This window comes from Cetorhinus maximus, chromosome 8, assembly GCF_964194155.1.
Source record: "Cetorhinus maximus chromosome 8, sCetMax3.hap1.1, whole genome shotgun sequence".
Lineage (NCBI taxonomy): Eukaryota > Metazoa > Chordata > Chondrichthyes > Lamniformes > Cetorhinidae > Cetorhinus > Cetorhinus maximus.
Genome location: NC_135886.1, coordinates 144,768,785 through 144,912,963, shown reverse-complemented (window position 1 = coordinate 144,912,963; position 144,179 = coordinate 144,768,785). Strand labels below are relative to the sequence as shown.

The following is a 144,179-nucleotide window of genomic DNA, read 5'->3' as shown; positions in this document are numbered from 1 at the left end:
CATTTCAACACTCCACCCTGCTCTCATGTCCACATGTCTGTCCTTGGCCCGCTGCAATGTTCCAGTGAAGCTCAACACAAACAGGAGGAACGGCACCTCATCTTCCGACTAGGCACTTTACAGCCTTCCGGACTGAATATTGAGTTCAACAACTTCAGGTCATGAACTCTCTCCTCCATCCCCACCCCCTTTCCGATCCCCCCTTTACCAATAATTTATAATTTTTTAACAAATATATTTTTCTTTTCCCACCTATTTTTAAATTTATTTTGATCTATTGTTTCACCTCCACCTTTTAGCCCATTTCGACCCCTTCCCCCCATCCCAACCCCACTAGGGACATCTGCCACTAGCTTGTCCTGCTTGTTACCTTTAATGTCCCCTTTAGCACATCCTTTAGATAATATCACCACCATCAACACCCCTTTGTCCTTTTGTCTATGACATCTTTGGCAGTCTCTTCTTGGTCTCCACCTATCACTGGTCCCCTATCGAGCTCTACCTGTCCCTCCCACCCTCCTCTACCAGCTTATATTTCATCTCATTTCTATATTTCTTAGTTCTGATGAAGGGTCATACGGACTCGCAATGTCAACTGTATCCCTCTCCGCAGATGCTGTCAGACCTGCTGAGTTTTTCCAGGTATTTTTGTTTTTGTTTTCGATTTCCAGCATCCGCAGTTTTTTGCTTTTATCCCCACCATGCTGTGTGGCCAGAAATCAGGAGCGAGGAATTGAACTGGGGCCAGAAGTCGGGAAGCAGCCCCTTCAAGTAGTGGGACAGAGGCTGCATCTTCTCACACTCTATACAAAAGTGAAACATGGACTCTTCAAGGATGCAAATATTATAGGCATCTTGGAATGGGGTAAAAAGCTGTCTGAAAGAACTGCTTCCAGGCTACAGATGCCAGGAGTGCTAGGAATCAGGAGACCCATTTTGCTTGGCCACTCAGAGGTGTGTTTTTGAAGCCTGACCTTTTTATGCACTGCCCTTACCTTTGTTTAGCACTTATCTTATCCAGCCTATTTTACAGATACCCAGTCAGTTTGCATCTGAACAAGGGCTATCTTCTATGTGCATAAAGAAAGAACTAACTTGCATTTCTATAGCGCCTTTCTATAGCAGCTTCAGAACATTATAAAGCATTTTACAGTACTTTGTATGTGTACTCATTGCAGTAAACGCAGCAACCAATTTGCCCATAGCATGGCCTTGCAAACAGCAATGAGATAACCAGATAACCTGTCTTAATGATGTTGGTTAAGACATAAATACAGGCAAGGACACTGGCCTCTCCTGCTCTAATAGTACAATGGGATCTTCCCTGTCCTCCTTAGAGGGACTTGCCTCATCTGACAGTGTTGTACACCCTCAGTATTGCACTTCTCTGGACGTATGCATCGTGCATTTTAAAAGAATCTAAGCAAGTGATAGCAGAGGTGCTGTTACACTTATTTAATAATTCTTTACAAAAAGATATAGTGGCAGAGGCTGAGTGGATAGCTAATGTTATATCTATATTTAAGTAGTTGTATGCCAGCATTACAATTATGTAATCTCTCCACAGACGCTGTTAGACCTGCTAAGTTTTTCCAGCATTTTCTGTTTTTGTTTCAGATTTCCAGCATCCGCAGTATTTTGCTTTTATTTTACAATTTTGCAACTGGGCTAGTAATCCAGAGGCCTGGACTAATGGTCCAGACACATGAGTTCAAATCCCACTGTAGCAGCTGTGGAATTTAAATTCAATTAATTAAATAAACCTGGAATAAAGTGCTGGTATCAATGATGACCATGAAACTACTGGATAGTTGTAAAAACCCATCTGGGTTCACTAATATTATTTAGAGAAGGAAATCTGCCATTCTTACCCAGTCTGGCCCACAGGTGGTTCCAGTACCAGAGCAATGTGGTTGACTCTTAACTGCCCTCTGAAATGGCCTAGTGAGCCATTCAGTTGTATTCAAGGCAATAGCACATCAATACCTCTGCAAAGGCGATTAAAGGTGGACAATAAATGCAGGTCTTGTGAGCAATGTTAATGAATACGAAGTTGACTGGTCTATTGTTCCTCAGAAACAATCTTTTTTATAAGTTAGAGAATTCCAAAGATTTACAACCCTCTACCATTACAACAGTGATGAGTATTTCACTTGCCTGTAAAGTGCTTTGAGACATCTGGTGGTTGTGAAAAGCACTTTATAAATGCAAATCACTTTTTTCTCTGAATTAGGAAATTTCTCCTCATAGTCCTAAGTGCCCAAGCCATTTTCTTGGGACTATGATCCCTAGTTCACCGCTCTATTCCATCCCCATTCCTGGCCAGTCGCTTAGATTGACCCAGACTGATCCTATGTTGAGTTTCTAACTCCATATCCTTTCCATTATTATTTACATAATATTGTCCATCCCCATCTGCTAAAATGGACTAAGATAAAAGCAAAATACTGCGGATGCTGGAAATCTGAAACAAAAATAAAAATAAAAATAGCTGGAAAAACTCAGCTGGTCTGACAGCATCTGCAGAGAGGAATACAGTTAACGTTTTGAGTCTGTATGACTCTTCAACAGAACCGAGGGAATATAGGAATGAGATGAAATATAAGCTGGTTGGGGTGGGGGTGGGGGGTGGTGTGGGACAGGTAGAGCTGGATAGAGGGCCAGTGATAGGTGGAGGCAAAGAAGAGATTGCCAAAGATGTCATAGACAAAAGGACAAAGGGGTGTTGACGGTGGTGATATTAGCTGAGGAATGTGCTAATTGTGACATTAAGGCTAGAAAACAGGACGAGCAAGGTACAGATAGCCCTAGTGGGGGTGGGGTGGGGGGAGGGATCGAAATAGGCTAAAAGGTAGAGATGAAACAATGGATGGAAATACATTTAAAAATAATGGAAATAGGTGGGAAAAGAAAAATATATTAAAAAATATAAATTATTGGAAAAAGTGGGATCAGAAAGGGGGTGGGGATGGAGGAGAGAGTTCATGACCTGAAGTTGTTAAACTCAATATTCAGTCCGGAAGGCTGTAAAGTGCCTAGTCAGAAGATGAGGTGCTATTCCTCCAGTTTGCGTTGAGCTTCACTGGAACATTGCAGCAGGCCAAGGACAGACATGTGGGCATGAGAGCAGGGTGGAGTGTTGAAATGGCAAGCGACAGGGAGGCCTGGGTAATGCTTGTGGACAGACCGAAGGTGTTCCGCAAAGCGGTCACCCAGTCTGCGTTTGGTCTCTCCAATGTAGAAGAGACAGCATTGGGATAGCGAATGCAGTAGACTAAGTTGAGGGAAGTGCAAATGAAGTGCTGCTTCACTTGAAAGGAGTGTTTGGGCCCTTGGACGGTGAAGAGAGGGGAAGTAAAGGGGCAGGTGTTGCACCTTCTGCGGTTGCATGGGAAGGTGCTGTGGGAGGGGTTGTGGTGTAGGGGGTGATGGAGGAGTGGACCAGGGTGTCCCGGAGGGAACGATCCCTGCGGAATGCCGCCGGGGGGGTGAAGGGAAGATGTGTTTGGTGGTGGCATCATGCTGGAGTTGGCGGAAATGGTGGAGGATGATCCTTTGAATGTGGAGGCTGGTGGGGTGATAAGTGAGGACAAGGGGGACCCTATCATGTTTCTGGGAGGGAGGAGAAGGTGTGAGGGCAGATGAGCGGGAGATGGGCCGGACACGGTTGAGGGCCCTGTCAACCACTGTGGGTGGAAAACTTTGGTTAAGGAAGAAGGAGGACATGTCAGAGGAACTGTTTTTGAAAGTGGCATCATCAGAACAGATGCAACGGAGGTGAAGGAACTGAGAGAATGGGATGGAGTCCTTACAGGAAGCGGGGTGTGAGGAGCTGTGGTCGAGGTAGCTGTGGGAGTCGGTGGGCTTGTAATGGATATTGGTGGACAGTCTATCACCAGAAATTGAGACAGAGAGGTCAAGGAAGGGAAGGGAAGTGTCAGAGATGGACCATGTGAAAATGATGGAGGGGTGGAGATTGGAAGCAAAATTTTCTTTGAACTCTTAACTTCTCGTTTCCGATCTGTGTGTATTTGTGTGGCTTTTTAAATTATTCTTCTCGGATTTTTAGAAAGTAATAAACTTCATCTTTCTTTAACTGAAGGAAGCCTGATTAAACACATTCCTGATTAAACCCAGTCCTGATTAAAGACACTCCTGATTAAACCCAGTCCTGATTAAAACCAGTCCTGATTAAACCAACTCCTGATTAAACCCACTCCTGATTAAACCCACTCCTGATTAAACCCACTCCTGATTAAATCCACTCCTGATTGAACCCAGTCCGGATTAAACACACTCCTGATTAAACCCAGTCCTGATTAAAACCAGTCCTGATTAAACCCAGTCCTGATTAAACCCACTCCTGATTAAACCCAGTCCTGATTAAACGCACTCCTGATTAAATCCACTCCTGATTGAACCCAGTCCGGATTAAACCCACTCCTGATCAAACCCACTCCTGATCAAACCCACTCCTGATCAAACCCACTCATGATCAAACCCAGTCCTGATTAAAACCAGTCCTGATCAAACCCAGTCCTGATCAAACCCACTGCTGATCAAACCCACTCTTGATTAAACCCAGTCCTGATTAAACCCAGTCCAGATCAAACCCAGTCCTGATTAAACCCACTCCTGATCTAACCCAGTCCTGATTAAACCCAGTCCGGATCAAACCCCCTCCTGATCAAACCCAGTCCTGATTAAATCCACTCCTGATCAAACCCACTCCTGATCAAACCCACTCCTGATTAAACCCAGTCCTGATTAAACCCAGTCCGGATCAAATCCCATCCTGATCAAACCCACTCCTGATCAAACCCAGTCCTGATTAAACCCACTCCTGATCAAACCTACTTCTGATCAAACCCAGTCCTGATCAAACCCATTCCTGATTAAACCCAGTCCTGATTAAACAATGTCCTGATTATACCCAGTCCTGATCAAATCCCATCCTGATCAAACCCACTCCTGATCAAACCCAGTCCTGATTAAACCCACTCCTGATCAAACCTACTCCTGATCAAACCCAGTCCTGATCAAACCCAGTCCTGATTAAACCCACTCCTGATCAAACCTACTCCTGATCAAACCCAGTCCTGATCAAACCCAGTCCTGATTAAACCCACTCCTGATCAAACCCATTCCTGATCTAACCCAGTCCTGATTAAACCCAGTCCTGATTAAACCCACTCCTGATTCAACCCACTCCTGATTAAAACTAGTCCTGATTAAACCCAGTCCTGATTAAACCCTGTCCTGATTAAACCCACTCCTGATCAAACCCACTCCTGATCAAACACAGTCCTGATTAAACCCTGTCCTGATTAAACCCACTCCTGATCAAACCCATTCCTGATCAAACCCAGTCCTGATCAAACCCAGTCCTGATCAAATCCAGTCCTGATCAAATCCAGTCCTGATTAAACACACTCCTGATTAAACCCACTCCTGATCAAACCCACTCCTGATCAAACCCACTCCTGATCAAATCCACTCCTGATCAAACCCACTCCTGATCAAACCCACTCCTGATTAATCCCAGTCCAGATAAAGCCCAGTCCTGTTTAAACACAGTCCTGATCAAACCCAGTCCTGAGTAAACCCAGTCCTGATCAAACCTACTCCTGATTAAAACCAGTCCTGATCAAACCCACTCCTGATTAAACCCACTCCTGATTAAAACTAGTCCTGATTAAACCCAGTCCTGATTAAACCCACTCCTGATCAAACACAGTCCTGATTAAACCCAGTCCTAATCAAACCCCAACCTGATCAAACCCATTCCTGATCAAACCCAGTCCTGATCAAACCCAGTCCTGATCAAATCCACGCCTGATTAAACCCACTCCTGATTAAACACACACCTAATCAAACCAACTCCTGATCAAACCCACTCCTGATCAAACCCACTCCTGATCAAACCCACTCCTGATCAAACCCACTCCTGATCAAACCCAGTCCTGATCAAACCCAGTCCTGATTAAACCAAGTCCTGATTAAACCCAGTCCTGATTAAACCCAGTCCGGATTAAACGCAGTCCTGATTAAACCCAGTCCTGATTAAACCCAGTCCTGATCAAACCCAGTCCTGATTAAACCCAGTCCTGATCAAACACACTCCTGATCAAACACACTCCTGATTAAACCCGCTCCTGATTAAACCCACTCCTGATTAAACCCACTCCTGATTAAACCCACTCCTGATTAAACCCAGTCCTGATTAAACCCACTCCTGATTAAACCCACTCCTGATCAAACCCAGTCCTGATCAAACCCATTCCTGATTAAACCCACTCCTGATTAAACCCTGTCCTGATTAAACCCAGACCTGATTAAACCCAGTCCTGATCAAACCCAGTCCTGATCAAACCCACTCCTGATCAAACCCAGTCCTGATTAAACACAGTCCTGATTAAACCCACTCCTGATTAAACCCACTCCTGATCAAACCAACTCCTGATCAAACCCAGTTCTGATTAAATCCACTCCTGATCAAACCCACTCCTGATCAAACCCACTCCTGATTAAACCCACTCCTGATTAAACCCACTCCTGATTAAACCCACTCCTGATTAAACACACTCCTGATTAAACCCACTCCTGATTAAATCAAACCCTGAATAAACCCACTCCTGATTAAACCCATTACAGATTAAACCCAGTCCTGATTAAACCCAGTCCTGATTAAACCCAGTCCTGATTAAACCCAGTCCTGATTAAACCCACTGCTGATTAAACCCAGTCCTGATCAAACCCAGTCCTGATTAAACCCAATCCAGATTAAACCCAGTCCTGAATAAACCCACTCCTGATTAAACCCAGTGCTGATTAAATCCAGTCCTGATTAAACCCAGTCCTGATTAAACCCATTCCTGATTAAAGCCAGTCCTCATTAAACCTACTCCTGATCAAACCCAGTCCTGATCAAACCCACTCCTGATTAAACCCAGTACTGATTAAACAGCCTCCAGATTGAACCCAGTCCTGATTAAACCCAGTCCTGATCAAACACACTCCTGATTAAACACCCTCCTGATTAAACCCAGTCCTGATTAAACCACCTCCTGATTGAACCCAGTCCTGATTAAACCCAGTCATGATCAAACCCACTCCTGATTAAACCCCCTCCTGATTAAACCCAGACCTGATTAAACCCCCTCCTGATTGAACCCAGTCCTGATTAAACCCAGTCATGATCAAACACACTCCTGATTAAACCCCCTCCTGATTAAACCCAGACCTGATTAAACCCCCTCCTGATTAAACCCACTCCTGATTAAAACCACTCCTGATTAAACCCACTCCTGATCAAACCGAGTCCTGATTAAACCCAGTCCTGATTAAACCCAGTGCTGATTAAACCCAGTCCTGATTAAACCCAGTCCTGATCAAACCCACTCCTGATCAAACCCAGTCCTGATTAAACCCAGTTCTGATTAAACCCAGTCCTGATTAAACCCACTCCTGATCAAATCGACTCCTCATTAAACTCAGTCCTGATTAAACCCAGTCCTGATTAAACCCAGTCCTGCTCAAACCCACTCCTGATTAAACCCACTCCTGATTAAACCCGGTCCTGATTAAACCCAGTCCTGATCAAACCCACTCCTGGTTAAACCCAGTCCTGATTAAACACAGTCCGGATCAAAACAATTCCTGATTAAACCCAGTCCTGATCAAACCCAGTCCGGTTTAAACCCAGTCCTGATTAAACCCAGTCCTGAATAAACCCACTCCTGATTACACCCAGTCCTGATTAAACCCCCTCCTGATTAAACCCACTCCTAATTAAACACACTCCTGATTAAACCCACTCGTGATCATACCCAGTCCTGATTAAACCCAGTCCTGATTAAACCCAGTCATGATTAAACCAAGTCCTGATTAAACCCAGTCCTGATGAAACCCACTCCTGATCAAACCCAGTTCTGATTAAACCCAATCCTGATTAAACCCAGTCCTGATTAAACCAACTCCTGATTAAACCCACTCCTGATTAAACCCACTCCTGATTAAACCCACTCCTGATTAAATCCACTCCTGATTGAACCCAGTCCGGATTAAACACACTCCTGATTAAACCCAGTCCTGATTAAAACCAGTCCTGATTAAACCCAGTCCTGATTAAACCCACTCCTGATTAAACCCAGTCCTGATTAAACGCACTCCTGATTAAATCCACTCCTGATTGAACCCAGTCCGGATTAAACCCACTCCTGATCAAACCCACTCCTGATCAAACCCACTCCTGATCAAACCCACTCATGATCAAACCCAGTCCTGATTAAAACCAGTCCTGATCAAACCCAGTCCTGATCAAACCCACTGCTGATCAAACCCACTCTTGATTAAACCCAGTCCTGATTAAACCCAGTCCAGATCAAACCCAGTCCTGATTAAACCCACTCCTGATCTAACCCAGTCCTGATTAAACCCAGTCCGGATCAAACCCCCTCCTGATCAAACCCAGTCCTGATTAAATCCACTCCTGATCAAACCCACTCCTGATCAAACCCACTCCTGATTAAACCCAGTCCTGATTAAACCCACTCCTGATCAAACCCACTCCTGATCAAACCCAGTCCTGATTAAACCCACTCCTGATCAAACCTACTTCTGATCAAACCCAGTCCTGATCAAACCCATTCCTGATTAAACCCAGTCCTGATTAAACAATGTCCTGATTATACCCAGTCCTGATCAAATCCCATCCTGATCAAACCCACTCCTGATCAAACCCAGTCCTGATTAAACCCACTCCTGATCAAACCTACTCCTGATCAAACCCAGTCCTGATCAAACCCAGTCCTGATTAAACCCACTCCTGATCAAACCTACTCCTGATCAAACCCAGTCCTGATCAAACCCAGTCCTGATTAAACCCACTCCTGATCAAACCCATTCCTGATCTAACCCAGTCCTGATTAAACCCAGTCCTGATTAAACCCAGTCCAGATTAAACCCACTCCTGATCAAACCCACTCCTGATTCAACCCACTCCTGATTAAAACTAGTCCTGATTAAACCCAGTCCTGATTAAACCCTGTCCTGATTAAACCCACTCCTGATCAAACCCACTCCTGATCAAACACAGTCCTGATTAAACCCAGTCCTAATCAAACCCCAACCTCATCAAACCCATTCCTGATCAAACCCAGTCCTGATCAAACCCAGTCCTGATCAAATCCAGTCCTGATCAAATCCAGTCCTGATTAAACACACTCCTGATTAAACCCACTCCTGATCAAACCCACTCCTGATCAAACCCACTCCTGATCAAATCCACTCCTGATCAAACCCACTCCTGATCAAACCCACTCCTGATTAATCCCAGTCCAGATAAAGCCCAGTCCTGTTTAAACACAGTCCTGATCAAACCCAGTCCTGAGTAAACCCAGTCCTGATCAAACCTACTCCTGATTAAAACCAGTCCTGATCAAACCCACTCCTGATTAAACCCACTCCTGATTAAAACTAGTCCTGATTAAACCCAGTCCTGATTAAACCCACTCCTGATCAAACACAGTCCTGATTAAACCCAGTCCTAATCAAACCCCAACCTGATCAAACCCATTCCTGATCAAACCCAGTCCTGATCAAACCCAGTCCTGATCAAATCCACGCCTGATTAAACCCACTCCTGATTAAACACACACCTAATCAAACCAACTCCTGATCAAACCCACTCCTGATCAAACCCACTCCTGATCAAACCCACTCCTGATCAAACCCACTCCTGATCAAACCCAGTCCTGATCAAACCCAGTCCTGATTAAACCAAGTCCTGATTAAACCCAGTCCTGATTAAACCCAGTCCGGATTAAACGCAGTCCTGATTAAACCCAGTCCTGATTAAACCCAGTCCTGATCAAACCCAGTCCTGATTAAACCCAGTCCTGATCAAACACACTCCTGATCAAACACACTCCTGATTAAACCCGCTCCTGATTAAACCCACTCCTGATTAAACCCACTCCTGATTAAACCCACTCCTGATTAAACCCAGTCCTGATTAAACCCACTCCTGATTAAACCCACTCCTGATCAAACCCAGTCCTGATCAAACCCATTCCTGATTAAACCCACTCCTGATTAAACCCTGTCCTGATTAAACCCAGACCTGATTAAACCCAGTCCTGATCAAACCCAGTCCTGATCAAACCCACTCCTGATCAAACCCAGTCCTGATTAAACACAGTCCTGATTAAACCCACTCCTGATTAAACCCACTCCTGATCAAACCAACTCCTGATCAAACCCAGTTCTGATTAAATCCACTCCTGATCAAACCCACTCCTGATCAAACCCACTCCTGATTAAACCCACTCCTGATTAAACCCACTCCTGATTAAACCCACTCCTGATTAAACACACTCCTGATTAAACCCACTCCTGATTAAATCAAACCCTGAATAAACCCACTCCTGATTAAACCCATTACAGATTAAACCCAGTCCTGATTAAACCCAGTCCTGATTAAACCCAGTCCTGATTAAACCCAGTCCTGATTAAACCCACTGCTGATTAAACCCAGTCCTGATCAAACCCAGTCCTGATTAAACCCAATCCAGATTAAACCCAGTCCTGAATAAACCCACTCCTGATTAAACCCAGTGCTGATTAAATCCAGTCCTGATTAAACCCAGTCCTGATTAAACCCATTCCTGATTAAAGCCAGTCCTCATTAAACCTACTCCTGATCAAACCCAGTCCTGATCAAACCCACTCCTGATTAAACCCAGTACTGATTAAACAGCCTCCAGATTGAACCCAGTCCTGATTAAACCCAGTCCTGATCAAACACACTCCTGATTAAACACCCTCCTGATTAAACCCAGTCCTGATTAAACCACCTCCTGATTGAACCCAGTCCTGATTAAACCCAGTCATGATCAAACCCACTCCTGATTAAACCCCCTCCTGATTAAACCCAGACCTGATTAAACCCCCTCCTGATTGAACCCAGTCCTGATTAAACCCAGTCATGATCAAACACACTCCTGATTAAACCCCCTCCTGATTAAACCCAGACCTGATTAAACCCCCTCCTGATTAAACCCACTCCTGATTAAAACCACTCCTGATTAAACCCACTCCTGATCAAACCGAGTCCTGATTAAACCCAGTCCTGATTAAACCCAGTGCTGATTAAACCCAGTCCTGATTAAACCCAGTCCTGATCAAACCCACTCCTGATCAAACCCAGTCCTGATTAAACCCAGTTCTGATTAAACCCAGTCCTGATTAAACCCACTCCTGATCAAATCGACTCCTCATTAAACTCAGTCCTGATTAAACCCAGTCCTGATTAAACCCAGTCCTGCTCAAACCCACTCCTGATTAAACCCACTCCTGATTAAACCCGGTCCTGATTAAACCCAGTCCTGATCAAACCCACTCCTGGTTAAACCCAGTCCTGATTAAACACAGTCCGGATCAAAACAATTCCTGATTAAACCCAGTCCTGATCAAACCCAGTCCGGTTTAAACCCAGTCCTGATTAAACCCAGTCCTGAATAAACCCACTCCTGATTACACCCAGTCCTGATTAAACCCCCTCCTGATTAAACCCACTCCTAATTAAACACACTCCTGATTAAACCCACTCGTGATCATACCCAGTCCTGATTAAACCCAGTCCTGATTAAACCCAGTCATGATTAAACCAAGTCCTGATTAAACCCAGTCCTGATGAAACCCACTCCTGATCAAACCCAGTTCTGATTAAACCCAATCCTGATTAAACCCAGTCCTGATTAAACCAGTCCTGATTAAACCCAGTCCTGATCAAACCTACTCCTGATAAAACCCACTCCTGATTAAACCCAGTCCTGATTAAACACACTCCTGATTAAACACACTCCTGATTAAACACACTCCTGATCAAAACAACTCCTGATTAAACCCAGTCCTGATTAATCACAGTCCTGATTAAACCCAGTCCTGATTAAACCCAGTCCTGATTAAACCCAGTCCTGATTAAACCCAGTCCTGATCAAACCCACTCCTGATTAAAACCAGTCCTGATTAAACCCAGTCCTGATTAAACCCAGTCCTGATTAAACCCACTCCTGATGAAACCCAGTCCTGATTAAACCCTGTCCTGATCAAACCCACTCCTGATTAAACCCACTCCTGATGAAACCCACTCCTGATCAAACACAGTCCTGATTAAACCCAGTCCTAATCAAACCTCAACCTGATCAAACCCATTCCTGATCAAATCCAGTCCTGATCAAACCCAGTCCTGATCAAATCCACTCCTGATTAAACCCACTCCTGATTAAACACACACCTAATCAAACCCACTCCTGATCAAACCCACTCCTGATCAAACCCACTCCTGATTAACCCCAGTCCAGATAAAGCCCAGTCCTGTTTAAACACAGTCCTGATCAAACCCAGTCCTGAGTAAACCCATTCCTGATCAAACCCACTCCTGATCAAACCCAATCCTGATCAAACCCACTCCTGATCAAACCCACTCCTGATCAAACCCACTCCTGATCAAACCCACTCCTGATCAAATCCACTCCTGATCAAACCCACTCCTGATCAAACCCAGTCCTGATCAAACCCAGTCCTGATTAAACCAAGTCCTGATTAAACCCAGTCCTGATTAAATCCTGTCCTGATTAAACCAACTGCTGATTAAACCCAGTCCTGATCAAACCCAGTCCTGATTAAACCCAGTCCTGATTAAACCCAGTCCTGATTAAATCCACTCCTGATTAAACCCAGTCCTGATTAAACCCAGTCCTGATTAAACCCAGTCCTGATTAAACCCAGTCCTGATAAACCCAGTCCTGAGTAAACCCACTCCTGATTAAACCCAGTCCTGTTTAAACCCAGTCCTGAATAAACCCAGTCCTGATTAAACGCCCTCCTGATCAAAGCCAGTCCTGATTAAATCCACTCCTGATCAAACCCACTCCTGATCAAACCCAGGCCTGATTAAACCCACTCCCGATCAAACCCCATCCTGATCAAACCCACTGATCAAACCCAGTCCTGATCAAACCCAGTCCTGATCAAACCCATTCCTGATCAAACCCAGTCCTGATTAAACCCAGTCCTGATTAAACCCACTCCTGATTAAACCCACTCCTGATTAAACCCTGTCCTGATTAAACCCAGACCTGATTAAACCCAGTCCTGATCAAACCCAGTCCTGATCAAACCCACTCCTGATCAAACCCAGTCCTGATTAAACACAGTCCTGATTAAACCCACTCCTGATTAAACCCACTCCTGATCAAACCAACTCCTGATCAAACCCAGTTCTGATTAAATCCACTCCTGATCAAACCCACTCCTGATCAAACCCACTCCTGATTAAACCCACTCCTGATTAAACCCACTCCTGATTAAACCCACTCCTGATTAAATCAAACCCTGAATAAACCCACTCCTGATTAAACCCATTACAGATTAAACCCAGTCCTGATTAAACCCAGTCCTGATTAAACCCAGTCCTGATTAAACCCACTGCTGATTAAACCCAGTCCTGATCAAACCCAGTCCTGATTAAACCCAATCCAGATTAAACCCAGTCCTGAATAAACCCACTCCTGATTAAACCCAGTGCTAATTAAACCAACTCCTGATTAAACCCAGTCCTGATTAAACCCATTCCTGATTAAAGCCAGTCCTCATTAAACCTACTCCTGATCAAACCCAGTCCTGATCAAACCCACTCCTGATTAAACCCAGTACTGATTAAACAGCCTCCAGATTGAACCCAGTCCTGATTAAACCCAGTCCTGATCAAACACACTCCTGATTAAACACCCTCCTGATTAAACCCAGTCCTGATTAAACCACCTCCTGATTGAACCCAGTCCTGATTAAACCCAGTCATGATCAAACCCACTCCTGATTAAACCCCCTCCTGATTAAACCCAGACCTGATTAAACCCCCTCCTGATTGAACCCAGTCCTGATTAAACCCAGTCATGATCAAACACACTCCTGATTAAACCCCCTCCTGATTAAACCCAGACCTGATTAAACCCCCTCCTGATTAAACCCACTCCTGATTAAAACCACTCCTGATTAAACCCACTCCTGATCAAACCGAGTCCTGATTAAACCCAGTCCTGATTAAACCCAGTGCTGATTAAACCCAGTCCTGATTAAACCCAGTCCTGATCAAATCTACTCCTGATAAAACCCACTCCTGATTAAACCCAGTCCTGATTAAACCCACTCCTGATCAAATCGACTCCTCATTAAACTCAGTCCTGATTAAACCCAGTCCTGATTAAACCCAGTCCTGCTCAAACCCACTCCTGATTAAACCCACTCCTGATTAAACCCGGTCCTGATTAAACCCACTCCTGATCAAATCGACTCCTCATTAAACTCAGTCCTGATTAAACCCAGTCCTGATTAAACCCAGTCCTGCTCAAACCCACTCCTGATTAAACCCACTCCTGATTAAACCCGGTCCTGATTAAACCCAGTCCTGATCAAACCCACTCCTGGTTAAACCCAGTCCTGATTAAACACAGTCCGGATCAAAACAATTCCTGATTAAACCCAGTCCTGATCAAACCCAGTCCGGTTTAAACCCAGTCCTGATTAAACCCAGTCCTGAATAAACCCACTCCTGATTACACCCAGTCCTGATTAAACCCACTCCTGATTAAACCCACTCCTAATTAAACACACTCCTGATTAAACCCACTCGTGATCATACCCAGTCCTGATTAAACCCAGTCCTGATTAAACCCAGTCATGATTAAACCAAGTCCTGATTAAACCCAGTCCTGATGAAACCCACTCCTGATCAAACCCAGTTCTGATTAAACCCAGTCCTGATTAAACCCAGTCCTGATTAAACCAGTCCTGATTAAACCCAGTCCTGATCAAACCTACTCCTGATAAAACCCACTCCTGATTAAACCCAGTCCTGATTAAACCCAGTCCTGATTAAACACACTCCTGATTAAACACACTCCTGATCAAAACAACTCCTGATTAAACCCAGTCCTGATTAATCACAGTCCTGATGAAACCCACTCCTGATTAAACCCAGTCCTGATTAAACCCAGTCCTGATTAAACCCAGTCCTGATGAAACCCAGTCCTGATCAAACCCACTCCTGATTAAAACCAGTCCTGATTAAACCCAGTCCTGATTAAACCCACTCCTGATGAAACCCAGTCCTGATTAAACCCTGTCCTGATCAAACCCACTCCTGATTAAACCCACTCCTGATCAAAACAACTCCTGATCAAACCCAGTCCTGATTAAATCCACTCCTGATGAAACCCACTCCTGATCAAACACAGTCCTGATTAAACCCAGTCCTAATCAAACCCCAACCTGATCAAACCCATTCCTGATCAAATCCAGTCCTGATCAAACCCAGTCCTGATCAAATCCACTCCTGATTAAACCCACTCCTGATTAAACACACACCTAATCAAACCCACTCCTGATCAAACCCACTCCTGATCAAACCCACTCCTGATCAAACCCACTCCTGATTAACCCCAGTCCAGATAAAGCCCAGTCCTGATCAAACCCAGTCCTGATTAAACCAAGTCCTGATTAAACCCAGTCCTGATTAAACCCAGTCCGGATTAAACGCAGTCCTGATTAAACCCAGTCCTGATTAAACCCAGTCCTGATCAAACCCAGTCCTGATTAAACCCAGTCCTGATCAAACACACTCCTGATTAAACACACTCCTGATTAAACCCGCTCCTGATTAAACCCACTCCTGATTAAACCCAGTCCTGATTAAACCCAGTCCTGATTAAACCCAGTCCTGATTAAACCCACTCCTGATTAAACCCACTCCTGATTAAACGCAGTCCTGATTAAACCCACTCCAGATTAAACCAACCCCTGAGTAAATCCACTCCTGATTAAACCCATTACAGATTAAACCCAGTCCTGATTAAACCCAGTCCTGATTAAATCCTGTCCTGATTAAACCAACTGCTGATTAAACCCAGTCCTGATCAAACCCAGTCCTGATTAAACCCAGTCCTGATTAAACCCAGTCCTGATTAAATCCACTCCTGATTAAACCCAGTCCTGATTAAACGCAGTCCTGATAAACCCAGTCCTGAGTAAACCCACTCCTGATTAAACCCAGTCCTGATTAAACCCAGTCCTGAATAAACCCAGTCCTGATTAAACCCCCTTCTAATCAAAGCCAGTCCTGATTATATCCACTCCTGATCAAACCCACTCCTGACCAAACCCAGTCCCGATCAAACCCCATCCTGATCAAACCCACTACTGATCAAACCCAGTCCTGATCAAACCCAGTCCTGATCAAACCCATTCCTGATCAAACCCACTCCTGATTAAACCCACTCCTGATTAAACCCACTCCTGATTAAACCCAGTCCTGATTAAACCCTGTCCTGATTAAACCCAGACCTGATTAAACCCAGTCCTGATCAAACCCACTCCTGATCAAACCCAGTCCTGATTAAACACAGTCCTGATTAAACCCAGTGCTGATTAAACCCACTTCTGATCAAACACAGTCCTGATCAAACCCACTCCTGATCAAACCCACTCCTGATCAAACCCAGTCCTGATCAAACCCACTCCTGATTAAACCCACTCCTGATTAAACCCAGTCCTTATTAAACCCAGTCCGGTTTAAACCCAGTCCTGATTAAACCCAGTCCTGATTAAACCCAGTCCTGATCAAACCCAGTCCTGATTAAACCAACTCCTGATCAAACCCAGTCCTGATTAAACCTACTCCTGTTCAAACCCACTCCAGATCAAACCCAGTCCTGATTAAACCCAGTCCTGATTAAACCCAGTCCTGATTAAACCCCCTCCTGATTGAACCCCCTCCTGATTAAACCCAGTCCTGATTAAACCGCCTCCTGATTAAATCCACTCCTGATTAAACCCAGTCCTGATTAAACCAAGTCCTGATTAAACCCAGTCCTGATTAAAACCAGTCCTGATTAAACCCAGTCCTGATTAAACGCAGTCCTGATCAAACCCAGTCCTGATCAAACCCACTCCTGATCAAAACCAGTCCTGATCAAACCCACTCCTGATCAAACCCACTCCTGATCAAACCCACTCTTGATTAAACCCAGTCCTGATTAAACCCAGTCCTGATTAAACCCACTCCTGATCAAACCGACTCCTCATTAAACTCAGTCCTGATTAAACCCACTCCTGATTAAAGCCAGTCCTGATCAAACCCACTCCTGATTAAACCGGGTCCTGATTAAACCCAGTCCTGATCAAACCCACTCCTGATTAAACCCGGTCCTGATTAAACCCAGTCCTGATCAAACCCACTCCTGATTAAACCCAGTCCGGATCAAAACAACTCCTGATTAAACCCAGTCCTGATCAAACCCAGTCTTGATCAAACCCAATCCTGATCAAACCCACTCCTGATTAAACCCGGTCCTGATTAAACCCAGTCCTGATCAAACCCACTCCTGATTAAACCCAGTCCGGATCAAAACAACTCCTGATCAAACCCAGTCCTGATCAAACCCATTCCTGATCAAACCCAGTCCTGATTAAACCCAGTACTGACTAAACACTGTCCTGATTATACCTAGTCCTGATCAAACACAGTCCTGATTAAACCCAGTCCTGATCAAACCCAGTCCTGATTAAACCCAGTCCTGATTAAACCCAGTCCTGATTAAACCCTGTACTGATTAAACCCAGACCTGATTAAACCCACTCCTGATCAAACCCAGTCGTCATTAAAGCCAGTCCTGATCAAACCCAGTCCGGTTTAAACCCAACCCTGATTAAACCCAGTCCTGATTAAACCCACTCCTGATGAAACCCAGTGCTGATTAAACCTACTCCTGATCAAACCAACTCCTGGTGAAACCCAGTCCTGATTAAATCCACTCCTGATCAAACGCACACCTGATCAAACACAGTCCTGATTGAAACCAGTCCTGATCAAACCCCATCCTGATCAAACCCATTCCTGATCAAACCCAGTCCTGATCAAACCCAGTCCTGATCAAATCCAGTCCTGATTAAACCCACTCCTGATCAAACACAGTCCTGATTAAACCCACTCCTGATTAAACCCACTCCTGATTAAACCCAGTCCTTAGTAAACCCACTCCTGATTAAACCCAGTCCTGATTAAACCCACTGCTGAGTAAACCCAGTCCTGATCAAACCCCCTCCTGATCAAAGCCAGTCCTGATTAAATCCACTCCTGATCAAACCCACTCCTGATCAAACTCAGTCCTGATTAAACCCAGTCCTGATCAAACCCCATCCTGATCAAACCCACTACTGATCAAACCCAGTCCAGATTAAACCCACTCCTGATCAAACCCAGTCCTGATTAAACCCAGTCCTGATTAAAACCAGTCCTGATTAAACCCTGTCCTGATTAAACCCAGACCTGATTAAACCCAGTCCTGATCAAACCCAGTCCTGATCAAACCCACTCCTGATTAAACCCACTCCTGATTAAACCCAGTCCTGATTGAACCCAGTCCTGATCAAACCCACTCCTGATTAAACCCAGTCCTGATTAAACCCAGTCCGGATCAAAACAACTCCTGATTAAACCCAGTCCTGATCAAACCCAGTCTTGATCAAACCCTATCCTGATCAAACCCAGTCCTGATCAAACCCATTCCTGATCAAACCCAGTCCTGATTAAACCCAGTACTGACTAAACACTGTCCTGATTATACCTAGTCCTGATCAAACACAGTCCTGATTAAACCCAGTCCTGATCAAACCCAGTCCGGTTTAAACCCAACCCTGATTAAACCCAGTCCTGATTAAACCCACTCCTGATGAAACCCAGTGCTGATTAAACCCTGTCCTGATCAAACCCACTGCTGATTAAACCTACTCCTGATCAAACCAAATCCTGATGAAACCCAGTCCTGATTAAATCCACTGCTGATCAAACGCACACCTGATCAAACACAGTCCTGATTGAAACCAGTCCTGATCAAACCCCATCCTGATCAAACCCATTCCTGATCAAACTCAGTCCTGATCAAACCCAGTCCTGATTAAACCCACTCCTGATTAAACCCAGTCCTGATTAAACCCACTGCTGAGTAAACCCAGTCCTGATTAAACCCACTCCTGATTAAACCCAGTCCTGATCAAACCCCCTCCTGATCAAAGCCAGTCCTGATTAAATCCAGTCCTGATTAAACCCAGTCCTGATTAAACCCACTCCTGATCAAACACAGTCCTGAACAAACCCACTCCTGATCAAACCCACTCCTGATCAAACCCAGTCCTGATCAAACCAACTCCTGATTAAACCCAGTCCTGATTAAACCCAGTCCTGATTAAACCCAGTCCTGATCAAACCCAGTCCTGATTAAACCAACACCTGATCAAACCAACTCCTGATCAAACCCAGCCCTGATTAAACCTACTCCTGTTCAAACCCACTTCAGATCAAACCCAGTCCTGATTAAACCAAGTCCTGATTAAACCCACTGCTTATTAAATCCAGTCTTGATCAAACCCAGTCCTGATTAAACCAACTCCTGATCAAACCAACTCCTGATCAAACCCAGTCCTGATTAAACCTACTCCTGTTCAAACCCACTCCAGATCAAACCCAGTCCTGATTAAACCCACTCCTGATTAAACCCAGTCCTGATCAAGCCCACTCCTGCTCAAACCGAGTTCTGATCAAACCCAGTCCTGATTAAACCCAGTCCTGATTAAACCCAGTCCTGATTAAACCCCCTCCTGATTGAACCCAGTCCTGATTAAACCCAGTCCTGATCAAACCAACTCCTGATTAAACCACTCCTGATTAAACCCAGTCCTGATTAAACCCAGTCCTGATTAAACCCACTCCTGATCAAACCCAGTCCTGATCAAACCCACTCCTGATCAAACCCACTCCTGATTAAACCCAGTCCTGATTAAACTCCCTCCTGATTGAACCCAGTCCTGATTAAACCCAGTCCTGATCAAACCCACTCCTGATTAAACCCCCTCCTGATTAAACCCAGTCCTGATTAAACCCCCTCCTGATTAAACCCAGTCCTGATTAAACACCCACCTGAATTGAACCCAGTCCTGATTAAACCCAGTCCTGATCAAACCCACTCCTGATTAAACCCCCTCCTGATTAAACCCAGTCCTGATTAAACCCCCTCCAGATTAAACCCACTCCTGATTAAACGCACTCCTGATTAAACCAACTCCTGATCAAACCCTGTCCTGATTAAACCCAGTCCTGATTAAACCCAGTGCTGATTAAACAAGGTCCTGATTAAACCCAGTCCTGATCAAATCTACTCCTGATAAAACCCACTCCTGAATAAACCCAGTCCTGATTAAACCCAGTCCTGATAAACCCAGTCCTGATTAAACCCACTTCTGGTCAAACCCACTCCTGGTCAAACCCAGTCCTGATTAAACCCAGTCCTGATTAAACCCAGTCCTGATTAAACCCAGTCCTGATTAAACGCAGTCCTGATCAAACCCAGTCCTGATCAAACCAACTCCTGATTAAAACCAGTCCTGATCAAACCCACTCCTGATCAAACCCACTCCTGATCAAACCCACTCCTGATCAAACCCACTCCTGATTAAACCCAGTCCTGATTAAACCCAGTCCTGATTAAACCCACTCCTGATCAAACCGACTCCTGATTAAACTCAGTCCTGATTAAACCAAGTCCTGATTAAACCCAGTCCTGATCAAACCCACTCCTGATTAAACCCACTCCTGATTAAACCCGGTCCTGATTAAACCCAGCCCTGATCAAACCCACTCCTGATTAAACCCAGTCCTCATTAAACCCAGTCCGGATCAAAACAACTCCTGATTAAACCTAGTCCTGATCAAACCCAGTCTTGATCAAACCCAATCCTGATTAAACCCACCCCTGATTAAACCCACTCCTGATCAAACCCACTCCTGATCAAACCCAGTCCTGGTTAAACCCACTCCTGATCAAACCCAGTCGTCATTGAACCCAGTCCTGATCAAACCCAGTGGTCATTAAACCCAGTCCTGATTAACCCCAGTCCTGATTAAACCCACTCCTGATGAAACTCAGTGCTGATTAAATCCTGTCCTGATCAAACCCACTGCTGATTAAACCTACTCCTGATCAATCCAACTCCTGATCAAACCCAGTCCTGATTAAATCCACTCCTGATCAAACGCACACCTGATCAAACCCAGTCCTGATTAAACCCAGTCCTGATGAAACCCAGTCCTGGTCAAACCCAGTCCTGGTCAAACCCACTCCTGATTAAAACCAGTCCTGATTAAAACCACCCCTGATTAAACCCACTCCTGATGAAACCCAGTCCTGATTAAACCCTGTCCTGATCAAACCCACTCCTGATTAAACCCACTCCTGATCAAACCAACTCCTGATCAAACCCAGTCCTGATTAAATCCACTCCTGATCAAACCCACTCCTGATCAAACCCACTCCTGATTAAACCCACTCCTGATTAAACCCACTCCTGATTAAACCCAGTCCTGATTAAACCCACTCCTGATTAAATCAAACCCTGAATAAACCCACTCCTGATTAAACCCATTACAGATTAAACCCAGTCCTGATTAAACCCAGTCCTGATTAAACCCACTCCTGATCAAACCAACTCCTGATCAAACCCAGTCCTGATTAAATCCACTCCTGATCAAACCCACTCCTGATCAAACCCACTCCTGATTAAACCCACTCCTGATTAAACCCACTCCTGATTAAACCCAGTCCTGATTAAACCCACTCCTGATTAAATCAAACCCTGAATAAACCCACTCCTGATTAAACCCATTACAGATTAAACCCAGTCCTGATTAAACCCAGTCCTGATTAAACCCACTGCTGATTAAACCCAGTCCTGATCAAACCCAGTCCTGATTAAAGCCAATCCAGATTAAACCCAGTCCTGAATAAACCCACTCCTGATTAAACCCAGTGCTGATTAAACCAACTCCTGATTAAACCCAGTCCTGATTAAACCCATTCCTGATTAAAGCCAGTCCTCATTAAACCTACTCCTGATCAAACCAACTCCTGATCAAACCCAGTCCTGATTAAATCCACTCCTGATCAAACGCACTCCTGATCAAACACAGTCCTGATTAAACCCAGTCCTGATCAAACCCCATCATGATCAAACCCATTCCTGATCAAACCCAGTCCTGATCAAACCCACTCCTGATTAAACCCACTCCTGATTAAACACAGTCCTGATTAAACCCAGTCCTGATCAAACCCACTCCTGATTAAACCCAGTCCTGATCAAACCCAGTCTTGATCAAACCCAATCCTGATTAAACCCACTCCTGATCAAACCCACTCCTGATCAAACCCACTCCTGATTAAACCCAGTCCTGATTAAACCCAGTCCTGATTAAACCCAGTCCTGATTAAACCCAGTCCTGGTCAAACCCACCCCTGATTAAAACCAGTCCTGATTAAAACCAGTCCTGATTAAACCCATTCCTGATGAAACCCAGTCCTGATTAAACCCTGTCCTGATCAAACCCACTCCTGATTAAACACACTCCTGATCAAACCAACTCCTGATCAAACCCAGTCCTGATTAAATCCACTCCTGATCAAACCCACTCCTGATCAAACCCACTCCTGATTAAACCCACTCCTGATTAAACCCAGTCCTGATTAAACCCACTCCTGATTAAATCAAACCCTGAATAAACCCACTCCTGATTAAACCCATTACAGATTAAACCCAGTCCTGATTAAACCCACTGCTGATTAAACACAGTCCTGATTAAACCCAGTCCTGATTAAACCCAATCCAGATTAAACCCAGTCCTGATTAAACCCACTCCTGATTAAATCAAACCCTGAATAAACCCACTCCTGATTAAACCCATTACAGATTAAACCCAGTCCTGATTAAACCCACTGCTGATTAAACACAGTCCTGATTAAACCCACTCCTGATTAAACCCAGTGCTGATTAAACCAACTCCTGATTAAACCCAGTCCTGATTAAACCCATTCCTGATTAAAGCCAGTCCTCATTAAACCTACTCCTGATCAAACCCAGTCCTGATCAAATCCACTCCTGATTAAACCCAGTACTGATTAAACAGCCTCCAGATTGAACCCAGTCCTGATTAAACCCAGTCCTGATCAAACACACTCCTGATTAAACACCCTCCTGATTAAACCCAGTCCTGATTAAACCACCTCCTGATTGAACCCAGTCCTGATTAAACCCAGTCATGATCAAACCCACTCCTGATTAAACCCCCTCCTGATTAAACCCAGACCTGATTAAACCCCCTCCTGATTGAACCCAGTCCTGATTAAACCCAGTCATGATCAAACACACTCCTGATAAAACCCCCTCCTGATTAAACCCAGACCTGATTAAACCCCCTCCTGATTAAACCCACTCCTGATTAAACCCACTCCTGATCAAACCGAGTCCTGATTAAACCCAGTCCTGATTAAACCCAGTGCTGATTAAACCCAGTCCTGATTAAACCCAGTCCTGATCAAATCTACTCCTGATAAAACCCACTCCTGATTAAACCCAGTCCTGATTAAACCCAGTCCTGAATAACCCAGTCCTGATTAAACCCACTCCTGGTCAAAACCACTCCTGATTAAACGCAGTCCTGATCAAACCCAGTCCTGATCAAACCCACTCCTGATTAAAACCAGTCCTGATTAAACCCAGTCCTGATCAAACCCACTCCTGATCAAACCCAGTCCTGATTAAACCCAGTTCTGATTAAACCCAGTCCTGATTAAACCCACTCCTGATCAAACCGACTCCTCATTAAACTCAGTCCTGATCAAACCCACTCCTGATTAAACCCGGTCCTGATTAAACCCAGTCCTGATCAAACCCACTCCTGATTAAACCCAGTCCTGATTAAACCCAGTCCGGATCAAAACAACTCCTGATTAAACCCAGTCCTGATCAAACCCAGTCTTGATCAAACCCAATCCTGATTAAACCCACTCCTGATTAAACCCACTCCTGATCAAACCCACTCCTGATCAAACCCAGTCCAGGTTAAACCCGCTCCTGATCAAACCCAGTTGTCATTAAACCCAGTCCTGATCAAACCCAGTCCTGATTAAACCCAGTCCTGATCAAACCCACTCCTGATTAAACCCAGTCCTGATTAAACCCAGTCCGGATCAAAACAACTCCTGATTAAACCCAGTCCTGATCAAACCCAGTCTTGATCAAACCCAATCCTGATTAAACCCACTCCTGATTAAACCCACTCCTGATCAAACCCACTCCTGATCAAACCCAGTCCAGGTTAAACCCGCTCCTGATCAAACCCAGTTGTCATTAAACCCAGTCCTGATCAAACCCAGTCCGGTTTAAACCCAGTCCTGATTAAACCCAGTCCTGAATAAACCCACTCCTGATTACACCCAGTCCTGATTAAACCCACTCCTGATCAAACCCACTCCTGATCAAACCCAGTCCTGATCAAATCCAGTCCTGATTAAACCCACTCCTGATCAAACACAGTCCTGATTAAACCCAGTCCTGATTAAACCCACTCCTGATTAAACCCAGTCCTGAGTAAACCCAGTCCTGAGTAAACCCACTCCTGATTAAACCCAGTCCTCATTAAACCCACTGCTGAGTAAACCCAGTCCTGATTAAACCCACTCCTGATTAAACCCAGTCCTGATCAAACCCCCTCCTGATCAAAGCCAGTCCTGAACAAACCCACTCCTGATCAAACCCACTCCTGATCAAACCCAGTCCTGATCAAACCAACTCCTGATTAAACCCAGTCCTGATTAAACCCAGTCCTGATTAAACCCAGTCCTGATCAAACCCAGTCCTGATTAAACCAACACCTGATCAAACCAACTCCTGATCAAACCCAGCCCTGATTAAACCTACTCCTGTTCAAACCCACTCCAGATCAAACCCAGTCCTGATTAAACCAAGTCCTGATTAAACCCACTGCTTATTAAATCCAGTCTTGATCAAACCCAGTCCTGATTAAACCAACTCCTGATCAAACCAACTCCTGATCAAACCCAGTCCTGATTAAACCTACTCCTGTTCAAACCCACTCCAGATCAAACCCAGTCCTGATTAAACCCAGTCCTGATTAAACCCACTCCTGATTAAACCCAGTCCTGATCAAGCCCACTCCTGCTCAAACCGAGTTCTGATCAAACCCAGTTCTGATTAAACCCAGTCCTGATTAAACCCAGTCCTGATTAAACCCCCTCCTGATTGAACCCAGTCCTGATTAAACCCAGTCCTGATCAAACCAACTCCTGATTAAACCACTCCTGATTAAACCCAGTCCTGATTAAACCCAGTCCTGATTAAACCCACTCCTGATCAAACCCAGTCCTGATCAAACCCACTCCTGATCAAACCCACTCCTGATTAAACCCAGTCCTGATTAAACTCCCTCCTGATTGAACCCAGTCCTGATTAAACCCAGTCCTGATCAAACCCACTCCTGATTAAACCCCCTCCTGATTAAACCCAGTCCTGATTAAACCCCCTCCTGATTAAACCCAGTCCTGATTAAACACCCACCTGAATTGAACCCAGTCCTGATTAAACCCAGTCCTGATCAAACCCACTCCTGATTAAACCCCCTCCTGATTAAACCCAGTCCTGATTAAACCCCCTCCAGATTAAACCCACTCCTGATTAAACGCACTCCTGATTAAACCAACTCCTGATCAAACCCTGTCCTGATTAAACCCAGTCCTGATTAAACCCAGTGCTGATTAAACAACGTCCTGATTAAACCCAGTCCTGATCAAATCTACTCCTGATAAAACCCACTCCTGAATAAACCCAGTCCTGATTAAACCCAGTCCTGATAAACCCAGTCCTGATTAAACCCACTTCTGGTCAAACCCACTCCTGGTCAAACCCAGTCCTGATTAAACCCAGTCCTGATTAAACCCAGTCCTGATTAAACCCAGTCCTGATTAAACGCAGTCCTGATCAAACCCAGTCCTGATCAAACCAACTCCTGATTAAAACCAGTCCTGATCAAACCCACTCCTGATCAAACCCACTCCTGATCAAACCCACTCCTGATTAAACCCAGTCCTGATTAAACCCAGTCCTGATTAAACCCACTCCTGATCAAACCGACTCCTGATTAAACTCAGTCCTGATTAAACCAAGTCCTGATTAAACCCAGTCCTGATCAAACCCACTCCTGATTAAACCCACTCCTGATTAAACCCGGTCCTGATTAAACCCAGCCCTGATCAAACCCACTCCTGATTAAACCCAGTCCTCATTAAACCCAGTCCGGATCAAAACAACTCCTGATTAAACCTAGTCCTGATCAAACCCAGTCTTGATCAAACCCAATCCTGATTAAACCCACCCCTGATTAAACCCACTCCTGATCAAACCCACTCCTGATCAAACCCAGTCCTGGTTAAACCCACTCCTGATCAAACCCAGTCGTCATTGAACCCAGTCCTGATCAAACCCAGTCGTCATTAAACCCAGTCCTGATTAACCCCAGTCCTGATTAAACCCACTCCTGATGAAACTCAGTGCTGATTAAATCCTGTCCTGATCAAACCCACTGCTGATTAAACCCAGTCCTGATTAAATCCACTCCTGATCAAACGCACACCTGATCAAACACAGTCCTGATTAAACCCAGTCCTGATCAAACCCCATCCTGATCAAACCCATTCCTGATCAAACCCAGTCCTGATCAAACCCACTCCTGATTAAACCCACTCCGGATTAAACCCAGTCCTGATTAAACCCAGTCCTGATCAAACCCACTCCCGATTAAACCCAGTCCTGATCAAACCCAGTCATGATCAAACCCAATCCTGATTAAACCCACTCCTGATTAAACCCACTCCTGATCAAACCCACTCCTGATTAAACCCACTCCTGATTAAACCCAGTCCTGATTAAACCCAGTCCTGATGAAACCCAGTCCTGGTCAAACCCAGTCCTGGTCAAACCCACTCCTGATTAAAACCAGTCCTGATTAAAACCACCCCTGATTAAACCCACTCCTGATGAAACCCAGTCCTGATTAAACCCTGTCCTGATCAAACCCACTCCTGATTAAACCCACTCCTGATCAAACCAACTCCTGATCAAACCCAGTCCTGATTAAATCCACTCCTGATCAAACCCACTCCTGATCAAACCCACTCCTGATTAAACCCACTCCTGATTAAACCCACTCCTGATTAAACCCACTCCTGATTAAATCAAACCCTGAATAAACCCACTCCTGATTAAACCCATTACAGATTAAACCCAGTCCTGATTAAACCCAGTCCTGATTAAACCCACTGCTGATTAAACCCAGTCCTGATCAAACCCAGTCCTGATTAAAGCCAATCCAGATTAAACCCAGTCCTGAATAAACCCACTCCTGATTAAATCCACTCCTGATCAAACGCACTCCTGATCAAACACAGTCCTGATTAAACCCAGTCCTGATCAAACCCCATCATGATCAAACCCATTCCTGATCAAACCCAGTCCTGATCAAACCCACTCCTGATTAAACCCACTCCTGATTAAACACAGTCCTGATTAAACCCAGTCCTGATCAAACCCACTCCTGATTAAACCCAGTCCTGATCAAACCCAGTCTTGATCAAACCCAATCCTGATTAAACCCACTCCTGATCAAACCCACTCCTGATCAAACCCACTCCTGATTAAACCCAGTCCTGATTAAACCCAGTCCTGATTAAACCCAGTCCTGATTAAACCCAGTCCTGGTCAAACCCACTCCTGATTAAAACCAGTCCTGATTAAAACCAGTCCTGATTAAACCCATTCCTGATGAAACCCAGTCCTGATTAAACCCTGTCCTGATCAAACCCACTCCTGATTAAACACACTCCTGATCAAACCAACTCCTGATCAAACCCAGTCCTGATTAAATCCACTCCTGATCAAACCCACTCCTGATCAAACCCACTCCTGATTAAACCCACTCCTGATTAAACCCACTCCTGATTAAACCCACTCCTGATTAAACCCACTCCTGATTAAATCAAACCCTGAATAAACCCACTCCTGATTAAACCCATTACAGATTAAACCCAGTCCTGATTAAACCCACTGCTGATTAAACACAGTCCTGATTAAACCCAGTCCTGATTAAACCCAATCCAGATTAAACCCAGTCCTGAATAAACCCACTCCTGATTAAACCCAGTGCTGATTAAACCAACTCCTGATTAAACCCAGTCCTGAGTAAACCCATTCCTGATTAAAGCCAGTCCTCATTAAACCTACTCCTGATCAAACCCAGTCCTGATCAAATCCACTCCTGATTAAACCCAGTACTGATTAAACAGCCTCCAGATTGAACCCAGTCCTGATTAAACCCAGTCCTGATCAAACACACTCCTGATTAAACACCCTCCTGATTAAACCCAGTCCTGATTAAACCACCTCCTGATTGAACCCAGTCCTGATTAAACCCAGTCATGATCAAACCCACTCCTGATTAAACCCCCTCCTGATTAAACCCAGACCTGATTAAACCCCCTCCTGATTGAACCCAGTCCTGATTAAACCCAGTCATGATCAAACACACTCCTGATAAAACCCCCTCCTGATTAAACCCAGACCTGATTAAACCCCCTCCTGATTAAACCCACTCCTGATTAAAACCACTCCTGATTAAACCCACTCCTGATCAAACCGAGTCCTGATTAAACCCAGTCCTGATTAAACCCAGTGCTGATTAAACCCAGTCCTGATTAAACCCAGTCCTGATCAAATCTACTCCTGATAAAACCCACTCCTGATTAAACCCAGTCCTGATTAAACCCAGTCCTGAATAACCCAGTCCTGATTAAACCCACTCCTGGTCAAAACCACTCCTGATTAAACCCAGTCCTGATTAAACCCACTCCTGATTAAACGCAGTCCTGATCAAACCCAGTCCTGATCAAACCCACTCCTGATTAAAACCAGTCCTGATTAAACCCAGTCCTGATCAAACCCACTCCTGATCAAACCCAGTCCTGATTAAACCCAGTTCTGATTAAACCCAGTCCTGATTAAACCCACTCCTGATCAAACCGACTCCTCATTAAACTCAGTCCTGATTAAACCCAGTCCTGATTAAACCCAGTCCTGATCAAACCCACTCCTGATTAAACCCACTCCTGATTAAACCCGGTCCTGATTAAACCCAGTCCTGATCAAACCCACTCCTGATTAAACCCAGTCCTGATTAAACCCAGTCCGGATCAAAACAACTCCTGATTAAACCCAGTCCTGATCAAACCCAGTCTTGATCAAACCCAATCCTGATTAAACCCACTCCTGATTAAACCCACTCCTGATCAAACCCACTCCTGATCAAACCCAGTCCAGGTTAAACCCGCTCCTGATCAAACCCAGTTGTCATTAAACCCAGTCCTGATCAAACCCAGTCCTGATTAAACCCAGTCCTGATCAAACCCACTCCTGATTAAACCCAGTCCTGATTAAACCCAGTCCGGATCAAAACAACTCCTGATTAAACCCAGTCCTGATCAAACCCAGTCTTGATCAAACCCAATCCTGATTAAACCCACTCCTGATTAAACCCACTCCTGATCAAACCCACTCCTGATCAAACCCAGTCCAGGTTAAACCCGCTCCTGATCAAACCCAGTTGTCATTAAACCCAGTCCTGATCAAACCCAGTCCGGTTTAAACCCAGTCCTGATTAAACCCAGTCCTGAATAAACCCACTCCTGATTACACCCAGTCCTGATTAAACCCACTCCTGATCAAACCCACTCCTGATCAAACCCAGTCCTGATCAAATCCAGTCCTGATTAAACCCACTCCTGATCAAACACAGTCCTGATTAAACCCAGTCCTGATTAAACCCACTCCTGATTAAACCCAGTCCTGAGTAAACCCAGTCCTGAGTAAACCCACTCCTGATTAAACCCAGTCCTGATTAAACCCACTGCTGAGTAAACCCAGTCCTGATTAAACCCACTCCTGATTAAACCCAGTCCTGATCAAACCCCCTCCTGATCAAAGCCAGTCCTGATTAAATCCACTCCTGATCAAACCCACTCCTGATCAAACCCAGTCCTGATTAAACCCAGTCCCGATCAAACCCCATCCTGATCAAACCCAGTCCTGATTAAATCCACTCCTGATCAAACCCACTACTGATCAAACCCAGTCCAGATTAAACCCACTCCTGATCAAACCCACTCCTGATCAAACCCAGTCCTGATTAAACCCATACTGATTAAACACTGTCCTGATTATACCTAGTCCTGATCAAACACAGTCCTGATTAAACCCACTCCTGATCAAACCCACTCCTGATTAAACCCAGTCCTGATTAAAACCAGTCCTGATTAAACCCTGTCCTGATTAAACCCAGACCTGATTAAACCCAGTCCTGATCAAACCCAGTCCTGATCAAACCCACTCCTGATTAAACCCACTCCTGATTAAACCCAGTCCTGATTAAACCCAGTCCGGATCAAAACAACTCCTGATTAAACCCAGTCCTGATCAAACCCAGTCTTGATCAAACCCTATCCTGATCAAACCCAGTCCTGATCAAACCCATTCCTGATCAAACCCAGTCCTGATTAAACCCAGTACTGACTAAACACTGTCCTGATTATACCTAGTCCTGATCAAACACAGTCCTGATTAAACCCAGTCCTGATCAAACCCAGTCCTGATTATACCCAGTCCTGATTAAACCCAGTCCTGATTAAACCCTGTACTGATTAAACCCAGACCTGATTAAACCCACTGCTGATCAAACCCAGTCGTCATTAAAGCCAGTCCTGATCAAACCCAGTCCGGTTTAAACCCAACCCTGATTAAACCCAGTCCTGATGAAACCCACTCCTGATGAAACCCAGTGCTGATTAAACCCTGTCCTGATCAAACCCACTGCTGATTAAACCTACTCCTGATCAAACCAAATCCTGATGAAACCCAGTCCTGATTAAATCCACTGCTGATCAAACGCACACCTGATCAAACACAGTCCTGATTGAAACCAGTCCTGATCAAACCCCATCCTGATCAAACCCATTCCTGATCAAACTCAGTCCTGATCAAACCCAGTCCTGATCAAATCCAGTCCTGATTAAACCCACTCCTGATCAAACACAGTCCTGATTAAACCCAGTTCTGATTAAACCCACTCCTGATTAAACCCAGTCCTGATCAAACCCCCTCCTGATCAAAGCCAGTCCTGATTAAATCCAGTCCTGATTAAACCCAGTCCTGATTAAACCCAGTCCTGAGTAAACCCACTCCTGATCAAACCCACTCCTGATCAAACCCAATCCTGATCAAACCCACTCCTGATCAAACCCACTCCTGATCAAACCCACTCCTGATCAAACCCAGTCCTGATTAAACCAAGTCCTGATTAAACCCAGTCCTGATTAAACCCAGTCCTGATCAAACACACTCCTGATTAAACACCCTCCTGATTAAACCCAGTCCTGATTAAACCACCTCCTGATTGAACCCAGTCCTGATTAAACCCAGTCATGATCAAACCCACTCCTGATTAAACCCCCTCCTGATTAAACCCAGACCTGATTAAACCCCCTCCTGATTGAACCCAGTCCTGATTAAACCCAGTCATGATCAAACACACTCCTGATTAAACCCCCTCCTGATTAAACCCAGACCTGATTAAACCCCCTCCTGATTAAACCCACTCCTGATTAAAACCACTCCTGATTAAACCCACTCCTGATCAAACCGAGTCCTGATTAAACCCAGTCCTGATTAAACCCAGTGCTGATTAAACCCAGTCCTGATTAAACCCAGTCCTGATCAAATCTACTCCTGATAAAACCCACTCCAGATTAAACCCAGTCCTGATTAAACCCAGTCCTGAATAACCCAGTCCTGATTAAACCCACTCCTGGTCAAAACCACTCCTGATTAAACCCAGTCCTGATTAAACCCAGTCCTGATTAAACCCACTCCTGATTAAACCCAGTCCTGATTAAACGCAGTCCTGATCAAACCCAGTCCTGATCAAACCCACTCCTGATTAAAACCAGTCCTGATTAAACCCAGTCCTGATCAAACCCACTCCTGATCAAACCCAGTCCTGATTAAACCCAGTTCTGATTAAACCCAGTCCTGATTAAACCCACTCCTGATCAAACCGACTCCTGATTAAACTCAGTCCTGATTAAACCCAGTCCTGATTAAACCCAGTCCTGCTCAAACCCACTCCTGATTAAACCCACTCCTGATTAAACCCGGTCCTGATTAAACCCAGTCCTGATCAAACCCACTCCTGATTAAACCCAGTCCTGATTTAACCCAGTCCGGATCAAAACAACTCCTGATTAAACCCAGTCTTGATCAAACCCAGTCTTGATCAAACCCAATCCTGATTAAACCCACTCCTGATTAAACCCACTCCTGATCAAACCCACTCCTGATCAAACCCAGTCCAGGTTAAACCCGCTCATGATCAAACCCAGTTGTCATTAAACCCAGTCCTGATCAAACCCAATCCTGATCAAACCCAGTCCTGATCAAACCCAGTCCTGATTAAACCCACTCCTGATTAAACCCAGTCCTGATCAAACCCAGTCCTGATCAAACCCAGTCCTGATTAAACCCACTCCTGATTAAACCCAGTCCTGATCAAACCCAGTCCTGATTAAACCCACTCCTGGTCAAACCCAGTCCTGATTAAACACAGTCCTGATTAAACCCAGTCCTGATCAAACCCAGTCCTGATCAAACCCAGTCCTGATCAATCCCAGTCCTGATCAAACCCAGTCCTGATCAAACCAAGTCCTGATTAAACCCAGTCCTGATTAAACCCACTCCTGATCAAACCCAGTCCTGATCAAACCCAGTCCTGATCAAACCCAGTCCTGATTAAACCCACTCCTGATTAAAACCAGTCCTGATCAAACCCAGTCCTGATTAAACCCAGTCCTGGTCAAACCCAGTCCTGGTTAAACCCAGTCCTGATCAAACCCAGTCCTGATCAAACCCAGTCCTGATTAAACCCAGTCCTGATCAAACCCACTCCTGATTAAACCCACTCCTGATTAAACCCGGTCCTGATTAAACCCAGTCCTGATCAAACCCACTCCTGATTAAACCCAGTCCTGATTAAACCCAGTCCGGATCAAAACAACTCCTGATTAAACCCAGTCCTGATCAAACCCAGTCTTGATCAAACCCAATCCTGATTAAACCCACTCCTGATTAAACCCACTCCTGATCAAACCCACTCCTGATCAAACCCAGTCCAGGTTAAACCCGCTCCTGATCAAACCCAGTTGTCATTAAACCCAGTCCTGATCAAACCCAGTCCTGATTAAACCCAGTCCTGATCAAACCCACTCCTGATTAAACCCAGTCCTGATTAAACCCAGTCCGGATCAAAACAACTCCTGATTAAACCCAGTCCTGATCAAACCCAGTCTTGATCAAACCCAATCCTGATTAAACCCACTCCTGATTAAACCCACTCCTGATCAAACCCACTCCTGATCAAACCCAGTCCAGGTTAAACCCGCTCCTGATCAAACCCAGTTGTCATTAAACCCAGTCCTGATCAAACCCAGTCCGGTTTAAACCCAGTCCTGATTAAACCCAGTCCTGAATAAACCCACTCCTGATTACACCCAGTCCTGATTAAACCCACTCCTGATCAAACCCACTCCTGATCAAACCCAGTCCTGATCAAATCCAGTCCTGATTAAACCCACTCCTGATCAAACACAGTCCTGATTAAACCCAGTCCTGATTAAACCCACTCCTGATTAAACCCAGTCCTGAGTAAACCCAGTCCTGAGTAAACCCACTCCTGATTAAACCCAGTCCTCATTAAACCCACTGCTGAGTAAACCCAGTCCTGATTAAACCCACTCCTGATTAAACCCAGTCCTGATCAAACCCCCTCCTGATCAAACCCAGTCCTGATTAAACCCAGTCCCGATCAAACCCCATCCTGATCAAACCCACTACTGATCAAACCCAGTCCAGATTAAACCCACTCCTGATCAAACCCAGTCCTGATTAAACCCAGTCCCGATCAAACCCCATCCTGATCAAACCCACTACTGATCAAACCCAGTCCAGATTAAACCCACTCCTGATCAAACCCAGTCCGGATCAAACCCATTCCTGATGAAACCCAGTCCTGATTAAACCCATACTGATTAAACACTGTCCTGATTATACCTAGTCCTGATCAAACACAGTCCTGATTAAACCCACTCCTGATCAAACCCACTCCTGATTAAACCCAGTCCTGATTAAAACCAGTCCTGATTAAACCCTGTCCTGATTAAACCCAGACCTGATTAAACCCAGTCCTGATCAAACCCAGTCCTGATCAAACCCACTCCTGATTAAACCCACTCCTGATTAAACCCGGTCCTGATTGAACCCAGTCCTGATCAAACCCACTCCTGATTAAACCCAGTCCTGATTAAACCCAGTCCGGATCAAAACAACTCCTGATCAAACCCAGTCTTGATCAAACCCTATCCTGATCAAACCCAGTCCTGATTAAACCCAGTACTGACTAAACACTGTCCTGATTATACCTAGTCCTGATCAAACACAGTCCTGATTAAACCCAGTCCTGATCAAACCCAGTCCTGATTATACCCAGTCCTGATTAAACCCAGTCCTGATTAAACCCTGTACTGATTAAACCCAGACCTGATTAAACCCACTGCTGATCAAACCCAGTCGTCATTAAAGCCAGTCCTGATCAAACCCAGTCCGGTTTAAACCCAACCCTGATTAAACCCAGTCCTGATTAAACCCACTCCTGATGAAACCCAGTGCTGATTAAACCCTGTCCTGATCAAACCCACTGCTGATTAAACCTACTCCTGATCAAACCAAATCCTGATGAAACCCAGTCCTGATTAAATCCACTGCTGATCAAACGCACACCTGATCAAACACAGTCCTGATTGAAACCAGTCCTGATCAAACCCCATCCTGATCAAACCCATTCCTGATCAAACCCAGTTCTGATTAAACCCACTCCTGATTAAACCCAGTCCTGATCAAACCCCCTCCTGATCAAAGCCAGTCCTGATTAAACCAAGTCCTGATTAAATCCAGTCCTGATTAAACCCAGTCCTGAGTAAACCCACTCCTGATCAAACCCAATCCTGATCAAACCCACTCCTGATCAAACCCACTCCTGATCAAACCCACTCCTGATCAAACCCAGTCCTGATTAAACCAAGTCCTGATTAAACCCAGTCCTGATTAAACCCAGTCCTGATCAAACCCACTCCTGATCAAACCCAATCCTGATCAAACCCACTCCTGATCAAACCCACTCCTGATCAAACCCACTCCTGATCAAACCCAGTCCTGATTAAACCAAGTCCTGATTAAACCCAGTCCTGATTAAACCCAGTCCTGATCAAACACACTCCTGATTAAACACCCTCCTGATTAAACCCAGTCCTGATTAAACCACCTCCTGATTGAACCCAGTCCTGATTAAACCCAGTCATGATCAAACCCACTCCTGATTAAACCCCCTCCTGATTAAACCCAGACCTGATTAAACCCCCTCCTGATTGAACCCAGTCCTGATTAAACCCAGTCATGATCAAACACACTCCTGATTAAACCCCCTCCTGATTAAACCCAGACCTGATTAAACCCCCTCCTGATTAAACCCACTCCTGATTAAAACCACTCCTGATTAAACCCACTCCTGATCAAACCGAGTCCTGATTAAACCCAGTCCTGATTAAACCCAGTGCTGATTAAACCCAGTCCTGATTAAACCCAGTCCTGATCAAATCTACTCCTGATAAAACCCACTCCTGATTAAACCCAGTCCTGATTAAACCCAGTCCTGAATAACCCAGTCCTGATTAAACCCACTCCTGGTCAAAACCACTCCTGATTAAACCCAGTCCTGATTAAACCCAGTCCTGATTAAACCCACTCCTGATTAAACCCAGTCCTGATTAAACGCAGTCCTGATCAAACCCAGTCCTGATCAAACCCACTCCTGATTAAAACCAGTCCTGATTAAACCCAGTCCTGATCAAACCCACTCCTGATCAAACCCAGTCCTGATTAAACCCAGTTCTGATTAAACCCAGTCCTGATTAAACCCACTCCTGATCAAACCGACTCCTGATTAAACTCAGTCCTGATTAAACCCAGTCCTGATTAAACCCAGTCCTGCTCAAACCCACTCCTGATTAAACCCACTCCTGATTAAACCCGGTCCTGATTAAACCCAGTCCTGATCAAACCCACTCCTGATTAAACCCAGTCCTGATTTAACCCAGTCCGGATCAAAACAACTCCTGATTAAACCCAGTCCTGATCAAACCCAGTCTTGATCAAACCCAATCCTGATTAAACCCACTCCTGATTAAACCCACTCCTGATCAAACCCACTCCTGATCAAACCCAGTCCAGGTTAAACCCGCTCCTGATCAAACCCAGTTGTCATTAAACCCAGTCCTGATCAAACCCAATCCTGATCAAACCCAGTCCTGATCAAACCCAGTCCTGATTAAACCCACTCCTGATTAAACCCAGTCCTGATCAAACCCAGTCCTGATCAAACCCAGTCCTGATTAAACCCACTCCTGATTAAACCCAGTCCTGATCAAACCCAGTCCTGATTAAACCCACTCCTGGTCAAACCCAGTCCTGATTAAACACAGTCCTGATTAAACCCAGTCCTGATCAAACCCAGTCCTGATCAAACCCAGTCCTGATCAATCCCAGTCCTGATCAAACCCAGTCCTGATCAAACCCAGTCCTGATTAAACCCAGTCCTGATTAAACCCACTCCTGATCAAACCCAGTCCTGATCAAACCCAGTCCTGATCAAACCCAGTCCTGATTAAACCCACTCCTGATCAAACCCAGTCCTGATCAATCCCAGTCCTGATCAAACCCAGTCCTGATCAAACCCAGTCCTGATTAAACCCACTCCTGATTAAAACCAGTCCTGATCAAACCCAGTCCTGATTAAACCCAGTCCTGATCAAACCCACTCCTGATCAAACCCAGTCCTGATCAAACCCAGTCCTGATTAAACCCAGTCCTGATTAAACCCAGTCCTGATCAAACCCAGTCCTGATTAAACCCACTCCTGATTAAAACCAGTCCTGATCAAACCCAGTCCTGATTAACCCCAGTCCTGATCAAACGCAGTCCTGATTAAACCCAGTCCTGATTAAACCCAGTCCTGATTAAAACCAGTCCTGATTAAACCCAGTCCTGATTAACCCCAGTCCTGATCAAACGCAGTCCTGATTAAACCCAGTCCTGATCAAACCCAGTCCTGATTAAACCCAGTCCTGATTAAACCCAGTCCTGATCAAACCCAGTCCTTCCAAAAAACAAATACATTTGGACCGGGGAAAGGTGCCCACGGGGCGGGGGAGTGTGGGGGGGGGGAGAGGGAGAGGGATGGGGGGGTTGTTGGTGTTGCGTGGGGGGAGAGGGGAGGTGGGGAGGAGTGAAGTTGGGGGGGAGGGGTTTTTGGGGTTGGGGGGAGGGGGGTGGGAATGTGGGGGGGAGGGAGGAGGGGTTGTTGGGGGTGGGGGGGGGAGAGGAGGGAAGGTTGGGGGGGAGGGGTTTTTGGGGTTGGGGGGGAGGGGGGTGGGGAGGAGGGAAGGTGGGGGGGAGGGGTTGTTGGGGGTGGGGGGGGGAGGGGGAGGGTGTGGGGGGGAGAGGGGGCGGGGTCCCCGGTGGTGACCAGCCGAGGGGGTTGGATAGAGTGGGGGGGGAGCCAGTCCCTTCCTCCTCACCCGGGGGCAGCACAAATTCTGGCTCCCGGTCGGGTACCTCGTCCAGGGGACCGGTCCTGACAGGGGGATTCGATACCCTGAGCGGTCAGCCATGGTCTTAGTGAATGGCCGAGCCGGCTCGAGGGGCTGAATGACCCACTCCAGCCCCTCCGTCATCAGGCTGTAGGATGCTGGGGTACTGGGAGGTCAGGGGTCCTGGTTGTCAGGGATCTCAGTTACCATGGAGCCTGGTTCCAGGGAGCTGGTTACCCTGGAGCCCTGTTGCCAGGGGGTGTGGTTGCCAAGGCCATGGTTGGCAGGGAGCCCAGTTATCAGGGAGCCGGTTGCCATGGAGCGGGGTTGCCAAGGCACCGGTTGCCATGGAGCCGGGAGGAGGCGGGGCTTTGTGCCACGCCCACCCACAAGGCCCCGCGCGCGCTGGCTCGCTCCCAGACCCGCTCCCGCTCCATGTCGGCATCGTCAGTTCACACAGGCCGAGGCCGGCTCAGGCCCAGCCCCGACCGCGGCCCCGGGCCGCGGGCTCTGCTCCTCACCGCCGCCCTGCTCCAGCTCTCCTCCGCTTTCTACCTGCCCGGACTGGCGCCCGTCAGCTTCTGTGAGAAAGAGGATGAGACCGAGACCTGTAAGGTAAGAGCGGCCCGGGGTGAGGGCCCGGAGCCCGGGGGTGGGGGGTGAGGGCCCGGAGCCCGGGGGGGGGGGGGTGAGGGCCCGGAGCCCGGGGGTGGGGGGGTGAGGGCCCGGAGCCCGGGGGTGGGGGGGTGAGGGCCCGGAGCCCGGGGGTGGGGGGGTGAGGGCCCGGAGCCCGGGGGTGGGGGGGTGAGGGCCCGGAGCCCGGGGGTGGGGGGGTGAGGGCCCGGAGCCCGGGGGTGGGGGGGTGAGGGCCCGGAGCCCGGGGGGGGGGGGTGAGGGCCCGGAGCCCGGGGGGGGGGGGGGGTGAGGGGGTGAGGGCCCGGGGTGAGTGAGGGCCCGGGATCCGGGGGGGGGGCGGGGGTGAGGGCCCGGAGACAAGGCCCGGAGCCCGGGGTGAGGGCCCGGGATCCGGGGGGGGTGAGGGCCCGGGATCCGGGGGGGGTGAGGGCCCGGGATCCGGGGGGGGTGAGGGCCCGGGATCCGGGGGGGGTGAGGGCCCGGAGTCCGGGGGGGGTGAGGGCCCGGAGTCCGGGGGGGGTGAGGGCCCGGAGTCCGGGGGGGGTGAGGGCCCGGAGTCCGGGGGGGGTGAGGGGTGAGGGCCCGGGGTGAGTGAGGGCCCGGAGTCCGGGGGGGGGGGGGGGGGGGCGGGGGTGAGGGCCCGGAGACAAGGCCCGGAGCCCGGGGTGAGGGTCCGGGGGTCAGGGCTTCCTCGCTGTCCCCGGGTTTGGGGTGTCTCTCTGGGGGGCGGGGGGAGCGGGGGGAGCAGGCCCTGCAGCCTGGAGCTGGCTGGGGAGAGGCCGGGGGGAGAGTGAGAATGTGCCGGGTGGAGCTGAGGTTTTAGTGCCGAATCCCAGGATGTGTAAACAGGTGTTGGTGTGAATCTTATCGGTTAATCCTTATCAGACTGGGTGTTGAGCAGGGTCCAGGTTTCCTTGCTGTATTTCACAGGGAGACGTGTTCCACCCCTGGCACCTGTGTTATCAGCAGCTACAAAACCACAGGATCAGAGCCAGGGAATATACCTGTGCCAGGTGTGAAATCATAACCAGGATATAGATAGTTCTTAAAGATATGAGTTGTTTAGGAGGAAGCGATGCCTTCGCTCTGGTTCCCAAAACTCCACTTGAAGTTCATTTCTGGGTCAAATACGACACCCAGATGAGAACAGTCTGGTTCAGCCTCAGACAGGGAGAGGGATGGAGCTGGTGATTAGCTAACAGAGCTTGTAGCTGGATCTTTTCAACATTTAATTGGAGGAAATTTCTGCTGATCCAGTACGGGATGTTGGAGACAAGCAGTCTGAAAATTTAGAGATGGTGGTGGTGAGAGAGAGCTGGGTGTTGTTAGCAGACACATCGGAACAGACATTGTTTTCAGATGATGTTGCGTCGGGGTAGCATTTAGATGAGAAATAGAAGGGGGTCAGATATAGATACTGCGGGACGCCAGAGGTGACGGTGAGGAAGCAGGAAGAGAAGGCATTGCAGGTGGTACTCTGGTTATGGTTGGATAGATAAGAATGGAACCAGGTGAGAGCAGACCCACCTGGCTAGATGACAGTGGAGAGGTGTTGGAGGAGGATGGTGTGGTCAACTCTGTCAAATGCTGCATACAGGTTGAGAAGGGCGAGGAGAGAAAGTTCACGCCTGTTACAGTCACATAGGATATCATTTGTGACTGTGAAAAGAGCCATTTTGGTACTGTGGTTTGGAGGATTCACACATGGAGCCCCAGGATAGATGGACACATATCTGGGAGATGACAACACGTTCAAGGACATTGTTTTTGTTCCAACCTCCCTTTCCTCTCCACAATGCTGGCAATACTCAGCAGGTCTGGAGAGAGAAACTGAAGAAGTTCTGAAGAACAGTAATCTTCAAATCGACACTAACTTTGTTTCTCTCTCGACAGATACTGCCGGACCTGCTGAGTATTTCCAGCACTTCATTTTTATTTCAGATTTCCGGCATCGCAGTATTTTGTTTTTTATTCAAGAGGTTGGAGATGGGTCAGTAGTTTGCATGATGTTGGGGTCAAAAATTGTTATTTAACGAGAGGAGTGATGATGGCAGATTTAAGAGAGAGGGACAACACCTGAAGTGATAGAACTGTAAACATATCAGCTAATTGGGCACTAATAGGAAAGCACAGATATCTCCTGTTGTTTTGCTAAAATAATTCAAAATCAAGCAGTTCCAATTAAGCAATTCAGAAAACAACACAGGAGCTGACCTTTACATAATTTCGATTTAAATTAAGAGTACCAGGCTGTTTGGACATTCCAGTCATAATGCAGTAAAGGAATACACTGCTTCAATGCAGAACAATACTAGAATGTGGTGTCCAAACCTTGTTCCATAATAGTTTCTTAAATACACCTAATTTCCTTAATTAACAGATTTAAATTCAGTTTTCCTGTATATCCAAGACAGACGTTAGGTAGTCTTTAGACTGGTAGGTAAAGTTGCATCTAAGAAGCTTTCACTTTGCACTACAATGCTTTTTTTGTTTAAATTGTTTAATAAGGTAAGTAACCTGATACCCCTCTTCTCTAAACTGTCTCACCTTTCATAAGCTCCAAACAATGTCTTCCATTTTGTTGCATTGCCACTCTGTTGAAATTGAAACTTACTGCACAGTGTTCCTGTTGTGACCACAAGCTATGCAGTCAAACTTTACAAACTCTAGCTAGGTGTCAATAGACATTATTTGTAAACTTGCCTTCTCTCTTCCTCGTTTCAACATTTTTGGCCTGAGCTGATGGGATTTGTGCACCTTAATATTGGGTTTCACATATCACTACGAAAAAGATCCCAGTTTAATTTCCTTGCTAACCTCATCCATGGCTGTCATGATCCTCCCATTGGCAAAATAAAAAGCAAGTACGATTGTCCTCAGTGGCTTGGTGTAGGGAGCAGAAAAATGGCCACGATTACAATCCCTAGTTGAGAAGTTACTGTTGGGTGAATATGTGACTGGACATCGCAGCAATGCTCCTTATATTCAAATTGTATGGCTAGTAATTGATGTCAAAGGCCAAAATGTCAAGTTGTAAGGTCCCAAAGGGTGAAGAACAGCTGCAGCCCTGCATGGAAGCAGTGCCTCAGAAAAAGCAGGACAAATATTGGGGGAGAAAATTGGTTCCAAAAGGAAGAGAAACTAAAACATACGTGGGAAATTAGAATAATACGTAACCAGTGCTTGATAAAGTATTCATCCCTTTTTCTTGTTTTTGGTGCCATCTTCACCAATCATAGCACTATCCTATTAGAATACCAGGAGTGAATAAAGGGTTTTTTATTATCCTCCACTCTTAACATAACTCATTAATCACAGATTCAATTTCTGATAATATTCATAACAGATCCCAGGGCACTTTGAAAATCATATGACTGGGTAGCGTCAGTCCAGATTTGTGAAAGGGGAAACCTGAGATGTTTAAGGTTGTAAATTTTAAAATGGATAAAGGGAGCCAGTGGATAGATTTACTTGGATTTTCAAAGAGGATCCAACAAGAGGTTATTACACAGTGTTCGTGCTCATAGGATTGGGATTATATATTGGCATGGATTGAGGATTGGTTTATGGGCACAGAACAGAGTTGGAGTAAATAGGTAATTTATAGGTTGGCAGGTTGTTATTACTGGGGTATCGTAAGGATCAGTTCTTGGGCCTCAGCTATTTACAATCTAATGTGTCAACCATGGCTTAGTCGGTAGAACTGAGTCAGAGGTTCAGGGTTCATGTCCCACTCCTGGACCTGAGCATTCAAATCAAATACTGAGGGAGTGTTGTATTGTTGGAGGCGTTGCCTTATGGATGAGATGTTAAACCAAGGAAGTTTTACTGTGCACAAATCGACTAATGCATTTCCTACATTACAACAGTGACGAGACTTCAAATAGGACATCATTGGCTGTCAAGAGCTTTGTGATGTTCAGTGTTTGTGAAAGGCACTATATAAATGCAAGTCTTTTTTTCTTACAGCAGTAACTTAGATGAGGAGACGGTGTAATGTATCCAAGTTTGTTGACAATGAAAAGTTGGTGGGAAAGTGAGCTGTGAGGAGGACACAGAAGCTGCAAAAAGGATTTACAGGTTAAGTGAGTGAGCAAGAATGTGGCAGAAGGAATATAATGCAGAGAAATGTGAAGTTGTCCTCTTTTGTAAGGAAAAACAGAAAAGCAAAATATTTTTTACATGGTGAGAATCTGGAAAATGTTGGCATTTGGGAGGGTGTGGGTGCCCTTGTACCTGAATCACAAAGTTAGCAAGCAACTAGCAAAGCAAATGGCCTTGACTACCAAGGAATTGGCATATGAAAATATAGGGCCTTGGTGAGACCGCACCTGGAATACGCTGTATGTTTTTGGGCTCCTTATCCAAGGAAGGGCAAACTTGCCTTTCAGGGAGTGTAGTGAAAGTTCTCTAGATTGATTCCTACAATGAGAGGGTTGCCTATGAATGAGGTGATTTCATTGAAACATATAAATTTCTTCAGGGGCTTGACGGGCAAGATGCTGGGAGAATATTTTGCTAGCTGGTGAATCTTGAACACAGTCACAGTTTCAGAATAAAGGCTTGGTCACTTAGGACTAAGATGAGGAAAAATTTCTTCACTCAAAGGCTTATGAATCTTTGGAATTCTATACTACAGAGAGCTGTGGATGTTCAGCTATTGTATATATTCAAGTGAGAGATTGACAGACTTTTGAATCTTAAGGTATATGTGGACAGGGTGAGAAGGTGTATTTGAGGTAGAAGATCATCCTTGATCTTGTAACATCTGAACAAGGAGCAGGAGTAGGCCGTTCAGCCCCTCTAGCCTGCTTCGCTATTTATGAGATCATGGCTGATCTGATAGTAACCTGAAATCTGCATCCTCCTATCCCTGATAACCTATCGACCCTTTGCTTTCCAAGAACCTATCCACTTCTGCCTTAAAAATATTCAAAGACTCAGCTTCCACCGCCTTTTCAGGAAGAGAGTTCCAAAGACTCATGACCCTCTGAGTAAAAAAAACTTTACCTCATCTGTGTTAAATGGGTGACCTCTTATTTTTAAACAGTGGCCCCCTCAGGATTTTGTATGTTTCAACCAAGTCCCCTCTTACTCTTCTTAACTCCAGTGGATACAAGCCTAGTGTGTCCAACCCTTCCTCATAAGACAGCCCGTCCATTCCAGGTATTAGTCTGGTAAACCTTCTCTGAACTGCTTCGAAGGCATTTACATCCTTCCTTAAATAAGGCGACCAGTACTGTACAACTGAAGCATTACCTCACTACTTTTGTATTCAATTCCCCTTGCAATAAATGATAACATCCTATTAGCTTTCCTTATGACTGCTGTACCTCCATACTAGCTTTTTTTGCGATTCATGCACCAGGACACCCAGATCCCTCTGCACCTCAGAGCCCTGCAATCTCTCCCCATTTAGATAATATGCTTCTCTTTTACTCTTTTTGCCAAAATATATAATTTCACATTTCCCCACATTATACTCCATTTGCCAGATCTTTGCCCACTCACTTAACCTTTCTATATCTGTTTGTAGCCTCCTTATGTCCTCTTCACAATTTACTTTCCTACCTATCTTTGTGTCATCAGCAAATTTGGCAACCATCCCATCCATCCCTTCATCCTAGTCATTTATATAAATTGTAAACAGTTGAGGTCCCAGCACTGATCCCTGTGGCACACCACTCATTACATCTTGCCAACCTGAAAAAGACCCATTTAGAACTTAAGAAATAGGAGCAGGAGTAGGCCATTCGGCCCCTCAAGCCTGCCCCGCCATTCAATAAGGTCATGGCTGATCTGTCCCAGGCCTGAACTCTTTCGTGCCAGCTCCTTTTTTGTGCCAGCTCCTCATAGCTCTCAACTCCCTGATATTTCAAAAATCTACCTACTTCCTGTATAAATACTTTGTGATCTAGCCTCTGCAACTCTGAGGTAGAGAATTACAGACATTTACTACCCTCTGAGAGAAGAAATTCCTTCGCATCTCAGTTTTAAATGAGCATCCCCTTATTCTGTAACTATGTCCCCTAGTTGGAGATTCCTTCACTAGTGGAAACACCTTCTCACCATCTACCCTGTCAAGCACCCTCAGGATATTATACGTTTCAAGAAGATCACCCTTCATTTTTCTAAACTCCAGTGAATAAAGGTCTAACCTGTTTAGCCGTTCTTGATGAGTCAACCTCTTCATCCCAGGAATCAGCCTAGTGAATCTCTTTTGAACTTCTTCCAATGCCAGTATATCCTTTCTTAAATACGGGGACCAAAACTGTGCACAGTCCTCCAGGCGTGGCCTTATCAACACCCTGTACAGTTGTAACAAGGCTTCCGTTTTTTAAACTCCAACCCCCTAGCAATACAGGCCAAAATCCCATTTGCCTTCTTAATTACTTGCTGCACCTGCATGCTAACTTTTTGTGTTTCATGCACAAGAACATCCAGGTCCGTCTGCTGCACTTTTTTGGTGTCTCTCTCCATTTTAAATAATAGTCTGCCTTTTGATTTTTCTTACCAAGGTATATGACCTCACACTTTCCTACATAAAATTCCATCTGCCAATTTTTTGCCCACTCACTCAACCTATCTATATCCCCTTGCAGATTTCTTGTGTGCGCATCACAACATGCCCTCGCACCTATTTTTTTATCATCAGCAAATTTGGATACATTACACTCTGCCCCCTCCTCCAAGTCATTAATGTAGATAATAATTAATTGAGGCCCTAGGACTGATCCTTGTGGCACTCTACTAGTTACACCTTTCCAACCTGAATAAGACCCATTAATCCTGACTCTGTCTTCTGTGTGTTAACCAATCCTCAATCCATGTTAGTACATTACCCCTAATGTCGTGAGCTCCTATCTTGTGCAATAACCCTTTATGTGGCACCTTACTGAATGCCTTCTGGAAGCCCAAATACACAAAGCTACTGGTTCCCCTTTAGGGAATTATTTATGCCTACCCTCTGCTTCATGTCAGCTGACCAATCTTCTATCTGTGCCAATATGTTATCCCCTATACCATGAGCTTTAATTTTCCACAATAAATTTTAATGTGGCACTTTATCAAATTAATCAATTGTTGAATGGCAGAGCTGGCTTTAAGGGTCGAATGATTTACTCCAGCTCTTTTTCTTTTTAATGCTTGATGGCAGTTCTAAACTTTTTTGAAAATAGTAATGAACCTGTTGTTTCTACCATAGTAAAGCATGTTGCTGGAGTGCAGTTGGAGGTGAAAGTAACAGTCATTGTTGTCCAAGATAACTGCTATGCTGCAGAGACCACAAGATAGCTATAATTAAGGAACGTTGTTTGGCTGAGGTAACCACAATACAAATACAGATGAGGAAGGCCATTTGCTATTTTTTTAGCTCAATTTCCCGTCAATTACTTAGATTGGATAACCTACTCTCTCAGCTTCCTGTGCCGGCCAGAGGATTCATAGGCAAAAGGCAAATGTGCTGGCCATTGGAGGCCAGAATCACCAGTGGACAGCCCTGCATTTGGGGATCCTCTTTGGAACCACGTGGGATGAGTATATTGCACAATGTAGCCTCAAACACCCATGTGGGTTGCTTCACAGCCCCAGGTTTCAGTGTTAATCCTGTGGCCTTGTTAAAAAATGTGCTCCATAATTACACTGGAGATTGCAGCAACCTTTTTTCATTATCTGAAAGAGTTCCTCTTTTACGCCACCCTCTCTATCATCAGTGATATTGGGTGTTTGGCACGAGGGTGTGAGTAGGGAGAAGGATCCCTTAGTAGATCTGCTCCTGTGCATGGCTAAGCCTGCTGTCCAGGAGGTATGGCATCTGACCATTTGCTGCTCTTTCAGACTTTGCACCTGGTGATCTTGGATCACATGGTGCTCACCAGTATGCTTGAAGTCACCACCGCACATTATTGCTTATTGATCGTACAGTTTGAATTGTGTATTGTATTCATGGTGTTCTCCTCTTGGGGAGGGCATGTATGCAAAATGTACCATGGTGACTTTGGACTCGCCCCAGTGTCAATCTGATCTATCGTTGGACAGTAGACCCAGAAAGTTGTGACCATTCTCCCATCATGGCATCCAACAATCTCTCAAATATTCTAATATCTTTGTCTTCTCTACTTCATCTGGATGTCAATTTCCTGTGCCAATCATTAACCAATATTAAACCAGCCTGAAATGCATGCTTGTACTTCTGGTAAACAAATCACATGATTTTTATATACAAAAGACTTGTAAGTGGGGTGTTTGTTGTGAGCAAGGGGGTAGGCATTTGGAGCTGCTGCTTTCAATAGCTATTATGAGGTCCATTGTAAAGGATATTTAGGGTAGAGTAAAAGGAAGCTGTGGGCTAGACAAATAGGAATTCAAGCCTGGGTAAAGATAGTTGTAGGCGTTTTGGACAGTGTTGGGTTGGGTGGGCAGCTGAAAGAGGCAAACTGAGCATAGATTATGGTGTGGCTGGTGAAGATTGGCATTGAAGTCTGGTGCAGTAGGAGATGGAGATATGGTTAATAGGGAGGGTTGGCCTTTTGGGACTGGAGCAGCAACTGAATGCACAAGAAGTGGAAACCATGGACTAGATCAAAGGGCAGGACTTTCTCTAGCTTGTACTCCTGTTATTTTGACTGTATAGTTCCCAATCGTTTTGGGGTTACTGGTTACTGCTCCACAGTGGGTATATTGTATTATGTTTACTAGGATTCTACATCACTTTCAATCATTTCCCAGCCATTTTAGTACCATTCATGGAATACTTGGGTGTTGATGTTGACTTCTTATTGATTAGAATTAATATTTGTGTTAACTTTTTCCAGCCACTGTTCTACCAACTGAGGTAACTAGCCACAATTTATTTATTTACAGCCTGGCAAAAACATGTTGGTTTGAATGATTTTGCTGATAATGAACATGCCAACATTTTGAAGTTGAATTTTGGGACAGAGGCTTTTGATTAACCTACAATCCATTATTTTTGTGTAAAATTGACTGAGGAATTCATTCCAAGCCCTGATAACTTGATACTCGATGTTTCATGATACCCTTTTTCAAGATAACCTCTTAGATTACCTACAGCAGACATCAGGTGCTCTGTCCTGCAATTTCCAGGACAGTCCTTTAGTCCTATTTCATGGTACAACTTCTGATTCTAATGATTCCTTAAATATCCTAGAATGTAACCAATTTCATGATCTGTGTCCCAAATAGGCTAATTGTCCTTTAAAATGGTTAACGATAAAGTGTCCAATGGTATGAAAACAAAACAGAAACAGAAATACCTGGAAAAACTCAGCAGGTCTGGCAGCATCGGCGGAGGAGAGCACAGTTGACGTTTCGAGCCCTCATGACCCTTCAACAGAACTAGTTTTCTGTTTCTGTTTTTGTTTTGGATTTCCAGCATCCGCAGTTTTTTTGCTTTTATATCGGTATGAAAACAAAATGCTGTGTTACAGACAGGAGGGAGCCCTAATTTCTCCTTTCACCACCTGTACATAAACAAAGATATTTTTGATCTGCTTCCCCCTTTACAAGTGGTGTATTTCCCAACCCCTCAGTTTTGATGTGATCCAATTTCTATTACTAACCCCTTGAGATAGGATGAACTCAATGGATTAGTTTATTTTCACACTCTGAAACTGTGGGAGGAGGGTTGCAACATTGCGTCCTGTGCGTTCATACAGTAAAAGAAGGATAGAGAAAAGAGAGATTTACAGGGCAAAGACCATAGAGAAAAGAATTGTTTCACATGGATTCCGGAGGCAAAGCCCGATGAGGTATTCTTCATAGAGGTCGGTGGGCTGAAAACCAGTGCTGCTTAATTCATTTTTCCGGCGGTGTTGGCTTCACGTGATGAGATAGGCATGCAGAGATGAATCGCTGTAATAGGTGAGGGTGCAGGTTTCCAGTGGAGGCAGTGTAGCTGGGGGCCAGGTGTTCAATCTGGGCAGAGCCCCTTTTCTGAGAGGCTGCTTGTAGGATGGTAAACAGCAGACTGAGATTTTGCAGTGCAGCAAGGCAATATGACTGGTTCCACAAGCTAGGAGCCCATGTCACATGACTTCACCTCTCCACATTGCCTTTCGTCTGGGCCTCCAAGATGGTTAAACGTCTCAACCATGAGGAATTGAAAGGAAGTTTGCAGGGCCCTTTGTCCGATTGGCGAACCTGGGTTATGAAATACAGATTGCCTTTGATAGCGCTCTTTGAATTTAGCCTGTGCAGCCAACCATTAATGTCTCTTCAGAGACACTGCTACTGTTAAATGGCAACATCTAGCAATGTCTGTTGAATTCACTTTCAGTTTGATTCACTGCATAAGGAGACTATTTGGCCCAGCGTGGTTCTGCTGGTTCTTTGTACTTTCCAAGTAGCTCCTTTTGTTCAAAGGTCACAGACAAACTCAGCTTCAGCCATTTTAAAAGGTCTTTGTCCAGTTTTTTAAATTTTAGAAATAGTCATGAGGATATCTGTATATTTAAAAAATATACAGTGTGAGGCTTTAGCTCCCTCACTGCTGGAAATACTTAGCAGGGCAACCAGCATCTGTGGAGAGAAAAACAAGAATTAACTCTGTTTCTCTACCAGACCACCTCAGTATTGGCAGTGTTTTATGTTACTGCAGATGCTGGGAACCTGAAATATTTTGTTTTTGTAAGAGTCTGATGATGGCTCACTGCACTGATGAACAACTGCACTTTGCACTTCCTGACACGTTTAACCAGCTGCTCAGTTGCTGCTCCTTGGTGTGTTGGTATACAAGTGCTATAAAATCAATTTCTTTTTCTGTGTTCAAAAGCATGCCCTTCTTGGATTGCCGCTCTTAGCACTGCCTGCACTTAGTGCAACTTAAACAAGCAAATTGCTGAGTGAAGCAGGCTTCACCCAGGATCAGAATCCTCTCAAATACTGATAAATTTATAGTGAATTTTTGGGGTCCTAGCCAAATCAATTAACATAACAGGACTTAAAAGATCTGACACAGTCTGGGATTAATTTTTGGCCTTGAAGTTTCTCTATATCTGTTTTCTTTACAGAATGATGTTTTAAAATCTGGACATTGCTCAAGTTCAGTGCCCTGTGTAGCCTATCATCTTCATGAGAGTTGAAGTTCACACAGGGTTTTAACATTTGGATGTCTTCCCGTAATAGTTCATTATGGACTTTGTATGCAATGAGACAGATGTAAACTGCGACTATTAAATGGCAACATCTATTGATGTTCTGATGAAGAGTCATTCGGACTCGAAACGTTAACTGTATTCCTCTCCGCAGGTGCTGTCAGACCTGTTGAGTTTTTCCAGGTATTTTTGTTTTTGCTTTGGATTTCCAGCATCTGCAGTTTTTTGCTTTTATCTATTGATGTCTGTTGAATTCACTTTCAGTTTGATTCATAGAATGATACCCTGCATGAGGAGACTATTCAGCCCAGCGTGGCACTGCTGGTTCTTTGAAGGACCTATCCAATTAGCTACACTCCCCTGCTCTTTCCCCATTGCCCTGTAAATTTGTCCGTTTCAAATATTTATCCAGTTCCATTTTCAAAGTTAGTATTGAATCTGCTTCCACTGCCCTTTGCAGGCAGTGAATTCTAGATCATCATAACTTGTGTGGAAAACTCTTACCTCCTCTCTGGTTCTTTTGCCTATAATCTTAAATCTGTGCGCTCTGGTTACTAACCCTCTTGCCAGTGGAAAGAATTTCTCCTTACCTTACCACAACCCTTCTTAAAGAATTGAACTGTAACTATAACATTTACCCGAACAGTTTTTCCCTGTAAATACCTTATCTGCTAATGCCGGTTTCAAGCTCTGTAGCATTAACTTTGTGAGGTTTTCAGTATAGACCAAGAACTGAACACGCGACCTTGCTGATATGTTACTTGTAACTTCGTTGACTCACAGAGCCACAAGGCCACATCCCTCATTGTTTGCACCAGAATAATCTAGAGGAGAAAAATATATCTTCATGTAGCAATTTAATTTCCATTATTCTTTTCTGAACAATATCTTGTATAGTGTTAAGTTTCTGATGAGACAGATGAAAGAATCGTTACAATATTATGTACTGATGCATTTAGAGCTTTATAACTAAAAAAAATTTCTTAGATTATTTACATTAATAAATTTGCAGGTGATCTCTAGTATGCGTGCATGTAAGCAATAAGCATGGGATGAATTGTAATGTTTTCAGTAAATAGACAACATTGCCCAGAATTATAGATATTATTTTCCCCTCTTCCTTCAAAATTGCTGAGTGGAAAACTTGGACGTTTTAGTAAAATTTTAACATTTTGAATACTGCAGTAAAGTTACAGTTTGTTGAAAGTTTATTTAAAATGCAAATACTTAAGTTTGTTTTTTCTATTTTCAGTCAAACATTGAAGTATTTGTAAATAGATTGGACTCTGTGGAATCTGTCCTACCATATGAATACGATGCGTAAGTATATTTAAAAATTGCCAGTCAATTATATTTTAACAATGCTGATTAATCTATATTTGAGCGTATTGTGGCTGGCCAGATTCCCCCTCAGCTGCTTTTCACATGTGCATTGAATATGACTGGCTAGTTACCTTTGGCACTGAAGGTGGGTGGAGGCAATGTTTTCATCCCTTAGTCTTTTTGTGTGTTTGTAAACAAAGTATCTCAAACTAATGGATGGATTTCAATGAGACTTGGTACCCAGATAGGATATGGCCCAAGGAAGAATTGATTAATTTTTGGTGACGATGTAGATCTGGATCCTGCAATTTTTTTGAAGGACCTGTTAACATTGACTTTTTCATTTCGAATGTTGTGGATTGTCACAGCTGCTGTGGTGCAATTTGTAACAGCTGTCCAAATGTGCACAGCGTTTTCAGAGCAGGTTGTTGGATGCGGATTGGCCTGAAGTTAGATGGAGGCACTTAATACAAAGATTTCTTTTTTCAGCTTTGTAGTTAGATCAAAAGTCAGGCAGGGGGAAGCCTCAAGAAAGAGCTGCGTAATTGTAATTAGGTTAAGTAATTATAGTTTGGTAGCTACAGTGTGGTGGAGGTATGCGCTCTGAGCGCACTCTTCACTTGTTAAAGGAATGTTTTCATAGTTATGGGCTAGGAATAGGAGGGAGAGCTTTAGATTTGTGAGGCATTGGGATTGGTCCTGGGTGGGACCTGTACAAGAAGGATGGGTTACATCTCAATAGGACTGGGTGTCCTCGCGGGGAGGTTTGCTTGCGCTGTTGGGGATGGTTTAAACTAGATTGGCAGGAGGGTGAGAACCTGAGGGGAAATTCAGGGTAGAGTGGAGAGGACAAAAACTGGCAGTGGGGAGTAGAGAAGTATTAACTGCTAACGAGGATATATCAGGGAGTAGTATCAAGGAATACTTGGAGAGTTTGATAGAATTAGAGTAGGCAAAAGTAAGTCATTGGATGGGTTCAGAATAAGGGGGAATGTTTTTTAAAAAAAAAGTCTAAATCAAGGCTAATGTGCATGTATGTGAATGCACGAAGTGCGGTCAATAAGATTGGTTAACTGCGGGCATAGGATGACAAATAGAATTATGGTATTGCAAAAACAAAGACCTAGCTCAAAGAAGGGCAGGACTAAATATTCCAGGGTACAAGGTGTTTAGGAGAGACAGGAAAGAAAGAAAAGTTTTGGGAGTGGTAGTATTGACTAAAGATGGCATTACAGGACTGGAGAGAGGATGTTCCAGAGACAGGTGGAAGTCCGGAAGATTGGACAGAATATAAGGAACAGCGAAGAATGACTAAAAGACCAATAAGGAGGTAAAAATTAGAGTATGAGAGAAATCTGGCGAGAAATATTAAAAACAAGTAGAGTCTTTATAAATATTTTTTAAAAAAAGTTAACAAAATGAGCGTTGGTCCTATAGAAAGCAAGTCTGGAAAATTGGTAATGGGAAAACAAGGAGATGGCAAATGAATTGAACAGGTATTTTGCATCAGTTTTCACTATAGAGGATACAAGTAACATCCCAGAAGCAGAGCTAGACCAGGAAATGGATGTGGGGAATGAAGTCAGGAAAATTATGGTCACCAGCGAAGTGGTACCGAGTAAATTATTGGAACTGTGGGCTGATAAGAGCCTGGGTCCTGATGGACTTCATCCTAGGGTCTTAAAAGAAGTGTCTAGTGAGATAGTTGATGTATTGGTTTTAATCTTCCACAACTCCCGAGCTTCGGGCAAGGTCCCATTAGATTGGAAAATAGCAAATATGACTCCATTATTCAAAAAGAGGAGACAAAAGTGAAAAACTGCAGGCCAGTTAGCTTAACATCTGTCAAAGGGAAAATTTTAGAAGCTATTATTAAATAAGTTATAGCAGGGCACTTGGATAAGCTCAAGGTCATCAGGCAGAGTCAGCGTGGTTTTGTCAAAGGGAAATCATGTTTAACCAATTTATTGGAGTTTTTTGAGGAAGCAACATGTACTATGGATAAAGGGGAACCAGTGGATGTACTATACTTAGATTTCCACAAGGCATTTCAGAAAGTGCCACATCAAAGGTTATTGCAGAAAATAAAAGCTCATGGTGTAGGGGGTAACATATTGGCATGGATAGAAGGTTGGCTGGCTAACAGGAAGCAGAGTAGGCGTAAATGGGTCTTTTTCAGGTTGGTGAGATGTAACGATTGGTGTGCCACAGTGATCAGTGCTGAGACCTCAACTGTTCACAATTTATGTAAATGACTTGGATGAAGGGATGGTTGCCAAAATGACACAAAGAAAGGTAGGAAATTAAGTTGTGAAGAGGATATAAGGAGGCTACAAACAGATATAGATAGGTTAAGATCTGGCAAATGGAGTATAATGTGGGAAAATGTTAAATTTATAAGCCAAACTATTCCAGTACAGCTACAACACTGGCATCTACCCGGCTATGTGGAAAATTGCCCAGGTATGAACTGTGCAATGAGTAACCCACCTACTAACCCCCCAAAACCTGTCCGCTATCTATAAGACACAAGTTAGGAGTGTAATGGAATACTCTCTATTTGCCTGGATGAGTGCAGCTCCAACAACACTCAAGAAGCTTGACACTGTCCAGGACAAAGCAGCCTGCTTGATTGGCACCACATCAACAAACATTCACTCCCTCCACCACTGACGCACAGTAGTAGCAGTGTGTACCATCTAAAAGATATACTGCAGGAATTCACCAAGGCTGTTTAGGCAACACCTTCCAAACCCACGACCACTACCATCTAGAAGGACAAGGACAGCAGATAGATGGGAACACCACCACCTAGAAGTTCCCCTCCAAGTCACTCACCGTCCTGACTTGGAAATACATTGCTGTTCCTTCACTGTTGCTGGGTCAAGATCCTGGAACTCCCTTCCTAACAACACAGTGTACCAACACCACATGGACTGCAGCGGTTCAAGAAGGCAGCTCACCACCACCTTCTCAGGGCATCTAGGGATGGGCAGTAAATGCTGGCCCAGCCAGCAAAGCCCACATCCCATGAATGAATATAAAAAAATAATGTGGGAAACTGGAATTGTCCATTTTGGCAGGAAGAATGAAAGAGAAGCATATTATTTAAATGGTGAGAGATTGCAGATTTGAGGTGCAGAGGGATCTGGGTGTCCTGGTGCATGAATCACAAAAGGCTAGTACGCAAGTATTTAGGAAAGTTAATAGAATGTTATAACTTATTGCAAGGAGAATTGAATACAAAAGTTGGGGGGGGTGCATGCTTCTGTTGTACAGGGCACTACTGAGACCACTTTTGGAGAGCTCTGCGCAGTATTGGTCACCTTATTTAGTGAAGAATGTAAATGTGTTGGAAGCAGTTCTGAGAAAGTTTACCAGACTAATACCCGGAATGGGTGGGTTGTCTTATGAAGAAAGGCTGGGGAGGTTAGGCTTGTATCTGCTGGAGTTTGGAAGAGTAAGAGGTGAGTTGATTGAAACCTTTAAGATCCAGAGGGGTCTTGACAGGGTGGATGTGGAGAGGATGTTTCCTCTTGTGGGAGAATCTTTCACTGTTTAAAAATAAGGGGTCGCCCATTTAAAACAGATGAGGTGAAATTTTTTCAGAGGGTCATGAGCCTTTGGAACTTAATTCCTGAAAAGGTGGTGGAAGCAGAGTCTTTGAATATTTTTATGGCAGAGGTGGGTAGATCCTTGGTAAGCAAGTGGGAGGTGGTGATAGATTATCGGTGGTTGGTGGGGGGGCAGATTTCTGGTTACTATCAGTTCAGCCATGACCTTATTAAATGGAGCAGGCTCAAGGGGTTGAATGGCCTACTCCTGTTCCTTGTTGGTATGTTCGCACTTATGTTCGTCAGAATGAAAAAGGTGCAATAGCATTGATCGGTGTAGTATATAGACCACCAACTTGTGGAAGGGATGTAGAGAAACAAATTTGCAAAGAAATTAGAAAGGTGCAAGAATTAGAGTGTAGCCATAATGGAGGACTTCAATTACCCAAATATAGACCGGGATAGGAATGGTGCGGTGGGGCAAGAGTTCCTGGTATGTGTTCAAAATAATTTTCTGCAGCAGTATGTTTCCATTCCAACAAGAGGGCAGGCACCGTTAGACTTGGTTCTAGGGAATGAGTTGGCCTTAGTGGATCAGATATCAGTGGGAGAGCATTTAGGGGACAGTGACCATTGTATCATAAGGTTTAGGTTGGCCGTTGAAAAGGACAGGGCACAATCCAGAGCAGGGATAATTAATTGCAAGAAAGCCAAATTCGATGGGATGAGAATGTACCTGAGTCAAGTGAGTTGGAATCAAATATTGTCAGAAAAGACAGTGGCTGAAAAATGGGCTACCTTCAAAGAAAAAGTGTTACAGGCAATGTCAAGGTATATCCCCTTGAAGGGAAAAGGTAGGGCACATAAATCCAGAATGCCCTGGATGATGAGAGAGAAAGGTGAAGATGAAAAGGAAGAAGTGCGTGTATGACAGATGTCAGGTAGAAAATACAATGGAGAATCAGCCCGAATATAGAAGGACCAGAGGGGAAGTGAAGAAACTAATTTAAAAAAAGCAAGGAAGAGTGCCTGGCAAGAGAATGGCAGCTAACATAAAAGGGAATCTCAAGATCTTTGAGAAGCATATAAAAGGGTGGTAAAAGAAAGATTAGGGCCAATTAGGTATTTAAAAAAGGGGACTTGCATGTGGAGGCAGGAGAAGTAGCGGTGGTATTAAACAAGTACTTTGCATCTGTCTTTACAAAGGAAGAAGGTGAGAGAGGAGGTGACTGGTACACTATAAGAATTGACAATTGAGAAGGAAGAGGTGTTAGGCTGTCTTTACTTAAAATAGAAGGTACCAGGGGTGGATGAGATGCATTTGAGGGAAATGAGTGTGGAAATTGCAGAGGCACTAGTGATAATCTTCCAGTCTTCCTTAGACACCGGTGTGGTGCCAGAGGACTGGAGAATTGCGAATGTTGCATCTTTATTTAAAAAGGGGTGCAAGGATAAAACAGGCAACTACAGACCAGTCAGTTTGACTTCAGTGGGAGGGAACCTTCTGGAAACTATAGTATGGGATAGAATCAATAATCACTTAGACATGTGCAGGATAATTAAGGAAAGCTAGCATGGATTCATTGAGGGAAAATCATGTTTAACTAGCTTACTGGAGTATTTTGAGGAGCTAACAGAGAAGGTTGATAACGGAAACGCTGTTGATGTGTATATGGATTTTCAAAAGGCATTTGATACAGTGCCACTCAACAGGCTTGTGAGCAGAATTCTAGCTAATGGACTGAAAGGGAAAGTGGGCATTTGGAGAAGAAATTGGCTGAGTGACCCGAAACAGAGAGTGGTGGTAAATGGTTGTTTTTCATATTGGAGGAAGGTTTGCCGTGGAGTTCCCCAGGGGTCACCGTTGGGATCCTTGCTGCCACTGAAATATATTAATGACCTAGACTGTGGTGTTTGGGACATGATTTCAAAATTTGCAGATGATACGAAGATTGGAAATGCTGTCAACTGTGCTGAGAATATTCTTAAACTTCAAAAGGACATAGACATGTTAGTGGATTGGGCAGACAAGCGGCAGTTGAAGTTCAATGTAGAGAAGTGTGAGGTGATTCATTTTGGCAGGAAGAATATGGTGAGACAGTATAAAATAAGGGGAGAGACTCTAAACGAGGTGCAGGAACAGACTGTGGTGTATACGTACAAAGGTCATTGAAGATGGCAGGGCATGTTGAGAGCAGTTAATAAAGCATATCGTGTCTTAGGCTTTATTAGCAGGGGTATTGAGTACAAGAGTAAGGAAGTTGTGTTGAACTTGTGTAAGACACTAGTTAGGCCTCATCTGGAGTACTGCATCCAGCTCTGGGCGCCATACTTGAGAAAGGATGTGAAGGCATTGGAGAGAGCACCGAGGAGATTCACAACAATGATTCCAGGCATAAAGAACTTAGCTATTAGGATAGATTGGAGAGGCTGTGACTGTTTTCCTTGGAGAAAAGAAGGGTGAGAGGAGACCTGATGGAGGTTTTCAAGATCCGGAGGGGTATGGACAGGGTAAATAGTGAGAAATTGTTCCCACTCGAGAGCATCAAGAACTACAGAACAGGGGAATGGGACTCGGTAGAATGCTGTTTGAGAGCCAGTGCAGACTTGATGGGCTGAATGGCTGCCTTATGCACTAAAGATTCTGTGATAGGAGATAATTGTGTCTCATTGCCATGCATTTCATTTCATGAATCTTTTGAAGTTAGATTCTAAGGTTTTTCTAAGAATTTGGTTTAAATGTGAACCATACAGGATCTTGAAAGGCCTGTCATTTTTACTCAGCCATCACTGTTTTTACCTGATGAAAATTTATGTTAAGATTTTTTGAAATCCCTTTTGTCAAAGTGTTTCACTGAGATCTTCTGTTTGACAATTATAGTTTGATTTCTCAACACTTTGTTGCCCGTTAACATTAAAGCAAAATGTTGCTGTGAACTTCCATGGATTAAATGCTGCAATTGATGTGTTTTGAATGCTATAGAGTAAATGCACGGTTATTTCCAACTTAAATTCCATATCCTTATTTAAGAACTGTATGTAATACTGGAAGCTGCCTGCGCGACTCGAGCACAAATGACATTAAAAGTCGAGCATGTTGTTGCTTTGCTGTGCTTTTCATCTTTGTCTCCGACAAACATAAGCTGTCCACATCTGGAGCTTGAAAATTATTTTCCTTGGAGGTAATTGCCTGATGTGGATAATGCTACTTGTGCATCCTCCAGAAATCATATAGTGTCACAATAATTAGAAAGTTCCTTTTTGGGTTTTGATCCAAAATCGTTAACCCTCACTATAATGTGATAGTCAGAAACCAGGCAGTATGCAAAATAATGAGGGGTGCATTGCCATAACTCTCTAGGTTTTACTTTTATAAATGGACATACTGCACTCTAAACTTGTTGAGATGAAAACATCCATTAGGTTCTTGGGGCTGACTATTTGAATCAGTCAGTCAGATGACTCGATGTTAATACCTGATCAAGTTGAGAATTTTAGCTTCAATAAGCCAGACCCATGGGCGAAGCTGCTTTCGAATCCTAAACATTGCAAAATGTGATATTAATCAAACATAAAATGAGCCTGAACTGACACTTCACCTCCTGATTTGTTGGGGCCCTTCCCTAGGGCTCCCTGGCTGTGGCCCCCTGCTGTCTGGAAAGCCCATAAATTTGGCCAGATGGTGGGTGAGGAACAGAGTTAAAAGATGACAAAGATCCTCCAAATCCCCTACTTTGAGTTCTTCAGCTGCTTCTAACCTTCCCTGCTCTTTCCTTGCCTTCCTATTAATATCAAGGCCTTTTTGTTGGTAACAATTAGTATGTTGCAGCTGATGTAAATGATTTCCATGATTGAATGTGACCTTGCCAACTTCTGTTTTAAAAAAAAGTTGATGTATTTTCCACAAATTCGTGAAGTGAATTTGATCAAACCCTTTGTTTATCTTACTGGCTGAGTTGGAAAGTGAACTTGGTAAGAATCTTACAGCACAGAAGGAAGCCTTTTGCCCATTGTGCCTGTGCTGGCACAATGGCCGTGCTATCCCATTCGTCCCAGTCTCTACTCTTTCTCCAGTGCCCTGCAAATGTTTGTTTTCCAAGTAAGTTAGACTTGATATTGAGGAATGAGTCATTTCATGTTGATCCATTTCCCTTTCTCCCAATTTTGTTTCTATCATCTTCCCTTCCTTCTGAACGTTCTGCTGTGCTGGTTTATGGTATTTTTTTATTCATAGGATGTGGGTGCGGTGGGCTTGGCCAGCATTTATTGCCCATCCCTAATTGCCCTTGAGAAGGTGGCGGTGAGCTGCTGCCTTGAACTACTGCAGTCCATGTGGTGTAGGTGCACCCACATTGTTGTTAGGGAGGGAGTTCCAGGATTTTGACCAGCGACAGTGAAGGAATGGTGATATATTTTCAAGTCAGGATGTTAGTGGCTTGGAGTGGAACTTCAAAGTAGCGGTGTTTCCTTGTGTCTGCTGCCCTTCTAACTTCTAGATGGTAGTGGTGGTGTATTTGCTGTTTACGGAGCCTTGTTGAGTTCCTGCAGTGTATCTTGTAGATGGTACACAGGTGGTGGAGGGAGTGAATGATTGTGGATGTGGTGACAATCAAGCGGGCTGCTTTGCCCTGGACGGTGTCAAGCTTCTCGAATGTTGTTGGAGCTGCACTCATCCAGGCAAGTGGAGAGTATTCCATCACACTCCTGACTTGTGCCTTGTAGATGGTGGACAGACTTTGGGGAGTCAGGAGGTGAGTTACTTGCTGCAGGATTCCTAGCCTTTGACCTCCTCTTGTAGCCACAGTATTTATATGGCTAGTCTGTCACTCTATCAGTAATTACATGTCAAGGCCCAGTAACAATCGTCCTGTTGACTGGCAATTGCATTGTATAGCAATTGTATTAAGACAGTTACATTATTAAAGCAGGTGATGGGCATTGGCTCAGGTATAAATGGGTACAGCTGTAACTTTTCAGGGTGGGAAAAGAAATGGGAGTCTGTCACTGTTGAACTGGCCGAAAGAATAATCCTGCTCGAGGTAAAAGACCAGCTTCAGTCTCATTCTTCCCTTATATACAATAATTGGAGTTAACGTTCCCATTCAGTTTCTGGTCAATGGTAACCCCACCAGGGTGTTGATAAGTGGGGGATTCAGCGATGGTAATGCCATTGAATGTCATGGGGCAATGGGTAGAATCTCTCTTGTTGGAGATGGCCATTGCCTGGCATTTATGTGGCATGAATGTTACTTGCCACTTGACAATATCCAGGCTTCAGCTGACCAGGTCTTGCTACATTTGGACATGGAATGCTTCAGTACCTGAGGAGTCTCAAATGCTGTTGAACATTGTGCAATGATCAGCAAACATTTCCACCCCTGGCCTTATACTCTTTTGAGTTATCAACAGTCACAGATTGCAACTCTTTGAGTACAATCACAGTTCTTGGTTTTCCGGGAGTGGGACATGAACCCACAACCCTCTGATTCAAAGGCGAGGGTGCTATGAACTGAGCCACTGGCCTTATGATGGAAGGAAGGTCATTGATGAATCAGCTGAAGATGGTTGGCCTAGGCCTGAGGAACTCCTGCAGTGATACTCTGGGACTGAGATGATTGGCCTCCAACAACCACAACCATCTACCTTTGTGCTAGATATGACTCCAACCTGTGGAAAGTTTTCCCCCTGATTCCCATTGATTCCAGTTTTGCTAGGGCTCCTTGATGCCACACTCGGTCGAATGCTGCCTTGACATCAAGGGCAGTCACTCTCAGCTCACCTTGGGAGTTCAGCTCTTTTGTCCATGTTTGAACCAAGGTTGTAAGGATGTCAGGAGCTGAGTGGCCCTGGCAGAACCCAAACTGAGCCTCAGTGAGCAGGTTATTGCTAAGCAAGTGCTGTTTGATAGCACTGTTGATGACTCCCACCACTTTTTTTGCTCGTGATTGAAAGTAGACTGATGGGGTGGTAATCGGCCAGGTTGCATTTGCTCATTTTATTTGTGGACAGGGCATAACTGGGCAATTTTTCACATTATTGGGTAGATGCCAATGTTGTAGCTGTACTGTAATGGCTTGGCTAGGGGCGCAGCTAGTTCTGGAGCACAAGTCTTCAGTACTATAGCTGGAATGTTGTCAGGCTCCATAATCTTAGCAGTATTCAGTGTCTTCAGCCATTTCATGATATCACATGGAGTGAACCAAATTGGCTGAGGACAGGCATCTGTGATGCTGGAGACCTCGGGAGAAGGCCGAGATGGATCATCCACTTGGTACACCTGGCTGAAGATGGTTGCAAATGCTTCGGCCTTGTCTTTTGCAGTGATGTGCTGGATCCCCCATGATTGAGGATGGAGATATTTGTGGAGCCTCTTGTTAATTGTTGTAACACCATTCACAACTGGATGTGGAAGGACTGCAGAGTTTAGATCTGATCATCTGCTTGTGGGATCGCTTAGCTCTGTCTATTGCATGCTACTCTTGCAGTTTGGCATGCAAGTCGTCCTGTGTTGTAGCTTCAGGTTAACACCTCATATATATATATATATATATATATATATATAGGTATGTCTAGTGCTGCTCCTGGCATGCTTTCTTGCACTAACACAAATAAAAACAGAAAATGCTGGAAAAACTCAATAGGTCTAGCAGCATCTGTGGAGAGAGAAGCAGAGTTAACGTTTCGAGTTCGCATGACCCTTCTGGTTGAAAAAAATACTGTTGCTGCTGATGGCCCACAGCCCCTCATGGGTGCCCAGCCTTGAGTTGTGAGATCTGTTCTGAATCTATCCCATTTAGCTAGGCTACACAACATGTTGCGAATGCAGGACTTCATCTCCACAGGCAAGGTATGGTGGTCATTTTTACCTATACTGTCATGGATAAATGTGCCTGTGGCAGTTGGTTTGGTGAGGACAATGTTGAAAAAATATTTCCTCTTGTTGGTTTCCTCACCACCTGCTGCAGAGCCAGTCTAGCAGCTATGTCCTTTAGGACTTGGCCAGCTCGGTCAGTGGTGCTGCTGAGCCACTCTTGGTATGGACATTGTACTCTGGGCGGGGGAGTTCATTCTGTGCTCTTGCCACTTGCCGTGTTTCTTCCAAGTGTGCTCAACCTAGAGGGGCACTGATTCATCAGCTGAGGGGGATGTTAGGTGGAAATCAGCAGGAGGTTTCCTTGCCATGCTTGACCTGGTGCCATGAGACTTCATAGGGTCTGGAGTCAACCTTGAGGACTCTCAGGGAAACTCCTTCTTGGCTGTGTAATGCTGTAGTGCTTCCTGGCTGTGTAATGCTGTAGTGCTTCCTGGCTGTGTAATGCTGTAGCGCTACCTTTGGTGGATTTGTCATGTCGGTGGGACGGGACATACCCAGGGATGATGGTGGTGTCTGGGACAATGGCTGTCCTGTATCATGCTGTGAGTGTGGTTATGTCAGATTGCTGCTTGACTAGTCTATGTGGCAGCTCTCCTGATTTTCGTACAAACCACTAAATGTTGGGAAGGAGGAGATTGCAGTGTTGACAGGGTGGGGTGTGTCATTGTCTATTCCGGTGCCGAAGCCCATCTGTTGTTCCTTCAGGTTTTGTTCCTTATTGATTTTTCTGTTGTGGTTTGATACAACTGAGTTGCTTGCTAGGCCATTTCGCAGAGTAGTTAAGAGTCAACCACATTGCCGTGGATCTGGAGTTGCATATAGACCAGATGAGACAAGGAGGCAGATTTCTTTCCCTAAATAACATTCGTGAAGTTAAAAACAAAAAGCTAAAAGCTACTGCGGATGCTGGAAATCCAAAACAAAAACAGAATTACCTGGAAAAACTCAGCAGGTCTGGCAGCATCGGCGGAGAAGAAATCAGTTAACGTTTCGAGCCTTCATGGCCGAAGGGCCATGAAGGCTCGAAACGTTAACTGATTTCTTCTCCGCCGATGCTGCCAGACCTGCTGAGTTTTTCCAGGTAATTCTGTTTTTGTTCGTGAAGTTATGATCGGAGCAGCAGTTTTGGGTGACTTCGCGTTTACGGGGGTGGGGGTGGGGGTGGGGGTGGGGCGGGGTGGGTGGGGAGTGGGGTTAGAATGTGAATGACCAGACAGGTGTTCATTGGAATAGTTGGGTCTAGAGGTAACAAACTCATGGATGACTGTATACCATTGTGCTGATGCCTCAGCCAGATCTGAGAGGCAGATTTAATCAAGATCTTTAAAGGAGAATGAGGTCATTATCTCAAAATTTGCAGGCACTGGAGAAAAGGTGGTGGAATGGGATGAGGTAGTTGTTCTTGCTGAGAGACAGCACATGTGTGGGTCGAATGGCCTCCTGTTCTCTGACCATTTTAGGATTCTATGATTTGCACATAAAAATTGCCAGCTGTATGTGTGGTAATGTCTGAAAACCCATCTTTGTTTCAGATTCCAAAGCATGCTACTGGGAGATGTGCACTTTCCTTGTTTGCTCGATGAGGTTATACTATCTGCTCATTGGGGCATGCCTGTCTGACAGAAGTCCTGAGGGCTAAGATACAAGTTAATGAAGCTAAAGCTTCAGAGCTACAGATGTGTGCTGGGTTGCTGCTAGGGTTTAACTAGCTAAAATTGTGCAGCCTAATACTAGTAAGTTTCTTGCTCCTTGTACACCTAGCATCATACTATCCATTAGGGAATTAGCTTGCAAGATTATCTGATGGGGAGACATCTGGTGCCCAGCAATAGGGCTAACTCTCCATGATTCATTAGTCTGGCAGACTGGCTGGCTAATCATTAGGCTGCCCATTTAGGTACTGAATTACTGACCCAGCCACCAAGTGTTTCTCTGTTCTGAAGAGCTTAGAGTCCAAAAAGAACAAACAGTCACATTGATTCAAAAATAATTGACCATGCATTACAAAGGAATGGAATTCTGTTAATTGTAAATTGAGCCAGTGAGGCTAGTCTGTGGGTACATTGTTTATATTTTTGGAATGCCTTAAATTTAAAAATGTAGAACTCTTGGAGGTTGAGTGGGAAAAAAACCCACTGAAATTTAAATCTAATTGAAGGTATGACCATAGAACATAAGAAATAAGAGCAGGAGTGGACCATACAGCCTGTTGATCTTGCTCCCCCATTTCATATGATCATGTTTTATCTTGGGCATTTTCCTGCCCATTCGCCATTTCCCTTGATTCCCTGAGAAACCAGAAATCTATCTTGGCCTAAATATATTTACTAGTGCATCCATCCACAACCCTCTGGAACCATCCATTTTTTTTAAAAAAAACACTTGTGGGATGTAAACTACAAATTGCCAAGTCCAGGTTTATTGCCCATTCCTAATTTCCTTGTGGGCAATTAAGAGTGAACCATTGGTATTCCGGAGAAGAGCCATATTGGACTCGAAACATTAACTTTGTTTGTATCGCACACAGATGGTGCCAGACGTGCTGAGTTTTTCCAGAACGTTCTGTTTATATTTCATATTTCCAGCATTTGCAGTATTTTGGTTTTATGTAAGAGTGAACCATGCTGGTTTAGACTGGAGTGGCATATTGGCTAAAAAAAGGGCATTAGGGAACCAGTTGGGTTTTTATCAAAGTTCAGTGGCTTTAATGTTTGTTTTATTATAATTGGCTTTTTATTCTCAAAGTGCCATGATGGAATTTGAACTTGCGATCTTTGGATTATTAGTCCAGGCCTCTGGGTTGCTAGTTCATGTAACCACTACACTTTGTACACCTGTGTAAAATGCTGAAGTTAGCGCAAGCGTAATGGGTTCACGGTTAACATGCTTCGGGTGATTTTTCATGGCGGGCGGATAGTTTTCCCATTGAGTAGCAGGTATACAAAACGGAATCTCAAAGGGTAGTTGGTTGATGATGTGTCGCTGAATTCCTTGAAGAGCAGGATGACGAGCTGGTTGGTGTGTGATTCAGTGTTATTTGGATAAATGTAAGTAATGAGATACTCGGGCTGCGAGAGGGGATGAGCAAGATTTGAAGAAAAGATTGGATTTTTAGGAAAGGCCTGGGCTGAGCATCAGAGATGTGGTGATGGATAAATATTCTGAGGTTTTGCCTTCATGCTTACAGTATTTATGTCAGGGAGCAGTTATGGAGTGGTTCTTCTCAGGAACTTCGGGATAGATTCCATGATTGGGTCAATTGCACGTTGAACGGAGTAGGTTTGCTGGAGTGAATGACCCTTTCTTGTTCGGTGCTCTGTATAACGTTTTGATAACATAAACGGCATTACTCATGTGCCAGGAAAGGTTAGACCCACCTGTTTAAATGTAGTATCACACTGGCACTCATCTGGTGTTCATTTCATATTAGTACAGTGAGAACCTTCAATCTTAAATTTGTTTAAAAACTGGTGGGCCTACCTTAGGTCATGCGTGCCAACAAGAATGAATGTAGCAACGTGTAAACAAGTGGGTTTGGGGGTCGCACATTACTCATGAAGGCATCGTTGTTTGATGTTGCATGGTTATTGGTTTTTTTTTTGATTTTCAAGTTGGAATGTTTTCTTGAATTTTTTGTCCAAATTATAAATAGAGCATTACAATGTGACAGCTCATCAATTTTGCTTCCAGTTGTTGTGGTATCAGCTACACCTGTTGTATTAAAAGAAACGTTTATCATGCTTTTGCTTGTAGTTAAACTGGAGTGATGATACAATTATAATTAGGTGTTTGCTTTCAAAGGTTTGACTTTTGTCAGAACGAAACTGAGAAACGACCTTCTGAAAATTTGGGACAGGTGTTGTTTGGAGAGAGGATCGAGTCGTCTCCATACAAGGTACTGCACTTTGAGACTTTTGAAACATGATTAGCAGTAATTGAAGTATTTCACTTTCATTATGTAAAGGTAAGATTAAAATTAGCTGGTATCCGATCAAAGTCCAATCTCAATGAAAGGGGGTATTTGCATTGAATTGAATAGAGTATACTGCACAGAAACAGGCCATTTGGCCCAACTGGTTTATATTGGTATTTATGCTGCACAGGAGTCTCCTCCCACTACTTCATCTCACACAATCAGCATATCTTTCTATACATTTCTCCCTTGTGTGTTTATCTAGCTTTGCCTTAAATGTGGGATACAATTGGGCCACAACCTAAATGGAGCACACTTAAAAGCTAACTCTTTGACCAAGCTTTTGGTCACCAGTCCTAATATTTCCTTAAATGGCTCGGCATCAAGTTTTGTTGTGCCTGGGGACATTTTCCTCTGTTAAAAGTGCTGCAAACAATTTTCAACCACCAGCAAAAATAGAAGCAGCAGGATGCATATAAATGCAAGTTAACTAATGATTACATTTGTGAAATCATTTTTGGTCCATTCAGTTTGTTCCTGAAAGTACCATCATATCGAAAGGCCGTTAGCAGTCCAGACCTGCCAAAATATTAAAGTCTGGTGGAGGGGAAAGGCCACAAGAACAGACTTTCAATATCTCTAGCCTCCACTGGAAAAGAAGCCGGGTGGTCTTTTGTGGAGCAGAATCACCATTCTTGTTCAAAAGAGACTCTGAAAATGTGCTGTTGAACTTATTTTTCTTGTTTTATTAGTCCATTGGTTTTAACTTTTCCCATTTTATATGTCAGGAGCCAGACTGTGATTTTCCCCCCTCCACCTTCCTATCTGGGCTCACAATTACACAATATATGGTGATTGACTCCACAGGTTAAGTATGCTCCCTTTAGTTTATGGTCCATTTGTATCTTGCAGCTTCTGATTCTGCTGGTGGTTGAGTATTGCTGAAGATCTATTATTTCGAGAGCTTAAGAGTGAGGCTCCCCATCAGCCCGGAGTTCTTTTCAGCGCTTCCCAATTTATTTACTTTTTCAGTTTGATGGCTTTTCCTCCCTGCTTTTATGTTTTATTCCTAGTTGAACAAGGTCTTTTTTACATAACTCAGGAACATACATGGTTGTGATGCTGAATTTTGGTACGTGTGACATTCTTTCTCCATATGTTCCATTTTAAATTTGTAGGTTTATTTTGAAATGGATGCACTTTCTGATTTTTCTCTTGTTCATATTACATTTTTGTGTGTATTTCTACTTTCTAGATTTTTTCACATGTGCCTTGCCACTTGGATGCTGGTGGATTGTATCTGTCCAGATTTTAATTATCAGTGAAAGAATGAACTTCAATATAAATGATAGTATAAGCAATGTTTTATTTTTGTTTAAACCCTAAAAGTCATTGAGTTAATTCTGAGATAGGTTTTTAGCTATTCAATGTTTTACATTTCTTTGACGAGAGAGAAAGTGGGATATTTGTGATAAATCATATGTTGTGTGCAACAAATCACTTTTCCCACCTATAATACATAGGATTACTATATCGTATGTCACCAGGCTATGTCCTTTTTATTTATGAAAATATGGTTTTTAATTTTCAACTGACTGGAAATTTTGTAACTTGAAATGAGCCCGAACAAGCTACTTAAAAATGCAAGGCCACATTTCAAGGTGAGGTGAAAAACAAGACATGCTTGGGGGAATGCGGAGGGAGAGATATTTCCTATAATTCAAATGCAAAGTGCTGGAAGTTGAAACAGTGGCTACCACACAGACCCACCGAAAACCCCTTGTAAAGACACAATAGGTGAAGTGTTATGATATGGCAGGTGGTATTTGCCAGGCTGACCAAATTCACAAAGGAAACTTGGCCACCCTGTTACAACGATTTTACAGTTTGTATTTATTAAGAGAAGGCTTGTGTACTGAAGTCAGAAGTAATAAGATTTTAAAGATTAAATTAAAACATTTATTAACAAAAGAAGAAAAAACTTAGAACACACACACAAGATTACAGTTAGACAGTTATAACGGTTCCTAAAATTTCTACTTAAGCGAACTCCCAACTGCACACCCACTTTAAGGCAACAGGTCAAATAGATTCCAAATTTATAGTCATCTAGCAATTTTACCACAAGCACCCACAGGACAATGGACCTTTAAACGCTATTAACACGACTTTGGTTGCTGGAACAGCAAACTTCTGCAGGGTGGCTAGAGGCTTTTTCCCTAAGTCTGTTTCACAGTGATTTTTCAAGGGGAGGCGATGGCCTAGTGGTATTGTCACTGCACTAGTATTCCAGAGACCCACAGTAATGTTCTGGGGACCCGGGTTCAAATCCCACCAAGGCAGATGGTGAAATTTGAATCCAATAAAAAAAAATTGAAATGAAACCCATCTGATTCACTAATGTCCTTACCTGGTCTGGTCTACATGTGACATTAATAATGGAAGGGGTCATCAACAGTGCTATCAAGCGGCACTGTCTTAGCAATAAACTCCTGACCTCAGCTACTGCATTGGTTCAAACATGGACAAAAGAGCTGAACTCCCGAGGTGAGGTGAGAGTGACTGCCCTTGACATCAAGTGTGGCATCAAGGAGCCCTAGCAAAACTGGAGTCGATGGGAAGCATTGGGAAAACTCTTTGCTGGTTGGAGTGACTCCTAGCACAAAGGAAATATGTTTGTGGTTGTTGGAGGTCAGTCATCTCAGCATCACTGCAGGATAGTGTCCTCATACCTAACCACCTTCAACTGCTTCATGGATGACCTTGCTTCCATCATAAGGTCAGAAGTGGGGATGTTCACCATTTGTGACTCCTCAGATACTGAAGCAGTCCATGTCCAAATGGACAATATCCAGGCTTGGGCTGACAAGTGGTCAGTGACATTTGTGCCACACGAGTGTCAGGGAATGACCATACCCAACAAGAAAAAATATAACCATCGCCCATTAATGTTCAATGGCATTACCATCACTGAATCCCCCACTATCAACATCCTGGGGGCGGGGTTATCATTGACCAGAAACTGAACTGGACTAGCCATATAAGTAGTGTGGCTACAAGAGCAGGTCAGAGGCTAGGAATCGTGTGACAAGTAACTCATTTCCTTACTCCCCAAAGCCTGTCCACCATCAACAAGGCACAAGTCAGAAGTGTGATGGAATTCTCCCCCACTTGCCTGGATGAGTGCAGCTCACACAACACTCAAGAAACTGGACACCGTCCAGGACAAAGCAGCCCGCTTGATTGGCACCACATCCACAAACATTCACTCCGTCACCGATGCACAGTAGCAGCAGTGTGTACCATCTACAAGATGCACTGCAGGAATTCACCAACGCTCCTTAGGCAGCACCTTCCAAACTCACGACCACTACCATCTAGAAGGTCAAGGGCAGCAAATAGATGGGAACACCACCACCGGGAAGTTCCCCTGCAAGTCACACACCATCCTGACTTGGAAATATATCGCTGTTTCTTCACTGTCACTGGGTCAAAATCCTGGAACTCCCTTCCTAACAGCACTGTGGGTGTACCTACATCACATGGACTGCAGTGGTTCAAGGCAGCTCACCACCACCTTCTCAAGGGCAACTAGGGATGGGCAATAAATGCTGGCCCAGCCAGCGAAAGCCACATTCTGTGAATTAATTAAAAAAAAAAGACAGAGCATTTGGGATGGGCAATAAATGTTGGCCTAGCCAGCAACACCCATATCCCATGAATGAATAAATAAAAATAATCTCACATGGCCACACCTCCCTCAGCCTTTCATCCTCCTTTAAATATATTTCTCCTTTTTTGATCTGTAAATCCCGTTGTATCAACTTGTCTTTAGAAGCAGTTTTTCCTAGAATATAAAGATCGTTCATGTTATCATTATCATTCCCCAGCACTTCTGGGGAAAACGAACTGTCTTATTTATCTTACCAGTTGTAAACATTTCCCATGTCCCTTTGAGAATCAGGCACTTCTCCAGTTATCTAAAAATACAAATTTTATTTGCACCGTCTCTGCTGAGACTTCACCCTTGCTTTACTTATTTCCATTTCGAATACCTGTTTTACGCCTCAATACTTTGATAATTTAACCTTGCAGGCTACCTATCCCTAATTTAATTTAAATTAGCCACACACATACACACACACATCCTGCTATAAAATATCTCTCAATATTAGGAAAAAGTGTAACAGGCCGGGCTGCAGCCACTGCAGAAAGATTGCGAGAAAGTTTTCAGCAGAGGAAACCGGCTGAAATCTCATTTTTTCCTCCTCTTCTCCCCCCCGCCCTCCCAACAATTGCAGCAACATCTACATCTAATTGCATTCATGAAACCAGCTAATCCAAATCGGCCACAATGTTTAAAAATCTACGCCTCAATGGCAAGCAGAGGACACTTAACTGTATATTCTTATAACTTTTTAACTATTGGACTCTAGTTTCCCTTCTTTCTGATACCTGTGTGTGTGACGTCGAGAGTTTTTATTATTTTGAGCTCTGGTTTAGTGGTTAATAAATATGCTGCTCTTTGACTCAAGAAAACCTTGTGTAGTTGGCTCTGAGTTGCTCACAGCTTAAATATTTAAATATGTCTGGATTTGGAAAAGGCATATCTTGTGAAAAAGAAACTTAAACCTTTGTTGTGACCAAACGAGGAGGTTGAATAGAGGAGAGCCAGTTCAACCCTTCTCACCTGGTCGTAACACATGAAATGCAATCATAATATTGTGGCCCTGTGAGGAGCGGATGTGCCTCTCAGTCAGAAGCTTGTTGACATTCCACTGGAGAGATTTAAATGCAAAACCTAGGCTGATATGCTGCTACGTGCTGAGTGAGTGTTACACTGTTGGAGAGGCAATGCTGACCGAGTGCTGCACTGTCGAGATGTGATATTGGAGAAGTTAACCAGTTTTCATTTTTATTCATTCACAGGATGAGGGCATTGCTGACAAGGCCAGCTTTTATTGCCCACTCTTGCCAAAATGGGGAAGGAAATCTGCAGCCCTTAATCTCATAAAGCAGATGGGTTTTTTGTGCCAACCTGGTAATTTCATGGTTACTGTTATGGACAGGAGGGGGAATTAATTTAAACAGCCCCGGCTTCTCCCCTCATCACCCGTCTGTAACGGGTGTTTTTGATTTTTCATTTCCCCCTTATAAGTGGTGGTGTGGTTTCCTCAATCCTTCAGCTGGAAGTGATCCAGTCCTCTATTTAAAAACACCACAGCAAACTCGAGATAAGGTAAATTAAGAGGGTTGGTTTATTTTACACACACAAAATACAGGAAAGGAGTTTTGCAACATCTGCCCCTTTTTGCATTCATACAATAAAAGTGGGATAAGGGAAAGAAAGGGGTACAGGGCAAGACCATGATTAAAAATAAGCGTTATGGTTTCGCATGAGTCTAGAATTAAAAGTCCAGTGGCGTATTCCTTCAGAGGTTAGCAGGCTGAAACTGTTGCAGGGTGATCCATCGCCCAGAAGCAAGGACTGCCACGATGGAAGAAAGCATGTAGAGATTAATGAGTCTTATAGGCATCAGCACAGGAGCTCCAATATTCCAGCAGTACAACATGTAGATGAGGGCTAGGCAATTTTAAACTTGGACAGAGCTCTTTTTGCTGCTACTTGTTACATGGGAGCCACTCTGTCTCGGAATCCCTAGCCCAAGACCGCCCGAAGTGGAGGGAAGGCATTCGGGAAGGAGCTGAACAGCTTGCGTTTCATCGCCAAGGGCTGGCTGAAGCCGAGCGTCAACTGTGAAAGAAGCACGTGGCAACCCGGGCACCCCACCAACCCGTTCCCCTATCACCGTCTGTCACACCTGTGACAGAGACTGTAGGTAGTGTAATGGACTCTTCGGTCACCTGAGAACTCATTTTTAGTGTGGAAGCAAGTCATCCTCGACCCCGTGGGACTGCCTAAGAAGAGGAAGTACATGTTACGTTACAATGAAGCATTCAATACTTCTAAGTTCTCAAGTAAAAAGGAATTTTGTCATACAGCTTATAACAATGGGGCCAGCTCTATTGTACTTCATGTGATATAGATTAAGTGACTTAACAATTGGGTTCATGAGCTAATATGACCCTTTTTCCCCCCTCGACAGTTTACATTTAACAAACCTGAAACATGCAAAATGGTTTGCATCAGATCCTACAGTCCAAAAGATAAGCTGAGTGCAGACAAGCTATCTTTCATAAAGAAAGGAATTCTGCTGAATTACCAGCACCACTGGTAAGTATGTTGAATAGCAATAATGCTTCTTGATAGTAAGTGTTTGATTTGCAGCTATTCCTTTGATCTGTTACAAAGATTTTCACGGGAAAATATGGAACAATTATGATTCTGCCCAGATTTTACTAAATTTAGAAATTTTGCATATCATTTACAGCACAGTCAGAGCAGGTCATTTGGCTCAACCAGTCTGCTGGTGTTTACACTCAACACTAGTCTCTTCCTGTTCCGCTAACCTCATCTTGGGCTTTTAGCATACCAACAACAACTTATATTTATACATCCCTATCTCAGCTCATCTGAAGCTGAAACCCTCATCCATGACTCCATTACCTCTACACTTTACTATTCCATCGCATAGTTGTCTGGCCTCCCACATTTTACCCTCTAAACTTGAGGTCATCCAAAACTCTGCTGCCTGTGTCCTAACTCGCACCAAGTCCCATTCCACTATCACACCTGTGCTCCCTGATCTACATTGGCTCCCAGTTAAGCAATGTCTTGATTTTAAAATTCTCATCCTTGCCTTGAAATTCCACCATGGCCTTGTCCTTCCTGTCTCTGTAATCTCTTCCAACCCTCAGATATCTGGACTCCCCTAATTCTGGTCTATTTTACACTCCCAACCATAATTGCTCCGCTCTTGGTGTCCGTTTCCTCAGTTGTCCAGCTTCCAATCTCTGGAATTCCCTTTGTGTACAATTTTGCTTCCCTACCTTGCTTTCCACCTTTAAGATACTTCTTGTGCAGTTTTGGTCTCCTTATCTGAGGAAGGATGTACTTGCTATAGAGGGAGTGCAGCGAAGGTTTACCCGACTGATTCCTGGAATGGCGGGAATGACATATGAGGAGAGATTGAGTCGGTTAGGATTATATTCGCTGGAGTCCAGAAGAATGAGGGGGGGGGGATCTCATAGAAACCTATAAAATTCTAACAGGACTAGACAGGGTAGATGCAGGAAGGATGTTCCAGATGGTGGGGGAGTCCAGAACCAAGGGTCACAGTCTGAGGATATGGGGTAGACCATTTAGGACTGAGACGAGGAGAAATTTCTTCATCCAGGGAGTGGTGAGCCTGTGGAATTCGTTACCACAGAAAGCAGTTGAGACCAAAATATTGTATGTTTTCAAGGAGTTAGATATAGCTCTTGGGGCGAAAGGGATCGTAGGGTATGGGGAGAAAGCGGGAGCAGGCTATTGAGTTGGATGATCAGCCATGATCACAATGAATGGCGGAGCAGGCTCGAAGGGCCGAATGGCCTACTCCTAGTTTCTATGTTTCTTACAATTTAGCTCTTTGACCAAATCTTTAACGATGCAGTGGCCCAAGGCGCTTCACAGAAGCATTGTAAAACAAAGTGTGACATTGAGCCACGAAGGAGGCATTAGGTCAGGTAACCAAAAGCTTGGTTGAAGAGCTCGATTTTAAGTAGTCTCTTAAAGGAAAGCAAAGTAGAGAAGTAAGGCCGTGGAGGGATTTAAAGACTAGGATGAGAATTTTAAAATCAAGACGTTGCTTGGGGAATGGGACTTGGTGTGAGTTAAGATATGGGCAGCAGAGTTTTGGATGGCCTCAAGCTTGCAGAGTGTAGAATTTGGGAGACCAGACAGGAGTGTGATGGAGAGGTCATGGAGTCCTGGGTGAGGGTTTCAGCAGTAGATGAGCTGAAATGGGAATGAAGTTGAGCAATGTTAGGAGGTGGAAAAAGGCAGCTCTAGAGATGCCACGAAGATGAGATTGAAAGCTCAGTTCAGGATCAAATGTGACACCCAAGTTACGAACAGACTGGCTTCATCTCAGACTGTTGCCGGGAAGAGGGATAGAGTTGGTAGTTGGGGAACGGAGTTTGGAATGGGGACCAAAAACAACAGTTTCAGTCTTTCCAATATTTAATTTGAGGAAATTTCTGCCCATCCAGTACTGGATGCAGGATGAGCAGTCTGATAATTTAGCAACAGTGGAATCATCGAGAGAGGTGGTGCTGAGGAAATGATGGGTGTCATCAGCATACATATGAAACCTAACCTTGGCCTTTGGAAGATGTCGCCAATGGGGCAGCATGTAGATGAGAAATAGGAAATAGAAATATCTTTCTAACACTCCTCTCATATATTCATCTAGCTTCCTTTAGATAGCATCTAAGCTATTGAACTAAACTTCCTGTTGTAGTGAATTCCACATTCCAACCACTTGCAGAGTAAACCCTGTTGGGTTTATTAGTAACTATGTTGTATTTATGACCCCTAGTTTTGGACTTTCCCACAAATAGAAACGTTCTCTCCACATCTACCCTATTCAACCCATTCTTAACCTTAAAGACCTCTGTCAGGTCACCTCCCCAACCTGTTCGATAGCTGTAATCTGTCACCTGGTACCATCTTTGTAAATTTTTTATGCATTTTCTCTGGTGATTCTGTCAATTTTTTTATCGTTTGAAGATCAGAACTGTGTACGGGTTTAACATCAATTCAGTACCTTTGAATTTTATCTATCTGGGAAAGAAATCCCAATGCTTTGTTGGCATGTTTAATTGCCTTCCTGTAATACTACTAATAATGATTTATGCATTTGTATCCTGAGCTCCATTTGCTCTTCTACCCCCTTTAGTTTTTATTTTCTAATATGTAGGTGATGTTTCTGTTTTGCCTACATAGTGCATCAACTCACATTTACCCTTGTTAAAAGTTCATTTGCCACTTAATTTTGCTTGTATCATGTTGTTGGTGTCAACCAACCCCCCTAAAATTTGATAGCATCTGCAAATTTTGATCACAAAATCACAGTGCGGAAGAGGCCCTTCGGCCCATCGAGTCTGCACCGACATGTGAGAAACACCTGACCTACCTACCTAACCCCATTTACCAGCACTTGGCCCATAGCCTTGAATGTTATGACGTGCCAAGTGCTCATCCAGGTACTTTTTAAAGGATGTGAGGCAACCCGCCTCCACCACCCTCCCAGGCAGCGCATTCCAGACTGTCACCACCCTCAGAGTAAAAAAGTTTTTCCTCACATCCCCCCTAAACCTCCTGCCCCTCACCTTGAACTTATGTCCCCTTGTGACTGACTCTTCAACTAAGGGGAACAGCTGCACCCTGTCCATGCCCCTCATAACCTTGTGCACCTCGATCAGGTCTCCCCTCAGTCCTCTCTGCTCCAACGAAAACAACCCAAGTCTATCCAACCTCGCTTCATAACTTAAATGTTTCATCCCAGATAATATCCTGGTGAATCTCCTCTGCACCCCCTCCAGTGCAATCACATCCTTCCTATAATGTGGCGACCAGAACTGCACACAGTACTCCAGCTGTGGCCTCACCAAGGTTCTATACAAGTCCAACATGACCTCCCTACTTTTGTAATCTATGCTTCGATTGATAAAGGCAAGTGTCCCGTATGCCATTTTCACCAGCCCACTAACGTGCACCTCCATCTTCAGAGATCTATGGACACACACGCCAAGGTCCCTTCGTTCCTCAGAACTTCCTAGTGTCATGCCGTTCATTGAATACTTCCTTGTCAAATTACTCCTTCCAAAGTGTATCACCTCTCACTTTTCAGGGTTAAATTCCATCTGCCTCTTAACTGCCCATTTGACTATCCCGTCTATATCTTCCTGTAGCCCAAGACACTCAACCTCACCGTTAACCACCCGGCCAATCTTTGTGTCATCTGCAAACTTACTAATCCTACCCCCCACATAGTCATCTATGTCGTTTATATAAATGACAGATAATAGGGGACCACCTTATCAAATTACCATGTGCATTTGCCTCCTTTATAAGTCTCCCATATGGGACCTTGTCAAAGGTTTTGCTGAAATCCATATAAACTACATCAACTGCACTACCCTCATCTACACACCTGGTTACCTCCTCAAAAAATTCAATCAAATTTGTTAGGCGTGACCTCCATCTGACAAAGCCATGCTGACTATCCCTGATCAAACCTTACCTCTCCAAGTGGAGATAGATACTCTCACTCTGAACTTTCTCCAATAGTTTCCCTACCACTGACGTGAGACTCACTGGCCAGTAGTTCCCTGGCTTATCTCTACAACCCTTCTTAAATAACAGAACCACATTAGCTGTTCTCCAGTCCTCTGGCCCCTCCCCCATGGCCAGAGAGGAATTAAAAATTCGGGTCAGAGCCCCTGAAATCTCCTTCCTTGCCTCCCTCAGCAGTCTGGGACACAAATCATCCTGACCTGGCGATTTGTCCACTTTTAAGCCTGCCAACGCCTCCAATACCTTATCACTCCCTATATCAATTTGCTTAAGAACCTCGCAGTCTCTCTCCCCGAGTTCGATACCTTCATCATCATTCTCTTGGGTGAAGACGGACGTGAAGTATTCATTCAACGCTCTAGCGATGTCCTCTGGCTCCACCCATAGATTGCCCCCATGGCCCCTTTTGGGCCCTACTCGTTCCCTGGTTATCCTCTTCCCGTTGATATACTTATAGAATATCTTGGAATTTTCCCTACTTCTACCAGCCAGAGCTTTCTCATATCCCCTCTTATTGCTTTCTTAAGCTCCACCCTGCACTGTCTGTACTCCACTAATGCCTCTGTTGATTTGCTTCCCTTGTACCTGCTAAAAGCCTCTCTTTTCCTTCTCATCGTAACCTGAATATCTCTGGTCATCCATGGTTCTCTGGGCTTGTTACTCCTTCCTATCCCCCTAGAGGGAACATGTTGAGCCTGTACCCTCCCCATTTCCTTTTTGAACACCCCCCACTGTTCCTCTGTAGATTTCTCCACAAGTAACTGTTCCCAGTCTACCTTGGCCAGACCCTGCCTTATTTTACTAAAATCCACTCTCCCCCAATCCAAAACAATTTTTTGCAACTTGTTGATTTCTTTGTCCATAACAAACGTAAACTGTGCCATGTTGTGGTCGCTATCACTAAAATGCTCGCCCACCACCACCTCAGCCACTTGTCCGGCTTCATTCCCCAGAATTAGGTCCAGCAATGCACCGTCCCTTGATATTGAGTTGCTTGGTCCTAAGTCCAAATCATTAATGTAAGTTATGAATGACTGTGACTCCAGCACTGGTCGTTGTAGAGCTCCACATTCTACCTTCCTCCAATCTGAGTGACTACACTTTAGCGCTGCTCCCTGCTTTCTTGGCGCATAGAACGAATATCCTATCTTGGAATCTTACAGAAGGAGACAATTCAGCCCATTGTGCCTCCTTGAATTTGAGATCCAATTTGTCCCACTCCCATACTCTCTCCATTTCCCTATAACTTTTCTCCTTCACGCATTTATCCTATTTCAGTCTGGAAGTTGCTATTGAAGCTGCTTCCATCTCTCTCTCTCAGGCAGTGCAATCCAGTCCAGATCATCATAACTTGTTGCATGAAGAAGCCTCCTCATCAGTGCCTCTTTAATATAAAAACAAATGAGGAATCCTAGTTGATTTTTTTCCCTCCTAGTTCAAGATGATTCCACTTGTGGCCCATGTTCTGCCATCTGGAGCTCAAACGAGACCTCAAACTGGGACCGCCTGGGACTGAATAGCTCACTGCTGGATCAAGTACCCAGTGTAAATAAAATACACATTTCACAAAAGAAAAAGAAAGGATTACTTTTATATGTTTTTTAATGACCTCATGATATCCCAAAACACTTTGCAGCCAATGAAGTAGTTTTATTTGAAGTGTGGTCAATGTTGTAACATAAGGAAATGTACCAGTCAATTTGTACACAGCAAGGTCTCCGAGACAGCAATGAGATAATTGGCTAGATAACCTGTTTTTGGGTGTTAATTGAGGGATAAATATTAATCAAGGCACCAGGGAGAAAATTCCATTTCTTGTTTTCTAAGTAGTGGCCCTGGGATCCTTTACGCCTGCCTGAGAGGGCAGATGGTGCCATGATTTAATGTCTCAGCACCTCCAGTCGTGCAGCAGACTCTCAGTATTATACCATAGTGTCAGCTTTGACTATGTGCTCAAGTCTTTGGAGGAGGATTTGAAAGATATCAAAAGATTCTTTTGGTTAATTTGCTATCCATTCAGCCATTTGCCCCGTGACTCCGCATGCCATAATTTTTGTTGTGTGCCTACAATGTGGTACTTTATCAAAATTTTGTACAAGAGTTCTAAGAACACCTCAAGTCGAGCGGACATTCTTTATTCTTTGAGCACTCAAGTGACCTCATTATTATGGCGCTCAGCTGTAGGTTGAGGAAGATAGTTTGTTGATTAGCATGATGGAAGAACATGAAATAGATGGATCTTGGTCATTGCCGTTCAGCAGTTCCTCTGAAGAGGAATTGCTTCCCTAATAGGGCAGCTGGATAATTGGATTCAATCAGTTCATCGCTCGTTGACCTTGTAATGGTTCAGGGCAGGTTATTCCATTGACCGTTTTGAACCTGAGATGATACTGGAGGTGAGTTTGCAGAGGATCTTTATTTCCCAGTTTCTTTACAAAGTTTCCTCCTTGTCATTCAGGTAGAGAAATGCTTGAATAATTCATGACCAATGTATCGTGCTGATATGTCACAAACTGCTCCCAGACTTGGCAGCTGGTGGCACTTATTAGAATGCATTATTTAGCTGTCTACCTGGTAACATGTTAACATGAAACTCTGCTTCATTTTTGCAGGTTGAGTTTTAAAATATTGTATTCAAATTCATGTTCTTTTCAATCTTGTGTAATTGAAAAGCTGCATTATATTTGGTGTGGTCCATTTTGTAGGATCATTGATAACATGCCTGTCACATGGTGCTATGATGTGGAAGATGGCCAAAAGTTTTGTAATCCTGGATTTCCAATTGGATGCTTTGTCACTCAGGATGGCCGTTCAAAAGATGCCTGTGTCATCAATGTAAGTTGTCTTTCTCTAAGTAACTATTTGCATCTACCATTTTTAAAAAAGTTGTTTGTCACAGTTAATCAGATTTGAATGTAGCCCTTTACACAACATTACATAGAATTTGCAGTACAAAGAAGGCCTTTGGATCTTGGTTGGTCTTTGTGCTCCACACGAGCCATTCCTACCCCATATCGTCTCAACCTTTCAAGATATTCTTCTATTCCCTTCTCCTTCATGCATTTATCCAGCTTTCCTGTAAATGCATCCTTACTATTTGCTTCAACTACTTGTGGTAATAAGTTCCACATTTTCGTCAGACTCTGGATAAAAATGTTTCTCCTAATGGATCCATTAGTGACGATCCTATAATTATGACTCCTAGTATTTGACTCCCCTCCAAGTGGAAATACTTTCTTTACATCTGCCCTACAACAGTCCTTCATAATTTTGAAGACCACCTTTGGAGAAAGGAGTCCAACCTGTTTAGTCTTAATAGCTGTACCCTCTCTTTTAAATCTATTTTTGAAATTACTCCAGTGGTTCTATATCCTTCCTTATAATATGGAGGCCAGAACTATGCATAGGTGGTCTAACCATGCTTTCTTCCAATTTAATATAACTCAGATTTTTTAATACTACCCCTCTAGAAATGAACCCCAGTCATATTTTAGAGCTTTGTTAACTTGCATTGTTATTTTTAATGATTTGTGAAACTGTTCCCCTATATCCTTTGGTGCCTTTACTCCATTTAGGTACTTAATTTCCAAGGATCCCTGGTATCTTTGACTACAGTTAGAAATTTGGAGTCATTCTTTATTCCCTGGATCGATATTTTACGAACATATGAATTATGAACAGGAGTAGGCTGCTTGGCCACTTGTGTCTGCTCTGCCATTTAATAAGATCATGGCTGATCTGATCGTAACCTCAACTCCACATTCCTGCCTACCCCTGATAACCTTTCACCCTCTTGCTTATTCAGAATCCACATTCAGAATCCTCTGCATTAAAAATATTCAAAGACTCCGCCTCCATTGCCTTTTGAGGAAGAGAGTTCCAAAGACTCGACTGTTAGAGAAGAAATTTCTCCTCATCTTTCTTAGGTGGGCGACCCGTTATTTTTAAACTGTGACACTTAGTTCTAGATTCTCCCACAACAGACATATCCACCTTGTCAAGACCCCTCAGGATCTTTTGTGTTTCAATCAAGTCGCCTCTTACTCTTCTAAACTCCAGTGGATACAAGCCTAGTCTGTCCAGCCTTTCCTCATAGGCCAACCCTCCCATTCCTGGTATTAGTCTAGTAAACCTTCTCTGAACTTCTAACATATTTACATCTTCCCTTAAATAAGGAGACCAGTGCTGTACACAGCACTCCAGATGTGGTCTCACCAATGCCCTGTGTAAGTGAAGCATAACCTCCCTAGTTTTGTATTCAATTCCCCTTGCAATAAATGTTAAAATTTTATTAGCTTTCTGAATTACTTGCTGTACCTGCACATTGACCTTTTGTGATTCATGCACTAAGACACCTAGATCCCTCTGCAATCTCTCTTTACATTTAGATAATATGCTTTTCTTTTCTTCCTGCCAAAATGGACAATTTCACATTTTCCCGCATTATACTCCATTTGCCATTTCTTTGCCCACTCACTTAACCTATCTATCCCCTTGCAGCCCCCTTATGTCCTCTTCACAACTTACTTTCCCACCTATCTTTGTGTCATCAGCATATTTAGCAACCATACCTCAGTCCCTTCACCCTGGTCATTTATATAAATTGTAAAAAGTTGACCCGTCTATGCCTATTCTGTTTCCTATTAGGTAGCCAACCTTCTATCCATGCGAACATGTTACCCACACCACGAGCTTTTATTTTCTGCAATAACCTTTGCTGTACCACCTTATCAAATGCCTTCTGGAAATCTAAGTACAGAACATCTACCAGTTCCCCTTTATCCACAGCACATATTACTTGGTCAAAGAAATCCAATAAATTGGCTAAACATGATTTCCCTTTCACAAAACCATGTTGACTGATTGCCTTGAATTTATCTAAGTGCCCTGCTATAATGTCTTAATAATAATAGCTTCCAATATTTTTTCTATTTCAGATGTTAAGCTCTTGGTATATGGTTCCATTTTGCCACACTTGTAATGATTACGTTCAATAAACACGTGTTTCTTTAGCTTCAGAGCCCACATCTATCTTGGTTTTGTTTTTATTCTTTCATGGGATGTAGATGTCACTGTCAAAGCAGCATTTATTACTTATCCCTCGTTGTCTTTGAGAAAGTGGTGGTTAGCTGCCTTGAATCGCAGCAGTCCATGTGGTGTAGGTACACCCACAGTGCTGTTAGGAAGGGAGTTCCAGGATTTTGACCCAGCAACAGTGAAGAAACAGTGATATAGTTCCAAGTCAGAGTGGTGTGTGACTTGGAGGGGTACTTGCAGCTGATAGCGTTCCCATACACCTGCTGCTCTTGTCCTTCCAGGTGGTAAAGGCCATGGGTTCGAGTGTTCCTTTTTAACTTAACCTTTTTTCCCCCACTAACTGGAACAAACCTTTTGCCTGCATTAGACTGAGTTCTACTGTGACCAGACGATGGCTCCTCTTTTTTGTTTAGTAGCTTCAAAGTGTCTCTCTCTTAGAACAATTTTCGCCATTTTGTTGAACCACCAATGTCTGACTGTGTTTGAAGCAGATGCAGCTGAGACAGTTCCAGTGTAATTGTGGCACTGTGGATTTGAGATGTGTTATCTGTAGGCAATGAAGAATATGTCTGATTAAGGCAGTGCCAAATTTCTGGATTGTGAATCTTAATTAGATACGTTTTGCCACAAGACTTTCAAATTTTAACTTCCTTACCTACACTTTGTTATATTACAGTCTGAATTCAACAAGAAGAACACCTACTATGTCTTCAATCATGTGGATATCTTCATTACATATCACAGTGGAAAGAACAAGGAGTGGGAAGGTGCAAGACTGGTTGCTGCAAAATTAGTCCCCAAAAGGTAGGATCATTGGTGTTTGGGGAAGGGAGGGGAAGAGTAGGAGGAAACTGAGGAATGAATTTTTCCTCAACTGAACATGTTTGAGTCAGTGTTTGATATTTAATGTGTGAACATTCCAGGGTCGAACATTTTCTATTCATTAATAGATTTTTATCATTAAAAGTTGCCTGCTGGCCAAAGTTGGATTATGCTGTTAACTGCTTTCAATGTATAAAAGGCTTGTATCTGTCACTTCAGAAAGCGAGAAGTATCCAAGAGGCAGTGATTTCATGCTGTTTCCTGCCAATCTGGGGCTGCAAGTTTACCCAACACATCCCAATCTGAAAATTTGCCCTACCAACAATTAATTAATCTGTAATTAAGTTTAGAATTTGCGGCAATTAGACATGGCCTTGGAGAAACACAGCAGCTTAAACATAGCCTATATAATATCAGTGGAATAATCCATTGTGTATTACATGCTATAATACCCCTCCCATTATAAAAGAGTGCCTTTATCCTACTTACTATCAGCAATTACCCCTTCGTGTCCCCAATCTACTCGTCATGATTAAATATTGAAGAAAATACAAGCATTACCTACCTACAGTGGTTGGAAAATGAAGTTAGCTATTATATGTTTCCCTTTTTTAAATCAAAGTCTGCATATAAACATGCTGATTTGCTTTGCCACTGAGGTTAGGTGCCTTGATCTCCTTTTAGTTTGTCTGTATCACTTCTGTGTAATTATTTTAACTAGGTTTTTTTTTACTTATTTAATTTCTGATTAATTCTGAGAAGGCAGTCTATCAATTCCTTTGGATATAATAAAGCAAACAAATTATGTACCACAGCTTCCATTATTAGCTAATTTTTTCCACTAAAGGCAACCTTTCTAATTCCCTTATTTGCTGCAATACTCAATATCTGTTCTGGCTCTGAATCAATTTCTTTAAATCTTGTTGCTGAAGAAAGACAATTTGTCAAAGCTTTCCATCTTGCACTCATCAGGGCAATCGCAAGAATACCGATGTCAGGGGAAGCAGCAATTTTATACTGTATGAAAAATGAGTGCTGGTTGGTTGGCAAATGGACTCTGGTAGAGGCGTTGCCATGGATAATGCTCCAATTAATAGTGACTGACAGATAACTGTCAAGCATTATTTGAAATTCAAACCAGGCAGCTTGACTCTGGTCAAGGCATTGCCCTGAGGAATGAGTCAGTGAATGGCTATCACTTATTTTGTTTAGCTGAAACAGGCGCATGTGCAATGTGTGTACATGTTCTTGCTGTCTGCAAAGAACTGGGCTTTGTGTATTAATATATGTAGCTTGAAGCAGACAGAGAATGTGCGCACACATTGTGCTTGCACTTGCTTCAGCTAAACAAAATGTGATAACCATTCGCTGACTCATTCCTCAGGGCAGTGCCTTGACCAATCAGAGTTGAGCTGTCTGGTTTACATTTCAAACAATGCTTGGCAATTAACAGTCAGTCATCATTAATTGGTGCATTATCCATGGCAGTGCCTCTACCAGAGTCCACTTCTAGTCAGTCAGCACACTTTTCTCATACAGTATAAAGTTGTTGCTTTCACTGACATTGGTATTCTTGCGATCGTCCTGATGAGTGCAAGATGAAAAGCTTCGACAAAATGCCTTTTATCAGCAATACTCAAGTTCTGTACTACTAAACGGCTTTCTTTACGTCTTTCAACTTTTCTCTATGCAAAGAGAGATAGGCAGGCTAAGTGAATGGGCAACAAGGTAACAGATGCATTATAATGTGGGGAATTGAGGTTTTTCACTTTCGTTGTCAGAATAGAAAAGCAGAATTTTTTTTAAAAAAAGACATAAAACTTGCAAATGTTAATGTTCAGAGGGTGTACTTGTACAAGGAGCACAAAGTTAGCATGCAGGTGCAGCAAGCAATTAGGAAGGCAAATTGCAAGGGGTTTGGAGTACAGGAATAAATACATCTTTCTACAATTGTACAGGGCATTGGTGAGACCACACCAGGAATACTGTGTGCAGTTTTGGTCTCCATATTTAAGGGAAGGATATACTTACATTGGAGGCAGTACAGCGAAAATTCATTAGATTGGTTCCTGGGATGAGAGATTTGTCCTATGATGACAGGCTGAGTATATTGAGTCTATATTCTCTGGAGTTTAGAAGAATGAGAGGTGACCTCATTGAAACACAATATTCTGAAGAGGCTTGACCGTGTAGATGCTGAATGTTTCCCTGGCCGGGGAACACGAGGCAGAGAAATTTGTAAGCAGTTTTATCTAAATCAAGCAACAAATATCCATTATTATCTGTTGCTTGAAATAAGTGCTGATTAATTGGCGCATTGACTTAAACTTTACATGTAGACCTTGTGGCTTGGTGGGATGCACCCAATCTTCTCATGAAGACAAAAAATCCTGGATGCTAATTCCTCTCTTTCATTAGTCAAAACATGCGTTCAAATATTTTTGCTTTTCTGTTCTGTTTCCTCCCTCCACTGTTTCTCCCAAGTTGTACTCTTAGCCGTTCTCTTGAGTAGCGTTCCTTTGCACTAACTGAAAGTTCTAAAGCTGTTTTTCTTGAAGTCACATTTGCAGAATCACCAGGGATTCCAAGTTACTGTATTCCAGTTAGTTCAGGCCACGGCTCTTGACTTAAAGTGCAACTTGGGTGTTAGTGTGAAGCAGAAACTCGTTTGCACTAAACTGAAGCTGTATTGTATTCTGACCAAGTGAGAAGGGGTGAACTGGCTCCCCTCTATTCAACCTCCTCAGTTGGTCGCAACAAAGGTTTCAGTTTCTTTTTCATGAGGGCCATACCTTTTCCAAATCAGAATGTATTTAACTATTTAAGCTGTAAGCAATAACGAGCTCATCAAACAAAGTTGTCTCGAGTCAAAGAGCAAATTGATTAACCATTAAACCCGTGGAAAAGTTATAAAAACGCGACGTCAAGTATTTGGTTCTCATTTCGGCCCCACATACATACACACAGGTATCAGAAATAAAGGAAGTTAGAGTCCAGTTTTTAAAAAAAAGTAAAAGAAAATACAGTTAAGTGCCTATTGATTGTCCTTGATGTGGAGATTTTAAACGCTGTGGCTGATTTAGGTTAGCTGGTTTCTTGGATGAGGTCAGATGTAGATAATGTTGCAATTATTTACAAGGTCTCGGTTCGCTGGTAGGTTTCTGGTAGAGTTGGCTTCTCAAACCAGGTGATGCTCTTGTTCCAAAAGAGAGAGAGCAGCCCTCAGCTTGTTTCCTTTTACTTGAGACTTCTTGACACCGTCTATGTCAGCTTGCAATCTCTCTCAAGTGGCTGGGCAGTCTTTCGTTGAAATACTTCACCCATTTTGCACTTACAAGAGGTTTTGGGTGTGTCTGTCTGTGGCAGCCATTGTTTCAATATCCAGTTCTTTGCATTTTTAATGTCTCTCTTCTTAGACAGTTACAAGTTTTGATAGGTGTCTGGATTATGGGAAATGCCTCTCTCTTTACACACTCCTGAGGGTGATTTATTTGTTTTTCACCATCACCTTAGAATGTGGTCTTGCATTTTTAAGCAGTTTGCCCTGTCTTAGTTCAAATTGCAAAATTTCCAGTCAGTTGAAAGTTGAAAAATCATATTTTCAAAAACAAAGGGGCATAGCCTCATAACAAATGTACTGACAATCTGAAACAAAGCTTATTTGACTGTATATGAAAGAGATTAAAATTTTTTCAGTATTAGCTATCAATGTTTAAAATAACACTTTTTAAATTTGTACTTTATTTCCAGTTACAATCATGCAGACTTAACCCACCCTAATTGCGAGGGACCTCCGATGGAGATTCCTGCTGAAGACAAAGAAAAGAAAATTAATATTATGTACACCTATTCTGTTACATTTACTGTAAGTAACATAAGCGTCTTTGAATTTACCTTTCATGTAGTCCAGTCTGAGCTCGTGCCTTGGTTCTAATGCTTTAAGGTTTGCCCATTTTATCCTAGCTGCCTGGATACAGTGTTGCTTTAACTGGAGCCCACTGTAGTACTTATTCCTATGACCAGAAACCCCAAGTCCACTGTTAAATTGAGCTGCTTCACATGGCAACATTACAGTGGCTTTGTAGATGTTTGGCTTTGTAGATGTTTATAAAGCAGCTGTACAGTAGTTTCAATTATTACAAGATGGCCCTGGCTTCAGAGTAAATCAATGCAAGCTGCAGCCAAAGTAAGGCCTGCTGAAGATTTTGCATTGGGTCCAAGGCTATGTAAGGAAGCTCTCACCAGCAGTTGGTATGAAGTTCACTTTTCAGTTTCAAAGCTTAAATCTGAATGCAGGGAGCTCTGCCTGTTCCCTGATTATTGAGAGATGATGGCAGAATAATTTACCACCACTGATTTCAGCTTTTACCAAAATTGTATGGAAACTGGTAGGTAGAGTGCAACTACACACAACATATAATTCTGGGTCCATGGATAATTGCATTCTCAATGAATGACTTAAATCCCAATTATTTGATTTTGATAATAGATCTAAAGATTAAACCTGGGTGTGGCAATAAAAAATTGAACAATTCAGTTCCTTTACCTGTCACAGACGAGTGTAAAGCCTGTACAAAATGTTCAGCATTTTGTCTTTGAAATATATAATAACCACAATCACAGCGAATTGTGTAGAATTTCATACTTTACCTGTAAGCTGATGTGCCACTCTTGCCTTCACGGTAGTTTTAAAAGAAGCTTTTTCCCAGTGCTTCTCAGTCATTTACTGAGAAATGAAACCCTTTGATATTCTCAGAATCATGTTTGGCTTGTTATTTATTATTGTCAATGTAGTTTTTGAATCTCAAACATATGGCACAGAAGTAGGTCATTTGGCCCATCTTTCCTGGGCCATCTTTCTGAAAGAGCTATCCAATTAGCCCCACTCCCCTTGCCTTTGCCTGGAGCCCAGTAAATGCTTCCCCTTCATGTATTTACCCAATTCCCTCTTGAAAGTTGCTATTGACTTTGCATCCACCCCCCTTTCAGGAAGCGCATTATAGGTTGTGGCAGCCCCCTGCATTAAAAAATAATTCTCCTCATGTCACCTCTGGCTCTTTTGCCTTTTGCTCTTAAATCTGTGTCCTCTGGCTAGGAACACTCCTGCCACTGGAAACAGCTTCTCCTTGTTTGTTGTATCAAAATCCTTCATGATTTTGAATACCTCTATTAAATTTCTTCTTAACCTGCCCTAGTCTCTCCACACGACTGAAGGTCCTCATCCTGGTACCATTCTGGTAAATCTCCTCTGCATCCTCTTCAAGGCCTTGATATTCTTCCTAAAGAATCTCTCCATATTCCAGCTGAGGCTTAACCAGAGCTAATGAATTTGTAGCCTATGTTATGCATCATGCTCCAGCAGAGAGCCAGGCTGCAAAACGTTACACAATGTTGCTCTTTGGACAGACCCTTTCCTTTGAACCACCAATCTGCAGGAGGTTTTGCAGCTGAAGTTTAGTCTTGGTGTTCCATTCTTTTAGCGTACTTTTCACGAAGAAAATTTTACTGTCCTTCAATCATTTGCTTTGCAAATTTCAGATTTGAAGATCTGGTAGCGTATTTTGGCTTTTGAGTAGTAGCTTTAAAAAAATCTGTTCAGAATCCAATGGTAGTCAGCAGCTATAAATGTCCAACTGCAGAAAGACTCCTTGTACTCATGTACGCAAGTAAGAAGAACACTAAATTTTACATCAACACTGCAACAAAATGTAAGATAATAGTTGGATGTTAATGTCAAAGACTTTTACTATGTTCTATAGTCTGGCAGCTTAATGTTTCATGTAACTAAATTCCAGTTTTGCACGTTAGTTTTCGGTTGTGTTTACTAAAGTGATAAATGCCCATGAATGTGATTTAAATTGAGTTGTTATATTTTACTGTGCCGACCCCTGCTCAGTAGTGTTTACTAGCAATGTCTCGTAGAATCAATTGAGTGTTGTAATAAATATGAAATTACCATTTTGTTCCTTCCGCCAGGAGGATGCCAAAATAAAATGGGCTTCCAGATGGGATTACATTTTGGAATCCATGCCGCATACAAATATTCAGTGGTTTAGGTATGCAGTGTCTTTCTTTAACCTCTTTATAAATTGCTAATGTAACCACCCACCCAATTTATGGGAAATCTTGCTCATTTCATTGTTAGGTTGTGAAATAGTCACTATTTGGCCTTTAAACATTGCAGCTGAAATTCTTTGCATCTTCCTGTACTGTTAGAAAACAAAATACAGTTTTGCCCTTCAGCATCAGATCCTGTTTTGTGAATGGAGAAGAGTTTTACCATGTTGCTATATCTTTATCAGTGCTGTTGCCTTAGGTTGGAACAGTACAAGAACAGAGCAGCTGTTGCAAAATAATAGCCCAGATTTTGCGATGGTAATGATGGCCAAAGTGTCAGTGTTTACTACTGAAACTGACAGCAACTTTGGGAACCCATGCATGCAAATGGTCATGTAGTAATCCAGAAGTTTCTGTTGATAATTCTGTGCTCCTCCAGAGGGTGCTGTTGAGTTTTCCCCCCTCAGAGTGCAGCCTTTAAGCAATTAGTAAACTGATCAGAGCTTTCACTTCTACATTTGTAGTCTCAAGAAGGCAGCTCACCATCCATTTCTCAAGAGCGATTAGGATGGGCAATAAGTGCTGGCCAAGCCAGCGATGCCCACATCCTATGAATGAATAAAAAAAATCCTTGTAGAAGTACATAAGATTTTTACCCAGCCACAGTGGAGCAGGGCACCCCGAGTTACACAATGCAAGCTGGTGAATTAAAGGTCAGGAAATAAAAATAAAGATTTAAAGTATTTTATAACCTATTGGCTGATGTAATATTGAAGAGTGTTTCATAACCAAGCACTTCTGATGAACAGTTCAGCCTGAAGTATGGGCTCACATGACTGTAGGGAATTGGGATTTCCATCCTTGTTTCTGTGCAAAAATTATGAATTAATAATTTGGTTCAGCTTATTAAATTTGTGAAACTTTGTTATGTCTGAGCTGTAGTATTTAGTGTCTTCTGCGGAAGTTTAGTTTGTAAAACTGAATCTAGAATATAGCCCTTTGTCACTTTTGGAGGAACTTTTTCTTTTGGTCGTAGGGTCATTGACGGCATAAACAGAGGCCATTCGACCCATTGAGTCCATGATGGCTCCCTGCGTAGCAATCCAGTCAGTTCTATTCCCTCACTCAGTCCCCGTAATCCTGAAAGGTTAGTTCCTTCAAGTGCCCATCCAATTTTTCTTTTGAAATCATCAATTGTTTCCGCTTCCACCATCCTTGTGGGCAGCGAGTTCCAAGTTATTACCACTTATTGTGTAAAAATGCTTTTCCTCACATTTCCTCTGCATCTCTTGCCCAAAATCTTAAACCTGTTTCACTAGTTCTTGTACCATCAGCTAATTGGAAAAGTTTTTCCTTGTCTACCTTCTCAAAGCTTGTCACAATCTTGTACACTTCTATTAAACCTCCCCTCAATCTCCTTTGCTCCTAGGAGAACAACCACAGCTTATAACTAAACCCCCCCACTCCCCCCAATTCCTGGAACCATTCTGGTAAATCTGCTGTGCACCATCACAAGGACCTTCACATCTTTCCTAATGTGTGGTGACTAGAACTGTGCACAATATTGTAATTTGGCCTAATTGGAGCTTTATAAAGGTTCTGCTTTTGTACTCGATACCTTTATTTATGAAGCCCAAGATCCCATATGTTTTGCTACACGGTCTCAATATGTCCTGCCACCTTCAAAGATTATTGCTTGTGTACCCCCAGATCTCTGTCCCTGCATACTCTTTAGAACTTTGCCATTTAGTCTGTATTGTCTCTCCTTATCCCTTCTGCCAAAATGCATCACCTCACACTTTTCTATGTTAATTTTGAAATTTTACTCCACATTTCAAGATCAAAGTCGTGTGTATATATAGCATAAAAAGCACTAACCTTGGTAATGAAGAAGTTTAAAGCCAGTATGATAGGGAAGGACATTCACAGGTGGGTTGCACTGCATCTTGAAAGTGCACTGACTAACCCTGCCTTTGATTATCTTCATTTTTAATTAATATAAGAACATAGGAGCAGGAGTAGATCATAAGGAATCCCCAAGCCTGCCCTGCATTTCAGTATGATCCTGCCTGACCTTCTGCCTCAGCTCCAGTTTCCTGCCTGCTTTCCACGTTCTTTAATTCTCTGAAAGACCAGAGGCTGGATTTTCAAAGTGGGATCGGAAGCCTGACATCCGGATGAATTCCGGGTTCTAACCTGGCACCCTTTTAACTGTGTTGCTCTTGTAATGCTATTTTTAAATAGATATGTGCTGATAGGGCAGAAGGCAAGCTTGGCACCTAGTTGGAGGTGCTGAGCACCTCCAGGAGGTGGCAGGTGCCTGCCTAACACCAGGTTTTGGCTAAGTTGAGAGGCTGTCACTTTCTTGTTGAGTAGAGCAGGCAGCTGATGAAGGAGCCAGAAGGATAAAGATGGTGTAAAGTTGCCATGGATGTCAAGTCAAGGTGCAGCAGTCGATACAGTGCTCATTGACGACTCAAATTTCACAATAAGTACAGATGAAAACAAAGTTTCTTTTGCCCTGCAAATGACCCTGATAGTTGTACACTAATGTGCACCAGACTGGCGTCATCCAGAAAAAATATTGAAATACCTGTTCAATCCCAGACAGGCCCTTTGACAGGTTCCTTAAGGTGCCTACAAGGCTGTTAATTGGCATTGAGCAGGTTTCTGATTTCCTCCCCTGGCAGACCCTTTGAAAATTGCAAACTGTCTTAGAGGCAATGGGATCCACTGTAGCTCTCCAGGAATGTAATTTTCAAATCACACCTGCACCTGGCAATTGAAAATCTAGCTCCACAAATCACCTATCTCAACTTTGAATATTTCCAATGATAGTGCTTCCACAACCCTTTGGGGTATAGTATCCCAAGAATCACAACCCTTTGTGTGAAGAAATTTCTCCTTATTGCAATCCTAAATGATTGCCCATTATCCTGGGACCATGCCCCCATATTCTAGATTCCCCAACCAGGGGAAACAACCTCTGTGTCCACCCTGTACATCCCCTAATTTTAAAAAAGCTGATTTGAAATACCTGGTTCATTGTTCCTTTGAACAGTACAGCTGGCAGAAGTCTGGTATAGTTATTTACAAGGAGCTAAAAATTACTGTTCTCATTTCCCTTTTCTTTCTTTCTCAGTATTATGAATTCCTTGGTGATTGTCCTCTTCTTATCTGGGATGGTGGCAATGATTATGCTTCGGACCCTTCACAAGGATATTGCTCGATACAATCAGATTGACTCTGCAGTAAGTACTATTGTGGAATGTGTCTTTGAAGGGTAGCAATACTGTTTATTGCCTCGAGTACAGTTGTGTGTTTCTTATATACAGAAGGCATGACAATCCTTCCAACACCTGCTATATCTCTTGGGGTTGCTTAATCTGTCCTGTAGTTGATCACTATTTCATCACCCTTGGTTCCTTAACAGTCACCCCTTTCTCTCACTCTGCTGATCTGTGGCCTGTATTCCTCCTAACATTCCTGACTTCTTCCACAGTTGGAATATACAGTATTATATATTCTTGCCTTGACTACATTAAACCAACAATCATCACAGACTTCTGCTGCAACTAGTTCCTTTTCCAGAACATTAAAACGGTGGAGCTCTACTTTGATTAGTTTTTCCTTTCTCCTACAGGTTATTGGAGCCCAAACTTGGCACCACCTCCCCCCTGATTTACCACTATCCCTTGGTGGGATTGTGCACTGTGGGCCTTGGCCCTTGACTTTGTTTTCTCAACTTTTAAAACCCATTCATTACATTAATTTTTCAAATGTACTCTTGATATTATTAAACTTATTTTCAATCTATTCAGGACAGCTCCGAGCACACTACAGGTGTTGGTATCAGAGAATCTTCTGCTTTGCACTAACATTGAAGTTGTGGGACAAATCTGGAATTGGGGCCAAACCGGAGTCCAAGATGAGACTGCCTTTATGGAATTGTACTTCATATCAGGCCAGGTTTGCACAGCAACTTTCAACTTGGTGCAAACTGGAAGTGTCTTCGCAGCAAGAGCAGTCCTTTTGTTAATCCACCCTTATATTTGTGAAATTTGGTAATTTTTCACTTTAGTATCAAGAGAGAGAGAAAATCTGATACATGCTAATTATGCATCTTTTGTGTAGGAGGATGCCCAGGAAGAGTTTGGTTGGAAGTTGGTGCATGGTGATGTCTTTAGGCCACCCAGGAAGGGAATGCTTTTATCTGTTTTCCTTGGACAAGGAACACAGATCTTCATAATGATGTTTATCACTCTTTGTAAGTATTATTTGACACTGAGACTAAATACAAAACCAAGTCTGATTTCTAATTTAGGCTTATTGTTTTAGCCTTTGAATGTTTCTGGGCTAGTTTCTGAAAATAGCACCACAGATTGCATGTATTTGGAATCATTGACACAGCGTCTCAAAGCAGTATATAGAAGAGTGGTGGAAGGAGAGGAACTCAGGATGACTGAGGCGAGGTATGAGAGTGTTCTATAAGTGCTTTCAAAGGTGGGAGGTGAGATAGCAAGTTGGTGATGTTTAGAGAGAGAGTTTGGTGCTTTTGGGGAGATCAAACAAGGCAAAGGAATAGACAATTAATGGGAGAATACTGAGAGATGTAGAGGAAGTAAAGGACCTTGGAGTGAATGTCCACAGTTCCCTGAACGTAGCAGGACAGGTTGATAAGGTGGTTAAGATGGCATGTGGAATCCTTTCATTTATTAGCCGAGACATAGAATATAAGAGCGGGGAAGTTATGCTGCAGCTGTATAAGTTATTAGTTCGGCCACAACTTGAGTACTGCGTGCGGTTCTGGTCACCTCATTACAGAAAGGATGTAATTGCACTAGAGCCAGAGGTCTATAGCACAGAAAAAAGGACCTTTGGCCCATCGAGTCTGCGCCAGTCAAACAAGTACCTAACTATTCCAATCCAATTTTATAGCACTAGGCCCATAGCCTTGTGTGCCATGACATCACAAGTGCAGATCCAAATACTTCTTAAATGTTATGAGAGTTTCTGCCTCTACCACCCTTTTCAGGCAGTGAGTTCCAGATTCCCAACACCCTCTGGGTGAAAAAATTTTTCCTCACATCCCCTCTAAACCTCCTGCCCCGTACCTTAAATCTATGCCCTCTAGTTATTGATCCCTCCACCAAGGGGAAAAGTTCCTTCCTGTCTACCCTATCTATGTCCCTCATAATTTTATACACCTCAATCATGTCCCCCCCCTCAATCTCCTCTGCTCCAAGGAAAATAACCCCAGTCTATCCAATCTCTCCTCATAATTAAAACTCTCCAGCTCGAGCAACATCCTGGTAAATCTCCTCTGCACTCTCTCTAGTGCAGTCACATCTTCTATAATGCGGATTCCAGAACTGCACGCAATACATTAGAGAGGGGACAGAGGAGATTTACAAGGATGCTGCCAGGACTGGAAAATTACAGCTATGAGGAAAGATTGGATAAACTGGGGTTGTTCTCCTTCGAACAGAGGAGGCCGAGGGGAGATTTGATTGAGATGTATAAAATTGTGAGGGGCCTGGATAGAGTGGATGGAAAGGGCCTATTTAGTTTAGCAGAGAGGTCAGTGACTAGGGGGCATAGAATTAAAGCGATTGGTGGAAAGATTAGAGGGGAGATGGGGAAAAGTTTTTTCACCCAGAGGGTTGTATGGCCTGAAACTTGCTGCCTGAAAGGGTAGCAGAGGCAGAAATCCTCAACTCATTTAAAAGATGCCTGGATATGCAGCTCAAGTGCCGTAACCCGCAGGGCTACGGACCCAATGCTGGAAAGTAGGATTAGGCTGGGTGGCTCGTTTTTCGGCTGGCACAGACACGATGGGCCAAGTGGCCTCTCTTTCTGTGCCGTAAACTTTCTGATTCTATGGTAGTGTCACTGAGACAGCTTAAAGCTTTGGCAATTTAAGTAAAGCAAGAAGAGACAATGCACAGATGGGTAACCTTGTCAAGAATGGGATGAAGTTGGCTGTGGAGATTATGTAATAGCTTTGGAGCATGGGGATGATGGGAGAGTATTTGAATTAGCTGTAATGCCTGGCTCAATAATCCAGAGTTATGAGTTAAAATTGCACCATGGCAGCTGGGGAATTCAAATTCAATTAGCTAAATAAATTTGGAATTAATAGATATTGTCAGTAATGGTGACCATGAAACTACCAGATTTGTATAAAAGTTTACTAATGTCTGTTAGTGAAAGAAACCTGCTATCACAGTATCTTTACAGTGCAGAAAGGGGCCATTCGGCCCATCGAGCCTGCACTGGCTCTCTGAAAGAGCATTCCACCTAGTCCCATTCCCCTACCTTATCCCTGTAGCCTTGTACATTCTCGCTTTTCAGGTAGCAATCCAATTCCCCTTTGAATACCTCGATCGAATATGTCTCTACCACCTTCTCAAGTTCGTTCCAGACTCCAACCACACTCTGGGTGAAAAATCTTTTCCTCCCATCATTTTTATCCCGTTTGCCAATTGTTTTGAATCTGTGCCCTCTAATTCTTGTGTTCTCCTGCGTGGGAACAGTTTCTTGCTATTTATCTTGTCCATACCCCTCAGGATCTTAAATACCTCTATCAAGTCTCCTCTCAGCCGCCTTTTCGAAAAGGAAAACAGTCCCAACCCCTCCAATCTATTCTCATACCTACAGTTCTTCATCCCGGTAATCATTCTTATGAATCCCCTTGGTACTCTCTCCAATGTCTTCATGCCCTTCCTCAAGTATGACACCCAGAACTGGATGTAGCACTCCAGATGCGGCCTAACTAGTGTGTTAAGCAAATTCAGCATGACCTTACTCTTGTACTTAATGGCCCTATCAGTAAAGCCTAAGATACTATATGCTTTATTAACTGCGCTCTCACCATGTCGTGCCATCTTCAATGACCTATGTACGTATACACTGAGGTCCCCCTGTTCTTGCACATCCTTTAGAGGCTCTCCCTTTATTTTATACTGTCTCTCCAAAACCTTCCTGCAAAACAAATCACCTCACACTTCTCTGCATTGAACTTCATCTGCCACTTGCCTCCCCAATCCACCAGCACGTATATGTCCTTTTGAAGTTCAAGACTATCCCAATCACAGTTAACAATATTTCCAATCTTCGTATCATCTGCAAATTTTGAAATCATGCCCTGCACAAGACAGTCTAGGTCATTAATATGTATCAGGAAGAGCAAGGGTCCCAACACTGACTCCTGAGGAACTCCACTACAAACTTTTCTCCAATCTGAAAAACAGCCATTTATCACGACTCTGTTTCCTGTCACTCAGCCAGTTTCTTACTCAAGTGCCTACTTTCCCTTTTATTGCATGGCCTAGAACTTTGCCCACAAGTCTGTTGTGTGGCACTGTATCAGATGCCTTTTGAAAATCCATATACATCACATCAACAGCGTTTCCTTTATCAACCTTCTCTCTACCACCTCTGGGGGGGGGAAATGCTCCAGCAAGTTTAGTTAAACATGATTTTCCTTAATGAACCCATGCTGGCTTTCCTCCATTATCTTGCACATGTCTAAGTGGTTATTGATTTTATCGAGTACTATAGTTTCCAGGCGTTTCCCTACCACTGAGGTCAAATTGACCGGCCTGTAGTTGCCGGCTTCAACCTTGCATGCCTTTTTGAACAAGGGTGTAGCATTCACAATTCTCCAGTCCTCTGGCACCTCCCCTGTGCCTAAGGAAGACTGGAAGATTATCACTAGTGCCTCTGCAATTTCCATTCTCCCTTCCCTCAGTACCCTTGGATGCATCTCATCTGGTCCTGGTACCTGATCTATTTTAAGTAAAGATAGCCTTCCCCAGTCTGGCCTTTTTGTGACTCTTGACCAATAACAACGTGGTTGATCTTTAACTGCCCGATGAAATAATTGAATAAGCCACTTGGTTGGAACAAAACTGCAGGCTGAAGCTACAAGCCCCACAGATTGCCATCGCCACCACCTTAAGGGCAATTAGAGATGAAAAGTAAATGCTTGTCTTGCCAGCTGACATCCAATGAATGAATGAGAAGAATGTTTAAGGGTTCTAGAAAAAATATGAGGGAAGAAAATATATTGTGGAGGTTTGTTTTTTATTTGTATGACTGGGGAAACAGTTCAAATTTGATGTCAAGGTTAACAGTCCATTCAAAAGCTTCAGCTGTTGCACAGATGGGCAGCCTTGGCAAGAATGGGATGATGTTGGTCGTGGAGTTTATGTAACAGCTTTGGAGGTTGGGGATGATGGGAAATGCCACCAGGAATTGGTGTCTCGGATCAGAAGTTCAGTATATGGGTGGTGATTGATTTGGATGGCCACGGTTATAATTTGAGCTGTTTCTCATGTTCCACTTGTGGAGGGATGTCCACGTTTTCTGTGGAAGGTTAAAATCTGGGACTTCACCTCTTGGTGGCACCCGAGAGCTTGAGCTGTTGTCAGTTTGTAGGGTGTGGAGTGTGTTCCAGTTGGGACTACAGTGTTTCATAAAAGTGTGTGCGTCGTTTTTGTTTTTTTGAGGTCCGTGTCAATTGGGTGCTTCGTTAGCTGTCAGCCAATGGTGTCCTTTGAGTAGGATGTATTCCCTGTGGACATCAGGAGGTTCAATATGTGCTAGCACAGGTAGCCACTCAAGCTGCGTTGGTCTCAAGAAAAATGGCTTTCAGTGATGTGTAGCTTTCTGGTTAGAAGATCAGCTTCGGATTGAGCAGTTCAGAGATAAAACTCTATGAAATATGAGAATATGGGAGAATACAGTTTTATGAAAAAAAGTTGAAACCACCCATTGTCACGCAAATTTGTGCTTTATTGGAAAATTAAAAACAAAAAATGATGGAAACAACAGGTGAAGTTGTTCTGATGTGGCAGATTATGTTTGCCAGGCAGATCAAATCCACGAGGGAAACTTGATCGTGCTATCACAATGGTTTTGCAATTTGTATTTATTTTGAGATGCGTGCACTGAATTCAGAAGTAATAAGCCCGCCAAGACTTCTGGATTTTTTTCAAAAAACTAAATAAAAATATTTATGAACAAAAGAGAAGATTTCAAGCACATACATAGAGCTATAAATTACTATTATAATAACTCCTCAAATCCCTAATTAACCTGACTCCCTGTTACACCCCCTTTAAGGCAATGGTCCAAAATCGATTTTAGATTTTAAACAGATCCAGCAAATTAACACAATACCTTGGACAGTGGAATTCCAAATGGCTTTCTCCTCCAGCTTCGGATTTTGTAGACAGCAGGCTTAAGCACAAATACTGGAGGCTTCATTAAGGCTACTTCACACTTCTGTTAGATCTCACATGGCTTCTCCTGACACACAGTCTCATTCTCCCTTTATATATGTTTCTCCCTTTTTAATATGTAAATTCCATTATTTAATTTCTCATAATATAAATCTTTCCATGTTGCCAACATTCTCATTAACCTCATTGAAGTTCAAGCCCCCCTTCATTTATCTAAAAATGCAATTTCCTGTTATACCTTACATGCTAAGACCCCAACCATATTTACCTACTAGCATTCCAGAGGCACTTCTACACCCTACTTCTTTTGATAACTTCAACTTGCAGTCTGCTTAGCTACAAAATGTAATTAAATCTCACACAGACAGGAAACACCGCCCTCACCCCCCCCTCACTCCCCCACCACCCCCCCCTCACTCCCCCATAAACCTACTTTACAATAAAGCAGAAAAATATTATGAAAATTATTGTACACACGTGACAAGGTAAAACCTGTGCAAGAGTAGAGGAGTTAATTTTGCAGGTGGGACTTTCATCAAAACAAAGGGATCACACAAATGATCAACTCCTTGTTTTCAGCATGTATTCTTTCGCAGTCACACCGCAATTGTGATCGTTTGTTTCATTCAACTTTATGATGCAGAACATAAAATCTAACAGTGGAGATATTTAATTACAACTACAGGTTTAATATTGGCCTGCATTTTTCAGGTTCAATGTGTATGGGGGGGGGAAAAGTCAAGTTCCTTGTTATGAAAATTACAGAATTACAGCATTGTATTGTAATGTACTGAGGAAGAGCTGTATTCAATTGAGAAAATAAGACCTGGAAAAGTGATATTTTGCTGTACATAATAAGACATTTCATTTCTTTTTCCACCCATTGTATAGTCCTTGCATGCCTTGGGTTCCTTTCACCAGCTAACCGAGGAGCATTGATGACCTGTGCTGTTGTTCTGTGGGTCTTGCTAGGAACACCTGCGGGCTATGTTTCTGCCAGAATGTATAAGAGTAAGTGACGCACGGTGTAATTTTCTTGTCATTAACTATATTTGCGCCGTGTTAAATCAATCACGTTGATAGTGGTGATTGAGATGATGTTGCAAGAATGTTATTAACCCAAAGTGACTGCAATCAATAAACTGGCATAAGATATTGTATGTGATGTCTGACAGTGTACTGTAGTATTAACTTCTCAGAGTATGGATTTTGATTGTCAATAGATTTGTTTCCTTCATTTTTATTTATTTCATCAACATCTGCATTCTGAAACCTGTTTTCATTATGAATGGAAATGGAAGAGAATACATTCAAAGAAATTTAAACCTGCTCTGCATTTTTGTGGTGACGTTTTAAATTGAAGGCTCCCTCATCGCTACTCATCCAGGAGAAAGCCTTTCTTGCCTTACCCTTTCAAAACTCTACTCAATTTAAAAAAAATGTTGAATTTACTCTCCGCTTGCCCATTGCTTCAGTGGAATTAGCCCCAATGTCTCAGGTCACCCTGATAACTATAATTCCCATTCCTAGTATTGTGATATGTTTTGCCTCTCATGTGCCTTATGTTTTGCTTTCAAGGACATGGGAAGTAGACTCTGCTGTGTAAATTCAACCAAGAGTAAACTTCTCTTGATTACTGTGTTGGAATGAGGAAAGTAAAATGTATACCTAGAATTGTACAACATTGAAACAGGCCATTGAGACCAAGGGATTTGCGCGTCTTCGTGCTCCACAAGAGTCTCTACCCACCTTATTTCATCTCTCCCTAATAACTTATCCTTCTGTTTTTGTGAATGGTTTGAGCAAAAACAAACATGGAGCACAGTCACAAGGTTTATTTAGAAGACCTTTTTTTCGAAGTTTCAGTTTTATGGTTAATAAGTACAAATGCATGAAGTCTCCATTTATTTATAGCAGCTGCACTTAATCTTTATTGGGTTCCTATGAAGATAATGTGTCCCATTGCACTGCTTTGTAGCTTCACACTCCAAGGGCTCTAGGAGCATTTTCACGAAACAAAATAGAGGTTTTGCTTGTTTTTGTTGTATGCTATGGCTAAGTCAGTCAAACAAATTTAGGAAATCGGAATCAAAATACTTGGATGCTGGAAATCTGAAATAAAAACAGAAAATACTGGAAGTACTCAGGCCTAACAGCATCTGTGGAGAGAGAAGCAGTTAACGTTTCAGGTCGATGACCTTTCATCAGAACTATTTGGGAAATCATTTGGGAATCCTGTCCCTTTTGAAAGAAACACATTGGAAAAGCAAAGCTGTCTTCACTAATTATTTTGACTAGAGATTGTATCTGGTTAAGAAATTTGTCCAAAAATGCTTACTACACATAAAGGCAGCCAAATTGTCTCTGTGCTGCGATTGGTATGAATTGAGAACTGATTCTCTATTTACTTTAGGATTGCACTGGGCCTTGATTTTTGCTAGATTATTGGGGTGTGGGGTCTCCCTTGTTTCAGTCAGGAGTGTCAAAACAGGTTTTGAAGTTGGAAACGACTTCCGTACTCAGGATTGCTAGATCAACAAAGTTTTACATGATGATCTTTGCTAGTGATTTTTAATTGTTATAATCTTTCCACAGCTTTTGGCGGTGAGAAATGGAAGACCAATGTTCTCTTGACTTCTTTTCTGTGTCCTGGGTTAGTACTTGTCACCTTATTTCTGTGGTTTGTTGTAGAATCTATGCTTTGCTATAGTATTTGTAATGCGCATAATTTGCATGCATTAATGTCATATGCGCAGATAAAGCAAGATGAGTAGATCTTGTTGAAACAGTGCAGTGTAGGGCAATGAATACCTGATTAAAGTGCAGAATTCTGATGTGTACCATTTAATGTTTCATTTATTTCAGTTTCCTTAAATAACCAAAGAACTTAATAAGAACATAAATAGGAGCAGGTGTCAACTGTTTGGCTCTTTGAGCTTCTGCCAAGCAATACAATCAAGCCTGATCTTTTACCTCAACCTTCCTGCACTACCCCCATATTCCTTAACTGAAATTCAAGTCCGAAAGAAATTATTAGTTATAGATACATCCCTCATATAAACATGCAGCTTGCTCACATTCCTAAAGAGTTAAATAAGATCCACGTTAAGGATTAATAAACATCAAGGACGCATTTACAGAGCTGGTGTCAGCTCAAGGCCATTTCCTGCACTTCAGGTTCCAGCCTGGTTACATTGCACAGGCAGAGATATCTTAATACAGTAGTTAAAAATTGATGCTCAGTGTTTCCCCACTTGTGCTCTAACCAGATGGCAATCTCTTCTCCTGCTCCTCCAAATCATTTTAACGGACAGGGAGACCTCGAGCTGGAAAGTGGACAGCCTTGATTCACATGTTTTGGATAATGGAATTGGGGAGTGTCGCTAAACAGAAATGAGTGGTGTTGATTTATGAAGTGTCTGGATCTGCCAGCTTTACATTGCAAGTTTAGCATGCTGACTGCATTACACTCCTCCTTTCCTGGATGATTCTCCCTCCTGATCATCAACCCTAAGCTCGCACCAATTTTAAACTCGTACCTTTATATTACACATTTTCCTAAAACCAGTCTTACATTAAACTCATCTATTTGTTTTTCCCCTTTAACAACTGTGAATGCACCCAGACTACTTTTCCATTAGTGTAAATTGGTTCTTAAATTGCGTAGTATCTCATTTACTTAAAACAGATGGAACATACTTATTTAAAGTACTTCTCCTCCCACTTTCTATTGAAGAAAATGACAGTCTTGGCTTAAATTTCTAACATCTTTTCAAATGTCAGAGAAAATAAGGTTTGATTATCATTTTCTTCTATAAATAAAAAGTGCTTTTTAGTTGTGTGTGTGTCGTCCCCCCCCACTCCCTAACCACTGACCTCAACTAGTTTACTGTCATTCGTGGAAATTAGTCTTTTCACATGGCATTTTTTTAAAATATAGAATCAAATGCCATGAAATGAAGCATTTAGATGCTTCATTTCACTCATTGACTTGTTGCTCAAGAGTTAAATTCCCATTCAATCTTTTAGAATAAAAATTCAACAATAACAACTTGCATCTCTAATTTTTTAATATAGAAAAAGGTCACTGAGGAGAGGGTGTGGGAGAGTGTTGGGCTGTGTGGTAGAAGGTTGGAGAGAGAGATATGCTCAATGGTGGCTGCTTCATGACAGAGGTGGACTGAGTGATGGATGGTTTGAGAGAGAGAGATGGACTGAGTGAAGGTTCTCGGAGACAAAAGCAAGAAACTCAGTGCTGAAAAGCTGAGGAACAGAAAATGCTGAAAATATTCAGTAGGCCAGGCAGTGTCTCTAGACAGAGAAACAGTATTAACATTTCAGAGTTCTGGTGAAAGATCATCAACCTGAAACATTAATTCTGTTTCTCTGTCTGCAAATGTTGCCAGACCTGCCAAGTGTTTAAAGGTTTTAGGAGAATTGGCTGAAATGACAGATGAGAGAGAAGAGGGTAGGTTTTGGGTTTTTTGAACAGACCAAGACAGATTAAAAGCTCTGCCACCAAGTGAGAGGGCATACACCTGAACCCACAAATGGTGAAATATAGAGTATGGATTGGGATATATAGACCCTGAGGAAATTTCTGAAGTTGGGTGGAGAAGGCTGTGGAGCAATTTGCAAAGCAAGACAGAAATATAGAATTTAATCGATTGAGGGACAGGGATCTATTGGGTGCTAGCAAGGTCAGGGGTCGTGGGTGAGTGGAATCTACTTCAAAACTGAACTTGGGCACTGAAGCTTTAAGCATCTTGAATTCTAACTCGCAGGAAGGAGTTTGAGAGGCTGGGCAAGGAGGGCAGTTTCTCCTTGAAGTTGATGGTGTTTGAAGTATAAATGCCCTTTGCCCTTAGTTGAGAGGAGTCTTCTGTTTCTGAATGAAACAGCAGACTTGGCCAGTACAGGCAGAAGGTATTTCTGTGCTAATCATTGTGCTCATATGCTGGACTCAAATGTTGATTTAATCAATTATTCATTGTGGTCTTTTGACTGAAATATGTCCTGGTGTAACTGCAGTTCAGTGAGTGAATCTAGTTGCTGCTTAAATCGCAGTTTACATTTGTTAATGTATATATTAACATAAATTGAGATAATCTAAATAATTTGTAGCCTGTCTTATTTAATGTCTGATCACTCATTTAAAAACTGCATACTGTCTCATTTAAAACCATTTTATTTTGTTGAGTTTGTCAGATGTTTCAATGTTTAATTCCAAAATGGGCTTTTATATGGAATAAAGCTATTTGCAGCATGTTATAAATCTGTAATCCAACCAGGAATTTGGATTGTAAATTAATAACAACACAAAACCACGCCTTCCTGTGCTGGCATTTATGCTCCCCACACATCTTATCCCACACCTCTCCTTGCCCTGTGGACATATCCTTCAAATGCTTTCTCCATCACGGGCTCATCTAGTTTTCCCTCAGATTTCTTTTTAATATTCATTCACGGGATGTGGGCTTTGCTGGTCAGTCCAACATTTATTGCCTATCCCCAGTTGCCCTTGAGAAGGTGCTGGTGAGCTGCCTTCTTGAACTGCTGCAGTCCATCTGATGTAGGTACATCCACAGTGCTGTTAGGGAGGGAGTTCCAGGATTTTGACCCAGTCACAGTGAAGGAACAGTGATATATTTCCAAATCAGGATGGTGAGTAACTTGGAGGGGAACTTCCAGGTGGTGGTGTTCCCATCTATCTGCTGCCCTTGTTCTTCTAGATGGTAGTGGTCGTGGGTTTGGAAAGTGCTGTCTAAGGAGCCTTGGTGAATTCTGTATCTGTTATTCACCACAACTACTTCACGTGGTAGTGAGTTCCACGTTCTCACCACTTCCTGGGTAAAGACGCTTTTCCTAATTTCCCTATTGGATTTATTAGTAGTTATGATCGCAGCTGATATTACTGGACAAGACAGATCCCAGAATGGAACCTGGCTTGATAGATCATAATTTTTTAAAAACCGTGTAGGGTACTTACGAAAGCAGATTCACAGGAGTGTTCTGTTAACTTTTCAAGTAGAAAGGTAGAACATTTATTACACAAGAAACATAAACTATATTACACGAGACAGCAAAAAGGTTGGAAAAATTTCAATACAGACACCAAGAAAAAAATTATTCAAACTCACGCTATCCTTTTATCCCAGCAATACCCTTACAGACCCAATGCCCCAGTGAAGAGTTACCACTGCTTCCATACCAAGGCTAGAGTTGGTTTCAGTTACAAAGAGGTTTCTTTTCCTGTGGACCTCTGAACATTCACAAGAAGTCCTTCCACAAATGGTACCTTCCTGGAGATATCCAGAAAACACACTCTAAATTCACTATTACTTTAACTTTAGAGCAATACAAATGAGTTCCTTAACAACCTGGCATCATTTCCAACGAGATCAAGTCTTAAACCTTTTCTGTCTTGACTTTGTGGTATGCACATACCAACTGAAACTAAAAACTGCTTTTCTTGTCTCTCCCTGTATCTCTGTGGGCCTCTCTCTGATCCCCTGTTGTTGGGCAACAGTTTTTTTTTACCTTGTTTTTCTTTGCCTTTACTTTCCCTAAACTACTAACCCCTTGGTAACCCATCTCTTCACTGAGTCGTAAAACTGCATTAAAATGCATGTATATAGGCAGGCCTCCAGACTGGCTGGCTCCATCTCACAAAAACTTTAAACTGAAACCAAACCCAAGCTTCACCTTTCTTAACACAGAAATAAAGAATATAAATTAAACTTAAAGCTATATCTTGTTCCTAGCATCCATAAATGCAAATATTCCTTAGTTAAAACTGTCTCTAGTTCCTAACATAGTGACTATATTTTATATTTATGATCCCTATTTCTGATCTCTCACAAGTGCAAATTCCTTCTATACCTCTACCCAATCGAACCACTTGGTCATAAGGGCACCACTTCAACCTTCACTTTGCCAGAGAAAAGAGCGTTGGCCCTTTTATTCTTTTCTGATATTATAACCTTTTCCCTCTATCCCTTTTGTAATTGTGAGGCTGGATTTTACCAAGGGAACCCTGAACCGTATTCCTTGCACATCCTGAACTCCGAGGGGAAAGTTTGTACAGTTTGTGGATGTATTTGAAGTCCTGAGATTTCTCCAACTCAGCTGTTGGATATTCTGTTTAATTCTATATAATCACCAGTGTAAAGACCTCCTGGGTCTGCTGCCTGCCTTGATAGTCTACTAAAAGTGGCTTTTTTATTGCATCACAAGATTACACAAAGTCAATTACCCAAGATTATATTCTGTCCTGTAACAGTGAGGACTGATGATACAGCAATATTCTGATGATGTTCGTTTAGCTAGTATTACTCTCATGTTGTTTATAAGAATCAAAAATTAGTCTAAATTGCAGCCTTTTCCTCTTGCACAGTTGTTCCGGTTGAATGTAAAGTAGTGTTACAGAAAGAAAGATAGTTTAGCATTTATTTAGAGATTCATCTGATAAACACGCACCTCCCTAACTCAACAGCCACAAATTTAATCTGTCTCTTGGGTACAAGTGAACCCCTAGTTAGTGCCCAACACCTACATACAATTCAACACAAGGAATATACAATTAACAAGTGGAACTTGAAACTAAAATGTTTGAGTTTTAACTTCTTTGTTTAGTCTCTCCATAATCTGTGCTTAATTTGACAACAGCTCTCCTGGGTTAATTTGGTTCATTCATTGCAGTCATGATGAATGTAGAAGCACTTTAAATTGAATTCTGCAGTAATTTGTTTTTTTTTAAAGCCAGATTTGAGTAGAATGTCTAATGGAACCATGCTGCTACACTATATTTAAAATGAACACAATGTTACTTTCATTCACAGAATTGTCTTCATTGATTTCTTTATCACAAACCTCATCCTTTGGGTAGAAGGATCATCTGCTGCCATTCCCTTTGGAACACTAGTAGCAATTTTGGCAATGTGGTTTGGAATTTCAGTACCGCTGACTTTTGTTGGTGCTTATTTTGGATTTAAGAAAAGGGTGAGTTTCACAAAATGATTACTGCACATACACTTGTAAACTGTGGAGTTGATTTGCTGTGTGTACACGAAGATGCAAAACTGTGGGGAAAATAAATTCTACCTGGAATGTATTAGAGCAAATAACCCTAAAACTACTATTAGTTGAGTCAGGGCACTGGGTTAATGGTCAGGTTTGTGAAGGGAAAATTTTGAACGGGCATAGGTAAGTGTTTCCTTACATACAGGGTGATCAACGGCTGGTGTAGGTTACCAGCAAGGATAGTTGGGACCAGGATATCAGACTATCAAAAAATGCTTTAGCAAAAGAACAAGGTTGAATGGGGATAATTTTTGTCTGTAATTATGTCAATAATTGTGACATAAGCCTGTGCGTTTTAATTCTCGTTGCAAATGATAAATAAAAGTCCAAAGCATAGTGATAGAGATTGCAGGAAAACCTGCAAAGTTCTGGTAAATGGGCTCTAAGGATTTTTGGAAATGGTATCAGTGTGCATTGGAACACTTCTTGCAGATGTAAATCTGAATTTAGGAAAAGCTCATATCAGGATGAACCAATAATTTTCATAATGCTATTGGAATTTATTGTAAAGTAGAGCAATAGTGGGACCTGTGTGTGTGTGTGGGGGACTTAATTGAATTAAAGGCAGCTGGTTTGAAGGCTTTGATGAATCAGAAGATAAGCTAGGTTTGAAATGTTAGGTCGGTAAACATGGGAGACGTTTTAAAATGTAAGGTGTAAAGAGAACATTTGCATTTTAAAATAAACTAGAGCAGCTTGAATTCAAAAGAAGGGGTGAAATGTTTCACCTAGCCAGGAGAAGTTAAGACAGTGTGTTTATTTTTCCGAAAGATTACTGGTAAAGTTGGTACTATGATAGATTTTTATTACTAGAGGTGTGAAGTCCAAAGACATAGTGAAACAATGGGAATTTGCATTCAAAGGGGAAAATATGTATAAAGGAGAGAAGGCTGTGTGCAAGGGAAGGCATTTTAAGATCTAAAACAAGTGTGAAAAGCCTCCAGTGTCTAAGCCTCAAGCTGCTGTCCACAAGGAACTGAAGCTGAGAAAAACTCAGTTTGAATTCGACTGTTCAGGATATTGTGTGTTACTTTTCCTGGGTCTTTTAAGTTCTGAGTCTTACTGTTGCCTTAACGAAAGTGTAACTAGGAGCTAGATGAACTAGGGGAGTTAGAAGTTATCATAGTAGTAACTTGTAGATCTATGTATGTGCTTAAAATCATTTCTTCTATACATAAAAATTTTATTTAGTTTTGTAAGAAACTTAAAAGACTTGGTGGTCTTATTGCTACTAAATTCGAGGCACACGTCTTGAAATATATATAAATTGTGAAACAGTTGTGGCAGTTGTTTGAAGTTTCCCTTTGGGATTTGAGCAGGCCAGCAGTCACCATCGGCTGTCCCATAGCACCCATCAATGTCACTGAGTCAGGAGTCCATATGTAATTACTCTATATTGTGGACATTTCACTTGCCCAACTTGTTTTGCATGTAATTTAACACTGATTTCTTTTGCTGATCACCTCTGAAAAGAATGGATTCATGCAGCTCTTCCCTAGGTCATCATTCCTTCTGTCACTGTTGCTAGAAATAATGAAGTGGGGATTTGAGGAAATGCATATCTTGCTTTGAACATGATTGTAAATCCTGTACAAATCATCAATGTACGTTGGTGAGCAAACCATAAGTGATGATTTCAGCTGTTAAGTGATCATGATATAATATAATTTATGCATGATGATGATGACAATTTGGTCTTTGCGTATTGTGAATCTAACTATTTGTGATAACTGTTTTCCCAATGGTTTAACTCATTTTCCTCCTGTTCTGGTATACTCTCATTTCTCATAAGCATGCAATAATTTTTATTTAGGATTATTACAACTATTGCTGGCATGTTTTTATTATTTGAAGAATATATATTTATGCTGTGTGCCACACAATATATGGGACTGTCAAAAGCCTCTTCACCCCTCAAGTCGTAAGGCATGAGTGTGATTACTTATCTGGATGGGTGCAGCTGTAATAGCACGCAAGAAGCTTGGCACCACACAATAAAACAATCTGTCTCCCATCTTGAACATTCACCATGGCTGCGGGATGCACTGCAGGAACTTGCCAAGACTTCCTCAACAACATCTCCCAAGTCCTCAACCTCTGCCATCTAAAAGGACAAGACAACATGAATACATACCTTTAGGGCACACGCCGTTCTGACTTGGACGTATATTGCTGTTTCTTCACTGTTGCAGAGTCAAAATCATGGAACTCTGTCTAACAGCATTGTGAGAGCACCTTCATATTATGGACTGCGGCGGTTCAAGAAGGAGGCTCACCACCACCTTGTCGAGGGCAATTATAGATGGGCAATAAATGCCAGATTGCGAGCAATGCTCACATCCTGAGAATTTTTTTTAAGTGAGTTTTAACAGGCATCAATCAGTGGGGGAGATCAGAAGCAACAATTGAATAGGGTTGTAAATTGTAGAGGGGTTGACATTTTCTGTGTGAGGGACATGACACGTAATTGAAATGCTGCAGTCAGTATTTTACTTTCAAAATGAAACAAGTGAAGCTTTAATGTGTAGCATGTTCATTATACTTGATGCTATATTCACTGAGTGCCTTTTTTCCTCACTTCACTCTGGCCCATGCTGATAACTGATTCTATTTTAAGAATTTGTATTCAGAATATTTAGATGTGGATTGTTATAGAATGCACTTAGCTGTGAGAGTCGGTGCACAAAAAGGGGATGTGGCAAAATAAAATCATAAATGCAAAATAAAATCATAAATATGCAAAACAAAACCTGAGATGTGCTAGACTCTGCCACATTAGCGATCAGCTAAGTCTGCACAAAAATTATCAATCGTATAGCTTTACTGTGTTCCTTGGGTAATTTGTGCATGTTTTCTGTTTTCACTCTTCTGACAAGAAAATCAGACCTTTTAAATGCGATGCGCAACAGTAGGAATTGTAGTTACCATCGACACGTGCAGTTGATTTTTGTTCATTTTTCTTTCAGCCCATCGATCATCCTGTCCGCACAAATCAAATTCCACGTCAAATCCCAGAGCAGTCATTCTTTACAAAACCTTTACCAGGCATTGTCATGGGTGGCATCCTACCTTTCGGGTGCATTTTCATACAGCTGTTTTTCATTCTGAACAGCATCTGGTGAGTCAAAATTAATTGAGCTGTGGGGAAAAAAAATCTTTATTTTTCAGCTATAAATATTTGGATTGAGCTATCTTAAGAATGTATTGTCAGCCTGTGACTGGTAGTTACAGAATCTATTTTAGCCAAGTAATAGCAAAGTAGAATACTGCAATTGCTCCAAATCTGAAATAAAAACAGAAAAATGCTGGAAATACTCAGTGGGTCAGGCACCACCTGTGGAGAGAGAAGCAATTAAAGTTTCAGGTCAATGACCATTCAAGTCCCTAGGACTTGATGCCCTGCATCCGAGGGTCTTAAAAGAAGTGGCTGCTGAGATAGTGGATGCATTATTTGTAATTTTCCAAAACGCCCCAGATTCTAGAAGGGTCCCATCAGATTGGAAAATAGCAAATGTAACTCCTCTATTTAACAAAGGAGGGAGACAAAAACCAGGCCAGTTAGCCTAACGTCTGTCAAAGCAAAAACACTAGAATCTATTATCAAGGAGGTTATAGCAGGCCACTTAGAAAATCTTAATACAACAGGCAGAGTCAGCATAGTTTTGTGAAGGGGAAATCATGTTTGACTAATTTATTAGAGTTCTTTTTGGGAAAGTAATAAGCAATGTGGATAATGGGAACCTGTAGATGCAGCGTACTTGCATTTCCAAAAGGCTTTTGATCACAAAATAAGAGCTCATGGTATAGGGGGTAACATGTTAGCATGGAGGATTGGCTCGCTAACAAGAGGCAGAGAGAAGGGATGAATGGGTCATTTTCAGGTTGGCAAGCTGTAGCTAATGGAGTGCCACAGGGATCAGTGCTGGGGACTCAACTATTTACAATTTACATCAATGAATTGGATGTAGGGATCAAATGTATGGTTGCTAAATTTGCTGATGACACAAACATGGATAGGAGAGTAAGTTGTGAGGAAGATGTAAGGAGTCTGCTAAGGAATATAGATAGGATAAGTGGGCAAAAAATTGGCAGATTATAGTATGGTAAAATGTGAGGTGCCTGGGACACCTGTAAGGTAAGATTCCATGAGTATGACTGTGTCATGGCTGTTGCTTGACTGGCCTGTGGGACAGCTCTCCAGTCCCTAGTTTGTGGGACAAGCCCCCAGATGTTAGTAAGGAGGACTTTTCAGGGTTGACAGGGCTGGGGCTTTGCTGTTGTTGTTTCCGGTGCCTAGGTCGATGCCAGGCGGTCTGTCCGGCTTCGCTCCTTTTTATTAACTTTGATACATCCGTTTCAGAGGGCATTTAAGAGTCAACTCCATTACTGTGGATCTGGAGTCTCAAGTAGGCCAGATGAGAATGGCAGTTCTTTCCCTAAAGGGCATTAGTGAACCAGGGTTTTTACGACAATGGACAATGGTTTCTTGGTCATCATAAGCCGTTTCATTCCAGACTTTTATTGAATTCAAATTCCACCATCTGCCGTGGTGGGATTCAAACCTGGGTCCCCAAAGCATTAACCTGGGCCTCTGGATTACCAGTCCAGTGACAATAGCACTACACCATCGCCTCCCCCTGCATGCAGTCTGGTGCTACAAATAACAATGAGATGAGTGATAAGCTAATGCATATTTGGTGGTGGCTGAGAGAAGAATGTTTACTGGGACACCGGGAGAACTCCCTTGCCCTGCTTTGACTAGTACCATGGTCAGCTCAGATGATGTTCCACCCTGTGCAACAACCTTCTGACTGATGTATAAATACTACAAACTGAGCCAAGTAGCTAATTTTGCTAACTATAGTACTGAACAATCTGCTTTTGTTCAAGTGTAACATGCAAGCATTTTTTTTTGAAGAGGTGCACGCTAAGCGTTACTAAGCTTTGAACAGCAGAGAGCAGCAGGTTTACAGCAAGATTTTCTTTGCAGTAAAGAAATATGCAACTTACTCATTGGTTCAAAAGCTTTACCCTTGAGTTTACTTGAATGCAATTATTTCAGTTTCAAAATCAGTTTAAAAAAAAACACAAGACATTGTTTCTGGATGAATTGACGTTGTTTGGATGACACATTGCTTGTATTTATAGACTTTTGCATTAACACTTCCCAATATTCACCTTGTATTAATTAATTATATATTCCATTTTCAGGTCTCATCAGATGTATTACATGTTTGGTTTCCTTTTCTTGGTGTTCATTATTCTGCTCATCACTTGCTCAGAGGCCACCATCCTGCTCTGTTACTTCCACCTTTGTGCAGAGGTTTGTACTCCCAAGTTCATTATCTCCAGTTACGTTATTATAACAAGTACAGATTTTAACAGCAATTAATGCTGAAACATTACTGCAGCAGAGACAGTAATTTGTCGTTTCTTTTATATCTCCCTATTTCTTTTTATTCCAGTTCTAAAGAGAAAAGAAGTTTAGCCCCTGTCAGTAGAGTTTATTGTAATTAAAATTAGTGCATTTTATTCATGGCTGTTTCATGTTTCTCATTTGGGTGAGAGAGTAATATTACAACGAGATTAAAAGATTGACTTCTTTCCCTTGTATGCAATTTAAAGTGAGGACTGCTTCATTGATAATTTTCCTCTTAAAATGTAATTGATTTCAGGCACCTTCAAGGCCCATGAACCATTAGCAAAATATATGGTTAAATAACTTCACCCTTTAGATCAGTTTTTAATATTGCTTCAATTAGTGAGCAATTCGATGGATCATTAACAACATTGTGCTTGACTAATTTAATTGAGTTATTTTGAAGAATGGATAAATGGAATGAAATAAACAAGTTTGTGTGGATACTTCAAATCATTTGGTAAGCTATCTCGAGGCTTGCTACAAAAAACTGTATGGTTTTGCAGAAAATGCAGAAGTTTGTTTAAAAAGTTGGCTTTAATGAAGGATCAGAAATAGAATTGGGAATAATGGGTGCTGCTCAGATTGGAAGTGGTGTACCCCAGGAGTCAGTGCCGTGTCCAGTTTTGTTTTCTGATGTATTCGGACTTGGGCATGGGAGCACAATGTTGAGATTTGTTGACCGTACAAAAGTAAACCAATGGGACGGTTGTAAAAGGCCCCCAGAAGACAGAGGTTAACAGAGTTGGCAGACGAGTGGCAGATACTTTTCACACTGGAGAATTGAGAGTTGATTATATTTGTGGGAAAAGAAGACAAGGCATGGGAGGATGGCGTCAGTAGAAAGGTGCTGAAGGGCATGGATGAAATGAAAGATCTTAGGTCTCAAATAACTGATTCCATGAAACTCCCAAATAGGTAAAACATAGCAACAGGAGAAGGCCATTCAGCCCATCGAGCCTGCTTTGCCATTCAATACGATCATAGCTGATCATCCACTTCAAAGCCTTTTTCTCTCACTACCCCCATATCCCTTTATGACATTGCAGTTTAGAAATCTGTCAGCCTCTGCTTTAAACATACTCAATAACTAAGCTTCCACAGCCCTCTGGAGTAAAGAATTCCAAAGATTCTCAGCCCTCTGAGTAAAGAAATTTCTCCTCATTTCAGTCCTAAGTGGCTTCCCCCTTATTTTGAAATTGAGTCCTCTGGTTCTAGACTCCCCAACCAGGGGAACATCTTAACTGCATCTACCCTGTCTATCCCTTTTAAGTATTTTGTAGGTTTCAATGAGATCACTTCATTCTTCAAAACTCATGAGAATACAGGCCCAGTTTCCCCAATCCCTCTTATAGGACAGTCTTGCCATCCCAGAATGAAGTCTTTGCTGAACTCCCTCTATGGCAATAATACCTTTCTGAAAGTAAGGGGACCAAAACTGCACATAGTACTGCAGGTGTGGTCTAACCAAGGTTCTATACAATTGAAGCAAGACTTTGCTATTCCTGTACCCAAATTTTCTTACGATAAAACTTAACATACCATTAGCCTTCCTAATTGCTTGCTGCACCTGCGTGTTAGCTTTCAGTGACTTATTGACGAGGACACCCGGGTCCCTTTGTACATCTACACTTTCTAATCTCTCACCATTTAAGAAATATTCTGCACATCTGTTCCTCCTACCAAAGTAGATAACCTCTCATTTTTCCACCTTATGTTTCATCGGCCATATTCTTGTGCACTCACTAAGCCCAAATCCCTTCGAAGCTGCTTTGCATCTTCCTCTCAACATATTCCCATCTAGCTTTGTGTCAACTGTGAACTTGGAAATATTACATTTGGTCCTCATATCCAAATCATTGATATACATTGTGAACAGCTGGAGCCCAAGTACTGATCCTTACGGTACTCCACTAGTCACAGCCTGCTAACACAAGAGTGACCCATTTATTCCCACACTCTCTTTCCTGCCTGCCTGTAACCAATCTCAAATCCAAGCCAGTATATTTTCTCCTATCCCCATGTGCTTTAATTTTTCTAGCCAACCTCCTGTGGGGGACTTTATGAAAAACCTTCTGAAAATCCAAGTACACTACGCCCACCAACTCCCCTTTATCAATTCTGTTGGTAACATCCTCAAAAAAACAACTTCGGGTTCATCAAACGTGATTTCCCATTCATAAATCCGTATTGGCGTTGCCCAATCAGATCACTTAGTATCTAAGTGTTCATTTATCACATCCTTTTTGACAGATTCCAGCATTTTCCCTACTACTAATGTAAGGCCAACAGGTCTATAGTTCCCCATTTTCTCCCTCCCTCCATTCTTAAATAGTGGGGTGACATTTGCTACCTTCCAATCATTATAGAATCTATAGAATTTTTGAAGATGATCACAAATGCATCCACTATCTCCATAGCTACCTCTTTAAAAACTCTGGGGTGTAGAATATCAGGTCCTGAGGACTTATCCTTCAGTCCCATTAACTTCTGCAATACAACCTTCTTACTAATCCTAATTTCCTTCAATTTCTCATTTTCCCAAGTCCCTTGGATCTCCTAATTCTGGAAGATTTCTTGTGTCTTCCTCAGTGAAGACAGCCGCAAAGTAATCATTTAGCTTCTCTGCCATTTCTCTCTTCCCCGTTATAAATTCTCCTGACTCTGCCTGTAATGGACTCAGATTTGTCTTAGCCAAACGCTTCCTTTTTACATACCTATAGAAGCTTTTACAATCTCTGTTTATGTTTTTTGCTAGTTTGCATTCATATTCTATTCTCTGTTTATCAGTTTCTTGGTCCTCCTTTGCTGTATTCTAAAATCCTCCCAGACCTCAGGTTTTCTGGAATTTCTGGCAACTTTATAAACTTTTTCTTTTAATCTCATACAATCCTTGATGTCCTTTGCTGGTCACAGTTGATTGACTTTTCTTTTTGCGCCTTGGAACGTACAGTTGCTGTAAACTATGTAATAATTCTTTAAAGACTACCCATTGCCAGTGAACCGTAATACCTTTTAATGTATTTTCACAGTCCACCTCAGCCAACTTTCCCCTCACACCTTCATCATTTCCCTTGTTAAAATGTAACACCCTGGCTTCAGATGGAATCTCACATTGCTTGGAAGTGAGATAGTTCAATCATATTATGGTCACTCATCCCTATAGGCTCTTTTTTTCCATTCATCAACAGGATGTGGATGTTGCTGGCTGGGCCAGCATTTACTGCCCATCCTAATTGCCCTTGAGAAAGTGGTGATGAGCTTCTTGAGCCACTGCAGTCCATGTAGTGTAGGTACACCCATAGTGCTGTTACGGAGGGAGTTGCAGGATTTTGACCCAGCAACAGTGAAGGAACGGCCGATATATTTCCAAATCAGGATGGTGAGTGGCTTGGAGGGGAACTTCCAGGTGGTGGTGGTCCCGTGTATCTACTGCCCTTTTACACAAGATTATTAATTAGCCCTTTCTCGTTACATAATACAAGACCTAAAATAACCTGTTTTTTAGTCGGTTCCTCGACATACTTCTCTAGAAAACGATCCCAAACACACTCCAGAAACTCATCCTCCAAGACATTAGTGCTCATTAGATTTACCCAGTCTGTATGCAGTTTGAAGTCACCCATGATTACTGTATTACCCATGCTACATGCTTCTCTAATCTCCTGATTAATACCATGCCCCACACTACCATTACTGTTTGGTGGCTAAAAACAACTACCAATGCCTGTTGCTGTTCCTTCTCTCCACTCAAACAGATTCCACATTTTGTTCTTCCGATCTGAGGTTCCACCCCCCTTTACTAAAATACTGATCCCGTCCCTTATTATCAACATCACCTCCTTTTCCTTTTTGCCTGCCCTTCCTAAATGTTGAATACCTTGGTCACCCTGTATCCATGTTTCCAAAATGGCAATTAAATCTTACCCATTTACCTCTATTTTTGCCTTTAAATCATCTACCCGGTTACGAATGCTGCATGCATTCAGATAGAGTGCCCTTAACTTTGTCCTTTTAAATGTTTAACTTTTTAAAACCATCAAAAAAAACTAGCATTTTGGGTTTTATAAATGGGGACAGTTAACTAAAGAAACAATGACAGATTTAATCAATGTGTTGGATTGGACCATTATTGGAATACTCGGTGCAGTTTGGATGCTCCATTACAGAAAGAACATTGAAGCCAGAGACAGTGGACAGTGTAGATTCACCCGGAAGATGCTAAGGATGTGGAAATACAATTTTGAGAAGTGACCTGAGAAACTTATACTGGGGACTGGTTCCCAATGAAGCAGAGAAGGCAAAAGGCAATTTAATGGATATTTTTAAATTAGGTGGGGTTTCGCGATGAAAATTTATTCTTTACAGCATGCACTGCTTATAGAGGGCAAATTGCATTGACACCAGATTGTCTTGTATTAGTGGTGGGACCTTAAAACCGAGCATTGGAGGCTCAGAAACATTTTTGCAAGTCGGTGCTTGGCTGGGTTGTTAATGTTTGGTGACAACTTTCTCAAGGCTCTGTGCAGCTTCCAGTTCCATTTGAGGTGTCAGCTGTGGCTCAGTTCATAGCACCCTCGCCTTTGAATCAGAGGGTTGTGGGTTCATGTCCCACTCCTGGAAACCAAGAACTGTGATTGTACTCGAAAGAAGTTGCAATCTGTGACTGTTGGTAACTTGAAAGAGTTTCCAGTTCCATTCATGTGACTTTCAAGAGCAAGTGACAGAGTTGTGATTGCGGCCAGGCCAGATAACACGCTGGTGTTGTAGGGGGAGATTCAGAACTGGTGTATGCAATTTATTTTAATAGATTTATTGGAGTTTCCTGAAAGGTAATTAGCAAATTAATTAGTCCCATGAATTTGTATGGTGGTTTGTAGTTAACCACTTGCTTCACTTAAAGACTTGTTAATATATTGACTGATCTCTGTTGTTTCAAGACTGTAATGTTTATTGCTGAGACTCTGGTCTCTGCTCCTGATTGCCATCAAGTGACTGCTGCTGGTAATGCGCACATGTGGTCCCTGGGCAAGGATAGGATTGACTTGCCTCTGAAATCCTTTGTGGTAGTCTGCTGCTTCTTAACATCAAGGTTCATGGTTACTTGGGCCAGGAGAGTCCCCATTGCCAGTAGAGCTGTATCCTGGTGAAGAATCCGCTTTCAAGAGGGGATGCTAAGAAAGCAAGCACTTTATTCTAGTGCATGCTTTGCTGTAATCTGTTTTAACGGCCACCTGCTGAACACCCTCCCAGTCTCCATCCTGTGCTGTGTTGTTTTCATTTATATTTTCTAAAGCAGTCCTGAATTTGATTTTTAAAAATCTGCATAGTTACATTTAAATAATAAAATCTCTCAAACTTGTTGATCATCTTGTCCATAGAGATATTGGGCAGGACTTTTGGGCACCTATGCAGGCTGGCGGGTGGTTTGCTGCCATCATCCTGCCCCCAGGCCATTTTCTCAGTCATGGCATGGGGGCAGCAGGTAGCCTGTTAATGGTATTTAGAACGCACTTAAGGGCCTAAAGGCAGGGGCCAGCTGGAAGTTTGTGGTTGATCTCCAGGGTCCCACCTGTTCCCCCACCGACACATCAAGAACTATGCCAGTGGCGGCCTTGTGTAGGTCTGGGAGGCCATGGCTTCAGGCAAACTGAGGCCTTCCCCATCTGCCTGCCCTCAGTTGTAGCTAAAGGCTGCCCTGCCCCCTCAGTAATGATTGCTCAGCTTTTGAGGGCATTTTTAAATTTAAAAGCTTATAATATTGGAAAGAGGGTGCCTCAAAATGGAGGTGCCCACCCTCATCAGAACTGCAGACTGCTGCTGCTTCAACCTCCCATTGACCCTCCAACTTCGAGAGCCTGGTTAATTGGACAGTGAGCACACCCTCTGACCACCAATTGGCCAATTTGGGGAAAATCATTGTCGGTTGACTGTTTTCCCCGCACAGTGCGAGATTGGGAACCTCATTTGACCCTGATGTCAGAGTTCTGGCCCAGAGGACAACATTTTGTGCATTGACGCTTTTGTCTTATTTCGAAAATTCAGCAAAAGTTAAATGCAATTTTTTTTGTGCTTGTGTTCTGACATTGTACAGCATTGTTTTCTTTGACTAGATCCTATTTAATGTTGTTATACTATGTTATTGCTTTATAGGATTACCACTGGTGGTGGAGATCATTCCTGACAAGTGGTTTTACAGCTGTTTACTTCTTTGTGTATGCTGTTCATTACTTCTTCTCCAAGCTTCAGATCTCGGGTGCCGCAAGTACAATATTATACTTTGGATACACACTTATCATGGTCTTGATCTTTTTTCTCTTTACAGGTAGGGTGGAAATTTATTATGTGATATATTTATCTGCCTATCTTTCAGGTGAAATGCATTTTCACTTTTATTTTTAGGTAAAGCTGATTAATAAATGTCACCCTATAGGATTTACAAGCAATGCAGAAATATTCTCAATAGTTCAGCATTCTGGAGATTAATTTTGCTTGTTGCGGCTAATGGTGCTTTTAAAAATTTGGATGTGGGTGTTGCTGACACAGTATTTATTACTCAAGTCTAGATGCTTTGAGATGAAGGTGGGCTACCTTCTTGAACTCTTGCAGGCCACTTCAGAGGGTAGTTTAGAGTCAACAGCATTGGTAGACCAGACTGGCCAAGGACAGCAAGTTTCATTCTCTAAAGGACATGGGTGAACCAGACAGGTTTTTATAACAATCCAACAGCATCATCTCCCTTTTACTGTACCAGAGTTTTATTTCCACATGTAATAACCGCATTATTATACTTGGAAAACAGTGGCAGAATTGGACAGAGTCAGCATGGATTTACGAAAGGGAAATCATGCTTGACAAATCTACTGGAATTTTTTGAGAATGTAACTAGTAGAGTTGATGAGGGGGAGCCAGTGGATGTGGTTTATTTGGACTTGCAAAAGGTTTTCGACACAGTCCCAAAGAGATTAGCGTGTAAAATTAAAGCGCATGGGATTGGGGGTAGTGTATTGAGATGGATAGAAAACTGGTTGGCAGACAGGAAACAGAGAGTAGGAATAAACAGGTCTTTAGATGAGGGAACTAAATGTAATATTTCCAAATTTGCAGATGACACAAAGCTGGGTGGGAGGGTGAGCTGTGAGGAGGATGCAGAGATGCTTCAGTGTGATTTGGACAAGCTGAGTAAGTGGGCAAATGCATGGCAGATGCAGTATAATGTGGATAAATGTGAGGTTATCCACTTTGGTAGCAAAAATAGGAAGGCAGATTATTATCTGAATGGCTATAAATTGAGAGAGGGGAATGTGCAACGAGATCTGGGTGTCCTCGTACACCAGTCGCTGAAGGTAAGCATGCAGGTGCAGCAGGTGGTAAAGAAGGCAAATGGTATGGTGACCTTTAAAGCCAGAAGATACGAGTACAGGAACAGCGATGCCTTGCTGCAATTGTACAGGGCCTTGGTGAGACCACACCTGGAATATTGTGTGCAGTTTTGGTCCCTTTATCTGAGGAAGGATATTCTTGCTATAGAGGGAGTGCAGCAAAGGTTTACCCGATTCCTGGGATGGCGGGACTGACATATGAGGAGAGATTGAGTCGGTTAGGATTACATTCGTTGGAGTTCAGAAGAATGAGGGGGATCTCATAGAAACCTATAAAATTCTAACAGGACTAGACAGGGTAGATGCAGGAAGGATGAATAATGGTAACGGTAGAGTGGGGGATATGTTGGGCCATGAGGTTACAGATTGCGTTTGAGTACATCTCTGCTGCTGCTAATGGCTCACAGTGCCTCATGAATGCCCAGCCTTGAGTTCCTAGATCTGTTTGAAACCTATCCCATTAGCATGGTGGTAGTGCCACACAACGTGATGGAGGGTATCCTCAATGTGAAGGCAGATGGATTGTGCAGTGGTCACTCCTACCGATACTGTCATGGAATGATGCATCTGCGGCAGGCAGGTTGGTGAGGATGAGGTCAAGTATGTTTTTCCCTCTTGTTGGTTCCCTCACCACCTGCTGCAGATCCATATAGCAGCTATGTCCTTTAGAACTCTCCAGCTCAGTCAGTAGTGATGCCACCAAGCCACTCTTGGTGGGCATTGAAGCCCCCCACCCAGAGTATATTCTGCACCCTTACCACCCTTAGTGCTTCCTCCAAGTGGTGTTCAACTTGGAGGAACACTGAGGGAGGGCATGTGGTAATCAGCAGGAGGTTTCCTTGCCCATGTTTGACCTGATGCCATGAGACTTCATTGTTGAGGACTCCCAGGGCAACTCCCAGTGGCACTGTGCCGCCACCATTAATTGAAACTGACTTAATTGGATGGTGATGGTGGTGTCTGGGACATTATCTGTAAGATACGATTCTGAGAGGATGACTATCAGGCTGTTGCTTGACTAGCCTGTGAGACAGCTCTCCCAGTTTTGGCACTAGCCCCCAGATGTTAGTAAGGAGAACTTTGCAGGGTCAACAGGGCTGAGTTTGCCTAGGTCAATGCTGGTTGGTCAGTCCAGTTTCAGAGGGCATTTAAGAGTCAGTCACATTCCTGCAGACCAGACCAGGTAAGGACGGCAGATTTGCTTCTATTAGTGAACCAGATGGGTTTTTATGACATTCGACAATGGTTTCATGGTCATCATTGGACTTCTGATTCTAGATTTTTATTGAATTTAAATTTCGTCATCTGCCGTGGTGGGATTCGAACCCAAGTCCCCAGAGGATTACTCTGGGTCTCTGGAATACCAGTCCAGCAACAATATCACTATACCATCTCCTCCCTGTCAAGACCCATCAGGATCTTAAAGGCTTCAATTAAATCGCCCCTTACTCTTCTAAATTCCTGTGGGTATAAGCCTAGTTTGTCCAACCTTTCCTCATTGGACAACCCTTCCATTCCTGTTATTAGTCTAGTAAACTCTCTCTGAACTGCTTCTAACTCATATACATCTTTCTTTAAATAAGAAGACCTGTACTGTACACAATGTTCCAGGTATGGTGTTATGACACAACAGTTTGTAAAGACTGAGTTATTTAAAATCCCAGAGGGAAACTTTAAACAACTGTCATAACCTATATTTTCAATTTGTATGTGTTGAGTTGCAGCTCTAAATTCAGGAATAAGACCACCAGTTCTCAGGAGATTTTTATATCAAACTAAATGAGACATTTATTAATTTGCAATAACTTAAACACACACACACATGGCTACAAATTACTGCTATCATAACTTCTAACAAATTCCCAAATCAATCTCCACCAAGGCAACAATAACCAATAGACTTAAACAGACACCAGGCAAAGAATTTTCACCGCACGAATTCAAAATAAGGTTCCTTTCAGTTTTGTTTCTTTACAGCCAGTTGTAGGCTTACAGACTTAGATCTTACATGCCTCTGACCTGTATCTACACACGCCTTCCCTTTGAATGCAAATTCTCATTGTATCACCAGGCCCTTTGAACTCCACCTCTTCTAACAATAAATCCCTTTTCATAGGACCAATTTTATTAGTAATATAAACACATTGCTTGGTGTCTCCTAGCTAGGTGTAAGATTTCACCCCCAACCTTTGAATGCTCTATTCAACAAAATAAAAATGTACCCTCTACCTTTGTTTACATCTCAAAACTACTATACATCAAAGCACCCAGACTAACTGGCTTTAATCCAATTAACATTCACACAGACTAAACCTCTATTTAAAAAAATAATAATTTCTAATAACATTATATACATTAATATCTCTTCCTGACATGCCTCACCAATACCCTGTACATCTGAAGCATAACCTCTCCGCTTTTGTAATCTATTCCCCTCACAATAAATGGTAACACTCTGTTAGCTTTCCTAGTTACCTGCTGTGCCTGCATACTAACCTTTTGTGATTCATGCACTAGGAAACCCAGATCCCTCTGAATCTCAGAGCTCTGCAATCTCTCACCATTTAGATGAGAAGCTTCCTTTTTATTCTTCCTGTCAATGAACAATTTCACATTTGCCTGCATAATACTCTATTTGCCAGGTTTTTGCCCACTCCCTTAACCTATGCCACTTTGTAGCATCCTTGCATCCTCTTCACAATTTACTTTCCTACCTATCTTCGTGTCGTCAGCAAATTTACCAACCATTCCTTTGGTCCCTTCATCCACGTTATTTATATAAATCGTAAAAAGTTGAGGCCCCAGCACTGATCCACTGACCCACACCACTCGTCACATCCTGCCAACCAGAAAAAGACTAACTTTTGCCTATCTCTGCTTCCTGTTAGTTAGCCAATCTTCTATCCATGCCAATATGTTACCCCCTACACCATGAGCTTTAATTTTCTGCAGTAACCTTTGATGTGGCACCTTATCAAATGTCTTTTGTAAATCTAAGTACATCCACCAGTGTCCCTTTATCCACAGCGCGTGTGACTCCTTCAAACGACTCCAATGAATTGGTTAAACACGATTTCCCTTTTACAAACCATGTTGACTCTGCCTGATTGCCTTGAATTTTTCTAAGTGCCCTGCTATAACATCTTTATTAATAGCTTCTAACATTTTTGCTGTGACAGATGTTAGGCTAACTGGCCTTCTAATGCTATTCTAACTGGTATTCGAATTCTCAAACTGCCATGGTTGGATTTGAATTTGTGTTCTCTGAATTGATCCAGATATTGTCTAGTAGTATAATCACTGCACTAACGTACTGCTTTCAGTATAAACCACAGCTGTTTTCTTGTTGTATTGATGTGATGAATGAGCAAGTTTAATCCTTCGTAATGTAAAGATGCATTATTTCATGCAGTTCAAACTGGCATTGTCATACCAGCAGCCCTCCTTGATTTAATTTGATGCATGTAAACACCTGAGTTTCAATTAAGCATTTCCAATTACGGTGCTGACCAAAGTAGATATAGTAATATCTGTATTTCTCCTGCCCCTAATGTAAAATGCTCAACTGACAGGAGTTTGGCTGTGATCAATCACTTTAATGAGGAAACAATTTAGCAGCAAAACAAGATGCATGTTTCTTGGACAGAAATCCACCACAGTACTTATGAGTCCCAGACTTCAAGATCCTGAGAAATCCACAGTGATTTTGTTTTATCTGATGCACGTTCTTTACCCATAAGACACGGCATCAATTATATTTCAAAATAAATAATAAATTGAGATAGTACAGCAGGTTGTAACCTTGGCACATCACTGACTCCATATTAATTTGCATAATGCAGAAAGGAAAGCTTTTTACTGAATTTTCTTTAATGTACATTTTTAATCAAATTCCGCACTTCTGTAGGCATCAGTATTTTAACATGGCGCTCATTAACCAGGTGTTACTGTGACAGGTTTGTTGTTCAAAAAAATGTATAATGCAGTCCTTTTTCTGGCGGGAACTAATCTTCCTAAATTACTATTTCATTCTCTTCTATCTTGCTGCATGAGTGATTCCTTTTGTCAGAATGGGGTTTTGGTCTATTATGGATATATATTATTTGTACTTGGGTGATTGCTGCAGCACCCACCACTGAGAGGAAATTGTGAGCTCCAAGAAGCATGAGGCAGCTGGGCTTGGAGTCCTTCTGCGTGACTTATAATCAGCTGCTTGTGCTTTGTATCCCTACGAGTTCATACAGTGAAATGAAAGTGTGTGGTTGAACCAAAGTCAGGCTTTAACATGGATCTCTTTCTTGCTAGGAAAGTTTTGAAATGGTTTAAGATTTTATTATCTTACAGATGGGGAAAAAATAGCTTCAGCATGATTCACTGTGTTTCCTTTGAGCTGAATTTAAATAAACAGCAGACAAGCAGGGGAACATATGCAGCAGCTCTGAACAACCTTCAGGCTGGAAAATAGATTCTAGGAACTGAAGCAGGGCTGGCGCTTGTTTTGTTGGACAATTTTCAGAGAGTACAATATTTGTTCTTGGATAACTGGAAGCATATTACAGGATTGTACAATATTGTACAATATTGTCAAATCTCAGGTAGTCATTGCATTGGCTGTTTTACAAGGATGGCTTTACACCCAATGATACACAATGTATTACTATGCTAAAGCATAGAGATGGGCACAGGTTTAAAGTACAGATTTGTTCGATTAAACTTGAGTGTGGTGGTGGCAGGTTCAATTGAGGCATTCCAAAAAATTAGACTCTTATCGGAAAAGGAGGAATGAACAGGTTTATGGGAGAAGGTGGGGAATGCATGAGACGAATTGCTTATTCGGAGAGCCCATGCAGACACGATGGGCCGAATGGCCACCACCTGCGCTGTAACAATTCTGTGATTAAGGCTCCAAGTGTATTTGCTCTACATTTTTGAAGCCCATTAAATGTTAGCTGCTTTTTGAGATGTTGGGCCAGTTGAGAATTACATTTTTTTTAAGCCCCTCTCTTCAGGCTCATTAGATGCCACAGATATTCTGATACTTGGAGTTGCTAAGTATTTCTTGATGCAGTTTAAATTGAGTGGTCTCTATCCTGCTGCACTTTGGACAGCTCGCTTTGCATTGTAAGAGCTGTATTGAGGGCCACTGTGGCCTGTGCCAGCCTCTTTGAAGAAAGTGGCGATTTTGCTATTTCTTTAGATGGTCATGAACACACAAGTAGTGTTGGGTGTAAAACAGTAGCTAGCATTCTTTGAAACTAAGCATGTATAAATCAGTACAACTATTCAAAATAGTCATGGATCAAATGTTCAGCTTTATTAATTGTGAAAAGCTAATTCTGTTTATCATAGGAACACGGGCCTTAGGAGCAGGAGTAGGCCATTCGGTCCTTTGAGCCTGCTCCACCATTTGATAAAATTGTGGCTGATCTGACTCTGGTCTCAAATCCACCTCCCTGTCTGCCCCCATAATCCATGACTCCCTTGTTTATCAAAAGTCACGTTTAAAGATACCTGATTAAGAAATACTAAAAGGAAGGTACTGGATCTGAAATTGCATTAAAATTTGCATTCTGTGACCATGGCCTCTATAATTAGAGTTCTGATGCTGAAACTGCTTCATCAATGCTTCAGTACCTGAGGAATGTGTTAATGAAGTACAGTTAAATTCAGGCACATAAATATTAGAAAAATAATCAGTAACACTAATATTTATGAAAATAAATTTGTGATTGCTTTCATATTAGGCATATATATTTCAACTTTATTTCTAAAGTGAACAGCTGTTATTATACTTGCCATATGGAGTTGTAATTAAAGATGCTCTTGGGCTATTAAAATGAAGCAGTTTTGAGTGAACGATCATTTTCTACCTATTTTTAACATGGTATGCATATCAGGTTTCACATGCGTAGGATTGTGCTCTCGGCTCTGTGTAAAGTGAATAATCCGTTACTGTGAAGGGAAGTGAAGATCAGTTTACATAATTACAAAATTTTATGCAAGCATTTTCAAATTAAAATGAGTAGTTTGGAGGGAAAAAATTGTTACCTCAATTAAACAGTTCTGATACAACAACATGGAAAGTGTGGATTATGGGTGATGATTTGGGCAATTTTAGTAACAATTAGTATAATTGGGTTAACTTTCTATTTGTCAAAGCTACCTTCTGAGCATACAGGGAGATTTGTAAAGTTATCCCTTTTCTGCTATAGGTTGCTTCTTACTCGATGTTTTTCACTATCTGCCTTTCACGAATTTCTGTTACATTGCGGGATGGAGTTGAAACAGGTTTTTTTCTAACTTTTTAACTTCATTATTTTGTCTGGATGCAATGCTCTGTGTTCTTGAAAGGCTGATTCCTGGAAATATTGCAAAGCAGGTACAAACTGCAGAAAGGAATTAACTACATGAAGCTTGCTGTTTTGGAGGCAGGACAGCTCTTTCCTCTGCCTTTTATATATTTTTTGTATTGGAGCTTATGTTATCGGTCTGCATTGGTACAGAGTCAAAGCTCACTGTGCCAATCTTTTTGTAGACCTATATACCACAAGCAATGTAAGTGCGAAGCTCTGTAGTCCTATCACACCCAGTCATAATTGGTGATGGACAATTAAACAACTAACTGGAGGAGGAGGCTCCAAATAACATTTGTGCCACTCAAGTGCCAGGCAATGACCATCCCAGCAAGAGAGAATCTACCCGTCACCTCTTGACATGGCATGGTTTAATGGCATTACCATTGTTGAACCGCCTCCACTATCCATATCCTGGGAGTTAACATTGACCAGAAACTGAACTGGACCAGCCATATAAATACTGTGGCTACAAGAGGCTAGGAATCTTGCGATGAGTAACTCCCCTCCCGGCTCCCCAAAGCCTGTCCACCATCTACGAGGCACAAGTCAGGAGTGTGATGGAATACTCCCCACTTGCCTGGATGAGTGCAGCTCCAACAACACTCAAGAAGCTTGACACCATTCAGGACAAAGCAGCCCCGCTTGATTGGCACCACATCCACAAACATTCACTCCCTCCACCACCGATGCACAGTAGCAGCAGTGTGTACCATCTACAAGATACACTGCAGAAACTCACCAAGGCTCCTTAGACAGCACCTTCCAAACCCACAAACTGCCATCTAGAAGGACAAGGGCAGCAGATAGATGGGAACACCACCACCTGGAAGTTCCCCTCCAAGCCATTCACCATCCTGACTTGGAAATATATCGCCGTTCCTTCACTGTCGCTGGGTTAAAATCCTAGAACTCCCTCCCTAACAGCACAGTGGGTGTACCCATATCACATGGAATACAGCGGTTCAAGAAGGCAGCTCAGCACCACCTTCTCAAGGGCAACTAGGGATGGGCAATAAATGCTGGCCCAGCCAGCGAAGCCCACATCTTGTGAATGAATAAAAAAAAAATCCCCATCCTCAATGATGGGAAGCCCAGTACATCGTGCAAAAGACGAGGCTGAAGCACTTGCAGTCACCTTCAGTCAGAAGAGCCAAGTGGATGATCCATCTCTGCTGCCTCCTAAGGACCCCAGGACCACAGATGCCAGTCTTCAGCTAATTTCACCCACTCCAAGTGATATCAAGAAATGTAGAAGGAACTGGATACTGCAAAGGCTGTTGGCCCTGACAATGTTCTACCAGTAGTACTGAAGGCTTGTGCTCCAGAGCTAGCCGTGCCCCTAGCCAAACCCTTCCAGTACAGCTACAACACTGGCATCTACTTGGCAATGTGGAAAATTGCTGAGGTATGTACTGTACACAAAAAGCAGGACAAATCCAACCTGGCCATTTACCGCCCCATCAATTTACTCTTGATCAACAGCAAAGTGATGGTGGGTATCGTCAACAGTGTATCAAGCTGTGCTGTACTGGGCAATAACCTGCTCACTGGCACTCGGTTTCAGTTCCACCAGGGCCACTCAGCTCCTGATCTCATTACAGCCTTGGTCCATACATAGACAAAAGAGCTGAACTCCACTGATGAGGTGACTGCGTTTTGACATCAAGGCAGCATTTGACCGAGTGTGGTATTAAGGAACCCTCCAAAACTGAAGTCAATAGGAATCAGGGAAAGTTCTCCACAAGTTGGAGTCATACCTAGCGTAAAGAAAGATTGTTCTGGTTGTCAATCATCTCGGGCCCAGGACTTGCTGCAAGAGTTCGTCAGGGTAGTGCTTTAGGCCCAACCCATCTTCAGCTGCTTCATCAATGACCTTACCCCTATCATATGGTCAGAGGTGGGGAAGTTCGTCATTTGCAATGACTCAGATACTGAAGCAGTCTGTGTCCATATGCACAGACCTGGACAACATTCTAGCTTGGGCTGATAAGTGGCAAGTTACATTCATGCCACATAAGTGCCAGGCAACGACCATCTCCAAGAAGAGAGAATCTAACCATCTCCCCATGACATTCAATGACATTACCATCTCTGAATTCCCCAATATCAACATCCTAGGGGTTACCATTAACCAGGAACTGAACTGGGCGAGCCAAATCCTGACTTGGAAACATATCGCTGTTTCTTTACTGTCGCTGGGTCAAAATCCTGGAATTCCCTCCCTGACAGCACTGAGAGTGTACCTACACCACATGGACTGCAGCGGTTCAAGAAGGCAGCTCACCACCACCTTCTCAAGGGAAACTGGGGATGGGAAATAAATGCATGCCCAGCCAGCAATGCCTACATCCCATAAATGAATAAAATATATATATATGTCAGAGCGGGTCAGAGGCTGAGAATCCTGTGGTGAGTAACACCAACTTTTAAAAAAAAATTCTTTTGTAGGATGTGGGTGTTGTGGCTAGGCCAGCATTTATAGCCCATATTTATATGGCTCACCCAATTCAATTTCTGGCCAATGGTAAACCCCCAGGATGTTGATAGTGGGGGATTCAGTGATGGTAATGTCATTGAATATCAAGGGGCAATGGTCAGCTTCTCTCTTGTTGGAGATGGTCATTGGCTGGCACTTGTGTGACGCGAATGTTACTCGTCAGCCCAAGCCTGGATATTGCCCAGATCTTGCTGCAATTGGACATGGACTGCTGCAGTATCTGAGGAGTCATGAATGGTGCTAAACACTCTGCAATCATCGCAAGTCCCCATTTCTGACCTTATGATGGAAGGAAGGTCATTGGTGAAGCAGCTGAAGGTGGTTGGACCTAGGACATGACCCTGAGGAACTCCTGCAGTGATGTCCTGGAGCTGAGATGACTGACCTCCAACAACCACAACCATCTTTCTTTTGTGCTAGGTATGGCTCCAACCAGTGGAGAGTTTTCCCCCTGATTCCCATTGACTCCAGTTTTGCTAGGGCTCCTTGATGCCACACTCGGTCAAATACAGCCTTGATGTCAAGGGCAGTCGCGCTCACCTCACCTTGACTCCTGAAAGCCTGTCCACCATCTATAAGATACAAGTCAGGAGTGTGATACAATACTCCTCACTTGCCTGGATGAGTGCAGCTTCAACAGCACTCAAGAAACTCAACACCATATGGAACAAAGCAACCTGCTTGTTCAGCACCCCATCCACCACCTGTGTGTACTACCTACAAGGTGCACTGCAGCAACTCAGGATGATTGCATCTTCCAAATCCGTGACATCTACCACCTAGAAGGACAAGGGCAGCGGGTGCATGGGAACACCACCTGCAAATTATTCTCCAAGCCGCACACCATCCTGATTTGTAACTATATCGTCATTTCTTCACTGCTGGTTCAAAATCCTGGAACTCCCCTCCTGACACCACTATGGGGTGTACCACCTGGACTGCAATGTTTCAAGAAGGCAGCTCACCAGCACTTCCAAGGGCAATTAGGAATGGATAATATATGCTAGCCTTGCCAGTGATGCATGGAAGAATAAAAAAAGGAGGTTGCAGCTAAATGGAAGTACACTGTATTCTCTCTAGTCTGAAATGGGCTACGGTGTGATTTTCAGGCAGCCTAAGGTGAGTTTGCAGAGGATGGAGGCTGCCTCAACATCTGTGAAGATAATCACTTAACCCAGTCTTCTGAATGCCCTTTGAGAGTTGCGAGCACAATTGGAGCATTTTCATTATGGCTTAAGAGGCACCACTGCTAGTTTGACAAAATGGATTGGTCCTATTCTTTCTCTGTTGGTGTCTGTGTTCAAACCCAGCCCAGGCTGATGGGATAAAGTGCACTCTAAAACTGGCTCTTTCCTACATCACAGCGGTGACTGCAATTTATAATTCCTTATTGCTTGTTAAGTGCTGAGATTATGAAAGGTGCTACATCAATGCAAGTTTTAGTTTCTTGAGTGATGTTTGGAGCACTGCTGTCTTGTCTTTTCTCTATTCAGGCTTGTTGTAAAATAAGCCTTTGGATAGATCCAACTCGGAGATTTGTGTACATGGAGTTTACAGCACAGTACTGCACATATTTAAACACAACTATACACTAGCATAAGAGAAGCCAGGAAGGTTAATTCTGCAGGCAAATGCAAACGCTGTGTTTTGTGCAGTAGGGACTGTTTTCTGAGTATGGTGTTAAAGCATATCACTGAAGCTTTCCATTGTAGTGCTACACCTGACCTGGGAGTGCTCAGTATCGACACTCAGTATCCAGAGTGAGAAGGTGTTCTGTTCCCAGCGCTCGCACACCTCGCTTCAATGAGTGGAAAATAGTTACCATGAATTTCTTAGATAAAAGATCAGTATTTGGAGTGAATGATGGGTGGAGGAGCCAGATACATAAAATATGCACCATTATTAATACTTGTGTCACACTAATACTGTAATTGGATATGTTAGTTAACCAATAGATGTCAGAAGGTTGGAAGAAATTCCAGCTAAGCTAAAATTTAAGATCATCAGAAAGAACCCACCTAAATGTTAAAGAACCTTACCACATCATGACTGACTTTAACTATTAAACCAAAGAGAACTTTTTTATAAAAATAAAAGTACTGTGAACCCATTAACTCTGTTTGCCGCCTTTACTTTCCCTGCCGTGTGTTTCCTCCGAATTGCTGCTTATATCTTCACCCAATTTTCTTGTCTATTTTAACCTATTTGAGTTTTTTCTGCTGTTTAAAGCATATTAGGGTTGACATTATACAGGTCTTCAAAAATAATCAAAGATAAGCTTGATTTATGTAACGTAGTCAGACGCACAAGGACTGAAAGGCACAAGCACATCACAGCTCCCAGCAAGTTTATAGATTAGATGTGCTTTTTCTTCCCCAGAGGTTTGGTGATCTCAGTTTCCATGCAGAATTTGATTAGGTGTTACAAAGGGATCGTAACACTGCTTGATGTCTTTTCTTCAGAGATGGGTGAAGGGATTTAGTGCCCTGGAAATAGGGGATCAACAGGTGGGAGGCAGGGGAAAGTCTATGAAAGAATAACCTTGCACGAATACTGGACAGTGAGCTTGAGGGGTCGAACAGCCTTTCCTCATTCTGAATTTTCTTATGTTGTAAGTTTAACCATTTTCTGCCTCATTGCTTCATCGCAAGAGCCATAAGATATAATATCAGGGAATTATTCCTGCTGTCATATACATGTTAGGGAGGATATAATAGCCTTGGAGACAGCCCAGTGACAGTAGCAGTAAAGAAGGAAGTGATAGTGATATTGGACAGGATGAAAAGAGATGAGAGGTACATAGAAGTTTGGCAATCGGAGTCGAAACGTTAACCAGTCCAGATGAAATGCATTCTGGTAAAGTAGGGTAGAAATTGCGGAGGCTCTGGATGTAATCTTCCAGTCGCCCTTGGATATGTGGGTGGTGCTAGCAGGATGGTTGCAAATACTTTAAAAAAAAAGGGAGAGTGGGCTAAAATCTGACAGATGGAGTATGATGTGGGAAAATGTGAAGTTGTTCACTTGGCAGGAAGAATAAAAAAGCAGAGTAACTTAAACGGAGAACGACTGCAGAATTCCAAGGTGCAGAGGGATCTAGGTGTTATTGTGCATGAGTCACAAAAAGTTAGTATGCAGATACAGTAATCATGAAGGCTAATGGAATGCTATCCTTTATTATGAGAGGACTTGAAAGTTATAGTAACAAAGTTCTGCTTCAGTCATACAGGGCATTGGTGAGACCGCATCTCGAATACTTTGTGCAGCTTTGGTCTCCTTATTTAAGGAAGGATGTAAATGCGATGGAGGTGGTTCAGAGGAGGTTTACTAGATTGATCTGGAATGAGCAGGTTGTCTTACGAGGAAAGGTTAGACAGACTGGGCTTGTACTGGAGTTTAGAAGAGTGAGGGGTGAATTGATTGAAGTATACAAGATCCTGAACAGTTTCGACAAGTTGGACATGGAAAGGATGTTTCCTCTTGTGGGTGAGTCCAGAACTAGGGGGGCACTGTTTTAAAATTAGGGGTTGCCCTTTTAGGACAGAAATGAGGAAAAAAGTTTTTGAGGGTTGCATGACTTTGGAACTCTGTCTCAGAAGGTGGTGGAGGTTGGATCATTGAATATTTTTCAGGCGGAGGTAGATTCTTAGGCAAAGGAATCAAAGGTTATCTGGGATAGATGGGAATGTAGAATTTGAAACACAAACAGATCAACCATGATCTTATTGGATGTGGGGCAGACTCGAGGGGCTGAATGGTCGACTTCTATTTCATATGTTTGTATGAAATCTGTTGCGTACAAGCTAGTTGGTGGTGGGGCAACACTTTGTCGCAAGTTAGTAAAAAATTAATTGACATTTTGGAAAATAAGGGCTAATAAATGAAAGTCCCCGCAGACTTGTTAAAGGTAAATTGTGTGACTGATTTAATTGAGCATTTTGAAGGAATAGAGTCGATGAGGGTGATGCAGTTGATATGTGTACGATAATGTGCTATGTAGTAGACTTGTTTGCAAAATTCAAGTCCATGGGATGAAAGGAGCAGTGGCAATATGGATACAAAATTGGCTGAGTGACAGAAAGCAGAGAGGAATGGTGAATGGTCGTTTTTGAGACTAGAAGGAGTGGTGTCGCCCCCAGAGTTCAGTATTAGGCACTGCTCTTTTGATATGTAATAATGCATCCATTGTGCAGATTATTATTTCAAACTTCGCAGAAGATGCAAACCTCAGAAATATAGGGAACAGTGAAGAAAATCATAACTGATCTCAGAAGGATGTGGAAAGACTGGTGAAACGAACAGACACATAGATGACATTTGATGCAGAGAAGTGTGATATGATACATTTTGGTAGGAAGAATGAGGAGAGGCGATAGAAAATAAATGGTACAATTTTAAAGGAGGTGCAGGAACAGAGATCGACCTGTGGGCCTATGTACACAAGTATTTGAAGGTGATAGGACAAATTTAAGAAGGCTGTTAAAATGCAGATAGAATTATTGGCTTTTTATTACTAGAGAAATAGAATACAAAAACAAGGATGTTATGCTAAAACCTTCTTAAACACTGGTTCAGCCTCAACTGGAGTATTGTCAGCACCACAGCATGCACTCTACAGTTGTACCATGGATGAGGTTATGTGGAGAGACTGGAGAAGCTGGGATTGTCGTCCTTCGAGCGGAGAAGGTGAAGGAAAGATTTGGTAGAGTGTACAAAATCATGAAGAGTTGTCATAAAAGAAAAACGGTTTCCAGTGACAGAAATGTTAATACCAGAGGGACGCTAATTTGAGGCGATTTGCAAGGAAATTTTTTTTTGCACCATGAGTTGTTGACCTCAGCTGATGTTAATTGCTGCACAAACCAAATCCCAGAGGGAAACTTGGCTTATGGGTCATACCCTTTTTTTGTATTCTGGAAATGAGAAGGGGGCGTACTGATCTCAACAGTAAGTCTGGTGACACTTTTGGAATTTTAAAAGTTTTATTAGAAGAATAAAAGAAAACTTAAGCACTCAAGATTACAGAAACATACTGACATTTAGTCTTACAAAACATTCCCCGACAAAGACGCACTACTTGGTCAGACCCAGAAGTAAACACCTTCCAGGCAGCACTCCCTTATATATGTTTAACTATAAAAATACAGTAGCATTAACCCAAGGCAAACTGCTGTAGCTTTAATAAAGGCATACCACATGACCTGTAACTCTCTTCCACTCTGCTGTGAAAAATCCAAGCTTCAGAATAAAACTACTTTTTGCAGCCCAAGACTTTTCTGACTTGACCAGATGGTTGATTCAAACTGCATCCTCTCTCAGCCACAGCTCCAGCTACTACATTTCACAGCTCCCGCTCAACCCTAAAATACCTTTTTTCCCTTTCATCTCAGGTTCCATTGTTCTCGCACATCTTTGAAACTCAAATCCTTCCAAATATAAGATCTTTCATGTTTTCATCTTGTCTTTGCTTTCAGGTCAATAAAATATAATATCCCCCTTCTATTTACCTATGAAACACCTGCAAGATGAAAACATATTTCTTATTACCTCTGATTTCCCTTTGATATTCAAACAAACACTCAACTTATCTAAAAATGCAAATGTTCGATGTAACCTATTCACTAGTACTTCAAACCTAGCACCTTTATCCTTTTCATGTTTTAAACCCCCCAGACAACCTGCCTCCTATTAATCTCTGCCCAGCTTAATTAAATCTCACACACATACACATAGCCTTTTTCACAGAATAACACAATATTCCCCAAAACATTTTTAAAAAACATCTATTTCTCAAGTGCAGTCATGAATGGTGCTGGAAACAGATTCAATCGTAACATTCAAAAGAGAATTGAATATATACTGGAAATGGGGGGAAAAAGTTTATGCTGCAGGGAAAGATCAGCAGTGGGACAAATTGGATGGACTGGTACCATGGACCTTGTGTGCTGCATCATTCTGTGATTATATGGCAGAAGGCAGATGAGGCTTCAGTTATATATGAAAGAGGGCATGGAATTGGGATTAATATGATAGAGTTGCCCCTGCCATCCAAATGGTGGAGTGAGCTCAATAGGTCAAGTACCTCCTCATGTTCCTGTCATTGTTTGTTGGCTGGGGAGGACTTCCATAAAATAAAAAGTGAAGGTCAACTCTCACCAGCTTTCCACTTGATGGAAAAGCTAGGCATGACAGATTGATGAGAAAATACCATTCATCTTGGGAAGTGTGGCTTCCAATCAGGAAACTGGCTGAGAGCCCCTGTAGTGCTCAAGAAGGTTTGTTAAATAAGAAAGGAACGTTTGAAAGACAAAGCTGCATCATTCTTTTTGCATTAGAGTTAAATAGTGGCTTATACCATGGAGGGGCAAACTTCAAAGGCATCGTATCTAAAAATGGGCATTTGATTCTGAAACTTCAATGTGTATTGTTGATAAATAATATTAGTTGCTATGGAGAATAATAGATGCATCTGAAGCCTTGGTTACTGCTGTTATGGCAACTTATGAACTTCAAATGATAACCAATTGATAAGCAGCACATTATTTAGAAATGCAAGTTGTTATATATGCAGATACAGAGTTAAAGCTGTTTCTCGACAGACAATTTTCAAACAGCAGAAAAAGGATTGTGTAAAATATATTCCAGTTGCTAATTACTCTTTAAATCTAGTAGAATAAATGAAAAATTTATGAATTTATCTTTTTAGGATGTTAAAATTTAAAATCTGATGTGCAGGAAAGTCTGAGAGAGTGTATTTTTGAACACTTCAGTAATTACGGGACCATTGGTTGTGTGAGAGGACCATGGGAATTGGTAGATGTGGGGAAAAAAAACAGACCATCTAGTTCACCTTCCACCATTCTGGTAGTTGTATGATACGGCAATAATGGAGTTGTTGACTAATCACAGTGATCAATCTCAATCAGTGAGTGTATAACAGACCCAGCCATGAGGTGAGGAAAACCCCCAGTGGTGGAGAGGTTTGGGAACTAAAGGTCAAAAGTCACCTGTTCCTCCAACCTAATCATCACATGTCATATACCAGATTAATCAAATAATGGATCCCAAAATATTATTTTCTGACATTAAGCCCCTAGCTCTAGTTTTTGTTCTGCTGCCTCCCACATTGCTTTCTGCCCAGGAACCAGCAGGGTTCTGAATATCAGTTACATTATAATGCCAGGAGGGAGCTGTATGGTGTGTTGGTTTTCTGCTACCTTCAAAAACAAAGTTTGAAAAGTTCCCTTGTAACAGAGCCAGCCCTGGAATTTGAGAAGGGGGCCTCACAATTCACTTTTGAGGTTTGTAAATGTGACCTTTTACCTTTTGACAGATTGTATACAAAAATGATATTTAGTTTTATATCGGAGTTGTATCATATTAATGCAAAGCTATTAAATAGCTTTATATCAGAGTTACAACTGATGAAGGCTGGTAAATCCATTAATGTCTTTTTTTGAAAATTTGCTCTCAATGATTTAGCTGATTGGGCCTTTGTGTTTCCTGTAAATTAATTTAAAAAAAATTGTCTCCATTTAAGTATCTGTTGCATATTGTAGGATTGAAGTCCATCTTGATTAGGTCTAGATAAAACATGCACTTAGCAAACATAGGAAAACGTTATGACTTACAGACGGATGTGGCTTCCCAATGCATGTCCAAAGTCCCAACACCTTTTGTTATTGCATCAATTTATTTATTCCTGAATAAGAGTAGTGTTTTCTGGCCCTGGTGCAGCATCTCAATTGCATTTCGGTGAAGCCTTCATCTTTCACATCAAAAACAAAAATACCTGGAAAAACTCAGCAGGTCTGACAGCATCTGCGGAGAGGAACAGTTAACGTTTCGAGTCCGAACAACTCTGGAAAAATAGATAAGAGGTGAAATATAAGCTGGTTTAAGGCGGGGTGGTGGGACAGGTAGAGCTGGATAGAGGGCCAGTGATAGGTGGAGATAACCAAAAGATGTCATAAACAAAAGGACAAAGAGGTGTTGAAGCTGGTGATATTATCTAAGGAATGTGATAATAAAGATACAGATAGCCCTAGTGGGGGTGGGGTGGGGGGAAGGGATTGAAATAGGCTAAAAGGCAGAGATAAAACAATGGATGGAAATACATTTAAAAATAATGGAAATAGGTGGGAAAAGAAAAATCTAGATAAATTATTGGAAAAAAGGGGGATCGGAAAGGGGGTGGGAATGGAGGAGAGAGTTCATGATCTAAAATTGTTGAACTCAATATTCAGTCCAGAAGGCTGTAAAGTGCCTAGTCGGAAGATGAGGTGCTGTTCCTCCAGTTTGCGTTGAGCTTCACTGGAACAATGCAGCAGGCCAAGGACGGACATGTGGGCATGAGAGCAGGGTGGTGTGTTGAAATGGCAAGCAACAGGGAGGTCTGGGTCATGCTTGTGGACAGATCGAAGGTGTTCTGCAAAGCGGTCACCCAGTCTGCGTTTGGTCTCTCCGATGTAGAGGAGACCGCATTGGGAGCAGCGAATGCAGTAGACTAAATTGAGGGAAGTGCAAGTGAAATGCTGCTTCACTTGAAAGGAGTGTTTGGGCCCTTGGACGGTGAGGAGAGGGGAAGTAAAGGGGCAGGTGTTACACCTTCTGCGGTTGCATGGGAAGGTGCCGTGGGAGGGGGTTAAGGTGTAGGAGGTGATGGAGGAGTGGACCAAGGTGTCCCGGAGGGATCGATCCCTGCGGAATGCCGCCGGGGGGGTGAAGGGAAGATGTGTTTGGTGGTGGCATCATGCTGGAGTTGGCGGAAATGGCAGAGGATGATCCTTTGAATATGGAGGCTGGTGGGGTGATAACTGAGAACAAGTGGGACCCTATCATGGTTCTGGGAGGGAGAGGAAGGTGTGAGGGTGGATGCGCGGGAGATGGGCCGGACACGGTTGAGGACCCTGTCAACCACCGTGGGTGGAAAACCTCGGTTAAGGAAGAAGGAAGACATGTCAGAGGAACTGTTTTTGAAAGTGGCATCATCAGAACAGATGCGACGGAGGCGAAGAAACTGAGAGAATGGGATGGAGTCCTTACAGGAAGCGGGGTGTGAGGAGCTCTAGTCGAGGTAACTGTGGGAGTCGATAGGCTTGTAATGAATATTGGTGGACAGTCTATCACCAGAAATTGAGACAGAGGTGTCAAGGAAGGGAAGTGTCAGAGATGGACCATGTGAAAATGATGGAGGGGTGGAAATTGGAAGCAAAATTAATAAATTTTTCCAGGTTCAGACGAGAGCATGAAGCAGCACTGAAGCAATCATTGATGTTCCGGAGCAAGAGTTGTGGGAGGGGTCTTAGTTTTTTATTTTATTTTTATTTGTCTTTTATTAGTTAACCAATCCTCTATCCATGCTAATATGCTACCCTGAAACCATGGGCTCTTACCTTATTAAGTAGCCTTATGTGCGGTACCTTATTGAACACCTTTTGGAAACCCAAATATATTACATCATCTGGTTCCCCTTTATCTATCCTTGTTGTTTCCTCCTCAAAGAATTCTAATAAATTTGTCAGGCATGATTTCCCCTTCATGAAACCATGCTAACTCTGCTTGATTATATTATGCATTTCTAAATGCTCTGCTTTTGCAGCCTTTATAATAGACTCTAACATTTTCCCAATGACGGATGTTAAGCTAACTGGCCTATATTTACCTGTTTTTCTTTTTTGTTCCCCCCACCCCCCCCCCCCCCCCCAGCTTTCTGAATAAGGGTGTTACATTGGCAGTTTTCTAATCCTCTGGGACTTCTACAGAATCTCAGGATTCTTGGAAGATTACTACCAGTACATCCACTATCTCTGTAGCTACTTCCTTTAATATCCTAGGATGCAACCCATCAGGTCCAGGGGACTTATCGGCCTTTAGCACCGTCAGTTTCCCTAGTACTTTTTCTCTAGTTAAAGTTATTGCGTTCGTTTCCCCCCCCACTTTTGCCCCTTGATCATTTAGTATTTTTGGAATGCTATTAGTGTCTTCTACCATGAAGACTGATGCAAAGTATTTATTCAACTCCCCTGCCATTTCCTGGTTCCCCATTATTATTTCCCCAGCCTCATTCTCTAAGGGCCCCATGTTCACTTTGGCCTCTCTATTCCTTTTTATATATTTAAAGAAGCTCTTACTGTCCGTTTCTATATTACTTGCTAGTTTACCCTCAAAGTTTATTTTCTCCCTCATTTCTTTTGGTCATCCTTTGTTGGTTTTTAAAACTTTTTCAATCCTCTGGCGTACCACTAATCTTTGTCACATTGTATGTTTTTTCTTCAGTTTGATACAATCCTTAACTTCTTTGGTTAACTGTGGTTGGTTTATCGTCTTCCTAGAATCCTCCTTCCTCACTGGGATATATCCTTGTTGTGAGGAGAGTAAAATGCCCTAAGGTGCTTCACAGGACTGTTATCAAAGAAAATTTGACACCAAGTCACATAAGATATTCAGACAGATGGCCAAAGAGGAAGGTTGTCGCGAGTGTCTTAGACGAGGAGAGAAGTGGGGAGGTTGAAGGTGGGAATTCCAGAGCTTAAAACTTTGACAATTTAAGGCATGGCCACCAAATGGGAAGTTATGAAATGGAAGGTGTGCAATATGGGATTTATTTCCTCCCCCACTTTTGCCCCTTGATTATTTAGTATTTTTGGAATGCTATTAGTGTCTTCTACCATGAAGACTAATGCAAAGTATTTATTCAACTCCTCTGCCATTTCGTGGTTCCCCATTATTATTTCCCCAGCCTCGTTCTCTAAGGGGCCTATGTTCACTTTGGCCTCTCTCTTCATTTTTATATATCTAAAGATTCTCTTACTCTCCGTTTTTATATTACTTGCTAGTTTACCCTCAAAGTTTATTTGAGAGGTATGCAATATTGGCCAGTATGGGAGGGATCTTGGAGGGTTGTAGGGCTGATGTACATTATGGAGATAGGGAGTGGAGAGACGATGGAAAGATTTGAAACAAGGATGACAACACCCAGTTGCATCAAACTGAGGAAGGCAAGGAATGGACAATAAATGCTGGTGACACCAACATCCAAAGAATGAATTAAAAAAGTTTATATTTCTGCAATAAAAACAGGTAAGGCTGGCAGTACTCAGGTCTGTGGGCAGAGAAACAGTTAACAGTTCAGGTCAAAGACCTTGCATCAGAACTGGAATAAGTTAGAGATATGTCAGGTTTTAAGCAATCCCAGAGGCAGGGAAGTTGGCAGGGAAGGTGAAGAAAGAACAAAAGCAATTTTCTGTGATGGGGTGAAAGGCAGGAGAGATGCCAATAGGGATAATGGTGCAAGGCAAAAGGAGGTGGGAATGGACAAGTAACAAAAGATATGCTTAAAGGAGGCTTAAATGGAAATAGCAGAATTATCAACAGTTTGCAATTGGGAACAATGGGAGCAGAGGAGTAGCATAGTGGCTATGTTACTGGGCTAGTAATCCTGAAGCCTGGTTGAATGATCCAGCGATGAGAGTTCAAAATTAAATTAAATGTGAAGTAAAAATCTGGTATCAGTAATGGTGATGAAGCAACCAGCAGATTGTGCTAAAGATGTCCTTTCACTAATGTCCTTTAATGAATGAAATCTGTCTTCACCCAGTCTGGCCGATGTACAACTCCAGACCAGCAAATGGCTGAGCCAAGCCACTTGGTTGTATTCAAGAAGGTGGCTCTCTGTCTCTTTCTCAAGGGCAATTAGGGGTGGCCAGTAAAAGCTGGCATTACCATTAACGAGTAGATCCCATGAAAGAATGAATAAATGAAAAAGGCTTTGATCTGAAATTGTTCAACTCAAATGTTAGTATCTGGAAGGCTATGAAGTGCCGATCAAATTGAATCTTGCAAGTAATAACTGATCTCTCTCTTCCTCCCAAATGTACTACCCCACATTTATCTATGTTGAACTTCATTTGCTAATTATTTTTCCATTCTGTAAATTTATTAAAGTTCTCGTAATTTGAGGCAATCCTCTTCAGTATTGACCATTCCCTCAAATTTGGTGTCAATCACAAATTTAGGAATTGTTTTTTTGATTACAAAGTCCAAATCATAAATGTAAATTTTGAACAGCAGGCATCCCAGCACTGATCCTTGTGGAACACCGCTTCCCACCTTCTGCCACTCTAAATGACTACCCTTTATTCCCACTGTCTGCTTTCTGCTTCAAAGCCAGCTAGCAACCCATTCTGCTGCTTGTCCCGACTCCATATTCTCTGACCTTATTCATTAGTCTTTTATGAGGCACCTTAATGAAGGCCTTTTGAAAATCCAGATAGATAACATCTACTGCATTACCATTGTCTACTCTTCTTTGTTACCCCACCTCAAAAAGTTCATTAAAGTTGGTCAAACAAGATTTTTCCTTTTGAAATCCATGCTGACTATTTAATATTATATTCATTTAATTGAATTTAAATTCCCCATCTGCCACTGCTGTATTTGAACTAAAGTCCCAGGATAATTAGGTCAAGGAGTCTGGATTATGAATCCAGTGACACAACCAGAATGCTACTGGGAATGCTATCCCACACTTTCCCCAAATCTTTTTGATTTTTTTTCTCCTTCAGCTATTTATTCCCCTTTTTAGTATTATGTGATGTACTGCACTAGTAACTTTTGAATATTACAGCTATAAGTGAAAGTGCCTTGTTTTATGCTATAACAAGTTCGTAGGCCACTTTCCTTGAGCAGTGTTACAATAAAACTAATATATATTAAAACTGCACAAATGCTTAGTGAAACACCAGCACTGTGGAGATGACTAAAATTAGACCAGAAGACCTGCTATTGCTGATGCCAGTGAAACCTTTTTAAGTGATGATTAAATCTTAACTAGAAATATTGATAACGATTTTTTGCAATACTGTCATGTATGAGTAACTGTTTTTCTTTATTTCAGGGACTATTGGATTTTTTGCCTGTTTTTGGTTCGTCAACAAGATCTATAGTGTCGTGAAGGTGGATTAATAATGGGCTCCATGTGGAGCAGATTATGATGTGTATTTTCTTTTTCTTTGCATTTAAACTATTTATCATATAGCTTCAATTCCTAAAAATTTTCTAGAGAACATTATTCACTTTTAATTGCAAATTTAGGATAATAGCAACAATAAAAATAGTTTAGTTCACAATCACTGTCAATTTGCAATCATGTACTTATGGTTAAAGTAACAGGTCAGGTAAAGCTTGGCTGGCAACTGTAAATTCAGAAGCCTTTAATTCAATGCATTGGCTTTGATCTTTTCATTTTGGTTTTGGTGCATGCTTGGGCGTGCTCTCCAGTTGGTGGGGTGGCCTCGTCCAGCAGGAGGGTATGGTGAACATGTAGGCACAGATTTCCAACAGTGCATCGTATACTGCAACAGCAGCGCACTCTGATTTCCAGTGCACATTTGCGCCAATTGAGGCTTCCCACTGGTAGCACAAGTTGGAGGAATGACCCCTGCTGTGTTTATTCCAAAGATGTCAGTCACTGTGCCCTGGTGTTTCTCAGTTCCAAAGTTTGTGCTTAAATGGAGAATTGAATAATTTTACTAAAATGAATTTTGAAGCTCTGCATTAAAAAAGTTGCAATAATATTGATTGATTGTACATACATCCTTTGTCCTTTCCTTTCTAATGTAAATACATATGGAGTTACATTAACTAATGTTTCCCCTTCTATTTCAAGTTAGATTTGACTTTGTTCCCATTTTCCCAACAGCAGCAAAGATTTGATGTTCTTTTATCTGTATTTTCTTGTACTGTGAAATTTTGTAAATAGTCCCAAGATCCACATTAATTTGAACAAGGGGTTGTTTAACTAGTACGTTAAATAGCACAGATTGATGGCTTTGTTATCTACCCGCAGTGCCTGATTATGTCTTGAAAATATACCAATTTTTGTTCAATAAACTTGAGACGAATCATCATTTTTTACCCAGCTTTTTTCTTAATAAAGTTTCATTGTAAACGTTTCGACCAATTTACAAGAGAAAATAGTTTCACATTCTGTTCAGGGTGCTTTTACATTTACAAATTTCACCATTTGGACTTGTTAGACTTCTTAAACACGCGTGCACCAGTTGTAATCACAGAATTTGACACTTAACAAAACTCAAAGGCACAATTTTAAAATTAAAGCTGGACCATTTAGGAATAAAATCGGAAAGTACTTTTCACACAAGCAGTGGAAACCTGTAACTCCCTCTTTCAAAGGCTGTAGGTGATGAAAACCAACTAAAATTTTCAAGATTGAGATTGATAGATTTTTGTTGGGAAAGGGTATTGAGGGATATGGGACAGAGGCAGGTATATAGAGCAGACCTGAGAGGCTGAAAGAGCTACTTCCTGTTCCTATGCTCAAGCAAGACTATGGTATGAATATATTTGTCGAATGTCATCTTCTGGACCAATGAAATGACATCACTGAAATGAAATTGGTTGAGAATTTTGTAGTTTCACAATATTGCAGGTCAGAGACCAGTCTCAACTAACCTTTGGAAAGTTTTATTTATGCTTATTATTCAACTGCCAGCCAAAAGCTGACAGCTAGAGTCTGGAAAATCAGGGTTCGATAGTGTAGAGAAGAGAAACTTCTTTAACAAATGAGCTCGTGATCACAGAGTGCAGAAGAGGCCCTTCGGCCCATCGAGTCTGCACCGACACGTGAGAAACACCTGACCTATCTACCTAACCCCATTTACCAGCACTTGGCCCATAGACTTGAATGTTATGACGTGCCAAGTGTTCATCCAGGTACTTTTTAAAGGATGTGAGGCAACCCACCACCACCCTCCCAGGCAGCGCATTCCAGACTGTCACCACCCTCTGGGTAAAAAAGCTTTTCCTCACATCCCCCCTAAACCTCCTGCCCCTCACCTTGAACTTATGCCCCCTTGTGACTGACCCTTCAACTAAGGGGAACAGCTGCTCCCTATCCACCCTGTCCATGCCCCTCATAATCTTGTACACCTCGATCAGGTCGCCCCTCAGTCTTCTCTGCTCCAACGAAAACAACCCAAGTCTATCCAACCTCTCTTCATAACTTAAATGTTTCATCCCAGGCAACATCCTGGTGAATCTCCTCTGCATCCCCTCCAGTGCAATCACATCCATCCTATAATGTGGCGACCAGAACTGCACACAGTACTCCAGCTGTGGTATCACCAAGGTTCTATACAACTCCAACATGACCTCCCTACTTTTGTGATCTATGCCTCGATTGATAAAGGCAAGCGTCCCAAATGCCTTTTTCACCACCCCACTAACATGCCCCTCCACCTTCAGAGATCTATGGACACACATGCCAAGGTCCCTTTGTTCCTCAGAGCTTCCTAGTGTCATGCCATTCATTGAATACATCCCTGTCAAATTACTCCTTCCAAAGTGTATCACCTCTCACTTTTCAGGGTTAAATTCCATCTGCCCATTTGACTATCCCGTCTATATCTTCCTGTAGCCCAAGACACTCAACCTCACTGTTAACCACCCGGCCAATCTTTGTGTCATCCGCAAACTTACTAATCCTACTCCCCACATAGTCATCTGTGTCGTTTATATTAATGACAAATAATAGGGGACCCAGCACATCCCTCTGGTATGACACTGGCTTCCAGATACTAAAGCATCCTTCTGTCATCACCCCCTGTCTCCTACAACTAAGCCAATTTTGAATCCACCTTATCAAATTACCCTGTATCCCATGTGCATTTCCCTTCTTTATAACTCTCCCATGTGGGACCTTGTCAAAGGCTTTGCTGAAATCCATATAAACTACATCAACTGCACTACCCTCATCTACACACCTGGTTACCTCCTCAAAAAATTCAATCAAATTTGTTAGGCATGACCTCCCTCTGACAAAGCCATGCTGACTATCCCTGATCAAACCTTGCCTCTCCAAGTAGAGATAGATTCTTTCAGAATTTTCTCCAATAGTTTCCGTAGCACTGACTGTAGTTCCCTAGCTTATCTCTACAACCCATCTTAAATGGCGGAACCACATTAGCTGTTCTCCAGTCCTCTGGCACCTCCCCCGTCGCCAGAGATGAATTAAAAATTTGGGTCAGAGCCCCTGCAATCTCCTCCCTTGCCTGCCTCAGCAGTCTGGGACACAAATCATCTGGACCTGGAGATTTGTCCACTTTTAAGCCTGCCAACACCTCCAATACCTTGTCACTCCCTATATCAATTTGCTTAAGAACCTCGCAGTCTCTCTCCCCGAGCTCCATACCTTCATCCTCATTCTCTTGGGTGAAGACGGATGTGAAGTATTCATTCAACACTCTAGTGATGTCCTCAGGCTCCACCCATAGATTGCCCCCTTGGTTCCTTATGGGCCCTAATCTTTGCCTGGTTATCCTCTTCCTATTGATATACTTATAGAATATCTTGGGATTTTCCCTCCTTTTACCAGCCAGAGCTTTCTCATATCCCCTCTTTGCTCTCCTAATTGTTTTCTTAAGCTCCACCCTGAACTTTCTGTACTCCACTAATGCCTCTGTTGATTTGCTTCCCTTCTACCTGCTAAAAGTCTCTCTTTTCCTTCTCATCGTAACCTGAATATCTCTGGTCATCCATGGTTCCCTGGGCTTGTTACTCCTTCCCATCACCCTGGAGGGAACATGAGATTTACCCAGAGTGGTGAGAATTTGGAACTCACAACCACAGTGAGTGGTTGAAACGAACAGTATAATGCACTTGAGTGGAAGCTAGCTATTTACGAGGGAGAAAGGAGTGGAAGGATATATTGACATAGGATGAGATGATGAGGTGTGGGAAGAAATTCGTAGAATGGTTACAGCACAGAAGGTGGCTATTTGGCCCATCTTGCCTGTGCCAGCTCTCTGGAGGAGCAACTTTTATGGTCTTACTGTTGCCTTTTCCCCATAGCCCCTGCAAATTTTTTTGCTTCAGATGATCCAATTTTCTTTTGAAGACCTCATTGAATCTGCCTCCACCACGTCCTGGCAAAGCATTCCAAATCTTAACTACACACTGCATAAAAATATTTTTTTCCCTCATGCCTCCATTGCTTCTTTTGCTAATTCACCTCCTCGTGTGGAGCATAAACACCAGCAGTGGTTAGTTGGATTAATTAGCCAGTTTCCATGCTGTAAATTCTATGCAATTTGTCCTTGAGTGATATTTCAGATGAACCACTAATTTTAAAAATGAATAATTTCTGGTTCTCTGGAGCAGTGGGTTAGTGCAAGAGCTTGACAGAAGGCAACCAAGTATGGGAACGATTAAGAGTGCAAGTGATAGAAAACATGCAGGTGATGTGAGCGTAGGATAAGGAAAGAAACTAATGGACTAGGAGTGGCTAGAGACAGACTCTGGAGCAGGTGCTATGTAATTGGCAGCAGTGGCATCTGCCAAGAGCAGTGAAATGAGAGGTTTGGGATTCTCACTGTAACAGAATATGGATAAAGGCTGTGCAAAATAGTGACATTAGGAACAGAAGCAAGCCACTCCTTCGAGTTTTTTCTGCAATTCAATCAGATCATGGCTGTTTTGTACCTTGAGTCTTTTCCACATGAGCTCTATAACCCCTTGTTAATCTTAAAAATCAGTCTATTTCAGTCTTGAAAGTTATGATTGTCCCCTAATGCCCACAGTCTTTTGTGGGGAGAGAACTTGGCTCTGCTGTTGGGGAGGATGTAAATGAGTGAAGAGTAGCAAATGGCTGATAAATTTGCCAGGTTCTGCGATGAATGCACTTTCCAGCAAAGACATTACAAGGAGATTGCACAAGTTACTGACTTTATTTCAGCAGAGAGATCGCAGCCAGACATCAAAAATAGTAGGCAGCATGCTAGAAATCCAAAAAATGCTTGTCGGGAAACCAGGGTAGGTCAAGTTCCAAAACGAGTCAATGGACTAAGG

The 144,179-nt window shown here is 42.6% G+C and overlaps 1 protein-coding gene across 1 annotated transcript; it reads left to right on the top strand.

Annotated features, from left to right (window-relative positions):
• Positions 1–38,149: 38,149 nt before the first annotated feature.
• LOC144684023 (transmembrane 9 superfamily member 2-like) lies at positions 38,150–140,221 on the top strand. The gene is made up of 17 exons (XM_078547729.1): positions 38,150–38,372; positions 50,760–50,827; positions 65,060–65,153; positions 71,279–71,406; positions 78,120–78,249; positions 81,128–81,255; positions 85,024–85,138; positions 87,250–87,329; positions 90,473–90,581; positions 91,465–91,597; positions 97,470–97,589; positions 99,174–99,231; positions 104,420–104,579; positions 107,627–107,778; positions 109,872–109,983; positions 116,233–116,404; positions 139,210–140,221. The coding sequence occupies exons 1-17, from the start codon at positions 38,193–38,195 to the stop codon at positions 139,275–139,277; spliced, it is 2,007 nt and encodes a 668-aa protein (XP_078403855.1). The 5' UTR covers positions 38,150–38,192; the 3' UTR covers positions 139,278–140,221.
• The last annotated feature ends 3,958 nt before the right edge of the window (positions 140,222–144,179 follow it).

Bases quoted from the DNA above. Each gene is read 5' to 3' on its own strand.
- LOC144684023 (XM_078547729.1), top strand. From the start codon at position 38,193: ATGTCGGCATCGTCAGTTCACACAGGCCGAGGCCGGCTCAGGCCCAGC. The intron at 38,373-50,759 runs GTAAGAGCGGCC...TTCTATTTTCAG, and splicing joins ATGAGACCGAGACCTGTAAG to TCAAACATTGAAGTATTTGT. The intron at 78,250-81,127 runs GTAAGTTGTCTT...GTTATATTACAG, and splicing joins AAGATGCCTGTGTCATCAAT to TCTGAATTCAACAAGAAGAA.